This window comes from Macaca mulatta, chromosome 5 (genome assembly GCF_049350105.2).
Source record: "Macaca mulatta isolate MMU2019108-1 chromosome 5, T2T-MMU8v2.0, whole genome shotgun sequence".
Taxonomy (NCBI): Eukaryota; Metazoa; Chordata; class Mammalia; order Primates; family Cercopithecidae; genus Macaca; species Macaca mulatta.
Genome location: NC_133410.1, coordinates 184804172 through 184948350, shown reverse-complemented (window position 1 = coordinate 184948350; position 144179 = coordinate 184804172). Strand labels below are relative to the sequence as shown.

Genomic DNA, 144179 nt, shown 5'->3' with positions numbered 1-144179 from the left:
AAGTAAGTGCTGCAAAGTTTTGCTACAGAAGTACTTCAAATCCAACTAGACTTTACGGAGCAACTGCTTTGTGCTGAGCCAAGCGCAGGATGCTCTGGAACAATACTAGAAAATTACAAGCCTGGCTCCCACCCTCAAAGATTTGTTATCTAATTGGAAAGACAAAAACATATATATGTAGCTGGGCATGGTCGCTCACACCTATAATCTCAGCTCTTTGGGAGGCCGAGGTGGGCAGATCATCTGAGATCAGGAGTTTAAGACCAGCCTGGTCAACATGGTGAAACCCCGTCTCTACTAAAAATACAAAAATTAGCTGGGCTTGGTGGTGGGTGCCTGTAATCCCAGCTACTCGAGTGGCTGAGGCAGGAGAATCGCTTGAACCTGGACGGCAGAGGTTGCAGTGAGCCATGATAGCCCCAGTACAGTCCAGCCTAGGTGAAAATAAAATAAATTTATATATATATATATGTATGCGTGTGTGTATTATTATATTTTACATGTTTTATGTATTCGGCACCATGTATGGTGCTGTAACATAAATTCATGTAATGCTACGCTTCAATGGAGGGTAAATGGACAGGAATTAATTTAAACCCGTGGGAATTGTTAACCTAAAAAAAGAGAGTTATGATTATTAAAAATATAAACCATAAAATAAAATGCTCTATTGTTCAAAATTATAAGAGATGAGATATCAAAACCAAAATGAAAGAAGTCAAGAAAATGGCATGGCAGCTCCAGAAATTAAGAACATGCCACCAAAATAAATTTGTATATGTCAGCACGTGAGGGTAAAATTATGGGTGTAATAAAATCATGTATAACTGATCTTGAGATGGGTAAATCTGAAAAATATATTCGATCTTAACTATTAGGAGAAAGAAAGTTTATTGTGGAAAATGAAACATGGAGGATTGTATTATTTTACTATGCTATGATTTACACTCATAAAACATGCAGAAAAAGTGTTGCTTCTCTTAAAAATCCCGTTGTTTCCACCCACTAATTAAGAATGTCTTATTTCAGTGACTTTATTTGATAAGTCAGAATGAGATGTTCTATAAATGATTGTTTTTAGGGGAAAAAAAGGCAAAAGAGCACTCAGAGATCCTAGTTGTTTGGAGAATTGAAAAGATGTTATAGAAGGGAAAGAAATATATGGCCAAATACAGACTTATTAAATAAGAAAATTCAGAATTGTTAATTTAGACTCATGGGTATAATAATGTCTATTATTATTATTATTATTTTTTTTTTGAGACGGAGTCTCGCTCTGTCACCCAGGCTAGAGTGCAGTGGCTAGATCTCAGCTCACTGCAAGCTCCGCCTCTCGGGTTCACGCCATTCTCCTGCCTCAGCCTCCTGAGTAGCTGGGACTACAGGCGCCCGTCACCTCGCCCGGCTAGTTTTTTGTATTTTTTAGTAGAGATGGGGTTTCACCGTGTTCGCCAGGATGGTCTTGATCTCCTGACCTCGTGATCCACCCGTCTCGGCCTCCCAAAGTGCTGGGATTACAGTATTATTATTCTTATATATGTGTACATATGATTCTAATATTCTATTACATATTTACTATATTTTTTCTGTAATATATTATTTATAAGATTTATGTCAGGAAATAATTTTAATGAATAATGAATTAATGGATTTAATCCTAAATATTATTATATTAACATCGTATATTAATCTGGTTAATCAGTAATATATTATTTTATCATTATGAATATATACTATCCACACTGTAACTTTCTGAGGTAGGTCTTACACTTACCCCATTTACAGTGAAGAAATGAAGCCTAGAGATGAAAAGCAAAAGTCCAAGATCACACAGCTGGTGAGTAGTGGAGCTGGGATTGGAATCCAGACAATATGGCTCCAGAGAATGTGCTTTTAACACGTGCAGTGTCTCTCTCTGCATAGCAAACAAGTCTCTGATAAAATGATCATTCTTGCCAGCTTGCATCATGGAGTCAATGATACTCATGCCCTTCCTCTTACCCGAACTGTGCGCCCTACCCCGTGTATCACCAATCAACATCGACTTGTTTTTCAGATCTCAGGTCAAGTTTCATGTCAGGCATTCCCCAAACCCCAGTCTAAGTCTCTTTCCTCTGTTATATCTTACATAGTCAATTGTTTTCCCTCATATCAGCTCATAGGTCAGCTCATAGTAAGGCATGTGATCATTTGAATAATGTCTGTTTTCAACTCCAGATTGTATGATCCATTCGTGTAGCTCCTACCAACGTAACTGGTACCTAGTAGGAATCCCAAAGTATTTGTTCAATAAATCAATGGAAGAATAAATACATAGTAAATATATTAAACAGAGTAATTGAGCATACTTAAGTCCACTCATTCTTAAAAGTTCTGTAACTTTTCCAGGATGCTCTCTTTGGTTTCTCCAGTTGGAATCGATCGTGTAGTGTCTCCTGAGCCCTCATTGCCCTTCTTTCTACCTGTATTTCCGTTGTTCTCAGAGTCTGCTTTCTATGACCTCTAATTCATCTACGTCCACCTCCCTCACGATAATGTAAACTTCTGGAAGTCATGAGTGATGTCTCACTTGCCTTTCCATTTTCCACAATGTCTACTTGGTATACTGAACACCAAAGTTACTGAGAGTTTTACTGAACTGAATCAGGTAAGACTGAATTAGCATTACGTGGTACCCTTCCTGTTTAGCCTTTTTTGGAGCCCAAACGTGGAAAGAGCCATGCTGGAGGGCCTAGAAAGAACTGTGTGCCTTGTTACAGCTAATTCAAAACAATGAAGTTCTGAATGTGCTTTGCTACACATGCTGTTGTACCATGTCAAATGTCCCATTTAACAGGGAAAATCTCTAAGGAAAAAGTGTTCAAATATACAGACTAAATACACTGTCTTACGTCTTTAAAACACAAACCACATGCTTTTTATGTTCTAACAGACTCTGGACTCCATCAGCAACTTTCAATACAGTGAACTTACAGTACCCTCAGTTTTGGGATTTAAAATTAGTTGTTGCTCATATATGTGTCTTGACCCATACTAGGAATTCTGACTGCTTTCCCAGGAGTGATGAAGGGATTTCATGATTAGTCTACACCTTCTCACCTCATCCCTTTGTGGGTAAAAGCATCCGGGAGATAACCATTTAGTTGTGCCTATAGCCTGTGGCCATGGAACAAAAGCACCATCTACTGCTCCACTTACAGGCAGAGGCCAAACCCACCACCTGGGTCTCATTAGCACCATGTCCTTACCAATCGGACCAACCCACCCGCACCTAGTTTATTCGGCTATCAACATAAAATACCATATTAGAAGATAAGCTCCTTGAAATCCCAAAAGGAGACTGGAAATTATTGGCAGACCCTAATTTAAAACTACAATTTGAAATTATGGAATTAAGATAGCAAATGGTATGCCATATGCTGTTAAAAGTAGTGTTTTCAAAAGATAATTTCTTTTTCATTTTAATATCTAATTGCACAATATCAAAAATGAAAGAGGCTTGGTCATTGAATGCCTACTGTTTTAGGGAGCCAAGGACCACAGCCTGCACTAGGTCCCTGGTGGTTTCAGAGCCTTTTGGGTGGAATCCACTGATGGATTCATCCTCAAGTGCTATGACTGAGAGAATTTCATCCCATTCATTTTATTGTGATCTGTGATCCCATATTCTATTTTTTTAGATTTTTAAAATTTTTCTTCTCTATTACATTTTTGTTTTCTTTTGTTTTGTTTTTTATTATACTTTAAGTTTTGGGATACATGTGCAGAACGTGCAGGTTTGTTACATAGGTATACACGTGCCATGGTGGTTTGCTGCACCTATCAACTCATCATCTACATTAGGTATTTCTCCTAACGCTATCCCTTCCCTAGACCCCACCTCCTGACAGGCCCTGGTGTGTGATGTTCACCTCTCTGTGTCCATGTGTTCTCATTGTTCAACTCTCACTTATGAGTGACAACATGCAGCGTTTAGTTTTCTGTTCCTGTGTTAGTTTGCTGAGAATGATGGTTTCCAGTTTCATCCATGTCCCTGCAAGGGAAATAAATTCATCCATTTTTATGGCTGCATAGTATTCTGTGGTATATATGTGCCACATTTTCTTTATCCAGTCCATCATTGATGTGCATTTGGGTTGTTTCCAAGTCTTTGCTATTGTGAACAGTGCTGCAATAAACATATGTGTGCATGTGTCTTTATAGTAGAATGATTTTTCATCCTTTGGGTATATACCCAGAAATGAGATTGCTGGGTCAAATGGTATTTATGGTTCTAGATCCTTGAGGAATCACCACAGTGTCTGCCACAATGGTTGAACAAATTTATACTCCCACCAACAGTGCAAAAAGATTCATATTTCTCCACATCCCCTCCAGCACCTGTTGTTTCCTGACTTTTTGATGATTGCCCTTCTAACTGGAGTGAGATGGTATCTCATTGTGGTTTTGATTTGCATTTCTCTAATGACCAGTGATGATGACATTTTTTTCATATGTTTGTTGGCTGAATAAATGTCTTCTTTTGAGAAGTGCCTGTTCATATCATTTGCCCACTTTTTGATGGTGTTGTTTGACTTTTTTCTTGTAAATTTGTTTAAATTCCTTGTAGATTCTGGATGTTAGCCCTTTGTCAGATGAATAGATTGCAAAATTTTTCTCCCATTCTGCAGGCTGCCTGTTCACTCTGATGATCGTTTCTTTTGCTGTGCAGAACCTCTTTACTTTAATTAGATCCCATTTGCCAATTTTGGCTTTTGTTGCCATTGCTGTTGGTGTTTTAGCCATGAAGCCTTTGCACATGCCTATGTCTTGAATGGTATTGCCTAGGTTTTCTTCTAGGGTTTTTATGGTTTTAGGTCTTACATTTAAGTCTATAATCCATCTTGAGTTAATTTTTATATAAGGTGTAAGGAAGGGGTCCAGTTTCAGCTTTCTGTGTATGGCTAGACAGTTTTCCCAACACCATTTATTAAATAGATCCTTTCCTTGTGGCTTGTTTTTGTCAGGTTTGTCAAAGATCAGATGGTTGTAGATGTGTGGCATTATTTCTGAGGCCTCTGTTCTGTTCCATTGGTCTATATCTCTGTTTTGGTACCAGTACCATGCTGTTTTGGTTACTGTAGGCTTCTAGTATAGTTTGAAGTCAGGTAACATAATGCCTCCAGCTTTGTTCTTTTTGCTTAGGATTGTCTTGGCTATATAGGCTCTTTTTTGGTTCCATATGAAATTTAAATTAGTTTATTTTTCTAATTCTGTGAAGAAAGTCAATGGTAGCTTGATGGGGATAGCATTGAATCTGTAAATTACTTTGGGCACTATGGGCATTTTCATGATATTTATTCTTCCTATCCATGAGCATGGAATGTTTTTCCATTTGTTTGTGTCCTCTCTCACTTCCTTGAGCAGTCGTTTGTAGTTCTCCTTGAAGAGGTCTCTCGCATCCCTTGTAAGTTGTATTCCTAGGTATATTTATTCTCTTTGTAGTAATTGTGAATGAGAGTTCACTCATGATTTCACTCTCTGTTTGTCTGTTATTGATGTATAAGAATGTTTGTGATTTTTGCACATTGATTTTGTATCCTGAGACTTTGCTGAAGTTACTTATCAGCTTAAGGGAATTTGGGACTGAGATGACGCAGTTTTCTAAATACACAATCATGTCATTTGCAAATAGAGACAATTTGACTTCCTCTCTTCCTATTTGAATACACTTCATTTCTTTCTCTTGCCTGAGTTCTAATTTCATTGCACTGTGGTCTGAGAGACTGTTATGATTTTCGTTCTTTTGCATTTGCTGAGGAGTGTTTTAATTCCAATTATGTTGTCAATTTCAGAATAAGTGTGATGCGGTGCTGAGAAGAATGTATATTCTGTTGATTTGGGTTGGAGAGTTCTGTAGATGTCTATTAGGTCCACTTGGTCCAGAGCTGAGTTAAGGTCCTGAATATCCTCATTAATTTTCTGTCTTGTTGATCTGTCCAATATTGACAGTGGGGTGTTAAAGTCTTCCACTATTATTGTGTGGGAGTCTAAGTCTCTTTGTAGGTCTCTAAGAACTTGCTTTATGAATTCGGGTGCTCCTGTATTGGGTGCATTAGGACAGTTAGTTCTTCTCATTGTATTGATCCCTTTACCATTGATCCCTTTACCATATGTAATGCACTTGTCTTTTTTGATCTTTGTTGGTTTAAAGTCTATTTTATCAGAGACTAGGATTGCAACCCCTGTTGTTGTTTTTTTTTTTTTTTCTTTCCATTTGCTCGGTAAATATTCCTCCCCCATCCCTTCGTTTTGAGCGTATGTCTGTCTTTGCTTGTTGAGATGGGTCTCCTGAATACAGCACACTGACGGGTCTTGACTCTTTATACAATTTGCCAATCTGTGTCTTTTAATTGGGGCATTTGCCCATTTACATTTAAGGTTAATATTGTTATGTGTGAAATTGATCCTGTCATTATGATGCTAGCTGGTTATTTTGCCCATTAGTTGATGCAGTTTCTTCATAGTGTCGATGGTCTTTACGATTTGCTATCTTTTTGCAGTGGCTGGCACCAGTTTTTCCTTTCCACATTTAGTGCTTCCTTTGGGAGCTCTTGTAAGGCAGGCCTGGTTGTGACAAAATCTCTCAGACTTTGCTTGTCTGTAAAAGATTTTATTTCTTCTTCGCTTGTGAAGCTTAGTTTGACTGGATATGAAATTCTGGGTTGAAAATTCTTTTCTGTGTAAGAATGTTGAATATCGGCCCCCACTCTCTCCTGGCTTTCAGGGTTTCTGCAGAGAGACCCACTGTTAGCCTGATGGGCTTCCCTTTGTGAGTAACTCTTCCTGTCTCTCTGACTGCCCTTAACATTTTTGCCTTCATTTCAACTTTGGTGAATCTGACAATTATGTGTTTTGGGGTTGCTCTTCTCTAGGAGTATCTTTGTGGTGTTCTCTGTATTTCCTGAATTTGAATGTTGGCCTGTCTTGCTAGATTGGAGAAGTTCTCCTGGGTAATATTCTGAAGAGTGTTTTCCAACTTGGTTCCATTCTCCTCGTCATTTTCAAGTACACCAATCAAACATAGGTTTGGTCTTTTCACATAGTCCCATATTTCTTGGAGGCTTTGTTCCTTTTTTTTCTCATTCTTTTTTCCCTATTCCTATCGTCATGCTTCATTTCATTATCCTTGCTTTGCACCTCAAATTGTAAGTCCTTTGTAGCAATCTAATAGTATTGTAGGATAAAAGAAATTTTGTAATATGTTTATAAGTGACGAGTAGCAGTATCTGGAGTATCTTCTCTTCCCAACCAATACAAGAACCTTGTTTTTCAACATTAATAATATCCAAAACCCAAACCGAATTGAATTGCTTCATTTGCTGATCCTGAGAGAACTGATAGAGATTACTGACTATATTACACTTTGATTTATCTATGTTTGGTGCCATAAACAGGTTTTCTCTAGATAAAAGAATAATTCTGCATAATGGCAATATCTCCCATGCTACAAATGCTTAATTTATGATAAATATTTTATGAGCAATTTCAGAGACTATTTGCAAGGAAAAAAAGTAAAAAATTTAAAGGATGCTTTATATTCTCTCCTTTGGCAGACAGTGAAAAACATTTTAAACTTAAAAAAAATATTGCATAGATTTCAGTATTATAAAATGAGTACTTGAAATTCTCTTAGTTCAAGAAGCAAAGTATGTAATGGTATAAATACAATGTTACATAAGAATCCTCCATAGTATACACATAACTATAAATATTTTACTTTTGAATTGTTCATTGTTACATTTGAATACTGTTGACCCTGTAAAACATTTTTCCTAATATTTCTGATATAGTTAATCCCAAGTAATGTGCATAATTTTAATCTGTCCACTTGCAAAATAACAAGTTTGAAAATAATTAGTAGCTATTGCATTGTAGGTGTTTCTTATATGATTTTATAAATTAACCCTTTATGAGATACATGGTTTGCAAATATTTTCTCCCATCTTGCCTTATCATTCTGTTATTTCTGTTGTTGTGCACAAGCTTTTAGATTGATGTAGTCTCTCTTGTCTATTTTTGCTTTTGTTGCCTGTGCTATTGGTGTCATATCCAAAAAATCATTGCTAAGACTAATGTAAAGAAGCTTTTTCTCTATGTTTTCTCCTATTAGTTTTACAGTTTCAGATTTTACACTCAAGTCTTTCATTTATTTTGGGTTGATTTTTGTGTATAATATAAGGTAAAGGTACGACTTCATTTTTTGCACGACAAAGGACTTGAATAAACATTTCTTCAAAAAAGGCATACAAAGGACCAACAAGTACATGAAAATAATTTAATATCACTCATCATCAGGGAAATGCGAATCAAAACTACAATGAGATATCACCTCACATCTTTTAGGATGGCCATAAAAAAGATAACAAGTGTAGGCGGGAACGTGGAGAAATTGGGACACTTGTACCCTGTTGGTGGGAATATAAATAATACAGCAGCTATGGAAAACAGTGTGAAGGTTTCTCAAAAAAAATTAGAAAAATATGATCCAACAATCCCACCTCTGAGTGTATGCAAAAGAGTTGAAATTAGTATCTCAAAAAGTTGTCTGCACACCCATGCTCATTGTAGCATTATTTACAATAGCCACAATCTGGAATCAACATAAATGTCTGTCCATGGATGAATGAATAAAGAAAATATGGTGTGTATATACTTAGGAATTTATTTCATAGAAACAAAGGAATTTCATTCATCCTTTAAAAAGAAGGACATTTTACTATCTGCAAAATGGATGAACCTGGAAAGTAGTATGAAGATATTATGCCAACTGAGATAAGCCAGACACAGAGGATAAACATTACATGATTCTACTTATATGAAATATCTTAATAGTCAAAATCATAGAAGAAGATAATACAGTAGTGGTTACTGGGGGTAGGCAGTGAAGAAATAAGGAGTTGCTGTTCAGTGGGTATGAAGTTTCAGTTATGCTGAATGGATTAGTTCTAGAGATCTGCTGTACAACATAGTGCCTATAGTTAACAATACAGTTTTGTGCACTTCAGAATTGGTTGAGAGAGTAAATTTCATGTTAATTGTTCTTGCACACACACACACAAAGAGGGAGACACCAGGGCTGGTTGGGAGGTGTTGGATATGTGTATTGCCTCAACGGTGGTGATGGCATGAGTTTTGCACATGTTCAACTCGTTGGATGTACACATTAAATATGTGTAGCTCTGTGTATTTCAATTATACTTCAATAAAGCAACTAAAGTTAAAAATAAAATTACTAATGGCATCAGTTTTCTTGAGTAAGGTTTATCTTTAGGTTTAAAAGTCTTTAGATTTCAATGTTACTAGGATTCAGATAAACTGGATACAATTTTCTGATACGGCTTGTAGGAGCAAAAAACGTGTGGCGAATACATCTTCTTTTAAAGTTTAAAAGTGCTCATAGTATTTGAATAATTTTACTTTGCATTAGCTATATTTATATTAGTTGCAATGAAGCATTGCCTTTAGTAAGTCCTGGTTGGCAAACAAAAGATATTCAAGTTACATTTTTAAATTCTCACCAACTATGTACAAGGGTCTCAATCTCTAGCAGATACCAAGTGGGAGAATAGGGCTCAGAACTCGGATTTTTCTCCTTCTTGGACTCCCTATTAAAACTGTGCTACTTTTTGTAACATGTTTACATAAGTAACTGCCTAGTAAATAAAAATCAAGTGAACTTCTGAGCACTTACTAATAATATCGAAAGATATATTATTTCAGCCAACTTTATAGTTGAGGAAAAACAAAATTCCACGAGGCACAAACCTATCACCTTATTCCCGTGGGCAGCATTCCTAACTCTCTTTGCAAAAGGAAACATGAGACAGGTCTCCATTTTTCCCCTCTTTTCTTTTCCTTATGGAAGTTGTAAAGCAATAAAGAGAGAGCAAAGAGATTTGATAATAGAAAAACTTCAGCCAAATTAAATTCAAAGGTGTCTAATTGAGCAACGAACTATTTGTAGATCAGTCAGCCCCCAGAATCACAGCAGATTCAGAGAGACTCCAGTGCAGCCACATGGTGGAAGAAGATTTACGGACAGCAAAAGGAAAGCAAGGTACAGAAACAGTTGGATTGGTTACAGCTCAACATTTGCCTTGTTTGAACACGGTTCTAAGGGTTGGCTACATGTGGTTGGCCAAAACTCAGTGACTGGCACAGGTGTAGGCTACAGTTGGTTACATCTCCACTTGCTATAGTTCACCATGTACAGAATAACCTTTAGGTTGAACTCAAATATGTAAGGAGACAGCTTTAGGCTAAACTTGATTTAACAAATTTGTAGGAAAATTCGGTAATTTAGGAAATCCTTAAGGATTATGTTTTACTTTCTGGTTCTCCTCTCCTCTTTCTTCTATGGTTCTAAGGCACACCTAAATTTTCCTCTTCTTTTGATAATACTCATGAAATAGGGAAACAAAAAAAAACAAAGAAAAAAGATGTAAAGGAGGAGAGGGAAATAGAATATAATACATAAATATTTCTGTGCTCATTTTCTTTTTTAATCAAGCATAAGCACAAGAGGTAGTCTGTGTTTTCATAATATTAGCACTTGTTCAAAGTGAAAATTTCAATCACATCATTCACATAACACACACAAGTGGTCTGGTTGGTTTTTGTTCTGTGTTTTTAGTTTATTTGTTTGTTTGTTTTACTCTGTCACCCAAGCTAGAGTGCGGTGGTGTGATCTCAGCTCACTTCAATCTCCATCTCCCAGGCTCAAGCAATCGCTCATTCTCCCAAGTTGCTGAGACTACAGGTGTGCACCACCATGCCTGGCTGGTTTTTGTGTTTTTTGTAGAGATGGCATTTTGCCATGGTATTTTAAATCTACCTAACCAGTGGATTTTCTTGTGTTCCACATATATTTTTCTACAGGGATACATAATAAGCTGTCACTATTAATAATTTACAATGTTGAATTATTTTTTCATTATGTTACTTTTCCTGGAGTTCACTTTGTCTTTACTGGGCTACATATTTTTTTCTCTATTTCTGTGTTAAATTTCTCACCACAAATGTAACCCTACTTATAACAATAGATAGAGTTTATTCTATTTGACAAATTTCACCACGATCAAATCAGGCAAAACTATTTTTGTTTATTTATAAATATGCCAATAATTGATGTTGGCCTATGATTCATTTTGAAAAAAAAAATCATGTTACTTAAAAAAAATTGTTAGGTGCTATCGCTTTGGCATAAAACTCACCCAATTGGGAAATTGCTTATCATGTCATAGATTCTTTAATCTATTAATTCAGCAAGAACAATTCCTACTTGTTACGCATCCAACATTTGAACACACTTCTTTTTGAATCTTGAGAAAAATAAAAGGAATCAAAGTTCTTTGAGTTTAGAAAAAAGGAAAACCATGTCAGTACATTTAGATAGTGAAAGCAATTAGTCACAAATTGTAGCTCTGCAATGGAGCATGAAGATGAAACTGAAAACAGCCTTTATAAACACTCTATGGACACATTGCTGAGAACTTTTCAAGCTTTGCTGGTCACATTGCTATTTAAAATAAATCTGCCTCTCAAACACCTAAAAAAAAAGAGAGATAATTCTTCATAACATCAAATCATCCTGATTTTTAAAACAAAAGTTGCCATTGTCATTTCTCCTTAAGCAATGGAGTAGAGATAACACTGAAAATCTTTTCCAAATAAATGAGATTTCCTCTTATTGTGAAGATGAAAACACTCCCTCTTAGTCACAGTGAGTGGAGGAAAAAAAATCAGTCATTTGATTGTTTCTTGGTTTTAGGTGTGCCTTCTAAATTGGATGACATTCACAGACACGCAGGATGCAAGACAAGGATCTTCCCTAAACAGTTCCTAAATACTAAGCTAATGTAGATCTCAGAACCCACATTGGGTCCTAGTGAGTTAAAAGATGTATGGTAAAGAGTAATGGCATTTTAAGTGGCTCCTGATTGTTCGTAAGATAAATCAGCTAATAGAACTAGTCCCAAACGACCAAACTGAATTTTAGTATTTTAAGGAAGTAAGCTAAGTGACAGTATCAGTAAACTAGCATTTTAGTTTTAAAATAAGGTACCAGATGTAGAAAGGGACTTGCTTTCAGAATACAAATAAATGCTCCAATGGCAGAGGAGAAATATCTCAATTTTAAAGAATAAATGTTACAAGTATCATTTCCTAAGCACAAAACTCCAGCTTTGCTTTCTGAAGAATCACAAAATATGCTTTAGAAGTGTTTAATCTTAGAGATCTGTTCATTTGATGAAGCGCTGAGATGAAATGGCAAAATATGATACTGTTTCAAACTTTAAAAAACTGGAACACCTGAGAAAGTTCAAGTATATATTTTGTTTTTCTAAAATAACAATTTTTTTCCTAACTCACAAAATTAAGCAGTATAGACTTGTTAAAAATAGGGAACATTGACTACCAGCAGCTTAGTGATCCTTTTTAAGTGGTAACATTTATTTCACCTATTACATGACTTGAAATAATCAGATTCTCTCCAGTTTTTGAAAGGCAGCCGAGTGTCATTGAGAGAACATCAATTTATGTGGCAGAAGCCCTGAGTCCTGGATGTGGCTCTCCTGCTTATTAGCTGTGTGACCTTGAGCGAGTTCGTAACAACTAGGTGTCAATCTACTGAGTTACGCAATGAATCTAACTACACATGCCTGACTCGTTCTGAGGAGCAAATGGCATATATGTGGAGACATGTTTAAGCTAGTCCAACTTCACAGGCTCCTCCAGGTTCAAAGACTGCTAAAAATAATAACTTGAATTTGTCTAAGGTTACTTTCCTTTTGCTTTACAGGAAGCCACAAACCAAAAGACCTAGATGACAAGAATGAGATCAAGAATGCACAGTGGTGTGACTGGATAAGGCAGGATCTTGGTAGCCTTCCTGGAATGAATGATTCACCATGTCAGAGAATTGCAGAGCTGTGGCCTGGAACCAGAGGATGGCGGAGGTAAAAAGGGACATACCAACATTCAGGGCTCCACCTCAAAACCATTTAAAAAATTTACTGTTCTCTTACTAACATATAAACATATCATGTTTCACTTCTCCCTGTATAATTAGGCCCTCTCAATGTTTCAATGATGACTACTCCAACGTTGAAAATTATAACGTGATCACACAATATTTACCAATAGTTGGAAACAAGAGTTACTAAGTGAGTCTCACTTTATTTAATTCTATCATTTTCAAGAAATTGTGTATACTTGTTTTTCGATCTATGGGATTTTCTAACAATTAGCACTTTTCCCAACACTGCTAGAGGTTGCCATATAATATATTAATTATATTTTTCTTACTTTTAATATAATGAAGAAAGACACATGAAGGAATTCAATGATCTATCTATCCATCTGTCCATCTATTCATTCAGAAACTATATAGAGTAACTACATATATTAGATACTCTATATTATATATTATTGCCTCTGCCTGTGTTAAAGAAAAAACATTTGTGCCTAAACTCCTTTGAAGAAATGTTAACATGAAAGATAATTTTCTTCCACAATCTTAGGGATAAAAAATAAATCAGAATCTGACTAAGAGGAAATGACTGTCCCAGCCATGCTTGAGCCTTGGTTACACAAAAATAGGGATATAAATTTTGCATTAGACTTATTCTTTACCTTAAATATCTGAGTGGGAGAATAACCAATTCTTGAGATAGTTGGAATATTTTCTTTTTTCAGTACAGGACTTTTTATATGAAATATTTAAATTATATAAGGCATATAACAGTTTTTAGTCTATCTTTATGGTTTTATTCTTATTGTTTTCTCTGTATGAAATTAATTTTTCCTGCATATTTATTGGTCATGCATACTTGAAATCCTAATTCTATGTCCACCTGGGGAAAGCATCCCAGACAGTGCCAGTACCTACCCTAATGCTTTGTACACAGGCTATGTATTACATACATCCCTCCCCCAAGACCCCATGATAATTCAACTTAAATATAAGGTTCCTGAAGGCAGGGAGGGAGATATACTATATTGCTTTGGTATCTCCATAGCAGACCCACCCTTTTTGACAGGTGCAGGGCACACCCTTTACATGTATTCTCTGTTAATTGTTCTTCCTGAAATTGTGCCACATATTGTCTGAACAGCCATATATAGCAGCCTGAGCACATGTTAGGGAAATTGTTCTTAATGAAAAGAAAGATCTTATCAAGAAAATGATACCTTCTGTGATCAGCCTTTATTTTGTGTATCATCTTCTCAATGAAATATGCTTCATATAATGGAAAATTCACCCTTTTAAAAAAAACGAATTTTTTTATTTTTAAAAATACAACTTTACTGTATTCATAAAGTTGTGTGATAATTACTGCTATTAATAAATTGTTCTAGAGTATTTTTATCCCCTAATAAGGAAGCCGCATGCCCATTAGTAGTCATGCCCTGTGATAGGCAGAGTAACAGCCTCCCAGAGATACCCACATCCTAATCCCTGGGAACTTGTGAATATGTGGCTTTACATGGAATTAAAGAATTAAAACAACACATGTAATTAGGATTACTAGTCAATGACCTTAAAGTAAGGGGATTGTTCTGGACTATCCAAGTGGGCCCAATGTAATCACAACAAATATTAAATGCAAAACAGAGAAGCAGAAGAGCCAGTGCCAGAGTGGTGCAATGGGAAAAAGACTAAACCGGTCATGGGTGATCTCATGATGGCAAAGCGTGCCACAGCCCAAGGAATGTAGCCCCTAGAAGATGGTAAAGGGAAGAAAGTGGATCTCCCTAAAGCCTTCAGGGAGGAATGTGGTCCTGCTGACATGTTGACTTTAGCCCACTCAGACTTATTTCAGACCTTGAAACTCCAGAGCTGTAAGATAGTAAATGTGTGCGGTTTTAAGCCATGAAGTTTATAATAATTTTTTACAGCAGAAATAGAAAACTAATACACTGTCAATTTTCTCCCTATCCCCAGGCCCTGGCTACTTTCTATGCCTGTGGATTTGCCCATTGTGAACATTTCAGGTAGATGGAATCATGCAATCTGTAGGCTTTTGCATCCTACCTCTTTCACTTAGAATAATGTTTTCAAGGCTCAAGCATGTCGTAGCATGTATTAGTACTTCATTCCTTTTAATGGATGAACGGCCTTTCATTGTACGGATAGACCACATTTTGTTCGCTCATTCACTTGACAGATTATTTAGGTTGTTTCTATTTTTTGGCAATTAGAATTAATGCTTCTATAAACATTTGTGTACACGTTTTTGTGTGGATCTATGCTTTCAGTTCTCTTAGGTATATGTCTAGGAGTGAAATAACTGGGTCAAATGTTGGTTCTCCGTTTAATTTTTTGAGGAATTGCCAAACTACAAATGCTTTTTGATTTAGGATGGAATTACATCTGGATAACCCCATTGTAAAATCCAAAAACTACAAGTTGAACCATCATAAGTCAAGGACCATCTGTATTTTCTGAAGTGGCAGCACCATTTTACATTTCCACTAGAAGATCGCAATTTCTCAACAGTCTTACAAATACTTTTTATTGTCTGTCTTTTTGATTATAGACATTCTAGTATGTGTGAAGTGTTGTCTCACATTTGTTTTTATTTGCATTTCACTGATGACTAATTGTGAGCATCTTTTCACATACTTCTTGGCCATTTGTAAATCTCTTTGGAAAAAATGTCTATTCAAATCATTTGTCATTTTTTAATTGGGTTGTTTTTATTATTGAGTTGTAAGAGTTCTTTACATATTCTGATGCAAACCTTTAATCAGTTATATAATTTGCAAGTATTTTCTCTAATTTGTGGGTTGCCTTTTCACTTTCTTGATGTCATTTGAAATAACAAAAGTTTTTAATTTTAATGAAGTTCAGTTGATCCATTTTTGTGTTTTGTTGCTTGTATTATTAGTGTCATATCTAAGAAGCCATTGTTAAATCCAAGGTCATGCAAATTTACACGTGTGCTCTCTTCTGTGAGTTTTAAAGCTTTAAGCCTTACATTAAAATTTTTTGTTAATTTTTGCATATGGTGTGAGATAGGGACCACAATTCATTCTTTCAGTGTGGATATCCATTTGTATCAGGATCCTTTGTTAGGCAATTCTTTCCCTATTGAATGATCTTGCTTCGTGTTGAAAATCAGTTGATCACAGATGTATGGGTTTACTTCTGAACTCCCAACGCTATCCATTGACACATGTCTAGTCTTCTGCCAGTGCTATACAGTCTTGATTTACTTAGTTTGGTAGCCAGATTTTAAATCAAGAACTATAATTTCTCCAACTTTGTGCTGCATTTTCAACATTATTTTCATTATTGTGGATCCCTTATATTCTGATATACATTTTAGAAACAGTTTGTCAATTTCTGCAAAATAAAAATAAAAATAAAAATAAAGAAAAGAAAAAAAGGCAGCTGAAATTTTGGTATGGACTGCTTTGAAACCATATCAATTTGTGAATTCAAGTGATCAATTTGAAGATTATTGCTCTGTTACTAATATAAAATCTTCCAATCCATGAACACAGGATGACTTTCCATTTATTTAGGTCTTCTTTCATTTTCTTCAACAATGCTTAGTATTTTTCCATGTATAAGACTTGCAGGTCTTTTGATGTATTGTTTCCTAATTATTTAATCCTTTTTTTTTTTTTTTTTTTTTTCTGAGGCAGGGTCTCTCTCTGTTGCCCAGGCTGGAGTTCCATGGCAAGATCTCAGCTCACTGAAACCTCTACCTCTGGGGTTTAAGTGATCCTTGTGCCTTAGCCTCCCAAGTAGCTGGGATTACAGGTGTGTGCCACCATGCCCAACTAATTTTTAGTAGAGACAGGGTTTTGCCAAGTTGGCCAGGTTGGTCTCTAACTGCTGGCCTCAAGCAGTCCACCCACCTCAGTCTCCCAAAGTGCTGGAATTACAAGCATGAGCCACCGGGCCCAGTCTATTTTATTCTTTTTAATGATATATAAAGAGAGAAGAGTGTTTAATTTTATTTTTGACTTGTTCATTGCTAACATACAGGAATGCAATTGATTTTTTACATTGATCTTACATTCTGCAACCTTGCTAAACTCATTTCTTAGATTTCATAATTGTGTGTGTGTGCATGTGAGTGTATTCTTTCACTTAAGATTGTCTATATACAAGATAAATGTCTTCTCTCCTTTTTTGCCTGGCCAGTCTACCTAAAAGTTTGTTGATGTTGTTAACCTTTTCAAATATCAAACTTTTGAGTTAATTTTTGTATGTAGTGTGAGATAGGTTTTCTGTACTGTTTTTCTATTTAGTTTCTTTTTTCTTTTCTTTTTTTTTTTTTTGAGATGGAATCTCACTCTACCTCCCAGGCTGGAGTGCATGCAGTGGCCTGATCTCAGCTCACTGAAACCTGTGCCGCCTGTGTTCAAGCAATTCTCCTGCCTCAGCCTCCTGAGTAGCTGGGATTACAGGTGCACACCACCATGCTTGGCTAATTTTGTATTTTTAGTAGAGACAGGGTTTCACCACGTTAGCCAGGCTGATCTTGAACTCCTAACCTCTGGTGATCCACTCACCTCAGCTTCCCAAAGTGCAGGGATTACAGGCATGAGCCACCGCACCCAGCCCAATGTCCACAAATTTTTGATTTCCCAAATTTTCTTCCGTTGATGATTTCTAATTTAATTCCATTGTTGTCAGAAAACATACCTTGTATGCTTTCAATCCTTATGCATTTTTTAAACTTTTTTATGGCCTAATATATTATGATCCTGGACAATGATTCATGTGCACTTGAGAAGAATGTGTATTCTATTGTCAGGTGCAGAGCTTTACAGATATTTATTAGTCTGAACACTTCTCTGAATATATGTTAGATTTTAATAAAAAACAAAATTTTAAGAGCAAGAAAGGAGACAACACTGGTATTTCAATATTCAGAAAAACGTTTAATCTTGTTAATAAAAAATGAAAATTTAAACCAGATAACTATTCTTGTCTTTTAAATTAGCAAGAATTTCTGCTAATTTCATAAGAAAACTCAGTCCTGCTAGGGGTGCAGCCAGTCATACTCACACATTGCTGGTGGAAGTACTTTGGTACAAGTCTCACAAAAATACAATTTGACACCCAATAGTTTTATTTTGGGTACAAAAATATATTCGAGTGTATTTTATAAAAGCAAAAAAAAATTAGAAATAATCATAATGTAACCATTTACAATGATGTTTATGAAAAGTTCACAAACCACGGAAAGCAGTCAACAACTTATTTCAAAAGAAACCAATGAATGAAGAAAACAAAGAATTAGAAAATACATTCACACACACATAAATGCACAACAATTAAGTAGAGTTTCCTGGAAATGTAATGATATCTCAACTTCAGAAATCCTCTCCATATAATAATTTACCATATTGAAGACTGGCATTACTATGACAGAATATTTTTAAATGCTTAAATATTTAATTTTAGTGAACTTGACTTTTGACATAATGTACCTAGAGAAATGGATTGTCTAATACTTTCCCTCTCTTTGGGGCCTAAACTACATATTGAGCAAGGTCATTGAGCAGATAAATTAGGGTTGTGGTACAGCCTATGCTTATGGTGCATGCATACTCATTCCTTCTTGCGTAAAGCCTTAGCAAATAACAGTCACACACATGGCCTTAAATAAGCTTTAAGGCCATGATGCATAAAAAGCATTTGACAAATCTCTCTAGGTACTTATAATTTTTAAAAAGTTCTTTAACAAATTAGGAATAGAAATGTGTTTGGTTATATTGACACTTCAATACTCTTGGTAGATGCTATGAATTGGTTCACTTAGCATCTATTTAAATCCCTTCTGGTAGAACGCTTTGAACTTTCAAGGTAAGAAAGCTAAAAACTGCATTGTCTGTGTTTCTATTACAGCTAGGATTCTGTGTGAGACCTGGTCTGAATCAATCAGACATACCTACATGAGACTTGGAGATAGAATGGTAGAGAGATGGGCTTGTGGTATTGGAGATACGGTTCTTCTGAGGAAGCTGAGGCAGGTTTCAGAGCATCTGGTCTCAAAATACATAGGTGCTGAGTGGCAGCAACAAGAGTGCTGGGTGAGGTCAGAAACTTCCCATTACAGATCTCTTCCTGATTATGTAGTATCCAAGTGTGGGTGTCATACTTTCTTGGAGATAATACATTCTACAAAACCTTTCTCTGTTTAAATCAGCTAAAGTCGAATCTATGATCTGTCACAGAGAACTATAAATAACCTAGTAATTCATCAAAAACATCAGCAAACAACATAATTAATGGAAGAATATTAGGCTTAGCTAATTTTAATGTTGAATGTATACTAAACAACAACAAAATAGCTCTAAACAGAAAAAGTGGAAAAGAAATGGAAAATAGTAAAAAGTTAATAAAGACTTGTAGTCATCTGTGTAAACTAAAAATTCCTAGACATACACACAGGCACAAACACAATTTCATTATGACACATGCATTCAGCAGCATATATCAAATATGCCACCAACTGAAGAGGGTAGGGAGAATGTGATTTCACAAGAATAAAAACAAATGGATAGGTAAATGAGAGGAAGGCAGAGAGGGCATCAGTCACCTCTTTGGTGCTTCTTTAGGTCCTCTCAGCCTTACGAGTTTGGGGGCTTTGGGTCACTTTGTTCTGGTCCTGGTGCTGCTGCAGAGTTTGACTGTGTGACAAACCGACCACCCTCACACAGGCACAGCCTGCTGGCTCCTCGTGGCACATCCACCAGGCACATCTCTCAACTCCTGTCAACACATAGCCAAACAAAATGTTGCAAAACCCAAGCAAGGGTGTAACACCACAGAGGATAAATCTTTGACCCATGGGAAATGTGAGCCAGGGGATCACATCTTTCCTTTGTTCCCCCACAAGAAATGTCCTGAGAAATAACCAATTATACAGCGCCTTGGAAAATATATTCTACAAGATCAACTAGTCAGGCTTCCATGATATGGATTCTTCCTCCTTTCCTGCCTCATTCCCCTTTATCCTGATTCCTGTTCCCAGAGATTGCATATGTTAATAACATTTTAGTGCGACGCCTTTTCCTCAGACCCTGTTTTCGGGTGAACCTGGCAAGACAGGCAGACAAACAAAGGAGACTTGTGAGGTTCAGTGCTCATGTGTGCATTGACCTCAGAAACACAATGAACTCCGTTCCTTGAATAGAGCTAAAAAGTATTGCCAAAACAAAAGGCTTTGTCTTTAAAAAAACTAACAAGATAAACAAATCTCTAGCAAGACAGATAAATAAAAGAAAAAAGAAAATGCAATAAATAATGACATATATAACAGTTTTTTAACATTTAAAGAGTTATTGCACATAACTATACATCCATAAATTTGAAAGTTCAAATAAAAAGAATGCATGTCTGAAAAGACTTTTAAAATGTCAACAATCTAAAGAAGAAAGAGAAAAGTTGAACTCAAAATAATTATTAAGGAAACGGAAATAAAAATGTCTACTGTTTACACATACCTCAAAAAAAGACCTCTAAATCCAGATGAGAGTTCTGTAATTTGTCACTAACATTTGAGAACAAACAAACAAAAAAAAATCCTTAACTTATGGAAACAAAGAATACAGAGGGAAAAAGAGAGTTCTCTCTATCAATCTATCCCTCTATCAATCCATCCCTCTATCAATCCATGAGGCTAGTACGGCTTTGGTAGCAATACAGATAATACAAACACACACACACAAATAACATTAATTTATCTCATTTGAAAACAAAATCCTAAGTAAGTTGTGAATTATGCAACTTACTATTTGAAGTATAATATATTAATTTAGGAATGTTTATGTTAAATAAAGAGATGTAGTAGCAGAAAACTTGCCAATGCAATTCACTTTTTAATTGACTAAACAAGAACAATTATGTTACCATCTAAATACTGAAAAGAAATGTGTACCCACTTATAATAAGAATTCTAACAAAATAGAAACAGAAGGGAACTTTCTTTACTTGCTGTAGAGTATGTGTGAAATAAATCACGAAATATCACCATATTCAATGAAAAAATTTTTAATTACTTTTCCTTAAGGTCAAGATCAAATCAGAAATACCAGTTATCATTGTTATTGCACAATACATTATTGGATATATTGGATAATGATTGAGGGCAAGGAAACATGGAAATGTGATTTGATTTAGACAGAAAAAGATTGAATTGTCCTATTTCAAGTGATGTCATTACCAAAGAAATTCCACACACTCGTGAGTTTTTCAACAAATAAATTTTTAGATTTAATTAATATAATAAAGAGTTTAACTGCAATTTTTGATGTTTGAGTGCTGACAACTTCCATTTTTAGTATTATTCTTAATTGGTAAATAATTGGTTGCAATGTGACACTGCTATATGTCTACAATGTGGAGTGAATAAATCAGACTTTTAAATCCATCACCTGACATAGTGTACTTGTCGTTTTGCCTAACCCCAGCCTTTTTGCCTTGTGCCCACTTATAGATATTATTTTTGTAATAATTGCTAAATTAATATATTTCATTTATAATATTATTTAAATTGCATAATTAAGAAATACAATAAAGCCTGGCACTCCCTCCTTGGGTGCTCGTGGGAGATAAAAACCAAGCAAGCCCCTGCCCACGCGTGCGAACCTTCACCCCAATCCCACCCCCTAAACACAATTTTTAAAACCCTAGCCAGTCTCCTTCCCTGGCTTTCTCTATCCCTATGGGAGCTGCGTATAAGGCCAGCCCTCCTCTCCCCAGAGACCTTGACTTCATCTCCTCTTGGTGTGTGTGTGGTATTATCAGTCTAGGCATTTGAATCAAATTTGGAGTGAAGGGTCCATCTTATATCTTGAAAGTGGTCACAATAAGTGAGATTGATAAATACAAGATAATTTTACTAAAATTAATAGTGATCGTTTGCACCAGCAACTGTAGATAATGAAACAGAAAATAAGATGAACAAAAAAAAGTACAGAATATCAATGAATTAAATTTAAAGAATGCATACAATTTTTGAAGAAAACACAAAAATTCTTTTTTTTTTTTTTTTTTTTGAGACAGAGTCTCACTCTGTCAGTAGGCTAGAGTACAACGGTATGATCTCGGCTCACTGCAACCTCTGCCTCCCGGGTTCAAGCAATTCTCCTGCCTCAGCGACCTAGTAGCTGGGACTACAGGCATGTGCCACCATGCCCAGCTAATTTTTGTATTTTTAGTAGAGACGGGGTTTCACCATGTTGGCCAGGATGGTCTCGATCTCTTGACCTTGTGATCTGCCCACCTCAGTCTCCCAAAGTGTTGGGATTATAGGCGTGAGCCACCGCACCCGACCAAAAATTCTTTTTAAAATATGAAAGATGGTGGTATATGAAGACGTACTTTTTGTTTGGTGCTATGCTATTTACCTGATTCTGACAGGTGTTATCCCACCACACGCAATGTGAATGCTGCTCTGTAGAGTTGGGTTAAGTGTGAGTCCTGATCTTGTTCATAGATGAGATTAAAGATATTAATTCTCACTAAATCTAGAAATTAAATGCAATTCACATAAAAATCCCTGCAGGATGTTAAGGAGGGATATAATGAACTGATCTCAATTTTAATGTGGGAAAATAAAACTACAAATAGAAGTCTGAGTCTGCACAAAATGGGAAACCACCCTTATAATTAAAATGGCAGAAGAGTTCTTCCATTTCAGGTCAAGATAGAGGAACAGAGAACAAATTTCGCTTTCTGCCTGACGTAAGTATAAAAGGCAAAATATATGAAATTGTGGTTTTCACATCATTGGACATCAAGCACTAAATCTCTGAGAGTTGGCAACAAATTAACACTAATTTCTCCAGCTTACTGTGCTGAGAGTGTCCAGTCCAGGGTACAAGGAAGGGTAGCCCCAGCTGAGCCCAGCATTCTTCAGGTTGAGAAGACAGAGCTGGGAGTCCCAGAGGCCAAGGCAGCTGGCGTTTCAGGGCAGAATACCAGAAAGGAGAAGGCTGCACAGACAGAACTCCCAAGTTGTGCAAAGCGTCGCCTTTCATATTCAGCTCAGTAAGTAACATCCTGTGTGTGTGAGGAAGCTCTCTAAATCCAGGGAAAGATCATCCAATGGAATTAGAAGGAACCATACCTGGAGGGTATGGAGGCAGAGGGTACAGAAGAGCTGGAGGCAGAACGTATTCTCATGAGCCTGAGTGGAAACTTCATAATTCATAGGGTTTTCAGGAGAGAACTCAGAAGAGTCTTGCCTCAGTGGCAGGAAATCATTAGCCCTAGACTAAATGCCACTCTGCTTCCACCCAAAATATTATAAAAGCAAGGCCTGAAAAAGATCACTTTCCGCTAACTTAGCTACATTCCATTAAAAAGGGTAAAACATTGGTATCAGGGAAGAGGACTTCCTAATACTAATTAGAATTAGATTTATCCCATTAGTCACAGAATTCGATTTATCCCATTAGTCACCAGCAAGCCTGGAACATTACAACTTCCCAGGTACACAGAGTAGCTTTTCCACAACCTAGAGCCGAAGAATCACCTTAAACATTCGCAGCTCATTACACTGCCCAGTGTTCTGGGCATTACGCCAATACTCTGGCTCGGTAGACTTTTGGTGGGGCCCAGGGTAGGGATTTTTATCAAGACTGGTAGTGCTAATGCTGCCTTCAGCAGAGCACTTTTTGAGAAGCACTGAACATTTTCTTTAAGCTAGCAGCCATGACCCTAACCAAACATGCAGGTAATGGGCCAGGTCGGCTATGGGCACTTTTTCCTTCCAAATGCTTCTATCTAGGGTGAGAGAGAAGTTAGTGAGTGCAGGGAGAAAGGCTATGCAAACAGTTCTTTCTTTGTGAAAGAGAATGACCAAATTGGAAAAGAACTGTCACTTAAACATGATCCAGTTTTTGGTTCTCTTAATCCTTTTGGCTTCGCCATTAAGCTGATGGCCAATCTGAAGCAAGGCTTTCTCCCACATGGGTTGAAAACAGCTGCCCATTAAGACTGCCACCACCCACCCCCAGCAAGTGGATTTCCTGACACCATACTGATCCATATATTCTCCAGAAGTGTTTCATTTAAAAAAAAAAAAAAAAAGTCCACATTTTGCCCAAACAGGATACTGGGAATGGGTCAGAACAGTATGTCCAGAAAATTCACTTCAAATCCAATCTGTTTCCCAAACCAAAAGGTCATTCCCTCTTTTATGTCCAAATTATGTACAGCCACATTTTCCAGCATAAGATTTCAGAAAGGGTAACCAATCATTTCAGTTTGCCTGGGACTGACAGTTTCTGAAATGTGGGGTTTACATTTTAAAACCAAGGCAATCCCAGGTAAACTGGAACAAATTAGTCACCTTCTGCAATATAGCAAATGACAGCGGTAAAATGAACATGCCTCTAATTTGAATATAAATCTGCTCAATCAATATGGAGGAAAAATTTAAGTCAAAAAATGAAATTAGTTCTTAGGGGTTACAGAAAGTGCAAAGTAAAAAAAAAAAACAGGCTGAAATAATTCTTCTTCTTCTTCCTCGTCTTCCTCTTCTTCTTCTTCTTCCTCTTCCTCCTCTTCCTCTTCTTCTTCCTCTTCTTCCTTCACAAGTTAAAAGTTTAAGAAAATTAAAATTCAAAATGTATCTCTCCCAAAATTTCATTCTGCTCCGTTTCAGCCAGAGGAGTTCTCAGTGAAGCTGTCATTTCCTCAGTAAATATATCCTGGGAAGCCTCCCACTGGAATGAACGCTCTTCTTTCAGGGCTTCAGAAGTCATCGTATTAGATCTGTGCTAAGGCTCTCCTGAGGCTCACTTGTAAGGAATCCAGAGTTAGTGGGATTCACATGATTCTCCGTAAGTATCATAGCTATTACCTCATCCCTATAACATTTAGAGAATGAGATAATCCTCAGACTCAAAAACAAGTATCCAAATAAAAAATCATATTCCCAGAACCCACGATATTTCATTGATGAACATCATAGCAGAATCCCAGGCTTACTCTAGGCAAGGATTAAAGCCAAGCCCACCCTGTGGGACCTGCATAAAGGAAGGTATATGAAGAAAATCTGTTTTAGTTATTCCAGGAGGCCAGTCATTCTATGTCAGCTGCCCAGAATCCATTATCTGTGAACTTTAACTACATGGAGGACTCTGAGCAAGAGGAAAATTTTGGCAGTCTATCCTGATCGTCTCTCTTGGTTAAAGCTACATATGCTTACTGCCTTCCCTCTCAGACCAAAGGAGGCCATTGCTGCCATCTTGAAAAGTTTAGAAATTTACAAAGGAGGAAGTACAGACACCAGTTCTTATTTGAGGGCCCTTTCTTTCACATGCATTGCATTAAAAATTGCTCAATTTCAGTTTCCCTCTGAGTCCAATGTTTCTGGCACCCCAGTGGTATCAACATCCACATTCTTGTTACAGTATTTTTCAGACCTGTGCCGTATGAGCTGTTTGCAGTGCCTCATGGTGCTATTGCTGAAGCCTAAGCAAGCTGTCTTCGGGATGATTACTCCCTCACATGCAATCCACTGTCTATATTTAATCTGAGAACACACAACAGGGCCTGGCTCTAGAGCCACTCTGTGGCCACACGAAGTCAATGCTTTCTTCTTCACAGCCCCCTCCCTGATCCTATGTGCAGAATACATTTTGTTACAGCTAATCTGGCATTGCTTACCTAAACCTGGCTCTGGTAATTTAAAACTAAAACCTCACTACGGCTTTGTTCCATGAAGGTCTGGTTTTTGCAGTTCTCTCTGTAAAAACAGCCATTTTCCTGTGGACTAAGCTGTCATAAACTGCAGTCACCTGCCAAGATCAAAATCTTACATGGCTTCAGAATGAAACCATGCACCCAGCCTTCTGTTTACAAGAAGCCACTGCAGATACAAAGTTGCACTGCAGAGAAAGAAATGCACTCCAATAAAACCCCTGGTCCAGCACTCAGTCCAGGCCAATGCCCCAGGTTACTTTGCTCCCTGATTTCCTCCCATCTATTTCTCCAGGTCTCCTGCCCCAAATCCAGGAAATCCTACCAGTTTCCTGAATTGAATATACCCCTCAAAAAGCTGTGAGCTCACCCAGAGTGTCTATCACTGTGAAGTTTACTGCTTAGAGAAGCAGAGCAGAACCAGCAAAGAAAAGGTGCAAGCATATTTTATTGACCTCCAATGGAAAAGTATTTCTTTAAAATGCCCCAGACTGTCACCTGAGGAAAGTGAAAAGAGAATTTAAGGAGGGGAAAAAAACAATGAAGGAGCTACATCTTTTTTCCCCCAACTTCATTGAATTACAGTTGACAATTAAAAGGTTATATATATTCAAGGTATACAATGTGGTGTTTTCATATTTATATATACATTGTGAAATGATTACCAAAATCAAACTGATTAACATATCTAACACTTCCTTTAGCTACTGTGTGTGTGTCTCTCTGTGTGTGTGTGTGTGTATGTGTGTGTGTGGTGAGAAGACTTCAGATCTACCCTCTTATCAAATTTCAAGTATGTAATGCTAACCATATTCACATTGTTGTACATTAGATATCCAGAGATTATTTATCTTCTATATCTAAAACTTGCACCTCTTAACCAACATCTCCTCACATCCCCTTCCCCAGCTCCTGGTAGCTACCATTCTACTCTTCAGTTCTATGAGTTTGACATTTTTAGATTCCACACGTAAGTGAGATCATGCAGTATTTGTCTTTCTATGTCTGGCTTATTTTACTAAGCATAATGTCCTCTAAGTTTATCCATGTTGTCTCAAATAGCAGGATTTCTTTCTTTTTAAAGTCTGAATAATATTCCATAGTGTGTGTCTGTGTATATATATATGTGTATGATATATGGAATATTATATGTATATATACACTACAGTTTCTTTATCTATTCATTCATTAATATTTAGGTTGTTTCCATATCTTGGCTATTGTGAATAGTGCTGAAATGAACGTGGGAGTGCAAGTATTTCTTCGAGACACTGATTTCAAATTCCTTTGGATAAATACTCAGAAGTGGCATTGCAGGATTGTGGGCCCATGGTAGTCCTATTTTTAGTTCTAGTTTGAAGGGACCATTTTTAGTTTCATATGGTTTCACATAGTAGCTGTATCAATTTATATTCCCACCAACAGCATATACAAATTTCTTTTTCTCCACGTCCCAGACAACACATGTTATCTTTTGTCTTTCTGATCACAGCCATCTTAACAGGTGTGAGGTGATGTTTCATTGTGGAATTGATTTGCACTTTTGTGGTGAGCAGTGAAAGTGAGAGGTGAAGCCAGCTGGACTTCCTGGGTTGAGTGGGGACTTGGAGAACTTTTATACTTATCTAAAGAATTGTAAATGCACCAATCAGGGCACTGTGTCTAGCTAAAGGATTGTAAATGCACCAATCAGGGCACTGTGTCTAGCTAAAGGATTGTAAACACACCAATCAGCACTCTGTAAAAATGCACCAATCAGCACTCTGTGTCTAGCCAAAGGATTGTAAATGCACCAACCAGCACTCTGTAAAATGGACCAATCAGCAGGATGTGGGCGGGGCCAAATAAGGTAATAAAGGCTGGCCACCTGAGCTAGCAGCAGCTATCCACTCTGGTCCCCTTCCACGCTGCAGAAGCTTTGTTCTTTTGCTCTTACAAATCTTGCTGCTGCTCACTCTTTAGGTCCGCACTACCTTTAAGAGCTTTAACACTCACTGCAAAAGTCTGTGGCTTCACTCCTGAAGTCAGCGAGACCACGAACCCACTGGAAAGAATAAACTCCGGACACATCTGAACATCTGAAGGAACAAACTCCGGACACACCATCTTTAAGAACTGTAACACGCACTGTGAGGGTCCGAGGCTTCATTCCTGAAGTCAGTGAGACCAAGAACCCAACGGAAGGAATAAATGCTGGACACAAAAGCATCTTTTCACATACCTGTTAACCATTTGCCTGCCTTCTTTTGAGAACTCTATTCAGGTCCTTAACCTATTTTTTAACTGGGTTATTTGTTGCTTTTTTCTTTTTTACTATGAAGTTGCAGGAGTTACTCACATACTTTACATATTAGTCCCTTTTCAGATATATACTGTTAAAGAAAATGTTTGCCCATCCCATAGATTGTCTTTTCATTCTGCTTATTATTTCCTTTGCAATGCAGAAGATTTTCAGTTTGGTGCGATCTTATTTGTCTATTTTTGCTTTTGTTTCCTGTGCTTTGGGGGTCATATCCAAAGAAATCATTGCCTGGACCAGTGTCATAAAACCTTTTTAGTATATTATCTTCCATTAATTTTATGATTTTAGGTCTTTAAGTCTTTTTAGTTGATTTTTGTAGTGGTGTATGGTTCATGTATATGGTATGAGATAAGATTCAATTTCATTCCTCTGCATATGGCTATCTGGTTTTCCCATCACCATTTACCGAAGAGACTGTCTTTCCACATTATGTGTTTTTGGCATTCTTGTTGAAAATCAGTTAACCATAGATGTGTAGATTTATTCCTGGGTTCTCCATTATCTTTGATCTATGTAACTGTTTTTATGCCGGGGCATACTGTTTTGCATACTGTAATTGTGTAATATATTTTGAAATCTGAGACTAGGATGTGTCCAATTTTGTTCTTCTTGCTCAAAATGGCTTTGGGTAATTGAGGTCTTTTGTGGTTCCACATCCTATACAAATTTGAAGACTAGTTTCAGTAAAGAATACCATGGAGATTTTCATAGGGATTACATCAAATCTGCCTATCACTTTGGGTAATATGAGCAATTTAATGGTATTAATTATTCCAGTCCATGAACATGAAATGTCTTTCCATTTATTTGTGTCTTCTTTAATATCCTTCATCAATGTTTTATAATTTTCAGTATACCTCTTTGGTTTAGGTTATACCTCTTTGGTCTAAATATTTGATTTTTTTTTTTTTTTGCTATTGTGAATAATATTGTTTCCTTGATTTCCTTTTTGAATAGTTCATTGTTTGTGTATGGAAATGTGACTTACTTGACTCACGCCTGTAATCCCAGCACTTTGGGAAGCCAAAGCAGCCAAATCACCTGGTCAAGAAATCAAGACCATCCTGGCCAACATGGTGAAACCCTGTCTATACTAAAAATACAAAACTTAGCTGGGCATGGTGGTGTGCGCCTGTAGACCCAGCTACTCAGGAGACTGAGGCAGGAGAATTGCTTGAACCTGGGAGGTGGAGGTTTCAGTGAGCCGAGATCATGCCACTGTACTCCAGCCTGGGTGAAAGAGTGAGACTCCATCTCAAGAAAAAAAAAAAAAATGTGATTTTTTAATGTAGATTTTTTTTAATCCTGCAAATTTACTAATTTTGTTTATTAGTTCTAATAGGCTTTTTTGTTGTTGTTGAGTCTAGAGTTTTCTGTTTATCTGATCATATCATCTGCAAATAGATATAATTTTGCTTCTTCCTTTCTGATTTGGATTCCTTTTATTTCTTTTTCTTGTCTAATTGCTCTGATTAGGATTTCCAGTAATTTCACAGTAAGCTGTGGATATTAAAATTTAAAAATACAAGTGAAAAGAGAAAACTTTCAAAGGCTACAAACAGAGATGCCATAGAAGAGGAAACCCAAATGGCCAATAAACATATAAACAGATGCTCCAATTTGGAAAATACCAAATACTGGCAAAAAATGGGGGAAAGGAATTCACAGACAACTGGCAAAGTGTGAATTGGTACAACTATTTAGGGAAGCCAATTTTTAATATTCTTAATTAAAATTTTAAAATTTTCATTCAGTAAAATTGAAGACATAGGCCCCCTAGAACCTAGAAACCCACTTCTTCAGCTATGCACTGTAGAGAAATTAAATATATGTGCCAAGGGGAATATGTAGGAAGATGTTCAATACAACATAATTTCTGTGAAAAAAAATGGGAGAAGATTAAATAGCCATGAACAGAAAATAAATAAACATATATTTATACAATGCTACTTTCTATAACGAATTTTTGCTTTCTATAGCTATGAAAATTAAACTTATTTACCCCTATTGATAACCAATTAGGCTAAATTTCTCTAGAATAGTGCTGAGTTAAAAAAAAAAAAAGGTGCTAAATGAAACATACAGTATAATATCTCTTATTTAAATTGCAATCCGCAAACAATAACTCTTATTTATGTATATAAATTATTAATAGTACTAAAACATAAATATGAAGATATTAACTTTAGAATATTTATTTCTAGTGAGGAACTGCTGAAAATATAATTGAAGAGAAGTGCAAGTTTTATTTAATCAGTAAAGTATTATTTTTTGAATTATAGGTTCAAAAACAAGATAGATTGATTGCTAAATATGAGTGTTCAATATATGTATATATCTTTACTATATCCTCGAATTTTTAGTGTATTTTTAAGTTCTCATACTAAAAAGAGTGGATGTTGAATTTCTAACAATTCTATGGTGCTTTAATCTTAATGGGAAAAAGCAGGATGCTGAGTATATTGTGTGATCTCAACAATGTAAAACAGCAATGGTCAACCGGCTGCCAACGGTTTGATAAGGACCGCAGCCTGTTTTCTTTGGCCATGCTATAAAGTTGGCCCACATAGTGTTTAAAAAAATGTGAAGGATTTACTAGCACTTAAAAATTGGGATATAGCAGAGAAAAAGCCTAAGTTCTGGCTTATCTTGCAAAATCAAGGTATCTGGCAGCATGGGCACTGCAGTTGTGTAGGGTAAAATGGATGGGGCTGCCAGCTCCTGTGAACGGTGCTAGTGGTGTCCGGTGACCGCCTCCAGCAGTGCCCACTCAGGACCTAATCGGAGTCTCTGCTGTCATTTACCATCGCACTTGCTCTTTTCTCTTAGGCCAAGAGGAAAGCTAAATATTTCACCTGGCCTACTTCATTCATTTTCATTATCTGCCTGCTCTTTTTGCCATCTAAAGTTTACAATCTTTTTTTTTTTTTTTTTTTTTTTGAGACGGAGTCTCGCTGTGTCGCCCAGGCTGGAGTGCGGTGGCGCGATCTCCGCTCACTGCAAGCTCCGCCTCCCAGGTTCACGCCATTCTCCTGCCTCAGCTTCAGCGGGGACTACAGGCGCCCGCCAGCACGCCCAGTTAATTTTTTGTATTTTTAGTAGAGATGGGGTTTCACCATGTTAGCCAGGATGGTCTGGATCTCCTGACCTCGTGATCCGCCCGCCTCGGCCTCCCAAAGTGCTGGGATTACAGGCGTGAGCCACTGCACCGACCTATAATCCCTGATTTTTAAAAATAATTATTTGTAAAGGATTGGAAGGAAATTAAAAACTGTATTTTTCACTGCTGCGTGTGGGTTATTGGATGGTCAGTGTTCAAAGGTTAAAAAGCAACGTATCAAACTGCAAAAACAGCTAAACTCAAAAGGATCTTCCATATTACTATGTCAGGTCCTAGTCAGCACGCAACTAGCCTTCTAGGATTCTTCTGTGCTCCAACCTTTAACCACTTGCAGCTTTTATCACGGCAAAGTTCCTAGTATGGTTCCCAAGCACATAAAGTTTTAAGATCCACAGTTTTTTTTTTTCCCCCTGAGGCCATTTCTTTAAAAAAAAAAAAAATCCTATCTTTCATTTCTATAATTTGAGCACCTACTTATCTTTCAAAGATCTTACTCATAAGTTCAAAATGTAAGTCCTCTGTGAGACTTTTCCTGATTTCCTCTAATTATAAAATGTATCTCTTTGCTCACACACCCAGTAATTCTTTCTGTCTCTTGCAGTACTTATCAGTGGGCACAAACATCATCTATTTGTTTCTGTCACTATACAGAGGGGAGGACAGATCTCACACACCTCTTCCTTAAAAGGCAGAGACCAGAAAATATTAGACACTCAAAAATATTAAATGAAATACTATGTTTTAATCATCGTTATAGATACACGATATTTATGAAACAGAGACGACTAAGTTGAATCCACACTTTCTATGATATGTTACGAAAGTTTCTTTTTTGATTAAACAATAGCAAGTACTTGTTTATTACATAAATTCCGGTAATGTAAAAAATAAGATCATAATGAAGTAAACATGAAAATATTCTTACTCTATAGTTTCTAGACAAGTGAATTTATTTCATTATATTGCATTTTCAAACTAGCAAAAGGTATTTACTCTAATTTCTTTAAATTCTCATTAAGGGCTTCTAAATTTATAAAGTTGGACATACTATGGAGTGAAAATTAGATTACTTCTCGCCCACCATATTCAGTGAGTTTTAAGAAAACTGTCCAAATGAAACATACAGCAACACATATTCCAGCAATATAGTTTTTCCAAATCACTTTTAGATGCAACTTAAAGGATTGATTTCTGGACATTTTCCTACCATGAGGCAGTTTCTTCTAATTGCCTTTCATGAAGATTAAAAAGTGCCTCTAAATTCAAATAACCTGTCATGGAATTCTCTCTCCGTCTAGTATCAGTGGCTGTTGTCCCTACTGACTTCCTTTTAATAGCTGAGTTGTTTGAGTTTCTCAGGACACATTTTACAGAGAATTTATCTGCTTAGCAAGTAGTGTGGGCAAGAAGGGATAGAAGAATGGATAAAAACTAGTAACAACTACAATTTTATCTTTGACCACGTGGGAATGCTGGCGCTTTCCCCTTCCTTTTCGTATCATCAGAGGCTTGGCAGACATGGACTCTTACCTTTAAGTTTACATTATTTAAAACCTTTAGAATTTACTACCAAGCAATCTTCATAACAGTTGCTTTAAATCTGGCAAAGGAAACATGAAACCTATTTAATTCTCACTGATTGCTTACCAGTATGAAGACATTTTGCTCACATTTTGCAGCTCTCAGGAATTCATTGTAGAGCAACCTTACTGGAACATGGCTACCTTGCTAATGAGCATTCTTTCTTGAAAGCGGATTCTAAAATGTTACAAATATAGCAGGCTACGAGAATGCTACGCCTGACCTCAAAAACCAAAGATGATCACTATGGGGGCCAAAAATTGTAAAACTAGCATTTATGTTGCGTGAACCAAGTATGGTCCCTGGCAAGCATCCCAGGGTAAAATTCTCTACCATGACTGAAGCAAAATAGAGTAACTCAAAACCTGGAGCATTTGTTATTAAAGGAGGGAAAAACACATTTCACTAAATGGGGCAATGACACTGATGAATGATTTACACTCAAACATCTTCTAATCTGAAATACCATGCTTCATACCAACAAGAGTGAGGGGGAAAACACAGTCATTCAGGGATCGCTCTTGCAAGTTACTATTAAATAACACGTGGGGTACACAGACTATGCTGATTCAAAATTTTTAAACGAACTTTTTGGTATTTTTTCCTATATTTATTGAGTTATCATTGACATAAAAAACTGTGTATATTATAGGTGACTTTATATGCCTATATTGTGTAGTTATTACCAGAGTCAAATTAATTAACATATCCCTCACCACCCATGGTTACCATGGGAGGGTCTGGTGGGGAGGGAGCTGAGGACACTTAAAATCGGCTCTCATCAAATTTCTAGTAAATAACACAGTACCGTAGTATTAACTGTAGCTGCAGTGCTATACATTAGGTCCCTAAAACTTATTTATTTTTTAACTGAAAGTAAAACATCTTTTTGAAAATGTGATAATTCTTAGTTGTCCTCCAAAAATGAGGTGCTGTTAGTTAATAACACTGTTGATAATCTTAACTATCTAAAAGTTATATGAAATATCATGTAGCTGGCATGCTTTTTACATTGGCAGAGTTCTCTTGTCTTCTGTTTGATATACTGTGGCAGAAGTGCCTAGTGAACAAATACATATGCACAAGTGATATGGACCACATATCTGAAAACCAAAAGACTCACATTCGTAGAGTATTCAGAAGAGAGTCAGAACTAATGGCTCAGTTCTGGAACCAGATTGCTTAGTTTCAAATTCTGGTTCTGATACTTCTTTGCTGTCTTAAGAGAGTTATGTGTTTTGGTTTCCTCATCTGAAAATAGTACTAATCTTATAAGGTTATAGAAAAAAAAAATGGCACGACATTAAAATGAACAAATGTTTAATTGAATCCTATAAAAATAATATGCTAAAATTATATATTTTAAAATATAAAACTCATGAATATGTCATTAAGCTAAAGAATGCTTGGGATTTAGATTCTTTTCATTTATAAAAAAATTCTATTGATATGAAAATTTCTAATAAATAATCATAAATATGATATATGTTTTTATATATTATAGGTATCTCATCTATGACTTAGCTGGTCATATAAAATATATAACTTAGCGGCCGGGCGCGGTGGCTCAAGCCTGTAATCCCAGCACTTTGGGAGGCCGAGACAGGCGATCACTAGGTCAGGAGATCGAGACCATCCTGGCGAACACGGTGAAACCCCGTCTCTACTAAAAAATACAAAAAACTAGCTGGGCGAGGCGGCGGGCGCCTGTAGTCCCAGCTACTCGGGAGGCTGAGGCAAGAGAATGGCATAAACCCGGGGGGCGGAGCTTGCAGTGAGCTGAGATCCGGCCACTGCACTCCAGCCCGGGCGACAGAGCCAGACTCCGTCTCAAAAAAAAAAAAAAAAAAAAAAAAAAAAAAAATATATATATATATATATATATATATATATATATATATATATATATATAACTTAGCTGGTCATATATTAAATAAAATCCTGCCACCAAATAATTTCATAAACAAATTTTAAGACTATTCCACAGCACAAATATTACAAATATTGCTTTTAATATAGGATATGGAAATATTTCAATACGGTTTGGTTCATATGATGGGAATTACGGACTCTAAAATTAAGTCTGCCTAAAGCTTATGAATGTCTTACAATGGTTTGGGGGAAGATTTGTTGAAAAATAGTTGCAGGAATCCAGGTGAGAATGATAGTTACTAACCAAAGGTGATGATGACAGAGAGAGAATTCAGCAGGTGAAGATCTATTTTGGATATAGAAACACAGAATTTCATTAATGCTGGACTGAATTTCAGGAGTAAAGGAAATGCTAGATGAAATATGAATTCCTCATTTCCAGACAAGGCAATAGGTAGACAGTGATGCCATTTACTGGAAACAGAGAAAACTAGGGTGAAAGACAAGTTCAGTTTGAGATGAGTTGTCCACGGTTTGTAAAATTTGCAAAGCAAAGGTCAAGTGGGGACTGAAAAATGGGAATCTGATGCCTAAAAGAGGAACCTGAGCGAGACTTGGAGATCAACAGCTGTGGATGTAGTATAAAATGGTGGACTTAATAAAATCATGTAGGGAGAGAAGAAAGAGAGAAGAAGGTAAATGCATTAATAACTATGTAAGGACGATTAAATCTGAGGCAGAAGAGGAGTTGCTAGGGAAGAAGGCTGAGGAGGAGCTAATGAGGTAACAGAGTATTTCAAAAAGGAAGAGTAGTCAAAAGTTTTACCGTTGATAAAGAGGAACACTATGAAAACAGAGAAATTAACTTCAGAGTAACCAACATGAATATTAGTTTTAGACTTTAACAACGGCAATTTCAACTAAGTTAAGGGCTCAGAAGCAAGATTAAAGAGATTTGGGGAATAAATTGGTTATAAAGAATTTGCAACACCTGTAGGCAACTCTTCAGCAGTATACTCTTCAGCAGTATCAGTGTAAGAGGGAACAGAGAAAAGAGGCAGTGGTTGCAAGGTGATCTGAGGTCCTGAGAAGTAATTTCTGTTTCTTTTTGTTTTAAGGTGAGAAGTATTAAAGTACTTTTGGTTCTAATATCTTTAAGCAAATGTCACTAAAAATTAAGTTTTCATGCCTCCAGATGATAGGGGGAAAACCAAAACTATATTGTCCACCTGCTATATGGCTGTTCAGTCCTAAGACTTTAAATTCCATTAGGACAGAAATTTTTATTTTGCCTTCCTTTATATGCCCTCAATTTAGTAAAGTTTTGAGAATAGGCTAAATGCTTAATTAATAGTATTTTTCCCCCATTTTCACACTGTAGGTTTTTGGTTTTTGTTTTTTGGTTTTTTTTGTTGTTGTTGTTTTTTGTTTGTTTGTTTGTTTGTTTGTTTGTTTTTGAGACAGAGTCTTGCTCTGTGGCCCAGGCTGGAGTGCAGTGATGCGATCTCGGATCACTGCAAGCTCCGGTTCCTGGGGTTCATGCCATTCTCCCGCCTCAGCCTCCCAAGTAGTTGGGACTACAGGCGCCCGCCACCATTCCCGGCTACTTTTTTGTATTTTTTAGTAGAGACGGGGTTTCACCGTGTTAGCCAGGATGGTCTTGATCTCCTGACCTTGTGATCCGCCTGCCTTGGCCTCCTAGGCCGCCTTGGCTAGGATTATAAGCGTGAGCCACCACACCCGGCCTTTATGTACCATATTTTCGTATCCAATTCAGAGTCGATGGGCACCTGCGTGGTTGATTCTGTGTCTTTGCTATTGTGAATAGTGCTGCGATGAACATACGGATGCATGTGTCTTTTTGGTAGAATGAATTCTTTTCCCTTGGCCACATACCTAGTTATGGAATTGCTGGGTTGAATGGTAATGCAACTTTTAGTTCTTTGAGAAATCCCCAAACTGCCCTGCACAGTGGGTAGACTAATTTACGTGCAATTTTTCTAGCAGCTTTAGTTGAAAATTCTATCCTTTCTCCATTAAATTGCCATTTCTCCTTGGTCAGAGATCATCTGATTCTGTTCCACTATTCTTAGATTCTGTTCTCTATTCTTAGATTCTGTTCCACTATTCTTAGATTCTGTTCTCTATTCTTCCATCAGTACTACACTATCTTGATTACTCTTGCTTTACAATAAGTCTTGAAATTGGGTAGTGTGTCTTCCAACTTTGCTCATTTTCTTCAGTATTGTGTTGACTATTCTATATCTTTTGACTTTCCATATACACTTTTGAATTTGTGTTTTAACATCTATAAAAGAGCTAACTTATTGTGGTTGGGATTGCATTGAATCTCTTCATTAATTTCAGAAGAACTGGCGTCTTAACATTTTGACTCTATTGATTCAGGCAAGAGGAAAATACTTCCATTTATTTAGATGTTTTAAAACTTATTTCACGGCGGGGCGCGGTGGCTCAAGCCTGTAATCCCAGCACTTTGGGAGGCCGAGACGGACGAATCACGAGGTCAGGAGATTGAGACCATCCTGGTTAACACAGTGAAACCCCGTCTCTACTAAAAAATACAAAAAACTAGCCGGGTGCGGTGGCGGCGCCTGTAGTCCCAGCTACTCGGAAGGCTGAGGCAGGAGAATGGCGTGAACCCGGGAGGCGGAGCTTGCAGTGAGCTGAGATCCCGCCACTGCACTCCAGCCTGGACGACAGAGCGAGACTCCGCCTCAAAATAAATAAATAAATAAATAAATAAATAAATAAATAAACAAACTAAAATTTATTTCATCAGAGTTGTATACTTTTCCACATGTAGATACTCTACATATGCATCTAGATTTATATCTAAGTATGCCATCTTGTGGGGGGTGCTATTGTAAAGTGCATTGTTTTAATCTCAAATTCCAATTGTTTGCTATAGGTATATAGAAAAACAATTGACTTCTGTATATTAACCTTGTATCCTGTGACCTCACTATACTTACTTGTTAGTTTGAGGAAATTTTCTGTTTGTGGATTTGTTCGAATTTTCTACATAGATATTTTTTGCCATCTGTCAATAAAAGCAATTTCGTTTCTTCCTTTTCAATCTGCACGAATTAAAATTCCTGTTGTAGTACTGTAGCTAAGACTGCCAGTATGATGTTGAATAGAAGCAGTGAGAAAGGGCATCCTTCCTTTATTCCAGGTTTTAGGAGAAAACATCTAGTTTCTCACCATAAGTAGCTGTAGATTTCTTGTGGATGATCTTTATTAAGTTAATGATGTTTCCCTCTATTGCTAATTTGCTGTGAGATTTTAAAACGAATGGGTGTTGGATTTTTCTTCAAATACTCTTTCTATATCAGTTGATATGATTACATGCTTTGTCTCTTTTAGGATAGAGATGTGGTGAATTACATGATTGATTTCAAGTTTTGAATCAGCCTTGCATACCTGGAGTGAATCCTACTTAATTGTGGTGTAAAATTATTTTCATGCATTCTTGAGCTTGATTTGATAATATTTTGTTGAGGATTTTTGCATCTATGTTGACAGATATTTGTCTTTAGTTTTCTGTTCTTGTACTACCTTTATCTGATTTTGGTATTAGGAGGATGCTATTCTGATAACACTTAAAGTCAACTGTATCCTTATCAATTTTCTTCCTTCTCCATCTATCAATTATTGAAAGAGGAATGTTGAAGCCTCCAGCTAGGGCAGTGGATTTATTTCTTTTTCTTCCAGTTCTGTAAGTTTTTCGTTATGTATTTTGGCACTCTATTATTAGGTGAATATGCTTTAAGGATTGTTGTGTCTTCTTGGAAAATTAACAATTTTATCATTATGTAATTCTTCTCTTTAACCTTTGATAATTTTCCTTCTTCTGAAGTCTTTTTGTTAAACTGATACAGCTACTTCATCTTTTTTTGATTAGCGTTAGCAAGGTACACCTTTTTGCTTTTTATAACCTGAGTTATTATGCTTAAGTTGAATTTCCTATAGAAAATATATAATTGGGCCTTTTTTCAAATTCGATTTTGATATTCTCTGACTTTAATTTGTATATTAAGACAGCTAACATTAAAAGTGACTATAAAAAGATCTGGTTTAATATCTGCCAAATTTGCAACTATTTCTTATTCTTTATGTTATTTTTTTCTTCCCCTCTCTACTTCTGCCTTCTGTAGTTTTAATTGAATATTTTATAAAATTCTATTTTAATTATGTCATATCAATTATACTTCTTTCATTAAGGGTTTTGAGTGGTTGCCCTACATTTTCCAATATATCTTTAATCTAAGTCAACCTTCAGGTAACACTCTACTGCTTCAGTTGTAGTGCCATTCACTCGGAGAATTTCTATTTCCTTCCTCCTGTCTTCTATTATGTTACTGTCATTCATTTGACTTATCCATAATTCACAATCACAAACCCATTGTTAATACAATTACTTTATATAAACATTTTCTTTTAAGTCAATTAAGAGTTTAAAACATGACATTATTTTATCTTCATTTATTTCTTCTCTAATTCTATTTCTTTCTTTATGTGGATCTGAGTTTCTCAAGTATATAATGTTCATTCTTCCTGAAGAACTTTTTCTAACATTTCTTTCAGGGAAAGTGTCTGGCAAAGTTTCTCAGTTTTTTGTATGTCTGAGAAGGTTTTTGTTCTCCTTCTGTTTTGAAGGATAATTTCACTGTATATTGAATTCTAGTTAGTGAGTTTTCCTTTCAATACTTTATTTCTCACCACTGTTCTCTTGCTTGCATAGTTTCTGACAGTAACTCCACTAGAAATCTTGTTATTGTTTCTATATAAATAAGGTGATTTTTCTCCCTCTGGCTCCTCTCAAGATTTTCTCTTTGTTTTTTGCAGTTTGAACATGATATACCTGGTGTCATTGCTTTTTGTTGTTGTTTGTGTGTGTGTTTTATTATTCTGCTTTGTGTTCTCTGGCTTCCCGGATCTGTGGTTTTACACCTGCTCTTAATTTTAGAAAGTTCTTGGTTATTATTATTTCAAATATTTCTGCTGCTACTTTCATTCTTCTCCTTCCAGTACTCCAATTACATCTATATTGTAAGCTTGGTAATTTATCTGAGTTCTTTTCCACTTTTTTCATTATTGTTTCCTATGTATTTCATTTGGAATGTTTCTGTTGATCTATCTTCAGATGATCTTAGTGATTCTTTCCTCAGCTGTGTCTGGTCTACTGATGAGCCTATCAAAGGTATTCTTCAATTATGTTACAATTACTTTCTACATTTTCTAGTGTTTTCTCTTTTTAATTTTTTTATTTTATTTTAGATTTAGGAGGCACAAGTATGTTTGTTACATGCATTTGTTGCATAATGGTGAGTTTGGGGCTTCTAGTATACCCATCACCCAAATAATGAACATTGTACCGAATAGATAATTTTTCAAACTTCACTCCCCTCGAGACTTCTCCCTTTTTAGAGTCCCTATTGTCATTTATTTTTATCTTTATTTCTATGTGTACCTATTGTTTAGCTCCCACTTATAGGTGAGAACATGTGATATTTGATTTTCTGTTCCTGAGTTATATATTCTAGGATAGTGGACTCCAGCTCCATCCATGCTGCTGCAAAATACATTATTTTATTCTTTTTATGGCTGTATAGTATTCCATGGTGTATATATAGTACCTTTTCTTTATCCAATGGACACAGGTCAGTTCCATAACACTGCTAATTTGAATAGTGCTGTAATAAACATATGAGTCCAGGTGCTTTTTTATGTGTGATTTTTTTTTTCTTTGGAGTTCCTGAGTCGAATGGTAGCTCGAGTTTTAGTTCTTTGATAAATTTGCATACCTTTTTCCATAGAAATTAAACAATTTAGGTTCTCACCAACAGTGTATAAACAGTTTATTTTCTCTGTATCCACGCCAATGTCTATTTTTTTTTTGACTTAATAATAGCCATTCTGATGGATGTGAGATGGTATCTCATTGTGGTTTTAATTTGCATTTCTCTGATGATGAATGATGTTGAACATTTTTTCATTTGTTTTTTGGCTTTTTGTATGTCTTCTTTTGAGAAATGACTTTTTGCCTTTATCCACTTTTTAATGAGGTTGTTTTTTTTCTTGCTGAACTGTTTGAGCTCCTTATAGATTCTAGGTATTAGTCCTTTGTTCAAGACATAATTTACAAATATTTTCTCCCATTCTATTCATTGTCTGCCTACTCTGGTGATTATGTTTTTGGTGTGCAGAAGCTTCTTAGTTTAAGTTCTATTTGCCTGTTTTTGTTTTGTTGCATTAACTTTTGAGGTCTTAGTCACCAATCATTTGCCTAGGTCAATGTCCAGAAGTATTTTTTTCTAAGTTTTTGTCTAGACTTTTTATATTATCAGGTCTTATGTTTAAATATTTAATCCATCTTGAATTAATTTTTCTATATGGTGAGAGATAGGAGTCCAGTTTCATTCTTCTGCATATGGCTAGCCAATTTTCACAGCACCATTTGTTGAATAGGGAGTCCTTTCCGCATTGCTTATTTTTGTTGACTTTGCTGAAGATCCGTTGGTTGTAGGAATGTGGTTTTATTTCTGGGTTTTCTACTCTATTCCATTGATCTATGTGTCTACTTTTGTCGAAGTACCATAATGTTTTAGTTACTATAGCCTTGTAAAATAATTTGAAGTCAGGTAATGTGATGTCCCCAGATTGGTTATTTTTGCTTATGATTACTTTGGCTATTCCATGTTCTTTTTTAACTCCATGTGAGTTTTAAGATTGTTTCTTCTAATTCTTTGAAAAATGATGTTAGTACTTAATAGGAATTGCATTGAATCCATAAATTGCTTTGGACAATATGAACATTTTAATTATATTGATTCTTTTAGTTTTCCTCGTAGAGATCATTCACCTCATTGGGTAAACGTGCTCCTAGATATATTTCTGTGTCTATTGTAAATGGGATTGAGTTCCCAATTGGATTCTCAGCTTTACTGTTGTTGGTATTTAGAAATGCTACTTATTTTGTACACTGATTTTATATCCTGAAGGTTTACTGAAGTTGTTTATCAAGTCTAGGAGTCTTTTGGAGTGGTTTTATGGTTTTTGTAGGTATACAATCATGCCATCAGCAAACAAAGATAATTTGACTTCCTCTTTTCCAATTTGGATGCCATATATTTCTTTCTGTTGCCTGATTACTCTGGATTTTCACTCCTAGGATTGTCACTTCTATGTTGAATAAGAGTGGTAAGAGTGTACCTGCTTGTCCTGTTTTAGCTCATACAGGGAATGCTTTCAACTTTGTCCTAGGTGGCTCTTATCATTTAGAGGTATATTCCTTCGATGTCTAGTTTGTTGAGGTTTTTTATCATGAAGGGGTGTTGCATTTTATCAGTTTTTTTCCGCATCTATTGAGATAATCATATGGTTTCTGTTTTCAGTTATATTAACATGGTGAATCATATTTATAGATTTGTGTATGTTGAACCATTTTTGCACACCTGGGTTAAAACCCACTGCATAGTGATCAGTTATCTTTTTGATATGCTGTTGGATGGGATTTGTTGGTATTGCATTGAGGATTTTTCCATCTATATGCATCAGGGATATTGGCCTGTAGTTTTCTTTTTTTGTTGTGTTCTTGTTTGATTTTGGTAGCAGGGTGATACTAGTTTCGTAAAATGCTTTAAGGAGGAATCCCTCATCTTCAGTTTTTTGGAATAATTTCAGTAATATTGCTACCAACTCTTCTTTGTATGTCTGGTAAAATTTAACTAAGAATCTGTCTGGTCCTGGGCTCTTTTTTGTTGTTGTTGTTGCTGTTGTTCTTAGAAGATTTTTTATTACTGATTTCATTTTATTACTCATTATTGGTCTGTTGAGGATTTTTATTTCTTCCTGGTTCAATCATGGGAGGTTGTATGTTTCCAGGAATTTTTCCAGTTCCTCTAAGTTTTCTAGCTCGGGAGCATAAAGATATTCATAGCAGTCTCTAATAATCTTTTGTATTTCTGTGATATCAGTTATAAGGTCACCTTTATCATCTCTGATTGTGTTTATTTGAATCTTCCCTCCTATTTTCTTGGTTAATCTACCTAGAAGTCTACCAATTTTGTTTACTTTTTGAAGTAAATCTTATTTAGTTGTCTCATTTTGTTATTTCTTTTCTTCTGCTAGTTTTGTGTTTGTTCTTATTTTTCTAGTTCCTTTATGTGTGATGTTAGGTTTTTAATTTGATATTTCTTATCTTTTTGATGCAGGTTTTTAATGCTATAAATTTTCCTCCTTGCATTGCTTTCACAGAGGTTTGGGTATGTTGTATATCCATTTTCATTCATCTTAGGTAATGTTATTGTTTACCTAAAAGTTATTCCAGAGAAAGTTGTTTAGTTTCCATGTATTTGTATAATTCTAAGAGTTTCTCTTGGTTTTGATTTCTGATTGCATTCCACTGTGGTCTAAAAAGATACTTGATGTAATTTCAGTTTTTTTTCTCATTTGTTGAGACTTGCTTTATGGTCAATTCTGGAGGATGTTCTATGCACAAATAAAAAAATATATATTTACAGTTGTTGGTAGCATGTTCTATAAATGTCTATTAGGTCCATTTGGTCTAGTCCCGTTTAAGTCCAGAGTTTCTTTGTTTATTTTCTGACTCAATGATCTGCCTAGTGTTGTAAGTGGAGTCCTTCTCTTCAAACATTGTTTAACTTTTCTTGAATGTTCTTTACCATACTTATATAAATTTTCTTGCCTTACAATTCCAACGCTTGTGTTCTATGAGTCTGGTTCTAATGCTTACATGGTTTCTTCAGATTATGGGGTTTTCTTCCATTTATCATGCTTTACAATTTGACACATTGGATAATAAGAACTGAGGTAAATAGGCCTTTAATGTGAAGATTTACATTCATCTTCACATGAAGATGAATGTGAAGATGAGCTGGGAGCTGGGAGCTGGGCTTTGTTTAATGTTTGCTGTTGTTCTGGTGCCAGAGGCTGCAGCTATTATCCTTGATTTTGTCTCTCCTCTTGCTTTGGGTTCCTCTAAAACCCCTTCCTTAGGGAGACTGTGTGTCTTCCAACTCTTTCAACTGTAATTCCTTGTTATTATTCATTCAAATATTATGTTGGTAGGTTGGTCAGGTGTGCTGTGGGGGAAGCATTCTGTAGTCTTATGATTAAATCTCAATCTGTCTGCATCTCTGGACTGTGACCTTCACAAGTGTTTTTCCAGTGATATACCTTGTTTTCCCAACTGACATGAGACCGACAGCTAGAAACGGTAACAGTAGGAGGAAACTCCTTCTCTCTGGGATAAGACTTAGGTAAAGTTTTTTTCTCCCAGAGAATAGGTCTGCTTTATACAGAACATTCTGGGAGTATTTCATAATGATTTCTCTTCCCCTTCCCCTGCCAAAACTGTAACAGGAATTTTTTTGGATTATCATCATGAGAAGCTGACAAAATTTCTCGAAGTAAACCTAGGACAGTTTGGGAGTTTCCTCAGACTGTAGCCCCAGGAGTTTCTCACTCCCAAGTTAGTCTACTCTTGGCCTCCAGCAATTCATTAGAAATGCCATTTCAGTGTTCCTCCCAGCTTGTGGATCTAGCTGCCTCTGCTCTGTGTAAATAGATCTCAGCTGTGACTCTCTAGACTTACTGCTTTCTCTGATTTACAAAGTAGCAATTTGCCCTGCAAATCCAGTTCTCTACTAAGGCCAAGAAAAGCCATTGATTTTCCTTTGTTCAATTTTTTCTTGTTTTAAGTATGGAAGTGTTGGGACTGAAACTGGAAGTCTCCATTCAATGTTTTAGAGAAAATTTCAACACTAATTTGACCAACATAGTTTTGTTTTGTTTTTGAGACAGACTCTTGGCTCTGTCACCCAGGCTGGAGTACAATGGCATGATCTTGGTGCTCTGCAACCTCCGCCTCCTTGGTTTAAGTGATTCGCCTGCCTTAGCCTCCTGAGTAGTTGGGATTATAAGCATGCGCCACCATGCCTGGCTAATTTTTGTATTTTTAGTAGAGATGGGGTTCTGCCATGTTAGCCAGGCTGGTCTCAAACTTCTGACCTCGGGTGATCCACCTGCCTCAGCCTCCCAAAGTGCTGGGATTACAGGCATGAGCCACCGCGCCTGGCCTGACCAACATCTTCTTAACCTGTATTCCATGGATCATCTGATCCTGCAAGGAAATCTGTACAGTATACATATGTGTATTTCTCATAGGTGTCCAGGACTTTTATTAGATTCTCAAAGTAGCTGATGAATGACTTTAAAAAACTGAGAACAATGCAATACAAAATAATCCTTTTGTTCTGTACATAAAAATACAGCTCAAGTCCCCAAGACAGGAGTAACAAGTAGACATAAGGCACATCACTTATGCTTTCACTTGGATATCTTCGACTAATAAATGTAAATTCTAAAATAAAAGTCTGTATCTACCCTACATGTTTAGTTTGTGAAAAGTTACCTTTTCATTAAATAATTTTAACAATACAATTTGCAATTTTAAGTAAATTTATCCAAACAGAGGCAAAATATGTCTTTTTTAAGATATGGCATTTGAAAAGCAAATGTATGTAGATGTAGGACTAATGCATGACCTAAGACAAAGAACGGTGATTTTTAAAGAACTTTTCTAAGAGACAAAGACTTAGCTGCTTCTGTTCATATAATAGAGGAAGCTAACAATTAATTTCAGATTCAAAGCTGGAAGTATCCCTCATGCTATATGCTATACGAATACTATTAGCAATAAAGCATCAAGATAAAAGATTACTTTTAATTTTGTACCACTGTGTAAATCATTGTACTTATTTTCCAGGCTGATTAGATAGCATTGTGAGAGAAGGTGAAAAAGCAGCTTACATGTGAACATTAAATTAACGTAACTTTTTTGTAAAAAGAACATTATGGTGGTAATATTACATCCCTAACTGTGCTCTGTCATCTCTTGCAGATAAAAAGGAAAAGAAGTCCCACTGTTTACAGGGAGAAGATCCTGTGGATAGTCCATCACTATTTTGCTTTTGCTCAGTATTTTACATTATCATCAGACTTCCTAACAGTAGTTTCTGAAAGATGAAAGTGGACTCTCACTGAGAATTTCACACAAATAGATTAATTTGCGCCGCCATTTTTGGCACGTTGCCATGGATACAGCCATCGGAAGGCCTCAGTGCAGCTGCGAGTTGATTGACGGTCCATTCACAGTGTAAGGCTTTACAAAACCAGTCACATGAAAGGACACTCATTAGTGGACAAAGGCCTTGTATACACATTTTGGTGATGCTTCCAAGGCTGAACATTACCTCTCAGTAAATCTGACCTTCATATCAATATCACCAGTGAAAGGTGGAACTATACCATGAAAAATATATATTCAAAAATACTGTAGAGTTAACATATTTATTCAATACATGGCTTTATTTTTCTTTCATTCAAATCTAGCTAAAAGAAGGTGGAATAAAACACAAACCAAAAAGGTTTTCTGTTATAAATTCTATATTTTCTTTAAAAAAATCAAAAAGTTATTTCTCATTATGAACCTACAGACTGGTGTATGCTTAGATTAACAAAGGGAATAATTTCTGCTATTTACTGTGGAACAGAAAAAAATAAAAAGAACAGGCTTTTGACTTCTTTCTCCCTTCTGCATGGTATAGTCCATTGGGAAGTATAATGTTGACATTTTACATTGTCACACACCCAACTGTGTAAAGATATAACTTTATTCCTCTGTATTTAAACTTAGCCCGTGAGACTCTTGGTAATAAAATACCTTCCTCTTATTTATTCAAGGTAATTCTGTCAACTCTGGTAGAACACTCTGGGGTATCTACTCTACCAATTCAGGATGCATCCCACCTTGTATATCTGATTTTCTTCTCCCTGGTTGTAATCTGAGTTTCTCAGGTGCCTTTCACATTGCTTTCTTATCAAAGTGGAGAAGACTGTCTTCTATGCTCATCGCTGCCCCACTGGCCCCTGCAAACCTATCTCTCTGGCCTTGAGCACTGGCCCGGTCTTGTTGCATCTTCTGCTGATAGTGATATCCCCACACAGTATCCAGCTGTTAGGTCCATGCTCCGCTGTGATCCTCTGCCTCCATGCCAGACCTCGCGTCTGTCTGCTCAGCCACTTTTCTTCACCTCTCAGAGTGTTCAGGAATGCCTGTGTACTTTTCCCCGAAACTCCAGGAGGCTAACCTCAGACTCTTCTGCATAGACATCTCAGCACCTGAGACACAGAGAAAGAAGGCTTTAGCTAAGTGGACACAGAGAAACTTTATCAAACTCCACTGAATCATGACTAGCTTTGACTCTTCATATTGTGTCTCACTCAATGAGTAAACTACATGTGAAGCTGATTTTGAGACTTTGATGTTCTTTAGCTATGAGTCTCTCTATACTTCTATCAAAGGGCCAGAAATAACAACTCTTTCAGAACTTTCATTGTTCAAGATTCCCGCTGTTTTCCTTGAATCCGAATCAAAAGACATCGTTTGGCACATAACCCATGTATAATAAAAGCTAATCAATCAACCTGACAGCATAAATGAAAATGAGACCCTACTGTCCTCTCCATTGCTGATAGATTCAGGAGGATTTACTATTCTGCCTTCTCTTTTTCAGTTAAGTTGGGCCAAAAAATTTAAAAAAAAAATCTAAATCAAAATTTTGGAACTGCTTACTTGGAAATATTTTAAGACAAGTCAAAACCAAAATTTTGGAACTGCTTACTTAGAAATATTTTATGTGAATTAAAATTTTAGCACCTAAATGAATCAGAACACCAATGAATTGCAGAATGAGGAAATACTTGCACACGTGTGTACAGGTGCATACTACATGGACGTGTTCTTTGTTAACACAATCTGGTTAATCTCTCCTAAAGCATTGGAACTGGGGAAAAATACTGTGCATTACATGTGGGAATAAGTTGTGCAGGGAAAATGTGCAGCTGGATGGGACAGTGTCATAAAAATATTATCACATAAAATCTTTACATTTTGTGTCTATTTTCCATGTCATTATTTGCAAATTATCCAAGCTAACAACTTGGGGGTACAGACAGACCCTGTGAAAGGACTGGGGGGACACAGCCTAGGAATGTAAGCCATGTAAGCTAGAAGGAAAGACAACTAATAAGGAAAAAAATAACTCTGAAGAGAAAGCCTCTCAAATGGCAAAATAAAGAAAGGTGCTTTGCCAAAAGAGAGCAATTACCAGGCAGTTCAGAGAAGTAGAGAACTTAATTTGGAATTGTTTTATTTGTATCTGTTGTAAAGGACTTTCTAGTTTCCTTTTGGATAATAAAGATAATATTAGATTGACTTGTTTCTATATTTGTATTTGAAATTTAATGGTAGCTAATTTTCAGATGATGCTTTGATCAGGAAGTAATAGAAGTGCCTTTGTATTCAGTTTTCTGTGAAGTCTCAACTCAAAACCTTCAAAAATGAAAAGTAGACAGAAAAAGATCTAAATTCTCAAGCCTTAAAAGTATTCAATGACAATAAGTAAAAGAAAGAATGAGCAAACATCCGTTTGGAAAAAAAGTCATTTCATGGACAAGCAGCATCGTTACAGATGGAGCGGTAGCGGCACAGGACGTTTCTTGGGTCTCATTTGGGCAAATATATGCAATTAGGAAGTGAACAAATAACCAAATCGTCCTTAGAAGAGGATTAAGCAGTCTTTCATCTTAGTAAACCCACAGTTGGAAAACATCTATCTGTGTCTTTTTAAAGTCTTGGTTCCTTTTTCTTTAGTTTTTTTCTTTTCTTTTCTTTTCTCTGGAGACAGCTCTCACTGTTCACTCCTGTCACCGAGCTGGAGTGCAGTGGCGCAATCATGGCGCACTACAGCCTCAGCCTCCCCAGGCTCAGGTGATCCTCGCACTTCAGCCTTTCAAGTACCTGGAACTACAGGCATGGGTCACTACACCCAGCTAATTTTTTTATTTTTTATAGATTCAGGGTTTCGCATATTGCCCAGACTGATCTTGAACTTCCGGGCTCAAGTGATTCTCCTGCCTTGGCCTCCCAAAATGTTAGGATTATAGGTGTAAACCACTGTGCCCAACAGTCTTAGTTCGTTTTTCTATTTAAGACATAGAAATACTTCAAGCAAAATAATAATCAAAAAAACCATAAAGTCCTGGGGGAAATGTTACACATTAAAGACAGAAATAAATTGATCTAGATTATTGCAAGCATGTGGGTATATAAATACTGATTTTACTTTTGGAAATCTCTGCTTCTTTTCACCTTCAGCAAAGCAAGATTTTAGTAACTATGTTTCTAAATCTATTTTTCCAAATGAAAGTTATGACATCTCTTTTTCTTTTTTTTTTCTTTTTTTTTTTTTTTTGAGACGGAGTCTCGCTCTGTCGCCCAGGCTGGAGTGCAGTGGCCAGATCTCAGCTCACTGCAAGCTCCGCCTCCCGGGTTCCCGCCATTCTCCTGCCTCAGCCTCCCGAGTAGCTGGGACTACAGGCGCCCGCCACCTCGCCCCGCTAGTTTTTTGTATTTTTTAGTAGAGACGGGGTTTCACCGTGTTAACCAGGATGGTCTCGATCTGCTGACATTGTGATCCGCCCGTCTCGGCCTCCCAAAGTGCTGGGATTACAGGCTTGAGCCACCGCACCCGGCCGATATCTCTTTTTCTAAGACCCTGTGTGTCATTTATTAATATAAAACTTACAGGTATCTGGTTGCAATCTCAATCTTGACTCTTCAGCATCATTAATTTATTCGGAATGAACATAACCATATTACTGGCTGTCAATGCAATTTTAGAAAAAATTATAAAATGTTAGCCTGGGTAGATGGCAATACACTCATCATTTAACAGCACAGTCTATAAATGTGTGTCAATAATACAATACATTGTAAATTAGCTAACACAACTTTGTAGTAACCAATTTTTATGAAAATCTTTAAGTTAAAAAATAAAAAATACAGATATTAAAATGCCTTCAACCTTAAAAAGTTAACAACAACAAAATCTTCTCAGAAACGCCAAATTTATATTTCAGAGTACAATAATATATACACAACACATATAAGTGGAAGATTTGACATTGATTATTTAAATGTAATTATCTGTAAATAATTTGAATCTTCATCTTGGAGCTTATGTTTTATATATAATTCTATTATCTGCCACAATTTACTCTTAATTAAATAGTTGGCTTTATAACTTTGAATTACATAGTTAATTTTTTTCTATACCAGTTCTGTTTTACTTCTTATTAATACAGTAATTAAAAAACAAACCGGCAACTATATTTAGTCCAGGTATAGTAATATGAGCTAACTTCTCCTGAGTGGTTCCCCATGGACCAAGCACTTTGCTAGATGCTTTATATGCTTTATCTCATTTAAACCTCACAGCACAACTGTAACTAGGCACTGCTAAGTATCATTTTGCAAATATGCAAACTAAGGCAATAGGTTAAATGATTTTCCCAGTGTCACAAAGCTAATAAATGGCAGCATAAAGACATTAATCCAATTTTGATTATACTCACCCCTTTCAGACAATATTTTTCAATGTTTTTAGAACCTTCTTGTATTTTTTATTTTGTTAATATGGGTCTATTGCGTTTTGATGAAGCTTCCATAAATCTGATTTAGGCTAAAGTAAATATGAAAGTTGTTTTCTAGTCAATTAAGATCCAAAGGCAGCAAGGAGAATCTTTAAAGAGGTACCAAGTATTTAGGAGCTGAAATTACAAGAAACGTAAGTGTATAACTTGGGCTGAGAGTAAACTAAATGACAATGAAGGAAACAACAGCTTTAAGCTTCTCAGACAAGTTATGTACTGCCTCACGTTACTCGAATCCAGCAAAATGATTATAACAACCTTCACTGAGGGAACTCCATGACAGTTTGCTCTAAGAAAAAAGATACAAAAAACACAAACATAATGTCAGCCAATAGAAAGTAATAAACTATTTTTAATCCTAATAGCAAAAAAGGAGAATGTATTCCAGGAATAAAAAGATAATTCAATACGCTAACCTAATTTTGAAAATATTAACAAAATCACAAGAAAAAACTCTAGAGGATCATCTTCACAGATTTCACAAAATAAGCCACTGAGAAAATGTAATATTTTCTCACAAAAACTATTAGTAAACAAATTTTAAAAATTTCTGAACGTGATTTTTAAAATCTATCTCAAAGCAACAGAACTATTTTTCTTAAAAATGGAATCCTACAAATGATGCCATTGAAGTATTAAAAGACAAGGACCATCGCTGTAATCACCTTTGCCTTAAATTACTCAAAATATGCTGGCCAATGCAGAATCAGGAAAAATAAAAGTCACATAAATATTTGAAAGAAGGTGATAAAAAGTATCATCCTGTGCGTATTATATTATGTGCTGCCAGGAAAACTCCAGAGAACCCATTGAAAAACTTTCATAATTAACTAAAGAGATTAGCGACCAACCAAAAATTGCATAGAAGTGAATATTTTTATGCTAATTTATTTTAAAATGGTTCTGAAAATATAATGACAAATAGTCCTAATAAAAGTAGTCCCTTAGTTCAATCAAGCTGGTATAACAACATGCCTTAGACTGAGTAATATACAAACAACAGCAATATATTGTTCACAGTTCTGCTGGCTGGGAAGTCCAAGATCAAGGTGTCAGCAGATGTATTGTTTGGTGAGTATGTGTCCCTTTTTTGTAGTGACAGGGTTTTCCCATGTTACCTAGACCGGTCTCAAACTCCTGGGCTCAAGTGATCCATCTACCTTAGCCTCCCAAAGTGCTAGGATTCAGGTATGTTGTGAGCCACTGTGCCCAGCAGTCTCAGTTCATTTTTCTGTCTAATGTGTCAAAAGTACTTCAAAGAAAAGAATATTTAAAAAACGTAAAGGCTCTATCTCCTTCAGTTCTGCTCTGATCTTAGTTATTTCTTGCCTTCTGCTAGCTTTCGAATGTGTTTGCTCTTGCTTCTCTAGTTCTTTTAATTGCGATGTTAGAGTGTCACTTTTAGATCTTTCCTGCTTTCTCTTGTGGGCATTTAGTGCTATAAATTTCCCTCTACACACTGCTTTAAATGTGTCCCAGAGATTCTGGTATGTTGTATCTTTGTTCTCATTGGTTTCAAAGAACATCTTTATTTCTGCCTTCATTTCGTTATGTACCCAGTAGTCATTCAGGAGCAGGTTGTTCAGTTTCCATGTAGTTGAGTGGTTTTGATTGAGGATACAAAATTAATGTGCAAAAATCACAAGCATTCTTATACACCAGTAACAGACAAACAGAGAGCCAAATCAGGAATGAACTTCCATTCACAATTGCTTCAAAGAGAATAAAATACCTAGGAATCCAACTTACAAGGAATGTAAAGGACCTCTTCAAGGAGAACAACAAACCACTGCTCAGTGAAATAAAAGAGGACACAAACAAATGGAAGAACATACCATGCTCATGGATAGGAAGAATCAATATCGTGAAAATGGCCATACTGCCCAAGGTAATTTATAGATTCAATGCCATCCCCATCAAGCTACCAATGAGTTTCTTCACAGAATTGGAAAAAACTGCTTTAAAGTTCATATGGAACCAAAAAAGAGCCCGCATCTCCAAGACAATCCTAAGTCAAAAGAACAAAGCTGGAGGCATCACGCTACCTGACTTCAAACTATACTACAAGGCTACAGTAACCAAAACAGCATGGTACTGGTACCAAAACAGAGATATAGACCAATGGAACAGAACAGAGTCCTCAGAAATAATACCACACATCTACAGCCATCTGATCTTTGACAAACCTGAGAGAAACAAGAAATGGGGAAAGGATTCCCTATTTAATAAATGGTGCTGGGAAAATTGGCTAGCCATAAGTAGAAAGCTGAAACTGGATCCTTTCCTTACTCCTTATACGAAAATTAATTCAAGATGGATTAGAGACTTAAATGTTAGACCTAATACCATAAAAATCCTAGAGGAAAACCTAGGTAGTACCATTCAGGACATAGGCATGGGCAAAGACTTCATGTCTAAAACACCAAAAGCAACGGCAGCAAAAGCCAAAATTGACAAATGGGATCTAATTAAACTACAGAGCTTCTGCACAGCAAAAGAAACTACCATCAGAGTGAACAGGCAACCTAGAGAATGGGAGAAAATTTTTGCAATCTACTCATCTGACAAAGGGCTAATATCCAGAACCTACAAAGAACTCAAACAAATTTACAAGAAAAAAACAACCCCATCAAAAAGTGGGCAAAGGATATGAACAGACATTTCTCAAAAGAAGACATTCATACAGCCAACAGACACATGAAAAAATGCTCATCATCACTGGCCATCAGAGAAATGCAAATCAAAACCACAATGAGATACCATCTCACACCAGTTAGAATGGCGATCATTAAAAAGTCAGGAAACAACAGGTGCTGGAGAGGATGTGGAGAAATAGGAACACTTTTACACTGTTGGTGGGATTGTAAACTAGTTCAACCATTATGGAAAACAGTATGGCGATTCCTCAAGGATCTAGAACTAGATGTACCATATGACCCAGCCATCCCATTACTGGGGATATACCCAAAGGATTATAAATTATGCTGCTATAAAGACACATGCACACGTATGTTTATTGCAGCACTATTCACAATAGCAAAGACTTGGAATCAACCCAGATGTCCATCAGTGACAGATTGAATTAAGAAAATGTGGCACATATACACCATGGAATACTATGCAGCCATAAAAAAGGATGAGTTTGTGTCCTTTGTAGGGACATGGATGCAGCTGGAAACCATCATTCTTAGCAAACTATCACAAGAACAGAAAACCAAACACCGCATGTTCTCACTCATAGGTGGGAACTGAACAATGAGATCACTTGGACTCGGGAAGGGGAACATCACACACCGGGGCCTATCATGGGGAGGGGGGAGGGGGGAGCGATTGCACTGGGAGTTATACCTGATGTAAATGACGAGTTGATGGGTGCTGACGAGTTGATGGGTGCTGACGAGTTGATGGGTGCAGCACACCAACGTGGCACAAGTATACATATGTAACAAACCTGCACGTTATGCACATGTACCCTAGAACTTAAAGTATAATAATAATAAATAAATTTAAAAAAAAAAAATAAAGGCTGAGGGGAAAAGTTACACTATGTTTTCTCACCTATCAAAAGAGAAAAACAAGCTCCCTCAGTCCTCTTTTGCAAGAACACTAATCCCATTCATGAAGTTTCTGCCCTCATGTCCTAGTACCCTCCCAAAGACCCCTCACCTCTTGATACCAACGTTGGAGATTAGATTTCAACATGAATTTTGGAGGGACACAAATATTCAGACCATAGAAAGTAGTAACAAGAGATGAAATACTTAAGTAGAAATGTGTAGGACTCAAATGAAGAAAATTAACTTTATGGAGGGATGAAAAATAAATTGAGTAAATAAAAAGACTGTGTTTATAGAAAGATCATGTTTATGTGTGAAAATATTCAACAGTATAAAAAGCTATGATTCTAGATTTGTAATGCAGCATCAACTATTATCCTGAGGATTTTCTGGTATTTTTGTTTGTTTTTGTTTCCTTTCTTTTTTATGCCAATTAAAAACACTTGATAATTCTTTGTGGAAGAAATAATTGGACATACATTTATGTGAACTGCTATACAAGATACTGGGAATAAAATAATAAATAGAAAATATACAGTCCCAGCTCGTGGAGTTTTCATTTATGGTGTGAGAGACAAAATTTAAAAGTACACCAAAAACTTACAGAATGTAATGCATAAATGAGGTTTCTATTCTAATAGGCCAAATCTAATTAGATAATTAAGGTCTCTCTGGGAAGCAATCCTTAAGCTATAACAAAGACATTTAAAGATAGATGCCTAGTTCTAAAAGACTGAAAATCTGCATAACATTAGTGATGAAGGGTATTGATAATGTTTTCCTCTTTAGTCTACATGTATTATTTAACATTTCTATAATAAAGATATAAATTTCTAAGAAAATAACACGTTAAATTAGTTTTTAAAGCAACTTGAAATTAAGGACCGTAGCTTAAACATTGGTGAATTTTTCTAGAATGTCCTATATGTATTTAAGCCCTGGGCTTAATCATCTGTGCATTTCTCCAGTGTGAAAAATGTATTCAGTCAGTGAATGAATATAGATAAAGACAATTGAAATATATTTTCTCATAGTCTATGATTAATGTTCCTTTGTTCTTTATTCACAAACATATCCAGAGTACTCTGAGTACTGAAATAGCTACAATCTTTATTTCAGCAATGTATATAATCATGTTTTATTTATATATAAATGTGATGAAAAATGCAGAACATTACTTATCTGACTTTTACAAAATATTCTACATAACTGCTTGATGTTATTCCAAAAGTAGTCTCTGATTCAGTTTGCCACTAGAAGAAATTAGTCAGGTTGCTCTCATAATTATAGATAGCTTTTTAAATGAATGTCTGCTGAATAGCATTCCTACTTACTAAGCCACAAACATGCATAGAAAAGCTTTTGAATTCATTGCTCTAAAATTTCAGGAAAGTATGGTCAGTGGCATAAACCTTTCACAAATTAGAATACATTAAAAATGAGTATTTATTTCTAATATTTTTGACCAATAAGCCCATTTATCTATTTTTTCCTTTTAAAATATGGGGAATTGAACATATTTCCATGCAAGATATGAAGATAATTTTAATAAGACTTTTGATACCTACATATACTTCAGTACTTTAAAGCTTTACAATGAGTAACCTTAAAATCAGTGTACTATCAACAGATATATTCTACAATTTACTTAACACACAAAAACATCCTAAATCTGAAAAATATACTTTTTGTAAATATTGCATTCTAATGACTTTCAAAAGGTGTAGTTAAGTGATCATTTTTACAGATGGTGAATTATTTAGATTTTCATATTATATTGATTCTTCAAATATAATCTCCCATTAAATAGCACATAATGTTTCTAAATAAATTTAGTGGGTAAAATCCATGACATAATACAGATGAAATGAATTTCAGCATTAGAAATGCACAAGCCCATCAAAGTTCTACTTCAAGGACTGTTCTTGAGAGCAATAATTGGCAAGTGGTATGAAAGTCAATTAGAAGCTTCATGAGCAACTAGGAGCGAAAGCATTGTGGTTTTGGCTCAAATATCTCCCAATGGAATGTCCATTCCAATCCATCATGAGCAGGATTCAGTTTGTTTTACATGACACTTGTACACTTCATCAAGGGAAGTGCTAATGAACAAGCAATCGCTTTTATTTCAAAATCTAATGCTTATAAAGGGTCAGTCACTGGTAGATCTTCCAAATGATCTCCAGTACAGGAAAAGACAAGCCAGAATAAGCAATACAAACCTGTTGCCCCTCCAGTGACCTCTATCTTGAGTTAGAGTTACTTCCTGATGTAGATGTTGGAGATGGCTCAGTTTGTATGTGACTTTAATCCAAACCAGCTCCTTAAAATGAGGTAAAAATGAAGCTTTCGATTCCAAAGAACCAAAGGAGGGGTAAGATAGGATGTGTGCCACTGCTCAATGTGACTCACTAGTACCTTGTATGGGATTTTAGTTTTCCTCTCTTGTATACTATTGGCTCACCTTCTGATAGTGAAGTAGAGGAAAAGAGTATGTGCCCTTTATATCCAGAGTCAAATATCTTCCATTCACACTGGCAGTAAGAAAGCTGAACAAGGAGCAACTATTTTAGTGGACAAAAGAGTTTTTTATATGAAAAATTTGCTACCAGCAGTTATCCCTTAAGGTCTGGAACAAAATGTGTCTTTAAAAATCTTTGTGCCGAATGGGATAGAGGGAAAGAGCTGGCAAAATGAGATCATGAGCATACAAGAACTTGCTTGGGGTGTGTTATTAAATTTAGTGATACCTTGGTTTCCATCTATGGTATAGATGGAGCTAACCTATCTTAGCCAGTGTCCAGGTAAATAGATTCTCTGAAGGTCCTGACATATAACTTGTACCTCATCTGCTTAAGCTTTCCAGAACACTGGGAAATTCGACACTGAGCCTTCAACCACAAAGATTCATAGAGGGTGTGAACACAACAGTCATGTCATAGGTATTAGTTCAGTAAATTTGGACCCAAGTTTATCCCCATTCTATTTTTCATTTCCTCAAAGATTTGATGCAAGAAAAGAGTGGGGACAGGAAAAATTCTCTAGGGGCATTCATTTGAATCATCAAAAATGCTAAGATAATGGAGAAAAATAGAAAAATTATAAACCTATCTCAGTCTCTTTTTTAAGAAAAGGAAAGGTCTATCACAGTTGTTTTATTAACTGACATATTTTCAAAAGCTATATTCTGAAAGAAGTTGCAATTTCTCTTCCTATCTTACATAACAGAAGACTAGCTGTATAGGATAATGAAGAAGTAAATGCTTTGCAAGTATGGTAAAGAAGACTTTGTAAGCCTGAGAGAAAGTTTCAATGCAACAGATGAGTGCTTTCAAAAAAGAGTCAGTGAATCCATTTTGATAAAGGAAGGATAGACAAATGTGGACAAGAGTAGCAAAATAGTGCAGAGTTTGAGGAAAATTTAAAAAGAATGAGAAACTCTTTAGTAAGTACTATAATAGAAAGTATTAGAGTTTTGTGGAATGTGAGCAATCAATATATTCTCTCAAAAACAACTGAGGAGTCGAACTAGATGAATCTGCATTGATCCCTTTCTGTATGCCAGCTGCTCTGCTACTGTCCATCCCCATGAGGTATGGATTAATTATTAACCCACCCCGTGAGGTGTGGATTTAATTTTCACAACCTCACCAAGATATATGAATTTGTAACCAATTTTTACATGTGGACAGATCAATACTGAGAGTCAGTATCTTGCCAAAAATCATGGTTATTAAAGATTAGATTGACAACCATGGCAGTAACGGCCAAATAAAGCATTATGGATCCAGAAGAAAGGAAGGTTAAGAAAAATGTGAAGGAGTGGAAGCAGCACAAAAATTTGAATTAAATTAAGGCACTTGGCTCCAATTCAAATCATACTGAATTCCCTTCCTTCTCAAGAAAGCACTGAGCTTTCTGGCTTCCGGATTGTCCCTCAGGATTGCTTACTTTGCCCGGAAAACCTGCACCTTGCCACTTTCTCCCATGCTATTGTCTTTGCTTAGTACTTACACTCACGACTTTCTTCAGAAGGCCTAGGCCAGCGCCCGAGTAACGTGGGGCTCCCTTAGGCTCCCCCAGCACTCTCTGGTTTGGATTAAAGCACTCTCTCTGTGCTTGTCTCAGTCGCCACTCTCACCACTCCACGGCTTCATGTCTCATAATGTGTCTATTTATCCCTCTGGGCCATGAGCTTCTTGAGATCAAGAATTGTCTTTTTCACCTTTTTAACTGTGGAGCTTAATGGGGCACCTGGGACATTTCTTCCATGGTTTCTTGCCCTTTGAAGGGGAATGGAAATACATGAAGACACCAACAGTTCAGGCAAGTTATATAGGGGGCTTCATGACACAGTGAGGTAGGTGAAGAAGTTTTTGAAAGACTGACTGCCTGTGCCTCTTAGATCTTACTCATTTGGAAGGGACTTTCCATTACACTTGAAATGAAATCCAAGTTTCTTACCTCCTCTCTCTAGCCCTATGTGATCTAGCCCCTGCCGGTCTCTCCAGCCTCATCTACTATTTCTCTTCCTCTCACTATCTGTCTTCCAAACCCCGTGGCCTCCTGGCTATTTCTGAGACATATCAAACTTTTTCCTACCTCAGGTCTTTATAGGGCTGACTTCATTTTAACATTTAGGTTACTGTGTCTCCCAGGAGGAATCCAACAATGACAACAAGTGAAGTGTCTTCTGCCCACCTTCAAGCATTTTCCTGCTTTCAGTCTCCAAATTTACACTGTTTGTATGATGATTTGCTTTCTTTGATCTCAGTATTGGAATTTTAAGCACTCTGAGGGCAGCTTACGTCTTTTTACTTTTGAATCCCCAATATCTGGCACATAGTACATGCTCAATAAATACTCCTGAATAAGTGAATACATTGATCAACCACCATGTGCTTTTGCTATGCATTATCAGTGGGAATGAATAAACATGAAAATAATAGCTAATAGTTAATGAATATTAATTTACTATATTCTTAGCACTTTCCTAAGTGCTTCATATGTACTAATATATTTAGTCTTCAGAAAAACCTATCATTATACCAATTTTACACTTAAAAAGCTAAGGCACAGATAATCTATGTTGTATAATATGCTATACCATATAATACAGGCAAAACATAACGTGACGATACATAAATGACAGCCTTTGGCTTTCTAGTTTATCATCTAGCATATGATGTCACTTCGGAAATTAATTCCCTTTTACTTCCTTTTACCCTCTCATCTTGTAGGAAATTCTTACTCTTCCTTCTGGATTTAGTGTACATCTTGCAATCACTGAGTAGTTCATCTAAAATGTCACCTACAATATTAGATGTGCAACCTCGTTGTCCCCACAGAGCTTTCTACATAATTGTGTTAAAGCTCATCGCACATTTAAATTAAAAATGTGTATTTACCTGGCTGTCTCTCTGATTAGACAGAGCTCTTTGAAGGGAGGAATATTGTCTTTCTGCTTCCACTATCATTAATGCGTGTCACAGCATCTAATATAGAGTAGATTCTCAGAAAATGTTTATTAAATTAATTGCTACCATTGTTCATATGCTGAGAAATTTTTCAAATTGCTTGTTCCTCTGAACTTAAGAATCCAAGTTTTTACCAGTTAAATAGGTTTTTTAAATAATTCATCTTGAAATAAACATAGTTTGGTAAAACAGGTTAATTCAGACACATATTTCATATTTTAATCATGTCAGAAACAAGTGTCCTGCAAACTGTCTATTGGCCTTAGGAATGTACATAAACTCAACTTGTCCTTAGCCATGTTATGAAGACATACTAATTGGGTTTTGGATTCCCTTCACATATAAGTAGTAGCTCACTTGACTACTGCTTAGGTCACTCTGTAATATTCACTTAGTTCATTCTAGATAAGAAAACCCCTAGTAGTTCAGCTATGGGATTTAATTAAGAAGATCATCTAAAATAGTTGGATATTTTATTCAATCTTAACTGAATAATCCAAACCTCTGGAGTCTACTATATATATTGGACTCAAAACTTAGAAGGAGAGTTGTTCTCATAATATTTTTCAACACAATTTCTTTCTGCCTTTAGCCAAAAATAATGTAAAAGAGATCTGTTGACAAATTAAGGTCCAAGCTTGGAGATTAAAAAAAAAAAAAAAAAGACGGAGGAGAAAAATAGATGTCTGAAATTTTAAAAAGTTCCAATTCGGTCTCACAGTTAAAACAACACAGCAATAAAACCACAACAAAAGTGGTAAACACATTGGATAGTCATGCTTTATTTTAGTATATTATGGTGTGGTTCCCATTCAAATATGAACAGAGCCCATTCAGTTTTCCCTGCCTCTGGCAAATTCACCTCAACTAAAAGGACTCAGAGATGATGGGAAGATAAGAGTTCCAAGGAGGGCAGCCTATCATAAGAAACACAATAACAGGAAATAGGTGGTGGTCACAAGCATTAAAATGTGCCTTAAGTGTGAACTTAGGGAAAAAAAAGTGCAAACAAAGCAATGACTGAAGCCAAGAAGCAGAACAGTGCTTTTGCTATGGAAGAAAGCTTCGTCTGCATCTTAGAATAGGTTGATTTTTCACTGTCAGGCAACTTTAATTGAATCCATGCTCTAGGAGACGCGTCCCTCCTGCCCACACCCCCCCCCAAAATGTAAGGTGCCACCTGGGCTTGAATTTAGAACAAGTTTGCACACCTGAAGTAATTTAACATTTCCAGAAGCATTTCAAATATTTAATTTATTAATACAGGAGGTTTTTTTGTTTTTTATTTTCTTCTAGTATTCTTCTGAAGGAAAACACAATGTAATTATCTTAACTACATTTGATGTAATCAAATACTTGTTTGAAGTGGACCAGAATTTCAGGATGCATGTGAGATCCAGCTCCAGCTGCACTATTTAGGTACATAATTCCAGGTAGACGAGAGCATAAATAAAAATACAATACTTAGAACCCCTATGAGAAAAGAAAAAACATGCCAATCTAGAGTCAGCCTCTTAAAAGAGTCATTTCCAGAGGTTATAGTATTTATTAGCCTTCGCATGCTGCAATGTAAAATCCATTTGGAGAAAATCTTTTCCATTTCCATTTATTTTTTTCAACTAAATTGATATCATCTACCATAATCATGTGCCTTATTCATTGGGCTATTTCTGTCCTTTTGGCAGCTCCCTAAATTTAAAGTTTACCCTCAAAGAGCAAACTTCTATCACCACAGAAAGTATTCAAGACTCAAAGTCATTTTTTAAATGCAGCTCAAAAATCACCTGAGTAGAACAAAATGCATAATATTCCAAGGCAGAGAAGAAGAGTAAAATAACTCTAGAATGTTGGTAGTGTTAGTGTTTTTATTTTAATTTTTTTCTTAATCCTCCATATTCACATTATAATTGTAATGTGGTGTTTATCCCCTCCATTTCTAAATAATTTATTTTCCAGAGTTCCTGAAAATATTTCAAAATGAAACTGAATACAGTTACAAAATGTGCATCTGCACAACTCACGGGCCCATTTGTGAAATATGGTGCTCATTACTGATAGTGGAACTGGTGGGGAATTTGAAACCCATTTAGAAATGTTAGGAATTATCTCAGGAGGAGCAAGAACCTTATTTGGACTGAAGCTGTCTGCAAAAATATGAAGAGAAAGACTCAAAGGCTAGGCTGCTATTTGTGCATCTTAATGTGCTCCAGTCACAGCACAGTTGGGTGGAGATGGCTCATTCTCTTCTCACTGAGGGAAACAAGAGAAAGTTAATTGAGAACAGTGCAGAATGTTCTAACAGCTGCCTGCCTTTCTTTTCCAGGAGCAGCAGAGAAGGTTAAAAAACCTATTTATGGTTGAAAGATTCCTTCCCATTCACACTGCACTACAGTTATGGACCCCACAGAAGGGTTGACTGCCATCTTCTTATTTTGAATCCTAGGAGAGTGGAAACAAGAATGAAAGACAAAGACCTATTCCATTGAAGACAGTGAGAAATTTCAAAGATACAGTGCTGCATGGAGCTACTTTCCAAATGTTCAGATTCCTTATTTAAGCAACAGTTAACCAACGGGAGTTTGGGAACTGCTTGAGAGTTCAGGCTGCCATCATGCCAAACCGATGGAATGTGGATATGTTTCTGTGGAGACTTTAATCTGGATCACACATAGGAACAGGTTAAGCCAGATTATATTAGCACTCTGTCCAAGTCACGCAAGGATGTGAGGCATCCACTACTTCCTGATCTAACAACAGCTTGAGGATCCCCAGATTGAAAAGTATGTAATTGCAGTCTTGTGATATAGACTGAGGCTTAGGACCACCTGACTAATCAATAGCAATCTTTGGACTTTCCCTTTGCTGGAATTGAAGTACCTCTGGGAAGCCTTCCCCAATGGTCATGGTTGTTAATCCTCACAACAGACAGACACTGCTCACTTTTCTGAACTTCTGAACCTATTGTGCTCCTGTGGAGATACAACGGTAAGCAAAATCAAGCCAGGACCCTGCACCCAGGGGGTGTGAAAGGGAACGTGAAAGAAATGGTGAAGGCAAGATGTTAAAAAACATCCAGATAATTAATTTCATTGCAATTGCAATAAAAGCTACAAAAAACGAAGTACAGGATACTGGGGAAACAAAGATCATATATTCTCTACCACTCATTCAGCACTTTGCATCCAACTCTTGCTTGCTTTCTATGGGCAATCTATCACTCTGGTTCTAGTATATCTCCCTAATCTTTCTGGGTAGGTCGTAAGCTCAGGTCAGTCAGGGACGTGACCCGAGAGAACACTTATCTAGCAGAAATCATTGTCAATAGCCATTTAAAAATACATGATGGCTATTTTTTGGTTAATTGAATCATATTAAAGAACACACTTACATAGCAAAGGGGAAAGGGAGATTATTGCCAGGCTCACTGTGGCTGATGCTTGTGTTGGGTGGGGTTGTTGAGGAAGAGAAATTCCTAAATTTCTATACCGCGTTCAGCTACTATCTGAAACCTGTGGGAAAGGAAATTGGAAAGACTCAACTTTCAAATCCTTCCCCTTCTATATCGCCAAAGGTTGGGACATATAGTGGATTTTGTCCACTATATTGTGTCCACTATATTGTGGACAAACCATTGTGAGGAAGAAACCATTTGAGTTTTCAGCGATGCAAAGGTAGCTATGGAGCCAAGAATAAGGTAGAAAGTTAAATTTTTCATCAAAATTAAGTGGGGAGAATTAAGTTGGGATCAAGGAATGTTGGAGATGTAGAGAAAGGAGACTCAGTACCCCCACTCTGCATGCTAAACACTGTATGTTTAAGTGATGCTTTGAAGGAAAACAGGATGTGGTTAACATCTAGGGAGTCTCCGTGAAACAAAAATATCCAGATGGCACAATGATGTTGTACACTCCTTACTTCGGTGGAAGTAGGAACTGAGTCAAGGCTGAATTCACCCCACAGTCATGCACGTGGCCCTCCCCTGTGGCCCTCCCCACTGGCTCCACTGAATCTCCTCACTTAGTCCTGGGCCATCTTTGTACTCTTAACCAAAACTGGCCTCTGTGAGTACCATTCATTCAAGATCCCACTTTCTGAGAGTTTATCTGATAAGCTGATGGTTGCTAAGTTAGCAGTGACTAATACACCTCCCGGATAACTCATTTTCATGTTAATGGAGCATGTCAGATCTTATCTCAGAGGAATGACTATAATGTGATGGAAACTGGAAGTGTAGTATTTGATTATGAAGGCCTTCTTATACATTCTTAAGTCGTATCACATAAGCCAACACCTGTTCCATCTATAAAATGCCAGCTCTGTCTCATTCACCAAAACTCTGCACTGACATTCCCAGGTTCATGCCGAGCATCTTGGCGAGTCCCCAAATGGTACCTTAAATCCCTGAGCCATCCCAGCTGCTAGAAATAGTGCTTCACATCTCTTCTCCCACAGCATAAAAAAAATTCAGTTCAGGAATCACTGTCAGTGAATACTAACACTCCATGCAAATCAGCCAAATTTATTCTTCACTTTGCTGCTTCTTCAAAAAACATGACAACCACCACAAGAATTTTCCATTATTCTGCCTACAAAGCTCTCCAGAAATAGAGTATCTATTAAGTTGGCTCTCAGAATGTAATATTAGAAAGATCAAGTCTTTTTAAAACCACAAAGAGAATAAAGTTGCAGAGTTTGGGATTGTTAGGGCAGAATTCCAGACTCCCCACAAGGTTCAGCCCTGTAGTAATAGTTGTTCTCCTTTTCCAACTTGGCTCAACACTACTAAGACCTTTGCTGCACACATAATGTTTATCGTTTTTCTCTCCCACTGTTATTCATGATTGAAACTGCTCTAGAAGGCAGGTGTGGGAAATGAAATATTATTGAAATATAAGGTGATGATAACCATTAGATTTCAAGCTAAATTTTCTAACCAGGACTTAAATCATTTAAATTTCATATAATTTTAGAGATCTTTTTTTTCTTAAGAGAAAAAGAAAACACCTGGTACATTATTTGGCAGATTCAAACTAAAGGAGCCAGAGGAAATTATCATTGACTGGCCACAAAGATAAGTGGTTATATATTTTAACTGTGGGGTATGACTATTCCTTGTAAATCCTGAATGGCAACTGCTCTCATCTCCCACCATCTTCTGGTAGTCTCTCTCTCTCTCTCTCTCTCTCTCTTTCTCTCTCTCTCTCTCTCTCTGTCTTTATGCACAGATTAAAAAAATAGAATAGATTTCAGTTCTAGCTTGACTTGCTTGGATATAAAATAGAATATAACTATTCCTTGACATGCCATCATTACTTGTTAGATAAAATTGGAACAAATGGTTAAGAGTTCCCTGCATGATTGTGCAAAATAATGGTCACTCTTAGAACATCAATGCCCTCTTTAGTGAGATAAAAATGAACAGGAACACAGAGTAGGAAAACTGAGACCAAGACAAGCAAAGATCTCATTAAAGTAAGAATGTGATCCATTTGCCTATTTCTTCTCAAAGTGGAGTACCACCTAGAAAGCAAATCAATGTCAGTAAAATAGGATGACCTTGTACACCAAGAACCTGATCATGGCAACTCTAGGTACATCTATGATGGCAGCTACTTAATGTGCATTCTCTCTTTGTGGAATCATAGGTTATTAGAAAGAGAAGGAATATATCAATGGGTTTCAAACTGTGCTCTAGGACAACTGCCAGGTTCAAGGCATAGTCCAAGAAGACAAGGTTCCTGCTACTCAATTCTATCTTCACCACATCATCATCTGCTTTGATCAACTTTATGTTTCATGCACCAGAACCTTGAACAGCGTCCAACACATTGTTGGTCCTCAATAAATATTTCTCAAATGACACAATGAATGAATATTTGTAAAAAACTGAAATTCTTCTTAAGGTCACATATTTGAAAGACCACCACTTTAAAAGAAATGGAAGGAAAGAAGGAAAGAAGGAAGGAAGGAAGGAACGAACGAAGGAAGGAAGGAACGAAGGAAGGAAGGAAGAAAGGGAGGGAGGGAGGGAGGGAAGAAGGAAGAGAGGGAGGAAGGAAGGGAGGAAGAAAGGGAGGGAGGGTGGGAGGGAGGAAGGAAGGAAGGGAGGGAGGAGGGTGGGAGGGAGGAAGGGAGGGACGAAGGAAGGGAGGGAGGAAGGAAGGGAGGGAGGGAGGAAGGAAGGGAGGGAGGGAGGGTGGGAGGGAGGAAGGAAGGAATGAAAGAAGGAAGGAAGGAAGGAGAAGAATAAAAAGCTAGAAGCACTCCAAAGGAGTTCAGTATTCGGAGAGGTGAAATATTTTGTCCAAGATGTATAAGATGTTGCGGTCTAAACTTAATTCCTAATTCCTCTCTCCTTATGCTCAGTTGTTTACAGCATACCCAGTTGTTCTTCATCTTCTCTTCACATAGCTATAGCTCAGATACTTACAACCCTCTGTCACCTTCATTTTGCTAAGAAAGCTCCAGATATGCCTATACTGCAATCTTCCAAACCTTGACTCAAGTTGTGTTAAGTTAGTAGGCAAAGAAAGTGTCTAAATACAGTTTTTTATATATGGCTGTTTGAGGATTGTAATCCACAAACTTTTAGTTTACATGAAGCAAGAAGCTCTGAAAAATTAAAATCTTGATTTAACCACATTTCTCTTGTTTCAGCTTCTTTTATCTCTCGATTCTCTAAGTTGTGGAAGCATGGGGCTAAAGCCCCAAAAACAGAGCCTATCGGGTTATATTTTCATCCTGACTCAAATAGGAAATTCCAGAAAAATCATGATGGAGATGGTCCCTGAGAGATATATCTGGCCCAGGTGCCATATCCTAGAGATCAAAATGCGTGGATAATACTCAGAAGAAAATTAATGATAAATTATGGGGTTTTACTCAAATACATTCCTTTCAAAATAGTTCATTACTAATATTTGGATTTCAGTTAAAAACTAATTGCAATAAATGCTATATCTTTCATTTCTCTATCTCAATTAAAAAAAAACTACTTCCTAGTCTTGATTGGGCCATCACTCTTACCAAACGATCTTAAAGTGATTACCACTATACTAATGTAAAATTAGTCATTAATTTGCATAAATTGCTAGTACTATAATTAGTAACTCATATTGAACATGCTTTTCCTTGGTTACATCTCAAGTTATCACAATGCCAATGCAATCATTAGCAATTGACTTTAATGATTCTTAGAGAGACTGTGTTAAAAAGAAAAAGTTGTCATGACTCTTAAAATTAGAAATTAAGAATTTTTTAACTGCTAGGAGGTTTAAATGCAGCAATATTTCTTCACAAATTTAATTTTTTTTAAAAAAGGGGGCTACTCATGCAAGAAACACTAGCTTTAGGTGGTGCTTCCCAGATTTCTAAATATTCTACAATAAAATGAATTACCCTAGTCTGTAGTTGAAATTATATGAAACTAATATAAAATAGAAATAATGGTAAATATGAATGGGAGCCTAAAAGAAGTAAGGTTTTGGTACTTCAGGACCTGAGAAAACAAGTTACTGTCCGAGTATGCACTTCACCAGTGTTCTCATCAAATTCCTCTTGTTCATAGATTGTGTACCTTGGCTTAAAAACTTTTGAGAAAAGGAAACTCCATTTTACCTCTGGATCCAATTTTCCTGTATAATGCGTTAGTACAAAGTATACCAATGTTGACCTCACTCAGTGCCAAGAAGTTAAAATTATGCTATTAAGGTTACGGCAGAAACATTTGAAATTGCTTAGCAAAGGATTCACTTGTTTCTCTTTTTCTTTTCTCAGCAGGAATGAGTACTGCCTCTTGCAAGCTGTTCTCTGAGTTTTTATTAAATATCAACAGAAGTGCAACAACATGAGGCAGAACTTCAAACGTAATCACTGCTGTTAGCTAGAATAACAGGAACAACCCAGGAGCTAGACAATAGTTTCTGTGCCAGGTCCTCAAGTAATCTTGATGCAGAGCAGACTGCATGAAAATCAGGACAATTACCTCACTGAAAGTTAATATACTTTACCTCTTCAACCCCTATCACACACACACACGACACACACACACACGTGCATGTACACACAGTTTGCTTCATTTCCACAGGATTATGTGAACTGAACGAATTAAAAATTCATCTGCAATGAGGAGTGTCTAATATTGATTAAGCATTCCTCAAACAGGCCTCATGCTAAGTGCTACAGATATAATAGTGAATAAGGCAGAGTCCAGCCCTTAGACAACCTAGAGTTCTCTCTGTGTGGATGAAATGAGGTTTGTGGGAGAAGGATGCACACTTAAAAGTGTAGGGGTAATTCTAGCAAGAGAACAAAGTTACCCAGTTCCAGTTCTAAGAAGAAAGATGGGTGCATGGTAACATGAACATGGATTGGAACACTCCACAGAAATGCAACATCCTAAGAGAGGGTCAAAGGCTAAGAGAAAGCATAGAATTGAAAGTAGCTTAATATGACTACACGTAGAATAACGCATTGTGAGAGTGTGCTTTGGAAAGGGGAAGAGGATAAAAATACTGACGTGGGAATCAGGGAGCTGCATGAGTGAGGGCCTTGAATGTTATTTAGAGACAGTATCAACTTTGTCTTTGGGACTATGAGGCCATTTGTAAGAAAGAAGGATGGCCATATCCGTGTTTGAAAAGACAATTCTAGAGGCAGTATAAGGAATGATTTGTCTTGCCTATGAGGCCCATTAGGAAACAATTAGGAGAGTGATAATCATTTAGCTAAAGTAAGGTCGAGACAGATAGAAAATTTTAAGAATGAGCCAGTTTAACATAGATTAAAGATGCATATTCTGACAGAATTTCAGATTACCTGGATATAGGGATGATAAAGAAGGAAGGTCAAAGGATAACACCTTAATATATTTCCTGGGCTACCATGCAGATGGGGGTGCGATTCAGTGAGATGATGAACATAGGAAAAAGAGCAAATTTGTGGAGCAGGAAGTGAGAGAAAAGCAGTAGAAAGTGACACATATAAAAGGGCAATTGACATCTTTAGAAAATATGGATAGGATTTAGAGAAATTGCTACTTTGCTGTTGGTAGAACAGACAGAACACGTTCATAGTTAAATATCCTACTTATTTTAATAGTTATAGCCAATTTCTTTCTTTTTTTTTTTTTTTTTTTTTTTTGAGATGGAGTCTCGCTCTGTCGCCCAGGCTGAAGTGCAGTGGTGCAATCCCGGGTCACTGCAAGCTCTGCCTCCTGGGTTCACGCCATTCTCCTGCCTCAGCCTCCCGAGTAGCTGGGACTACAGACGCCTGCCACCACTCCCGGCTAATTTTTTTGTATTCTTTTAGTAGAAACGGGGTTTCACTGTGTTAGCCTAGATGGTCTCGATCCCCTAACCTTGTGACCCGCCCACCTCGGCCTCCCAAAGTGCTGGGATTATAGGCGTGAGTCACTGCACCCAGCCCTGCCAATTTCTGAAGAACAAAGACTTGTTCATAATAAATATTGTTTTCTCCACCTTCAGTTTGTTCTTATTTCTAATAGTCTCAGCACTAATCACTGACCATGTTGATCTTTTCTATCATTCCATGATTTCTTAAGATTCTCAAAACTCTAGCATAATCCCCTGTTCAGATATGCAGAAAAATATCATATATTTTGACATCTAAAATGTTTTAAGGGATTACATTTATGCAAATAAGAACGGGTGGTCAATAATTTTCTTGTCTTATATCTTAACATCCTATGAAATCTTCTTGCCTCAGTAGTGGGCTACTGACTACAGAGACAGAGGATCTATTACATAAGGGTTTAGGAAGAAATCAAGCCTAGTAAACTTCAGTTGTTACTAGCATCGTGTATAAGCACAGTTCTAGGTCGTCTGGAAAATGAGGCATGAGAAGCAATCTGTAAATAATCAGGGTCTACTATCTTCTTATGGAACAAGATAGATATAGATAAGATACAGATACATATCAAAAGACAACAATGAAAGAAACTTTTTAGTGCCTACAAGTTATATAGTGATATGTGAAACATATTGCATGCAACTAGAGAAGACGTCACTAACTTAGGAGAGTTTGTTCCATTTTCCCACCCATGCTAATAAATTTTAAAATCTATATAAGCAACACATTCAATTTAAATATTATACATATATAGAATGTTTGTTATGTAACAGAGATTCTTCTGGCGAGTATGATAAGGAAGAGAAGAGACATGATTTTGATGTCCATTAAAAATTCAGTGCAGTTGATAGATACTAACAGGTGCCCCAGTTTGAGATGTCATGTAAAAGCAGTCCAGGGGTAAGCTTGCCAGAGCAGACCTCACACTCAAAAGAATCTCCATTGCCCAGGCTTTTTTCTGTGTCTCCTCTTCTATCCCTGAAGCCATTGGTTTTCCACTGGACCTACAGACTTAACATCTGATTTCCAGCCAGGAATAAGGAGAAGGCCAAGTGACAAATGTGACACTTCACCCAGCTAAGTCACCTTCTTTCAAGAGTTTCATGAAGTTTAAGGGAGAACTATCCCAGGCTCCTGCTAACATCTCACTGGCCCTTCCTGTCTGTAACAGCCACGAAGACAAGTTGGCAGGGGAATAACACTTTTAAAATACTAAACGAAAAGAATCACCAGTGCAAATTCTGCAGTTAGCAAAAATATTATGTAGACAATCTTAGATGAAGGAATCCAACAACCATGCTCTAAAGAAATGGGAAAGATCAAAGGGAAATGATACCAAGGGGAAACCTGGGCCTTCAGGAATTATGTCAGTCTTTTGGGGTTGCTATCACAAAATACCATGGACTAGGTGGCTTATAAACAACAGACATTTACTTCTCACACTTCTGGAGGTAGGAAGCCCAAGATCAACGTGCCGTCAGATTCAGTGTCTGCGGAGGACTCGCTTTCTGGCTCATAGAAGGTGTCTTCTCAGTGCACCTTCCTCTGGCAGAAGGGAAAAGGTATTTCTCTGGGCTCTCTGGGGTCTCTTTTATTACGGCACCAACCCCATTCATGAGGGCTCCACCTCCATGAACTAATGACCTTCAGAAGTCCTCAGCTCCTAACGCCATCATATTGGATCTATGGAGGACACAGCATTCAGATCAAAGCAGAAATGAAGAAACCACCACAGAAATGATAAAGATCTGCATAAATATAACAAATGTTCACTTTTTGGTTCTTTAAAATATGTGTGATGATTGAAAACAAAAACTGTAACACTGTCTGATGGAGTTTTCCACGTATATAGTTGTAACACATTTGGCAACTACGACATGAAAGACAGAAGGTAAGGAGCCTATGTGGGGGAAAGACTGCCATACTTGAGTGCTGAAAAATTAATTCTAAGTAGATTGGGAAAGTCACATGTGTAAAACCCCATAGAAACAACTAAAACAGTAAACATCTTAATAGATAAATTAAAATGAAGTCCCTGAAAAATGTTAAGATTAGTTTATATTACATATTGTTTTGTCTTCTGAAATATTTGCTGAAATTCTTTTTGTATTCTCTAGTATCCGTCAAAATTGGGTCTTGAGCTGAATGAAAGTAGGCTAACCTCTACTTAAACAAGTTCAAAGTAAGTTATGCACACAGCAAAGAAGTTAATGGAGTTCAAGGGGTCATTCCTTATAACTAACATTTACAACCTGTGTTATCCAGAACTGGATCCATGTTTCTGCCTGTTTTCATACATGGCAAAGAAAATGATTGATGCATTTGGTTCATTTGTTTTCTCATGACATAGCTCTAAAATTCTACATGATTTGGGGAATCACAGATATTAAGCCTATTACTGATGGAATAATCTTAATAAGCTCCAGCGATTGGTTCAATGAAATGCTTCATCTTCTGGGCTGCCTTCTCCATGTCTTTCCTCCTCAAACTGACTCTCATCCTGTCACTCCTAGCTAGAACACGGCAAATCCTCAGTGAGTCTTTCCTAGCCCTATCCCAGTATAAGGGCCCTTTGTTGGGAGAATACATTCTTATTGCTAATTGTAATTATTGGGTTTACTTTCCTAGGATCTTCATTTTAATCTGACTCAGTTACTAGAATAAAAGATCCATTAGAACAGGAACCAAGTATGTCTTTTTCTCCCTTTATCCTGAAACATAACACAGAGGTTAGCACTTAGTAACACATGTATTTGTCAAAAAAAAAAATCTCATTGAATTCTAACATCAAAATACAGTTCTGACATTCCTTTACATGGAATTATTATTCATCATATTAATCACTATGCTTTTAACTTTATATAAATTAGAAACTCTTGCTAATAAGGCATTTCCTTCCTTCTCAAACAAGTTAACAAATTTATTTTTCCTAAGATTAAAAAAAATTTATTGAACTCTAAAATATTCAGTGGCATGAACTGTGTTTTGTCTCTTTTCAAAGTTTGAAATGGCATCTGACACATAATAGGTATGCAATAAACATTTATTAAAAAGAGAAAAAACTGCCAAGATGGATTTTAGTTGTACTTCATTTATCAAGGGTATATTATAGGAAAAAAATTTATTTTAGTGACTTATTGATAGTTAAAGAATTAATCATTAAAAATACCATTTAATGATGACCAACTAAGCTTTCACTTACAGTGGATTTTTAATCACCAACACATATTTGGATGGGGAAAAATGTGTTTCCGTGCTCAGACGATGACAAAACAATGTTGATATGCTCACAATCAAATAAAAGGGTACCTCATGAAAAACAGTGTTCTACTTTCTCTTATTTTATTTTGAAAGAGGTAACATTTCTTAGTATTGAGATGCCTGTCTCATTATTTTCAGAATCATTTTAAACTGTTTGGCAATGTTTATCCTCAATTCTTTATTAACCTTTGTCACTAAGCCATTTAAACCCATTTTGGATGCTGAGAGTTAATCTGGTTCTCACAGACTATAACCTACAGTGTCTAATATAGCTTGAAAGTGAGATATCAGATGAAAACATCAATCTTAAGTATCCTCAGGCTTAGTAAATTGGTGCCTTATTGTCTGCACCTTATGTCAAATTAGGCTGAACATATTGAACTAAGCATATGCAGTGAGAAGAGATTCTAGAGAAACAGCAATTTTCTTTACCTAAATCCTTAGAATACCAAAATAACAGTAACAATCATGAAATAATTGTTTATGGCACAATAAATGATAATAAATTCACTTCTATTATGCTTTAAATTAAGGATTTCAAAGAAATTTACAAAGCCTACAATAATAGCTGTTTTAAAACTGAAAGTTGCGTCCGGGTGCAGTGGCTTAACGCCTGTAATATCAGCACTTTGGGAGGCTGAGGAGGGTGGATCGCTTGAGGTCAGGAGTTCGAGACCAACCTGGTCAACATGGTAAAACCTTGTCTCTACTAAAAATACAAAAAAATTAGCCGGGCATGGTGGCACCAGCCTGTAATCCCAGCAACTTGGGAAGCTGAGGCAGGAGAATTGCTTGAACCCGGGATCGTGCCACTGCACTCCAGCCTGGGAGACAGAATGAGACCCTGTCTCAAAAACAAAACAAAACAAAACCTGAAAGTTGCACAGGATCTTCATATTTTAATGAAATCAAGTAGGCAAAGGGCTTTGTAAATTATAAATCAAAGTATATTTTATAGTTATCATTTTTTAACTCCATTGAGTTTTGAAGGTAAATTTAAGTGTACATGTTTATATATCTTTATGTATCTGTGTGTACATCTTTATATATCTGCAGCAGAAATTTAGTTTACGATATATTATAATTTCAATTGTAGAAGCTTATTAATTGAAAGAAGGACATTCTAAATACAGTGAGTTACAGCTCATTACATTTTTCCCCCGTGGAAAAAATGTTATGTAAATTAACTAATGTACTGACTGGTTTTATCTAAGAATATATTTTTGTAGGCAACTGTATTAATATTGATGTAGCTTACAGTAGCTTGAATTGAAACAAATTAAATTAATTTACTGGGCTTGAGTGGTGCTAGAATAAGTACACACTGGTGAAGTGAACGTATGTCTCATGAGTGAAGGAGACTTTCTCCCCTTAAATAATGATTTGGGCTCAACATCAACAGAGAGGAGTAAGAAAACGGTACCTCACAAAAGATATGCCACAAAATAGTAGAATATCATTTTACAAATAGCAAACAGAAGCTGGGAAATTAAATGATTTCCTCAAAGCCATGCCTGGGGGAAACAAACTGCCAGAGCTCCTGGCGTCTAGTCATTTATTTTTCCTTAAGGGAATACCCAGATAAGAGGATGCACCATCTGAGAGCCATTAGAGAGAGAAAGGCTGGCACATTTGATCTAATGCTTTCTCCTGGGTCAGTACATGCCAATTTTTACTGAGGATAGAAAGCCTACCGAGATCTTGTCATAGCACAGATTCTAATCCAGTAGGTCTCAGGTAAGACCTTGGATTCTGCATTTTGGAGGAGCTCCCAAATGATGCAGATGTTGCTGCTCTGCAGAATGTATTTTGAGGGTAAAGTGCTAAGTGAAAGGGAGAGGAAGTTCTATTTCCTCTTTCACAGGTTTCCTTCAATTCCCCGGCTCCTTTTCACGACCTCAGAGCAGCAAATCAGTAAAGACAAAACTTCACAATAGCCTGAACACAGAAAAATTTTTGAAAAGGAGGTATAAGATTGACTTCAAAGTGATTCCCAAAGGGAGAATGGATGTTTATTTTAAAGAACAAAGCATACTCATTGAGACTAAAATAAAAGCACAGCCAATCTCTTCAGTTAAGTAGTCTGCCTAGCAAAAAATAACCACCAATTCTATCAGAAGGCAAAACAATACTGTACCTCAGGTTTACACTTAATCTTCTTACATCTCAGTGGAGTCCATTTCAGGAGAATACAGTAAGATGAAGAATCCCGTTCAAGCCTGAACCCCACCCTCTACCTCCTTCTCTAAATGGTTATTGTAACCCTTCCTTATCATCTGAATTTGTATTGGCCAATACTTGCATTCTCTGGAAAGGGAATTCCTCTATTCCATGATCCGTCAAGATTAAAAATTTACTTAGGTGTGGAACATGCCAGGATGATACATAGTTATACCAGAACAAATCCTTTGTTGCAACTGTTTCAAAGTAGTGATGAATACCAGGGACATTAATTTACACATTTTCCATTGGGTGACACTTGCTACTTGAAATACAAAAGTGATATTCATTATGTTTCATTATTCTTTAAAGGTGTTTTTAAAATCAATTGTCAAACCCTCTTCAAGCCTGCATGTGCAGGTGTTGGATTCCTGGAATGTAAGCAGCTGTATCATGAAGTTCTAAGGTAAATAATTTAATTGGGGATTAACAAAACATGTGCATATTTCCTTAAACAAGATAAAAATCTGATGTGCTATGAATAGTTATACACAAATACTTTTATTTAGATAATTGCAGTGAAAGAAATGTGTGCAATGTAAAAAGAAATTGCAGATTGAAGCCATACTTAGGAATTTTATGAAAAAGAGTTTTTATTGTTGTTCCATTATCTTATCTAGCCTATACTTTTAAAAGGGGGAAAAATCACATACATTTCTCTGTATATTGGTCATTTCAATTTACGTGAACAGCATTCAAAATTCAGAAGAATACCAGGAAATACTAATAGATTTAGCATTTGGTGGGCAGGAAAGCAGACACGCTCGGTAATCTCTCCTATGTACCTTAATGTCTGAGCAAGCATTAGACGATACTTACTTTTTCAGTCAAGTAATTAGGAATCTATTACATGAGGGCATTTTAGAAATGGGAAATTAAGTGTTGTTTTCCTTGCAAGTGGTAGTAAAAAGCAGATAGTTGACTGCTGTTGATTAAAGAATCCATAATGATTTTTTTTTCCCCTTCTTCCAAAAAGTAGCATTTATCGCAAAGAGATTGCAGGCAGCAAGAGCAAAGAATGCCACTTGCTGGGCTAACCTGTAGAATGAATTTGGAAAATTTCCAGACCTTAAAAATCACCTGCAACCCTATAAAAGCAATATTGGTTTCATTAACTTCCATGTAAAACTTGATAATCACAAATTTCAAAAGAACCATTGAAAGTCTATACTTTGCGATATTAGACGGTGTCCAAAAAATTGAAGTAGACTAAGAACTACTCCATCATGTATTTTAAAATCTTCTGTTCAGGCATAACTATTTACAGAGAAAAGGTAAAATGAACATCTTGTCTCAGTTATCAATTGCTGCACAGCAAAGCACCACAAACTTAAGTGGTTTAGAACAATAATCATTTTGTTTGCTCAGAATTATGAGGGTCAGTAATTTCAGCCGGATTATACGGTGGTTTTTCTGCTGTTCTCACCTGGGTTCACTCAAGTAGCTACTGTGATCTAGCTGCTCAACTGGAACTAAAGTGGCTCTCTTGCCCTATCTATGGTTGATGGTGGGTATTGGCTGGGTTTCTCATGCCACATGGTGTCTCATCCTCGAGAAAACTGTCCTGGGCTTCTTTATAGTGATCTCAGAGTTCAAAGAGGGCAGAGCAGAAGTTCAATCTTCAGCCTGGAAGTGACATAGCAATCCTTCTGCTACATTCTCTTGATCTGAACAAGTCACAAAGCCCACGCAGATTCAAAAGGTGGGAAATTGACTTCACCTCTTGACAAGAGGATGGACAACATCACATTGCAAAAGGGACACGCGTCCGGGGATGAGAGGAGTTACCACATTCATCCTTGAAAACACCCTTCAGTTATATTTTCAAATGCACGAATATGCCACACAAGAAAGCAACAAATGTTCATGTGTATATGGTGTGTTTGTGTGTATATATCTCTTGTAAATAATAATTTCAGATGTATGAATTGTATGGCATGGTGGGAGGGAGATGTATATATGGTAGGGAATTAGCAAAGCAATTTAGGACAACCCTATAAATTGTATTCGTTGCTTCTTTGCTTTGTGTTGGAGAATCCAAGTCAAAATAGAATTCCATTGTACACTCTGTTAGAGCATAAGTTTTAAGTTAGAGCATAAGTACTCTCTTTCTGAGAGTGATATTTTGTAGCAAGGTATTTGTATTCCTAGCAGGCGCACGCGCGTGCGCGCGCGCGCGCACACACACACACACACACACACACAAAACCTCTGAAAGAACTGATGAGGTAAGATACCAACTGAATGCTTATGGGCTAATGCTTCTTCCCATAATATGCCCTCGGCCTTTGCAATCTCCAGTTGTTATTAATTTTTCTTTTATCTTCTCACATATTAAAAGTAGGTGTAGAGCGATGGCCAAGGAAATCAGCAAATCCTTTTCAAAAAGCAACTATAAAGCGGGACAAAACTGATCCATTGTATGTATGTTGTTTTCATATAACAATCAGAGAAGGATTTACGCTTGAAAAACTGTTGAACTTCAGGTAAAAACAGTAGAGTTCTGTGACATTCTTTCCTGGGGCTTCTCCCGTCTCAGGGTAAAACTGCCAGGATGGAGCAAACCATGAGGACCAGCCTCTTTCCTGTTAAAGAAACTCACTCGGTGTGGAACACAGCAGCAATGTTAATGCAAGTGACTTTTTGGAGGCTGTGAGTTGAGACAAGCCAAATATTCTTAGCCCGAGGTTGCAGCTGTTAGGGCAGGCATACTCCTGGCTGAGAAGGGAAAGGCCACAAGCTCTTCACGCATTAAATACATCCTTAAATTTTCATCAGAAGACCTAGCCCCAGGCAAGAACTGATCTGCTTTCTGTCTCTGAAAATTTGCCTTTTCTGGACTTTTCATACAAGTGGAATCATACAACATGTAATCTTTTACCTATATCTCCTTTCACTTAGCATAATGGTTTCTAAGTTCTTCCACATGGTACCGTGTAGCGGAAGTGTGTTTTTTTCAATCATGAAATGATTTTCTGTTGCATGGATATATCACATTTTGTTACTCCATTTACCAATTGATATTCATTTGGAATATTTACAGATTTTTCACTATTATTAATAATGTTTCTATCAAAATTCACATGTAAGTCTTTAAATGTACATATGTTTGCATTTTTTTCTGATTAGATGTTAAGGAGTAGAATTCTTGGGGCATACAGTAATTCTGTATACTTCCTTTTGAGCAACAGCCAAACTCTTTTTCAAAGTGGCTGTACATTTCACATTCCCACTAGCAATGTGTGAGGATTCCAATTTCTCCACATTCTTGTCAACACTTGTGTTTATCCATCTTTTATTCCATTCTAGTGTGTGTGTAATGATATCTCATTGTGGTTTTAATTTTCATTTCCCTGAAGCCTAATGATACTGAGCATTTTTTTTCATGTACTTATTGGCCACGTACACCTTTTTTGATGAACTGTCTATTCAAATCTTTTGCCCTCTAATTTTTTCATCTTATGACTTAGTGGTAAGTGTATTTATATATTCCAGATTACAGTCCTTTATTAGATATGTGATTTGCAAATACTTTTTTCTGTTTGACACTTGCCTTTCATTTTCTTATCATTGTCTTTTGAAGGGTTAAACTTTGAACTTTTTATGAAGTCCAATGTATCGCAGCTTTTAAAAAGTGAATTGTGCTTTTCGTATTGTGTCTAAGAATTTTTTGCCCAACCAAAGGTAGGGATTTTCTCCTGTGTTTTCTTCTTGAAATGGTACAGTAATAATTTTTACATTTAGGCCTATGATTTATTTAGAGTTAATATTTTTGTTTAATAGGGCTGAAGTTCAAGTTTTTGTTTGTTTGTTTGTTCTATGTGGACACACAATTATTCCAGTGCTACTTGTTGTGAAGGCTATCTTTTTTTGCATTGAATCAACTTAAAGTATAATAATAATAAACAAATAAATAAATAAATAAAAAGAAAAAAAAAGAATCATTCTGATCACTTTGTAAAAAAAATCAATTGACTGCAAATATAAGAATTGACTTCTGGATTCTCATTTATGTCCAGTTGAGTCAACTGATCTATATGCCTATATTTGTGCCAATACCACACTGTCTTGATTACTCTGGCCTTGTAGTAAGTTTCAAATTTAAGTGGTATAACTATTTCACCATTTTTCTTCTTTTAAACAATTGTTTTGGCTATGCTAGCTCCATTGAATTTCCATACTACACATCTATTTCGTGCTAGATATTTTCCCACAGGTCTCTGAGGGTCTGTTTATTTTTCTCCAACCTTCTCTCTCTGTGTTCTTCAGATGAGATCATTTCTATTGGTCTATTTTCAAGTTTCCTGATTCTTTGATCTGTCCTCCTCAGTTTTCACTTGTGTTACTCTAGTGAAATTTCCATATATACATTTTTACATATACATACAAATGCATATAATCACTTACTGTATGTTTTACCCAGCCTACCTTTCACTTTTTATATTTATTCTCATTATCATTATTCCATATATTCATCTTTAGGTAGTAGATTTTTTTCTCACTTTTTTCATAATCTCCGTTGTCCTTGAAATAACAAACTTCTTTTTTATAACACTTTAAACTTTCTTTCTGAGATTCTTTCCAAATAAATATTTATTTTGCTTTTGTTGTTTAGATGTATACAACATGATTGCTTTGATATATTTATGCATAGTGAAATTGTTACTATGGTCAAGTAAATTAACAAATATTCAGCATCTACCACAATTTCTCTATCCCCCATCATCTGTTGACAGACACTGAGGTTGTTTCCATGTCTTGGCTATTGTGAATAATGCAGCAATGAACATGGGAGTGCAGGTACCTCTAAAAGGTGCTGATAATACCAGAAAAGTTCTTGCTGGGTCATACAGTATAGTTCTATTATTCATTTTTTGATCTTCTTCCATACTGTTTTCTGTAATGGCTGTACCAGTTTACATTAAAATGATATAATATACTAACATAACAACAGTTACATAGAACAATGAAATAGAAAAAGTAGCCCGGAAATAAAGCCAAGCACATAGGGCCAATTAATTTTCGACAAGGACACCAAGAAGACACACGGGGAAAAGACAGTCTCCTCAATGAATGATGAGGAAATAGGATTTCCATATGCAAAAGAATGAAATTGGACCCTTATCTCACACCATACACAAAAATCAGCTCAAAGGCCTAAACACAAGGACTAAATCCATAAAATTTATAGAATAATCCATAGGGGACAAACTTCTTGACATTAGTCTTGGCAAGGATTTTTTTGGATATTACACCAAAAGTTCAAGCTACCAAAGTAAACATAAACAATTTGGACTACATCAACCTAAAAAGCTTCTGCACAGCAAAGGAAACAATCAACAAAGTGAAAAGGTGGCCTACAGATTTGGAGAAAATATTTGCAAATCATATTTCTCATCAATAGTTAACATAGAAATGTATAAGAAGTTCATGCAACTCAATAACAACAACAAAAATAACCTGATTGAAAAATGGGCCGAGAACTTGAATCAACATTGCTTCCTCTGCACTTCCTGATGGACACTTCAGATTTCCACACCTGCCAAATAAATCTCATTGATCTCAGGAAATAACCTTAAATGTTTGCCATTAATAAGGTTTATTAAAGTATAATACATCAAACTGATGGGGTCACTAAACATTTTCCAAGGTCTGTAAATGCATTGTTGCTTAATTATTATTTCCACAACTAACAAAAGAACACACAATATGAAATATAATCCTTAATTTTAAAGTAAAAGCAATTTACTATTAATAAGACCACATTTGCTTTGCAATGAGTAAGGAGTTGAGCACTGATAGAAATTTTCAAATGACCTAAATTTGGAACTTAATTTTGTGCACTCCTAGACTCTTGGCACCATGATTCTGTATTGATTCTTGATTGAGGAGCCACTCCCTTTGAGCTATTAAGGTTCATTGCTGTCTGTTGAACAAATGCTAAAAGAGCATTTTCAGATAATTTTACAGTGAGTTTAATAAAGGCATTCTGACGATATCCACATTTTCTTATCACTTTGAAGCAGATTATCTGATTTTGAGATACATGAGTCTAAAAAGCTAATTTATCAAAATTTATATTTTTTCTCCTTTCTCTATTAACAGTATTTAAAATTCTCACATCTCTCTTTCATTTACTTAAATATTTTCTCAAATTTTCTATCTTGATGACCAACAATATTTCCTACTTGAAGTTTTTGAATTAGGTAATAATTTTTTAATGCTAAACAATTTAATCATATAGTATTCCTTTAAAGCTCATTTGCCAGTTGCAGAATTGAGTTGTTAGACTGGAAGAAAATATGAAGTGCCAGAATTTCTGCAGCCTGCCTCCCAAAACATTCATTAGCTTGCACTTTAACTGTACCTGTTCAGATCCTTCCGCAGATCACAGCTGAATGAATAAGGTTATCCAATTAAACATCTTTATATCCTATGGAAAACAAAACAAAACACAATTTTATACCACTCAGTAACTCTTGTACTCAGACACAGGCACTCTAACTTTCATTTTGTATTGCTGAAGTTTGTATTTCTAAAAATCAAAGTGTCAGGGCGGTGCTACACAGAGAACCAGAGAAGCAATCTGACCCTGAGGAAGCATACCAGGACTCATGTGAAGAAAAGCAGACAGGCTGTAAGAAAAGCAAGCCTCATAAGCGAATGACCAGATGAGCAGAGTATTTTTGAAGACTTCCAAAAGGAGTGCATTTGAATAGTAGTCAAAATGGACATATTTAACTATACCTAAAAATAAGTGAATCATGAGTTCATCAGAAATGTGCTTCTTAGTCTATAGTCATGTTTAAACAATATTAAATCAATAAAACAGTAGCAACAGCATAGTTTGTGAGAGTCTCAAATTCCTTTATAAATATGGAGAAGGAAAATAGTATAGGAAAATTTTTAGGGGGCCAGATACGGTGGCTCACGCCTGTAACCCCACCACTTTGGGAGGCCAAGGCGGGCAGATCACCTGCGGTCAGGAATTTGAGATCAGCCTGGCCAACATGGTGAAACCTCATTTCTACTAAAAATACAAAAATAAGCCGAGCGTAGTGGCAGGCGCCCATAGTCCCAGCTACTAAGGAGGCTGAGGTAGGAGAATTGCTTGAACCCAGGAGGCAGAGGTTGCAGTTAATCGAGATCGTGCCACTGCACTCCAGCCTGGGTGACAGAATGAGATGCCATCTCATTTAAAAAAAGAAAAGAAAAAAAGAAAAAAAAAATTTAGAGGACAGTATTATCAACAAAACCAGGTGACAAAATATCTCCTCAAAACCCCAGAATACGCATAAATAGAATCAGACTGAGGCTATGTGATCAGCAGCTATGCAGAAATAGAAGAAAAGAAATTTATTATTTCGGAAGAAAAGAGTTCTGATGATCCTCTGAGACAGAGTTCAAAAGTTGCTTTAAAATCTTCATCTCTAAAAGAAAAGGACCACAATCTGAGTGGGAATCTCAGCAAGCAGACTATAGAACCAAATGGTGAAATGGATGAGTACACGATAGCAAGATCACAGAACGTAGAAGGCTACAGCAAGATCAGAGGATGCCCAAGTTCTCAGTAATTAGAAACATACGAAAAAATCATCCTTTCATTAGGACAGCGCCCCTTCTAAGGAAATATCGCTGAAAGTGGACTCCAAATTGGGCAAGCAAGAACGCTGGTGGTACAGAAAGAAAAGGCTTACACACTAGTGAGGGGGAGTTCAGACGAAGTTGACCTCAGAAAGCTTTTTTAGAGGTAGTTAGAAAGACTGACACTACTATTCATACTTCATAGGACCCATGATGAGGGAAATTTTCAACACTGAAGGTCAAAATGCATACTGCTTCACTCACAACCGTAAATACTAACAGCTCTTTCTAAATACACAAGAAAATCCATCTTATTTAAACGTGAGCAACAGAAAATGTTTGTAATTGATTGCTACTGAATGAGAGTGTAAAAATAAATGCTCAAATAACTTACCAACAAAGGATCACCCCAGAAAAAGGTGTAACTTAGTATTTCAAAATTGGCTCAAAGGAGCTAAGAAATTACGGAAGCTACAAATGAACAGTGTGAAGCACAAAAAAGGAAATTCCAAAAATAATATAACCAGACAAAGGGAGAATGTTAAGGAATAGTGGAGAGAGATTGGGAAAGGAATAAAATCACACATAAAAACTAGACTAGGCCGGGCGTGGTGGCTCACGCCTGTAATCCCAGCACTTTGGGAGGCTGAAGAGGGTGGAACACAAGGTCAGAAGTTCAAGACCAGCCTGGCCAAGATGGTGAAACCATGTCTCTACTAAAAATAGAAAACCTAGCTGGACGTGGTGGTGAGTGCCTGTAATCCCAGCTACTTGGGAGGCCGAGGCACAGAATTGCTTGAACCCAGGAGGTGGAGGTTGCAGTGAGCCGAGATTGTGCCACTGCACTCCAGCCTGGACTACAGAGCAAGACTCCTTCTCAAAAAAACAAAACAAACAAACAAACAAAAACCACAAAAACCGAGAAACACTAGAGAGAATACAGGAAGAAAAATGAAGTTTAAAAAGGAACACGTTGTTAAAAAATCAGAAGTGTAAGGAAAAACATAGGAAAGGGTTCATTGCAAAAAAGGTAAATGTGGAAGAGAGGCCATGAAGAGACCACCTATGTGTAAAAGAAAACTGAAGAATAAAGATGAAGTGCAATAAAGTGAGAAAAGGACACTCTAACCTGGGAAAATCAACTCAGAATCATCAACACCAAGACATTTCATGTAAATTAATTCAGATTCAGAGAAAGAGAAAGAATCCTTTAGACATCCAAATAAAAAGAACATATAATTTGTAAAAAGAAAATCCGAATAGCCTCAGAGTGTTTGATATGAACACTTTGTACCAAACGACAATCAAGAAGCATTTTTAAATTCTCAAGGGGAAAAAAAATAAAAAATAAAAAAACATGAACTTAATGATTTTGTACAAAGCTAACTGATCTTCAATTGCAAATTCCAAACAAAAATAGTCACAAATGTGCAATAAATTATGGTTTGTGCACACAATGCTATTAACAGCAGTTACCAGCAACAACACAGATAAATCTTAGAGCATAAGACGGAGTGGAAAAAGCAAATTACAATATGCTTTAGAAAGTCTGAATCCAGATTTATAAAGCTCAAGAATAAGCAAAACCAAAATATGTTGTTTAGGGATACACATATGTGATAAATCTACCAAAAGCAACAACAACAAAAATAAGAGAAGAGAAAAAAACAGTGGTTTCTTCCTATGGGGATGGAGAAGGATGACACAGCAGTGGGGTGGCCAAGTTCTAGCTCTTCACAGCTGGCCATTTTGTTATTGTTGTTGAGGTTTATTGTTCTTTATAGTCTTCCTAAGAAATATGTAGAAATATTTCCTAAGAAATATGTAGAAATATTTCCTAAGGAATATGTAGAAACAAGCCTTAGGTGGGCAATAAATAACTATAAAAAATACATCATAGGCCAGGCGCAATAGGTCATGCCTGTAATCCCAGCACTTTGGGAGGCCAAAGCAGGTGGATCACCTGAGGTCAGGAGTTCGAGACCAGCCTGGCCAACATGGTGAAACCCCAACTCTACTAAAAATACAAAAATAGCCAGGTATGGTGGTGTGCACCTGTAATCCCAGCTGCTCGGAAGGCTGAGGCAGGAGAATCTCTTGAACCTTGGAGGCGGAGGTTGCAGTGAGCTGAGATTGTGCCACTGCACTCCAGCCTGAATGACAGAGTGAGACTCCGTCTCAAAACAATCAATCAAACAAAAAAAGATCATAAAGACAGGTAGCCTTGAATATATGTGACTGTAGAACATAGATTAATTTGGGAGATAAGGGCAAAATATTATAAAATTATACATGCTTTAACAGTGTACATACAATAAAACTAACAAAAGTGGAATGCGTGGAGAATATGTAAAGGGTAGAATAAGCTTGGCAATTGCCTCATAAGAATTAGAAGAAATTTTTTTAAATCATGTATAAATCAGATAATGGGAGAAAAGAAAAGGATGAGGAATAGGAAGTCACTGGGCAGTATCAATATTGATTATTACAGGGAACCAGTAAAGAGTATCTAAGAGAGATGTAACTAAGGATATTATGTAAATGTGTCAGTATAAAAGTAACAATTAGGCAAACAAACCTCATAACTCCAAAATAAATACAAAAAAGGTAAATTACAAAGCAAATAAACTTATGATGAAAGGCTTTATATGACTCCGTATTTTACAACTAACATTTAGAAATGTAAACTAAAACCATATAATGGAACTAAGATCACAGATATAAGTTATATGATTGTATGATCTTATGACCAATTCTGTGACCTGTCATATTAATAACAATATGGTTCTCACTGCTCTATTAAATGAAGGTGAATTTCAGATTAGCCAACAATGTAAACTTCAACTCTATGTTCTTACAAAACAGATCCATAAAACAGAAACTGAGAAACGCTAAAAATGAAAGGACAAAGATATACCTGGCAAAGAGCAAATAAAAAGTTTAAAAGCATTAAACAAATGAGGGAGTACCTATTTCAATGTTAAAGGCTGTGATTTGTAGTAATAATATAATAAAATGTAAGAATGAACCAAGAAAAAGAAAACTTAGAATTCAGGAAACAGGAGATCAAAGCCAGAAGGGAAAAGTATTGACTGAGTAGTGGTGAAATAATGTCCCAGGAGGACGAAGATGCAACAGACCTAAAACGTAATGAGGGAAGATAGAGGAAGACAGAAAAAGCATGATACTGATACCTACCCCAATATACAGAATTATATTTGGAGGGAATTTATAATTTAAAGTATTTGGGAAATATTTGGGAATACATACTTAGAAAAGTTAGCAAATGAAAAAATTAGGCAATGAACTCTAGGAGAAGAAAAAATATATATAGGCACACTTATATATACAAGACTGAAAATGTGATCACAGTGCATTAGATGTCTCTGCTATGAAAAATATTGGCAGTCACATTAATGTGAAAATTGAATATTTATTCATCATAAACTGTGCTGTAACTAAAATGAGAATATGAGCAGGTAGAAAATGTGTGTATGGCAGTGAGAAAGAAAAACATAAGGGACTGTATCATGTCACAGGAGAAAATCAACATATTGTATAAAATTGATTTTAAAAAGAAAGAGCAGCTTAAGCATATTACTTAGAAAATCAATGAAGTACAATTTTACAATTCTTTGGGGTTGACGTGTTCCAGCCTTATTCCAGTCCCTGCAATAGTGAGTCACAGAGAAGTCCCAGCATACACAGAGTTAACTTTCTTGTGGGGGCATATGAGCAATAAATAAATAAGAATTAAATGTATAGAATGATAGTTTTATGTGTCAACATGGCTAGGCTGTTAATTCAGTAATCATCCCCAGGTATTAACCACTAATTATAGGTGTTGCTGTGCGGGTATTTCTTAAATGAACTAAAGTACATATCAGTTGACTAAGTGAGGATGTTACCCTAGTATAATCTGATTCAATCAGGTGAAAGGCCTTAAGAGCAGAACTGAGGCATCCCTGAGGAAGAAAAATCCCCCTGTGGACTGCGGGCTTCAGCACCAGCCCCAGAGTAGCAATCTATTCTTCCTGGAGCCTTCCTGTGGACTTGTAGCCTGCTTTGGCCATCCTCCACAATCACGTAAGACAACTCTGCAATAAATGTCAATATATATCTCCTACTGGTTCAATTTCTGGATTAAGCCATGACTGACACATATAAGGATGCCAGATACAGATACAAAAGCAATGCTGGATAAGAGTGATAAGAATGTGTGTGAGGGGAGGATGCTGTTTTACATTGGGTGGTCAGGAAGGACTCACTGAAAGGATGCTTGACTGACTGATAGCATCACTGCTCTCATTCTTCACTCCTCTTTTATCCAGGCCTTTTGCCATGGGACTTTGCATCACTTTGCACCAAAAGCAGGATCTATATTTTTTCAACTGCTGAATCTAGACAGATTCAGAGGCATGTGAAATCATGACAGGACTTTCTCAAGCTTCCGTGTGAGCCTCATCTATCAGTATCTCACTTCCCCAAAACAAGCTTTTTTACAGATGAGGCTAATGCAGAAGCTTGAGAAAGTCACAAAGCCTTTTTGAGAAAGTCCTGCCATAATTTCACGTGTCTTTTTCCTTGGCCATAACCATAGCAGTATGCCAGGGCCAGCCTGCTGGAGGATGAAAGACATGGTTGCCCCAGTCATCCCTGCTGAGGCTGTGCTGGATCATCCAGTAGCCAGCTGACCCTCGGATATATCACTCCGCCCATTCAAGATCAGCAAGCGGTGACTTGCTGACCCACAGCTGAAGGTGGACACATGATTGGGCCCACGCTTGACCAGCCAAGTCCCGCCCAGTGTAGCCGAAACTTTTAAGTAAATATTTGATGTTGGAGTGGCACTGATGTTTTGTCATGGTTTGCTGTGCAGCATTGTTGTACCAATAGGTAACTATACGGAATAGGCCTGAAAGAAGCAGAGGATCAGGCCATACTAAAGGAACAACACTGCTGCAGTGGAAAGGACAGGCTCAAATGGGCTAAGGCAGGAGTGTGCTTGTCATGCCTACGGGGCAGCAAATGGGCTTGTGTAGCAGGAGTACAAAGAGAGGGAAAGGTATCAGGAGGCAAAATAAGTTGAGTGGCAGTAGATGAAACATGTAAGGCCTTGTAAACCACAATAAGGATGGAATGACACAGGAACTCAATGGATGCTTTCAAACCAATTAGTATAAGGACTCTTAAACATGTACATTGGCTGCTGTATGGAGAATGAGCTCCAGGGAGGCAACTGCAAGGTAGGAAGGCTGTTCCATCCTCCAGTGTAAGTTCTCAGTGAAAATGGAAAGTGATTGTTGCTTTGATCAGGTTACAGCAGAAGACGTGGTAAGAAGTGTTCAGATTCTGTACATTTTGTTAATAGAATGCCAAAAGGATTTTTAGATGGATGGGATACGAAAGAAAGAAAAAAATTAAAGGATGATTCCAAAGCTTTGGTTTGAGCAATTGAAGAACAGAGTTGCCATTTATTTAGTTGAGGAAAAGTTTTGGAGGAGCAGGTTTGGGTATAGGTAGCAGGAGTTGAGTTTTGAACATGTTAATTTTGAAATGGCATTAGGTATGCAAGTGGAGATGTTATGTGGTCAATTATATAGAGATAGAGACAGAAATATGAATCTGGGATCACTTATAAGATACAGATAGCACAAAATTGAAATCCCAGAGGGAATTTCTGACAAAACGTAAATGATAGAAATTGAGCCATGAAAAATAATGCAAGACTTAAATATACCAATTAACAAAGAAAAGTTTGGAGGGTGATTAAAGACCTACCATTGAAAAAGGCACACAGACCAATGGTTTCCGCAACCAAGCTAACCGAGTGTGCTGCAGAGTACCGTAAGAAACAGTTTAGAGAATTGGACGTGACCTTCTCTGGAAAGTGGAAATTAGGGGTTGGTAGAAGTGAGACAGGCAGCTGCTGTTTTTCCTTTTAAAACTTGTACCTCTGTATAATGATTTAAATTGCATATGGTATTGTGTTGACTAAGCTTATTGAAATAATATGGCAGGGAGGTGCAAAAGTAGAACCAGTGGGTGTAGAGAAATCTTCCCAGATATTCAGTTATGAGGGGGGGGGCAGAGAAATGGGTCAGTGTTATGGTTAGGCAGTGGGAAGTAGAAGGGCTATGAAATTTTAAATGTGTGTTCCCGTAGAGACGAAATGACCAATCAAAGTCAGATGAATGATACAGTGAGGAGGAAGTACTGAAAGAACATAGTTTTCCCCAGGAGAGAGTCATTACACTATAGAATACAAATGAAAGGACTGTTCTTTGTTAAAGGAAGGTGTGTTAGTCAGGTCAGGCTGTATAACATGCTACCATAGACTAGTGGCTTATTGACAGCAGAAAGTTGGTTCTCACTCTTCTGGAATCTGGAAGTTCAAGATCCCCGAGGGTTTCAGCATCATCTGGTTCTGGCGAGGGCCTTCTCTCTGGTTGAAGACTGCCGTCTTATGGTGTATTCTCACACAGCTGAAAAAGAGCTAGCTAGCTCTCTGGTCTGTCTTTATAAGGCACTAATCCCATTCACAAACTTCAATCAGGCCTTAGTTACCTCCCAAAGACTCCACCTCCTAACACCACCACCTTGGGATGAGGGTGCCAACATGAACGATGAGCAGTTACACTCAGTCCATGACAGCGGGATCGTTGCCTTTACTTGAAGGGAAGAGAAAGAAAAAGGATTCTGTCGCTGAGAGGTTTATGGATTTGGTGACAGAAAAGGAGAGGGAATTGCCACCGAATGCTTTCTGGTTTTGGAGTATTTCTAATACTTTCTTTTTTTCTAACACTGTTTGAGTTTCAGTGAAGTAGGAAAGGAGGCCGTTTGATGAAAATAGGAGTTAGAGAAGGTCCCAAGAGAGGAAAGCATACATGAAAAGTCATCTTTGATACACAGGGAAGAGAGTATGAGAGAGACACAAATCGGCAAACAATGTTTTGCTGCGGCGCTGAGGGCTCTTCGAAATTTGTGTTTATGAATTTAAAAGATCTCCATAGAATCGCACCCACCTGGGCATTGCATCCATCAGGAGTGGCTGTGGGTGTCATCAGTGAGCCACACGAGGAGCAGGGGAGAAGGCTGGCATGTAGGGAAGAAACTGGGATGCCCTTGAGTGGTTTCCTGGACTATTTTGGAGCGGTATTAAGGAAATGTCTGCACATTTTGCAGGTTAGAATTGAACCAAAGAGAATATTTTCCTATTGAAACCCTGTTATAATCCACAAGCTGGGATGGAGTTGAGAAGAGGGAGTGGGAGTGCATCATCTTATTTGATATTTGACAGTGTGAAGAATGTGAAACTATTGGGATTATTCCCATTTTACAGTTGAGAAGATGAGTCATTGGAAAGTGAGGACAGAATTGGAATATGGAACTTCTATCTTCTGTTAAGAAAGCAAAATTTGACCTCTGCCTTGTTGGGATTTTTGGTTGAGCCTAAGAATTACATTGACATAAGATACATTAACAAGAGAAAGCACACAAATTTGTAAAAGTTTCATGTGACATGGGAAACTTTATAAGGAAATAAGGACCTGAAGAAGTGGCAAAATCTAAATGCTTTTGTACTAGGCTAAACAAAGAGAGGCATTTGTGGAAAAGCAGCCACATTTTGTGGGGAGGCTAACGGAAGATAAGAATTCTTTTAACAAGGTCGGTTTGTACAGACCTCTCCTACAGAATTATCTTGGCTATGACTCCCTGTTGAAGAACGTGGTTTTTTTCTTTTTCTTTTTTTCTTTTTTTTTTTTTTCCTCCGGGGCTGGGAGGGCGTCTCTCACGGGAATTTTCATCTCTCGTTTCCAAGAAGAAAAAGGGAAAAACAGATTATCCCTCTTGTATCTGTTGTTTCTAAATGCCTTTAGCTTAAAATTGTCCCTCTGCCAAAGTGGCCTATTTTGGGGTGTTCTGCCACACACCACTTCCAATTTTTTGTTTCATGTTGCTTCACTGTACTGTCATATTGCCTCAAACCTAGTAGGGAGATATTTGAAATGGATTCTTATTTTAACTCGTGCTGTACCTTTTGCACATAAAATTTGAATGTCTATCATCTTTACCAAAGAAGAGACAATCTACGGCTCTGATTTTAGATTATCCAACCTCAATTAAAGGTAATCTGGGAAATTCTGTGTCCCCTATAAAAGACCGAGAGTTATATTACTCAGCTTCACCCACTTAGAAGTGAAAGGCCTTGGAAAGAAAAGGCAGTTATTTTTTAAATCATAAATTTTTCCAAATCTGAATTCTAAGAATCTTTTAACTTAGACAATTTTCCTTCCTGGCTCCACCTTCAGTGAAATCCTGCCAGTTTCTACACTAAGGACAATCCATTAAAGTGAGATTCTTGAAAAAGTTGACATATTCCAGGAGAATGAGCAGTTCATTTTTATAAGTACTTAAATATTTAATTAAATACCCCCAAACCCTAAAGGATTGTTGCAGGAAGATATTAAAACCTGAAACCCAAAATTTGCTTTGAATATTAGCCACTGAAAAAGAATTTTCAATGAACTCTAAGGATACTGAAATTAACAATTACTTATCAATTCTGGTATTTGGACACCCGATCCGATTCATGCTGCTGGCATTCCTGACAGATCGGAGCTGCCACTCACCATCTTTTTCTGAAATCTTACTCTGCAGCTAAAAAGCATGGTATCTCCTGTAAAGACCTTTTAAAATTCTCTCAGGAAGTAGCTCTCAGCAGAAACATTCATTAAATTTGGTTGTCCATTTTCCTGTCACTTATCCAGGAAGATTATTTTAACTCTCGGATTTTCAGGCTAACAGAAAACGGCTGACTATACTGTGGTCCCAGAGGAAATTTCTTCTGGGAGAAACAGAAGGCGAACTCTACTTTCAGAGCAGACGTTACCCTCACCAGTGGGTGAACAACACCAGTAGGGCTTCAACTCTTGAAATCCAGAATCAGTTCTTGAAATCCAAAATGGATGAATACAATCTTACATCTTTATTTTTCAACTTAAATGTCACTGTAAGCCAATCATTTACAATTTCTTGGAAAATAACTTTGGCCTAGTTAAATAAATTATTTCTTAAAAAAATTCATAAGGTTTTGTAGGGCCAGTCCTTTAAAGCATGTTAACATGCTTCATACTAAAATACCTTTAACTGCATCCTCTTCAAGTTTACCTATAATCACAGTACATTTAAATTGCTAGAAAATCCTTATAAGTATTTACATATGCCAATCTAATGTTAAGTTATCTAAATAGACTTCTATTTAATCAAGGAAGTTATCTACAATCTAGTGCATAAACCCTCTGCTTTTTAAATTGAAGCTGGTTTTTTCAATAAAAATTAAGTAAAACTGTTATGTGTATACAAGTTAGTGTTTACGAAACTTTTTTTTTTTTCTTTTTTTGAGACAGAGTCTCGCTCGGTTGCCCAGGCTGGAGTGCAGTGGCATGATCTCGGCTCACTGCAAGCTCCGCCTCCAGGGTTCACACCATTCTCCTGCCTCAGCCTCTCAAGTAGCTGGGACTACAGGCACCCACCACCACGCCCGGCTAATTTTTTGTATTTTTAGTAGAGACAGGGTTTCACCATATCAGCCAGGATGGTCTTGATCTCCTGATCTCGTGATCCACCCGCCTCAGCCTCCCAGAGTGCTGGGATTACAGGCATGAGCCACCACACCTGGCCACGAAACTCTTAATTGCTAAACCACTAGAAGTAACTTCAAAATAAGGCAAAGTTTAGTTAAGTAGGTATGTCTTTATTTATTCTTAGAGATTATATGTATTTTTCGAGAAAACCAGAGAAAAGAGACTTTAAGTTTGGAAAAGATTAGTTAATAAAAACTAACAGATAGTCTGATATTCTTAGGTACAAAACAAACATTAAATAATAAAAAATAATGTAAGGGCCATTTCAGGAAAAAACAGGCAAAGGAATCCAGAGTGTTGCTAAGAATTCTTAGGTCAATTTAATTTTGAGAGGGTGGTGGGAAGGGATCAACTTATCTGGCAATATTATGATCACATGGTGGCATTCATTAACACATATCTTCTTATATATGGGACTGTATATGGGAAATGAAGCCAGATAAATGGATTCTTCGTATTTAGTACCCACACAAATAGCCAAACATCCAGTTTTTGGACTTCAAGGGCAAAAACGGTCTTGGGTTTCAAGAGTTGAAGTCCTTTGTTGTTGCCTTATAAATATTGCCTGACTTGGCCCTTTCAAACACAGACTTGAAGTGACAGGCTCACAGGTATTAGAGATGGCTCTTTGGGGGCAGCTCCCAGACGTTTTTAATTTCTGAATCTTAACACTATCAAAGACTTTAAGGATTCCTCACCAGTTATCTAAAAAAATACCGCTTACATTTAATTCTCACTGTAGGTCATCAGAGAGCAAACAGTGTTAGTGTTGTGTGTTTTCTTATCTCAGTCCATTGTTTGAGATATTTAAGAACATAGATTTTCATAGACAAAACTCTGAATCACCTTGAAGTTATAACCTAAGTACTGTTACGAAGTTGGAAATAATTGATCTATGGCCAACACTGTCTTTAAAAAATCAAACGGTATAGTTAGCATCCTTATAGTATAAGTAATTTCAATGAACGAAGGCCGTTGCTTTATTATTTAATTAGTTCTAAGCAAAAATACCACTTGAAACAATATAAAGAAAATAATTTTACAGTGTCAGCCTTCATTTTGATGAATTAGATGGATTGATTTCCAAAATGTATTACTAAAGCAAATATTTTCTAGCAATGTCAGCTCTAAATAGGATGTCCCTTTCTTTCCCTTTGAATTTAATGAATATTTTTGGTTTGGTATGTTTGTTTCTTTTGTTTTGTTTCTTTGCACAGGTTGGGCTAGGTGTACTGCAGCAGCAAATAAGACTATGGCTATTTTGTGTGTATATGTGCGTGTGTGTGTGTGCGTGTGTTTGTCTCTGTGTCTACATGCAAACACAGGAAAAGCAGGGAAGCAAATGGGCAAGAAATCAATAAGAGAAATATTATGAATGAACACTAATTTAATAATATTTACTGTTAATTTTCATTCTGAAAAATAATTTTAATCAGTAGAGGCTTTGGTCTTCGGTTTAAGTATTACCATTTTATTTCAAAAGACTGGTGTAAGACTTGAAGAACATGTGTTATTCACTTACAGTTTACCGTTTGTATTTAATAGTGTAGTGATGCTAAGTGGTCAATAACTATCAAAGTTGGGATTCATGGGGGTAGTGCAAGGGTCAGCAAGTTTTTTCTGTGGAGTCACATATAGAAACAAGTTGCAGGGCTGGTGCAGGGCAAAGGACATTCAGTACAGCAAGCTACAGCTCTGAGTTTGAGCTCTCCACTGCTACTAAGTGAGGTTGCTTCCTGGCCTTTGCTTCTTCATCTATAAAATGAGGGAGTTGAAAAGTCCCTGTCAGTTTTAAAATCTAGTGATTTTGATGGGGTCATCACCCCGCAGTGATAATTATTATTATTGATAAGATACACAATGATATTTTGTAGTTTGCAAAGTGCATTTGTATATTATCCCATTTAGTCCTGGAGATTTTCTGTGAGATGGTATAATTTTGCCAAGTTTTTGGATAAGGAAACTGAGGACCTGAGCGTTTAAAAAATATTCCTGAGGTTGGCCGGGTGCGGTGGCTCACGCCTGTAATCCCAGCACTCTGGGAGGCCGAGGTGGGTGGATCACGAGGTCAGGAGATTGAGACCATCCTGGCTAACATGGCAAAACCCCGTCTCTACTAAAAATTAAAATAAAATAAAATTAGTAGGGCATGGTGGCGGGCGCCTATAGTCCCAGCTACCCGGGAGGTTGAGGCAGGAGAATGGTAAGAACCTGGGAGGTGGAGCTTGCAGTGAGCCGAAATCGCGCCACTGCACTCCAGCCTGGGCGACAGAGTGAGACTCCATGTCAAAAAAAAAAAAAAAAAAAAAAAAAATTCCTGAGGTCACACAACTAGCAACAACAAACTCTCATCCTGAACCTAAATGATCAGCCCACATCAAGTTCCCACGACATTTCTAATACTTTGAGAAAGTTATCCTTAAAAATAACTCTTTAAAATATTTAATGCTCATGTTCTCAGTATTTTGATCACTGTGAAAACCTAATTGAAAAGCTTTCAACCAAAATTACCACACTTGTCTTATCTTTCCCAAGATACTGGCTATAATTCTGAGAGGAAGCTAATGATGTCTACGGAAAGAAAGGGAAAATTAACTGGAATAGGTAATAGAACATCTGTGTCTCTTCTACATATCTTGTATAGTTGAGAAACTGGTAGCTGACACTTACATTTCAAGGTAATAAGCATTACATTTAATTTTATATCCTCGTAAATGCAATGCCTATTTTCAATTTGCCTACCAACATAATGCGCTATATTCTTTGTGTAAAGATGGTCTCATTACTACACAGAAATATCAAGGCTCGAAGAATTTTTTACTGAATTGACTAAAGAAAATCTTCATTTTAGACCTTTCCTCCATCCTTGATCACTTATTTGACCTTCAAAAAGTTACAAATTTTCTGTAGGCCTTTATTCGGCCACTAAATTCTAAGAAGAAAAGAAATTTATAAGATGTTTTAATAATTTGGGGTGTGGACCTAGAATAACTGAAGAAAATAAACTAATAATATCTCAACTTTCTCATGATATAAAGAATAGATCAGCCGGGCACGGTGGCTCACGCCTGTAATCCCAGCACTTTGGGAGGCTGAGGCGGGCGGGTCACGAGGTCAGGAGATCGAGACCAACCTGGCTAACACGGTGAAACCCCGTCTCTACTAAAAAAAATACAAAAAAAAAAATTAGCCGGGCGAGGTGGCGGGCGCCTGTAGTCCTAGCTACTCGGGAGGCTGAGGCAGGAGCATGGCGTAAGCCCAGGAGGTGGAGCTTGCAGTGAGCCGAGATTGCACCACTGCACTCCAGCCTGGGTGACAGAGCAAGACTCCTTCTCAGAAAAAAAAAAAAAAAAAAATTGTAGATCATGTCACCTTTAAAGAATTATGTACATTCATTCAGAAATAATTTTGAGTGACTATTGTGTGCCAAGTACTTTTTCAGGCCTTAGGGATACAACAATGAACAAAACACAATTTATTCCCTTGTGCAGCTCACATTTAGTTGAAGGAGACAGATACACAAATAAATAAATGAATATGTCATTTTTCTGGGTGCAAATTAGGGATACAAAGAAAAACAAAATAGAATAAAAAAGAAAAGACTGAAAAGACTGACAGAGGGGGTGCTTGACAGAGAGCTCACAGAAGACCAGGTACAGAGGTCCGGAGGCACAGTAGGCTGAGCTGGTTTGAGGCACAGCAAAGAGACCCATATGGCTGGATCAGAGGGAGCAGAGAGGCCAGTAAAAGGAAATGAGGCTGGAGAGCGTTCACCTTGATTGTGGTGAAGAGCCCTGAAGTCTTTTCTACAGAAATGAGTCATGATCTGACTTATGTTTCAAAAGGGTCATTCTGTTATGTCTGAAGGATTCTCTGTTAGGGAGCAAGACGAGAAGCAAAGATAATAAGAAATAATAGCAAAAGTCCAAGTAAGAACATGTGAGATGGGGAAGGGTCATAGTAGTGCAATAAGTGGTGGTCAGACTCTTCTAGACATATTTCAAAGGAAGAGCTATTTGAGTTTACAGATGTTTGCCTGTGAAGAGTGAGAGGAGTCAAGGATAACTCTGAGAATTTTCACCTGAGAAACAGGAAGATGAATGATGCCTTTCAATAAGAAGTCGAGAGGGTGAGTATATCAGATTGATGTAAGTGGGGGTATGTGTGCAGTTGAGCTTGTTTGGGACATGTTAAATTTACAAGGCTTATTAAATATCCAGATGGATGTCAACTAGGTACTTGGATGTGTGAGATCTGAGTTCAGCAGAGGCTGGAGGTGGCAATTTCATCATTAAATGATGAGTCCACCTAGGAAGTAGGGCAAGCTAGAGAAGAGATACCAGGGTTACCTCCTGTGGTTTCCACAAACGTTGGGAAGGTGAGGAGAAGAGCAAAAGAGACTGAAAAGAGGAATTCAAGGAGCAGTAGGAGGACTGAGAAAGAAGTGTTCTGGAAGCCGGGTAAAGAAAATGTTTTAAAAAGGGCACGCACTATGTCAAATGTTGCTTGTAGGTTGAGGTAGATGACAACAAAAATAAAAATATTGACCAGGGAGTTGGTAATGCAAATGCATCTCTTAAACTATTATGAGTTGTTTCAGTGCAGTGATCCAGACAAGAACTTTATTGGGGCTGCTTCAAGAGGAAAGAGGAGTAAAGGAAGTGGATACCATGGGTAGAGTTAACACTCTTGAGGAGATTGCTGCAAAGAGATCAGAGAATTGGGGCAGTAGATATAAGGGCTCTTGTTATCATCAGAGGATAATTTTAAGATGGGAGCAATTATAATGTGGTTGTATAGCAAAAAATGTTAATGCATGAATGATGGGGAGAAATTTAAAGAAAGTGATTCTAGAGCAGAAGATAGAGATGGGACACAATGCATAAGAAGGGTGGAGTGGGCCAAGATGATCAGACAGTTCAATCATGGTAATAAGAAAGAAGATGATAAGGTGCTAATAGAGACAGGTTGGCAGATGTGGTGGTGAGAACATGTGGAAGATCTCTTCTGATTGCTTCAACTTCCTCAGAAAAATAGGGAGCAAGGTCGTCAGTAGAGACTAATTGGAGAAGTTTTGGAAAGATAAGTTATGGACTAATGGCCTAACATAATAAGGGAACAGAGGAATTAAGGAAATGTAATATTTTTCCTGGCAATATTGAGTCGACTTAAGATTAGTCATAATTCATATATTTTTTAAAGTAGTCATGATTGTGTACTTTCTTCCAACCACAATCAGCTTCCTAGGTACAAGGTACAGGAAGATTTAAGAAAGCATTGAGGGTTTTCTGGGACAGTATTATGGAGGTGGTAGAGTCAGTGAATTGGAGATGCCTATCAGATTGAGTTTTTTGTGTCTTAGACATTTAGAGGAAATAAATAGGAAAGATAAGACACAGTTTTCATAGAATGGGATACTTGTAGTAGAGATTAAGATAAGTGACAAAGATGTTGGTAATAACAAATTCTATGCTGTGACCATATGCGTGGGTGACTGAGAAATGATGGAGAAACAGATTGTTGAAGATCAAGGAACTGACGGTCTATTTCTCTCTGGTGATATCTAGGGCAGTGCCACGGGTGGCAGACAGGAGATGTCACCAGGAATAAGGAAAATCTGTGGAATTCTTCATCTGTCCTGCTAATCATATGAGGTCCTGCAGAGAGACTGCCATCACGTCAATGGAAGATTCAGACACATGGAAACCTGTGGATAGCTCCCGACAGCTGCAGCAATGGAAGTAAATTTATAGGTAAAACGGAAAAATACACTGTTTCCTAGCTATACAACTCTGTACTTTAAGATGGCCCAAAAAATTACCTCCTCTGACACATTTGGTGGCCTTTCTCAGGGAAAAGCCATCGTATGCATTATGGTCATCAAAGACACACAATAATGTCAGAAGAGGGTGAACATTGCCTCTACTTCCTGATACCTTATTTCCCTTGCCCCCTTTAGAAAAAGAAAGTCAGTCTGTATGTTCCTGCTGTTCTGTGGCCTTCATTTCCAGAATTCCACACAGAGCTAGGTTGAAATGTGAGGGAAAAGCAGGAAATGGACTGCTCTACAAAAAGTATACTCTATACATTAGGGAATAGGAGAAAAAGTTTCTCCTGTGCAGCCCACCTCCTGGGGTAGGTAGCCTAGTTAAAAGTTAGAACTGAGATCATTTTGAATGTCTTTCAGACCCTCCTGTCTTTATTTAACATGATGCTATAAGTTGTTTTGTTAAGGCAAAATAACTTGGAAATACATCATTTTAATTATTATGGTATGTCATAATTTGGTCCTACTACAACAGACATAATCAATTCTCTTATCATAAACTATTGAAGTTTAATTTCATTATTATAAATGACACGGAAGAGAGAAACATATTTACATCAGCAGGCGTCTATCGCTCATCATTTGTGTTGGATCAATTCTGGCAGGAAAGAATATTAACCATTTTAATGAGCTTTTTCTCTCTAACACACACACACACACACACACACAGACTCAAATTTGCTCTCCAATCAGACTATAGCATTAACAGTATTTCATCAGAAATATGTAAGAAATATCTCTTCACTATTTTGATATACCTGTAACAACACCAAATTTTAATTTAAAAGATATACTTTGGTTTTTAAGAGTGTAGAACTTCAATTAAAAAAAAAACAGGTGAGTGGGAAGTTAGTCGTGTAATTATACATCCATTAGAAAGTAATGAAGTTATGTGAGAAAGCAAAATATTAGAGTTCATTTGGGTAAAGCTAAAAGAAGGGAGAAGCAGATGATAAAGCTGACACAGAATTAATATATAGCAGGGATGGGAAACTTCATCCCTTCAAAGAGCTAACAAAACTCATTAGCTCAAACTAGAACACCTGTCAAGTTTTGACCTTGCTCATATTTTCACTGATCTGAAGTTAGAAGCAGGGAAAAAGACTGTCACACCAGAATTAATTCCAGTCAACAGGGAGGAATACATTGGCAATGAAAAAACTATTGTAAGAAAAAAAAAACTGATTAAGTAATATCAGAAATGGAGAAAACCTCCTTTGTATAATTCCTTGAGACAGATTTTAAATACAAAGGCAAGGATTTCATTCTATGTTCTGGATCTCTCTTAAGAAAGATGGATTAAGAGAGTTTGAAAGCTCTAAAAATGTAATTATCTAGGCAATAACTAATTATTCCAATGAGGTAGAAAAATGAAGGGCAAATTAAGAAATAAATGAGTTCCACAGAGTGTTCTCAGTGAATTTAGATGGTAATAGATGTGTACCACAGCAGGAAGAATGAACACACAGCCAAGGACAGATGTAAGATGCTGGCTTGGATAAATCAGGAAGGTGAAATCTGTAAGTCAGCCGATGGCTTACTAACAAACGCTAAGGAAAAACCAAACACAGAAACAAGAAAGGGAAAGGCCCCATTTGAGATGGATGTTTGAACATTAACAGACGGTGGGAAGAAATAAAAACACTACCCTAGATTTTTATTTTATTCACTTGTTCTCTCACTTTGATAATGACATTCAGATGGAAAATAACAAAAACAAATGAATTTATTCAAGCATACATGCAAAAACCATTAGGTTGAGAGATGTTGGAAAACAGGATATTTGCAAAGTTCCAAGGGTTGACACAGGTTATTCACTAACTCAAAGGGGAAAACTACCTTTATATTTAAGAGATTTAGTGTTCAGGCCTTAACACAGGGACTGATTTTAGTATTGTGGGACATCCTGATATTATGTGTCTAATGATATGTTCAATATAAAGTATTCTTGTCAAAAATGTTTAACCTGAATCTAAGTAAAGTTTTAGACCTAATTTCCAATGAACAGAAACTACTAGGGTGAGATGCAAGAAGGCAGAGTAGGAAGCTCTAGGGTCATACTCTCTACCAAAGCAACTGCTAAGCTGGAAAGGGCAATTGAAATCAATTAATTTGGAACACTAAAACCTAATTGGACATGTATGGCAACCAGGCGAGTGCTTGATAAAGGGTGAGGCTGCTACATTTTCTAGGTGAGCTGCATACGCAAAACAATGATCACCCGCCCCATTCTTCAGCCCCATTACAGCTAAAGGGGTTGCAGCCCGTGTTCTTGAAGTAGATGTCTGGTACCAGGGTGGGCGGTGGAGACTTTGGTCTCCAAAAATTTTGTGTAATGTGATTGGTTGATCTGGAAGCGCACCGAGAGACAGGCATACGTGCTTGCCTTGGTTTCAGTCCTTTCAGTAGCAAAGAGCTTCCACTGAAAAAGTTAAAGCACAGAACGTTTTCCCCCTTTCTTTGAAGGCAGACATTTTAAGGAAATCTTTATCAAGTCACTGGATGACTGCAGAGATAATGGAACAGAAATTTCAGTAACCACACACAACAAGGAATATATACTTTGCAAAAATAGTGTGGAAGTGTCTCAAATGGATGACTCTAGCCCTCAAAAAGCAAAACTCAGCAATCCCTGAGAAGTGGGAGAGTCAGATTTCCAGAGTCACCGCATTATAATACTAACATTGTCAGGTTCTCAAGAAAAACACTGAAACATAAAGAAACAGAACAGGATAGCCTACTCACAGGAAAAAGCATTTGACAGGAACCATCCCTGAAGAAGCCGGGATATTGGAATTACTAGTCAAAGTAATTAAATCAACTGTTTTGAATATGTAGAATGAGCTAAAAGAAGTCATTGACAAAGAACAAAAATAATTCAGGAAAACAAACAAAATGAGAATATTGGAACCCAGGAGTTTGAGAGCAGCCTGGGCAACATAGCAACAACTCATTTCTTTAAAAAAAAAAAAATCAATAAAGAGCTAGAAATTATAAAAAGAAAACAATCAGAAATTCTGGAGCTGAAAGGAACAATAACTTAAGGGAAAAGTTCACCAGGGCACCAGAGGATTCAACAGCAGATTTGAGCAGACAGATTAAAAAAAATGACATATGCATCTGTGTAGACACACATACACATATATGCACACACACACATATGTAATATTCAGTCATAAAAAGAATAGAGTTCTGATACATACTGGAAGACATACATACATCTGATATGTAACTGAAAGAACCTTGAAAAAGTATGCTAAGTAAAAAAAGACAAACACAAAAGGACAAATATAGCTTGATTTCCCTTATAGGGAAATAGGGAGATATCTAAAATAGGCAAATTCATAGAGACAGGAAGTAGAATACAGTTTGCATATCACTTATCTGAAATGCTTGGGACTAGAAGTGTTTTGAATTTCAAATCATTTTGGATTTTGGAATATTTGCATGTATATAATGAGATATCTTGGGGATGGGACCCAAGTATAAACACAACATTTATTTATGTTTCATATGCATCTTACAGACACAGCCTGAAGGTAATTTTATACAATATTTTTAATAATTGCATGCATGAAGCAACATTGGTGTACATAAGCTCAGATGTGGAATTTTCCACTTGTGGCATCATGTCAGCGCTCAAAAAATTTTGGATTTTGGGGCATTTTGGATTTTAGATTTTTCAATTTAGGGATGCTGAATTTGTTGAGGATACCAGAGGCTCTGGGGAGGGAGAAATGGTAACTTATTACTTAAGTGGTATAGAGTTTCTGTTTGGAATGATGAAAAAGTTCTGAAAATAGTAGTAACAGTGTAAATGTACTTAATACCACTAAATTGCGTACTTTAAAATGGTTAAAATTGTAAGTGTTATGTATATTTTACCACAATAATAAATTTAAATATTATTAAATTAATTTGATATTTTTGAAAATAAGCTATATGTTAGGTCATATTAAAGTTAATGTTCTTAACTGTAACAATTATAATTTCATTAGGGAGAAAATCATTGGTGTGAAGAGTCATGAGATTTCAACTTTCAAATGGTTCAGGCAAAAATACATGCATCAACAGACAGGGATATAAAGATAAATCAAATATAGCAAATTATTAATAACCATGGATGTAAGTATTAGTATTTATAAAAATATAAGTATTATAAAAATGTTATATTAAAAGCTAGAAAAAATACTAACTGAAATCCAAAGTACATGAGATAGTATTATACAACTTAGATGTTAAAATTATCAAGCCTTCTCATTCTAATTAATTAGATCCTAATATGTTCATGAAACAACTAGTGCTCTTTGAGGAATCAAGAAAAATACGAAGGAAAGATAGAACTTAAAATATGTAGTTTCAATGCCCAAAAGTAAGGGTGCAAGGGAGGAGTTAATGTCTATAAACTACGTACTAACAAATTGACATGGATCTTGATCACTTCAAAAAATGCATGATAAAGGGTAAAACAGAAATACTTTAAAGAAGAGATGATAACCAAGACTCAACAGTTTCACTAAAAATAGGTGTGTCAAATCAATCATTTCTGATTTTTACAGATGAATAGATTGTGAAGTTGATTAAGAAATTTCTGTAGATATACTATATCTGAATTTAAGTAGGACGTTTGATAAAGGTTTATCATTCTAATTTTGTAGACCCTGGGTTGGTAAACTACACCCTGAGAGCTAAATCCAGCTGCCGCTGTTTTTGAAAATAAAGTTTTAGTAGAACGATCCCTGCTTCGTTTATTTATGTATCATCTGTGTCTACTTTTGTGCTACAACACTAGAGTTGAGCGGTTGCAACAGAGACCAAAATATTTATCTTTGTTCCTTTACAGAGAAAATTTGCCCATTTCTATTGTAGACAAGTAGGGAATTACAGACTACAGATAAAAATATAGTATATAATTAAGTATATCAATTTAATTTACCATAACAGATGTAGCATTATGAGATTAATAAGAACTGCAATGAAAAGATATTCAAGCACACCTCAGAGATATTATGGGTTCAGCTCCAGATCACTGCAATAAAGTGAGTCACACAAATTTTTTGGTTTCCCAGTACATACAAAAGTTCTGTTTACACTATACTGTCATCTACTAAGTGTGAAATAGGATTATGTCTAAAAAATGTACATAACTTAATTTTTTAAAAATGTTCTTGCTAAATATTGCTAATGGTCATGTGAGCCTTCAGTAGGTCCAAATCTTTTTACTGATGGAGAGTCTTACCTTGAAGTGATGGCTCCGGACTAACTAGTGTGCTAGTTGATGAAGGCTGGGGTGGCTGTGGCGATTTCTTAAAATAAGACAATGAAGTTTGCTGCATCAACTGACTCGTCCTTTCACAAAAGATTTTTCTTGTGACATGTAATGCTGTTTGATAGCGTTTTACCCACAGTAGAACTTCTTTCAAAAGTGGAGGCAATCCTGTTAACCCTTGCTGCTGCTTTACCAACTAAGTATATGTAATGTTCTAAATCCTTTGTTGTCATTTCAATAGTTTTCACAGCATCTTCACCAGGAGTAAATTCCATCTTAAGAAACCGCTTTCTTTGTTCATCCACAAGCAGCAACTGAGATTGCAGCAATTCAGTCACCTCTTGGGCTCTACTTCTAATTCTAGTTCTCTTGCTACTTCCATCACATCTTCAGTTACTTCCTCCACTGAAGTCTTGAACCCCTCAAAGTCATCCATGAGGGCTGGAAACAACATCTTCCAAACTCCTGTTAATGTTGATATTTTGACCTCTTCCCATGAATCATGAATGTTCTTAATGACATGTAGAATGGTCAATCCTTTACAGAAGATTTTTGATTTACTTTACTAAGATCCATCAGAGGAATAATTATCTGTGGCTGCTATAGTTTTGTGAAATATATCTCTTAAATAAGAAGACCTGAAAATCAAAATTACTCCTTGATCCATGGGGCTGCAGAATGAATGTTGTTAGCAGACATGAAAACAACATTAATCTCATATATCCCCTTCAAAGCTCTTGGGTGATCAGGTGCATTGGCAATGAATATATTTTGAAAGGAGTCTTTTATTCTGAGCAGTAGTCTCAGCAGTGGGCTCAAAATACTCAGTAAATCATGCTGTAGTAAATGTGTTGTCACCCAGGCTTTGCTGTTCCATTCCTAGAGCACTGACAGTTTATTTAGCATGATTCTTAAGCATGATTCTCAAGCATGATTCTCAAGGTCTCTAGAATTTTTGGAATGGTAAAGGAGCAGTGGCTTTAACTTCAAGTTAATAAAAGCCCCTAACTAGGCCCCTAACAAGAGTCAGCTTCACCTTTGAAGATCTGAAGGCAGACATTGACTTTTCCTCTCTAGCTATGAAAGTCCTAGATGGCATCTTCGTCCAATAGAAGGCTGTTGTTCTACACTGAAAATCAATTGTTTTGCATGGCCACATTCATCAAATCTCTTAGCTAGATCTTCTGGATAACTTGCCATCAGCACTTGCTGCTTCATGTTACACCATTATGTTATGGTGATGGCTTTTTTTTTTTTTTTTTTTTTTTTTGAGACAGAGTCTCGCTTAGTCGCCCAGGCTGGAGTGCAATGGCGCGATCTCGGCTCACTGCAAGCTCCGCCTCCTGGGCTCACGCCATTCTCCTGCCTCAGCCTCCCAAGTAGCTAGGACTACAGGCGCCCACCACCACGCCTGGCTAATGTTTTGTATTTTTAGTACAGATGGGGTTTCACCGTGTTAACCAGGATGGCCTCGATCTCCTGACCTCGTGATCCACCCGCCTTGGCCTCCCAAAGTGCTGGGATTACAGGCCTGAGCCACTGCGCCCGGCCGGCAATGGCTTCTTAAACTTCATGAACCAACCTCTGGTAGCGTCAGACTTTTCTTCTGCAGCTTCGTCACCTCTCCCGGCCTTCACAGAATTGAATGGAGTTAGAGACTTGCTCTGGATTATTAGGCTCTGGCTTAAGGAAATGTGGTGGCTGGTTTGATATTCTATCCAGACAACTAAATTTTTTTCCATATCAGTAATAAAGCAGTTTCACTTTCTTACCGTTCATGGCTTCACTGGAGTAGCACTTTCTATTTTCAATAACTTTTCCTTTACATTCATAACTTGGCTCTCTGTTTTGCACAAGAGGTCTACCTTTCAGCCTCTTTTGGCTGTGGGCCTGCCTGTCTCACTAAGATTAATTATTTCTAGCTTTAGATTTAAAGTGAGAGTGGTGTGACTCTTCCTTTCATTTGAACACTTAGACGCCAATGTAGGGTTATTAACTGGTTTATGTTCAATATTGTTTTTCGGAGAAGGCCCAAGGAGAGAAAGAGAGACTGGGGAATGGGCAGTCAATGGAGTAGTGAGAATACACAAAACATTTATGGATTAAGTTCATCATTTTATATGAGTGTGGTTCACGGCACACAAAACCATTACATTAGTAACAACAAAGATCACTGATCACAGATCACCATAGCAGATATAATAATAATGAATCATTGAATGTGACCCAGAGACACAAAGTGAGCACGTTGTTGGAAAAAATGGCACCGATAGACTTGGCTTGATGCAAGCCATTTGTAAAAAGCATATTGTGAAAGGCAATAAAGCAAAGCACAATGAAATGAGGTATGCCTGTAGTTTATGTAATGGAAATCAGTGTTTCATGTGGTCCAATGTGTTGTGTTCATCAATTATTTCGGAAGATGTATTATAGTTGAAACGTTTATTAAAATCGCAATTGTGATGAATTTGGAGGTGATAAATATAAACTAGCTCAGAATATGAAAAGAGGCTGGGCACAGTGGTTCTCACCTATAACCAAGCACTTTGAGAAGCCGAGGAGGGTGGATCACCTGAGGTCAGTAGTTCGAGACCAGCCTGGCCAACGTGGTGAAACGCTGTCTTTACTAAAAATACAAAAATTAGCTGAGCATGGTGGTGCACACCTGTAATTCAAGCTACTTGGGAAGCTGAAGCAGGACAATCGCTTGAACCCAGGAGGCAGAGGTTGCAGTGAGCCGAGATCGTGCCACGGCACTCCAGCCTGGGCAACAGAGAATCCATCTCAAATAAAAAGAAAATATGAAAGGAGATGGACAAACTCATTAATAATTAAAACATGCAAATTAAAATCTGAGATATTTTACAATCACAGATTGGCCAAACTTAAAAGCCTGAAAATACAAAATACTGGCAAGGAGGTAAAGCAATAGAAGTTCATAAACTGAAGTGAATGTTTAAATTGGTACAAACACTTTGGCAAATAACTTTTCTCTAGCAAAATTAAAGATGTACATGCCCTAACTAGCATTGATTCCACTCCGTAGAGAACGTGAAATAAATTTGTAACCAAATGTGTCCAGAAATATTTAGAGTAACTTTGTTCATAAGAGTTCACAGAGAATAGAAGAAAGTGAAGGACAGAGTCCTAGAACACTCTAGCATTTAGAAATCCAACAGAAGCCAAGATACAAGCTAAAGAATCCAAAAAGGAGCACTGCATGAATTTAAAAAAAAAAAAAAAAAGAGTAAAAAGAGTCATGGAAGAAGCAAAGAATTTCAAGTAGGAGAGAGAGAACAATTGTTTCAAAAGCTCCTGAAAAGGCTGGTAAGATGAAAATAAGAGTCAAATTAATAACGATTTCCAGGATGGCGGTCATTGGTGATCTTAATATAAACCGTTTCTCCAGAGTGGTAAGATCAATTGTCCAAGAGTAATGGGATAAAGTGAGAGGAGAAAGGAAAGAGGAGAAGTAGAGATAAATATAAATAACTCCTTTAAAGCATTGACCTAAAAACAAACAGATTTGGGGAAGAACTTTCTTTTTAGTATTAGTTTTTTTGGTGAGTGTACTTGAGGACTGTTAACATGCTAATGGAAATGATTCATCAGAGACAGAGAAATCAATGCTGCCAATTAGAAAGGGAATGAGTCTAGGAACAAAGTCCCTATAAACCAAGAAGGAATGGGATGCAGAATGTAAATGGAGAAGTTAATATAAATAGCAATTGTACCAAGAAGGAAGGCAGAGCATGAGGGACAGGACAAATGTATGTTGGTGGGTTTGTAATGGGAAGATAAGAGTTTCAAATTGTATTTATTTTCTAAGTAAGCGTGAAGCTAGGTCCTTAGTTTAAAATGGGGAAAGAGGATAGAAGTAACTGAATGTGAGAGGGAAACTAAAGAAGTTGTCAAATAATTGTCTCAGAGAGTGGGAAAGTTAATTTAATAGATAAATATGATGGCCTTGTTTGGTGCTTATTTGAAATTTTTGTTCACATATTTAAAATAAGATGTGGTCATGTTGATGTGTAATTCCCTTCCATCCCTTCACTCAACACATAACCACTGATAATCATCTCCTGTGTTTCAGGCACTGTCAATAAAGCAGTAAAGAAAACCGAAAATATTCCTTGTTCTCATGGAGTTTTCATTCCAGTGGCAAAAAGGAAAAAAACAGGCAAAATACATAAGTAAACAATATATGTGTAAGAAGTGTCTAAGTAAGGAGAAAAAAAAGGGTTTCGGGGTGGGGATAATGAATATGACTATGAGTATGGTCAGCAGCCCAGGCCTCACTTAGAAGATGTGATGTGACTGAGGCGGGCGGATCACGAGGTCAAGAGATCGAGACCATCCTGGCCAACGTGGTGAAACCCCGTCTCTACTAAAAATACAAAAATTAGCTGGGTATGGTGGTGTAGTGCATGCTGTAATCCCAGCTACTTGGGAGGCTGAGGAAAGAGAATCACTTGAGTCCAGGAGGCAGAGGTTGCAGTAAGCCAAGATCACGCCGCTGCACTCCAGCCTGGAGACAGAGCAAGACTCCATCTCAAAAAAAAGGAGGAGGAGGAGGAGGAGGAGAAGAAGAAGAAGAAGGAGAAGGAGAAGGAGAAGGAGAAGGAGAAGGAGAAGGAGAAGGAGAAGGAGAGGAAGAGGAAGAGGAAGAGGAAGAGGAAGAAGAAGAGATGTGAGCAGAGACTTCCAGGTGAGAAAGCCAAATAAATAGTTGGGAAGTGCACTCCCAGAAGAGGTGCAAAGACCCCGAGGTAGAAATAAGTCTGGTATGGTCAAGGAGCAATGTGGGGGTCAGTGTCAAAATAGAGCAAAGAAGGGGAAGACTAGGAGAAGATGAGTGACTTCCATGCTGGAGCAGCACAGACAAATCTTTGACCGGGTAGTTTGGCAACAAGAACAATGCAGAAAGGGACAGGTGGGAATGAGTTAAGTACTGAGCTACGGAAGCTAAGCACATAAGGAGCAGGGTGATGCCATCATGGAAATGAGATACCGTGAAACAGTGGTTGGAACAAAGAATTGGAGACTCCTTTAGGGTTGAAGAGTAGACAGTGTAGGATATCAGAATAAATGGAGCGGGGTGCGGTGGCTCACACCTGTAATCCCAGCACTTTGGGAGGTCAAGACAGGTGGATCTCCTGAGGTTGGGAGTTTGAGACCCGCCTGACTAACACGGAGAAACCCCATCTCTACTAATGGTGCACCATTGCACTCCAGCCTGGGCAAAAAGAGTGAAACTCCATCTCAAAAAAATAAAATAAATAAATAAATAAATAAATAAAAGAATAAATGAATGGGGAAGCATAGCAATTAACAGACAGGTAATAAAATGTTTAAAACTGAGTGTTTGGAGGTGGCACAGTTGTTGGTGTTGATAACGTCTGTGATTGGGTCGTTGAGCTGGTGCAGAGGAGAAAATTTTTAGAGTTGAAGAGGTCAAGGTACTAAGAAGCTAGGATAAATAATATGTGTGGATGTTGAAGATACCAGGCATGATGACAGGAGAAGTTGGTGGGGTAAAAAAAGGGTGAGCCAGATACTAAAGGTATAAAAGAGTATAAAGTTATCAAAAATTTACGGTTATGTATAAGAAGAACCATTAAAAAAAAAAGATATACAAAGTCATAAAAGGCAATGTTAGAGGCTTTCCACTTCCAGGCATGATGGAGTAACACATACTAGACTAGCCCTCCTGCCATAAGGAATTTTGAAGCCAGACCAAATATATGAGGCAACTATGTTCAGTCATTGAACAAGAGGCATGCAAAAGTGAAATTTCTGAGAAGGAAAATCCATCAGATAGGCCCCACAATTACCTCTACTATTTGCCTTGGGACAATTTCCAATCATAATGCACGGATTTAAGAGGAAAAAGAGCTTGGTGGTGCCACAGAACTGAGGGCAAAGCAAAACTACCTTCATATCCATGGTGAAATAAAATGCATTTACAAATAAACAAAAGTCAAGAGAATTTGTTGCCAGCCTACTTGCACTACAAGGTATGTCAAAAGATGTTTTTCAGGCTGAGGGGAGATGGTACCAGATGGAAATGTGGGTGTAGATGATAAAGGAATAAATATCACATGAAATGGTAAATAAGTAAGCAAATATAAAACATTATTTTTCCTTCTTAATTTCTTTAAAAGACAAGCCTGTTTACAAGAAGAGGCACATCTGGAAGGTAGCAAGATAGTGGATGTTAAAGATTAAGTACGTTAATGTCAAAGGAACTGTAGTTTTGAAAGAGAAGGAACAAAAATGGACTTGGAATTTACAATGAGGAAAAGAAGAGTAGCTCTATCTGTTTTTCCAATAAAAAGATTTGTTAGTGTCTGGGCACGGTGGCTCACACCTGTAATCCCAGTACTTTGGGAGGCCGAGGCGGGTGGATCACAAAGTTGGGAGTTCAAGACCAGCTTGAGCAAGATGGTGAAACCCCGTCTGTACTAAAAATACAAAAATTAGCCAGGCGTAGTGGTGGGCTCCTGTAATCCCAGCTGCTCAGGAGGCTGAGGCAGAGAATGGCTTGAACCCAGGAGGTGGAGGTTGCAGTGAGCCAAGATCATGCCACTGCACTCCAGCCTGGGCAACATAGCAATACTCCATCTCAAAAAAAAAAAGCTTTGTTAGTGCCAGTGGGTGCTTTCACTAATGTTATTAGAGACATTATATTACATCACAAAACAATGAGTAAATAAAGTCTCAAATTTAGAGCTAACCCAAACTTGATCATCAAATACAATTAAAACTAGATATTTATGTAATATTTAAACAATAAAATCTCTACCTTCAGTTTTCACATGATATAGGAATAGAGAAAGTAGACATGAAAGTAATAGACTTTAAAGTGAATATTATATAGTGTAGTATGGAAGTTGTTTTTTCCTTAAATTTGGAAATAATTTAGCTTAAATACACTAGCCATGGAGCCATTTTAAGTGCATTTTCCCTTCCTAAATTTTCCAGTTTCTTTAATGATTATCATTTTACTTAAATTTTTCCTTTGTCTTTAGTCAGTCATGATAATTTGTTTTTTCTCTATAATTAACTGTTGAATCAAGATTTTCAAATGTATTACCTTCAACTTTATGTTACCATTATTTTCCTTTTTTTAAATTTCAGGTTTTATCCTTTTTTGTTTCTTTTTAGATATTTCTTATTTACTTTTTCAAGAACTTCCTTCTTACTTAGATATCCTTGATTGGCATTTTCAAAGATACTGATCTGGATTGACTTATAAATTCTGCTCTGAAAAATCTTTTTAATTTTTTGTTTCTGTTTTGTTCTTTAATGTTTTCTTCCCCTTGCTTTCCTCAGATTTGGTCTTTTTTGTTTGTTTCTTTAAAATATTTGATTTAAGTGTTTAGCTTAATTATTTTTGTCCATATATATGAACCCTTGTGATAATTTACCTCCTAACAGAGCTATGGCAATATTTCACCCATTTTCTTATATACTATTGAAATCTGTATGTGCTGCCAAGATGGAATGATAGGTGGATACAAAACACAAAGATGTTGGCAGGGGTTATTGCCATGTAGATAGGATTATGGCCTCTTTTCATAGTGCTGTCCTTTCACCACAGCATGCCAGGATGTGGGGCGGTGCTCAGCCAACAGGCAGCAGGGCCTCTGGGACTTGCCTGGGCTTCTAGGCTGCCCTGGGGCCCTGACAATGGCTGATGCTTGTGGTGGAGGCAGGAGGATCCTAGTTGTCACTCTGTTCTGCACAATCCCTCCAGGTTCACTAGGCTCATTTCAAAGCCCACTGACAATCCTTTCATTACATTCCTTCCTGCTCTCCTCCTGTCAAATTTAGAGGAGTCTTTCTAGTCTGGGATGGGAGGAGATGTTTCGTGAATTTTACTTTTCCTTATTAGATTCTCCCAAATCTGTTATTTCAGTCCCTGAGAGGCAGACTTCTGAAGCATAAAAGCCAATAATTTAATCCTGTTGTTTATACTTTCACTGTACTCAATGTATTCAATTGGAAAGGGCTAAATGGAGGAATAAAATACTGTAAACAAAAAAACACATTAGTTAACATTGCAGCTACCTTTCCTAACCACACTATTTTAAGTCACCTCCCCAGTTGGATGTCACAGGCTACAGCTTTGAATATAGTATTTCACAGCTTCTTGAATTCAGAACTTTTGTTTCATAACACTTACAGTATTTTAACTGTTTGTAGGACTTCACCACTTTGCAATCTGTTTGGCTTTACAAAGGCATCGTAGTTGGAAGTCACCCAGTGATGAAAATGGTATTTTTATAGAATTAAGACTCTCTGAAGCACAGGATGAAAATAATTTCTGATTCTCATAATCCAGTTCAACAAATTTGGGTAAATACTCAGCATTCATCATTTACATCTTCTTTTATGATATCATTTAGGAAGCGTTAAACCTTTTAAAATCTTCTATAGTCACCTAAGTCAGGTGAATTTCCTCGTCTTTGAGGTGTGCTCTAATATACGCAGATGCCAAGGATTTTTCAAAAATTTGAGAGGCTTAATCTTTATGGAACAAGGAACAAATTTTACTTTACAAATTATAATTCTATTGTATCTACTTTTCCTGATATGTACTTTGCCTAACACTGCAATCCAGACACCCACAGACAGCTCTCTGTACCTGTCTCTACCTGAGCTCAGGACTTGCCCTCAATGTGACATTATAACTGATCTTGTATGACAAAAATCTCCATAAGTTAAAGGGCAAACGATGGACTGGAAGAAAATATTTGCAATGTATGTAACCGCTAAAGATTAAATTTAGAATATGTAACGAAACGGTACAAATAAAACAACAAAAAAGATAAACATAAGAGAGCAAAGTATGTAAATGGGCAATTCACAGAAGAGGACATATTCTGAATGTTGGGTAAGTGAAAATTAACCAGTAATAAAATTGAGTACTATTTTATGTATCATAGTGACACATTTTCAGATGCAATAAAATCAAGTATCTACTAAAGTGTGGGGAAACTAGTATTAACTCACAATGCTGACAGGAACATAATTTGGTAAAATCAATTGAAGGTGGCTTGACAATATCTATTAAAATTTTAAATGAACATCTTCTGTGCCCCTGAAATTCTTATTTCTGAAGTGTACCAGCACTGAAATATCTCAAAGACTATTAGCAGGTTTTCTTAAAGCAAGTTGCAGCAGAAGAATAAACACGTGTGTCGCATAAAAAGTGACAAAAACGTTAAATGTCCAACTAATAACCATTGTTAGCTGTGTGAAGGATTACAGATAGTTCAGGAGGCCTTTGGATTTATCTACTTTTTTCCGATTTTTTTAACAGTGAGAATGTATTCACGTGATAGTTGTGAAGTTGAACGTAAAATTCACAATTGAGAACCCAGAAGAGCTTCATAAAAAGTAGAGAAATTTGCTCTTACTTATTCCTTCTTTGTAAAGTATCCTGAAACCTGAAGAACGAACCCCCTGATGGTGTCTTTCAATAGCAGAAATATTTCTTACTGAGAAATGTTTTAAAAATTGCCTGGCAAGGACCCCTTCAGTTAAACCTGTATTGCTTAGGCGGGGTCTGTCTCAGCATCAGTGGTTTCTTAAGCTCCCTGGGTAATTTAGACATGCAGCTGGGGTTGAGATCTACAGTCCCACAGGACCTGGCCTCTGCATATCTTTCCCACCCCTCTTCTTGGCAGCATGGATCTTCTTCCTTTCTTCCAATATATCAAATTTGTTTCCTCCTCGGGGCTTTTGATTTTTCTGTTCTCATTTGTCTGGAATATTCTCTTCCCAGGTCTCCTCATAGCTCACTTCCCCTCTTCACTAAAGGTCTTTAATCGATGTGATCTCATTGGAGAAAAGTTTTTTGACCTTCTTATTTAAAATAGCTCTCTTCTTCTTGTCCCATCCCCAACCCTACATCACAGCTTTGTGTCTTATTACCATGCTCAATTCTACAGGAAATCTTGTTAGATTATAGATAATATTTTACCTTGAGTTCACCACATGTAAGATTTGCATGATCAAAGTTCTTTTGTCATTCACTATTATGTCCTCAGTAGGAATCTGATAAATATTTGTTGAATGAATGAATACAAAGCAGTAGTACTGTTAGATAAGCTTTCAGGGAATGTGTCAAAGAAGGTGAAAGAATGGAACCGAGTCTCAAAAAAACTCACTCACTGTTTGGTGGAAAAGGGAGTGGCTGGGAAAAGGGCAAGATGTAGGGAGAGAAATATTGCAGAAGAGAAAGGAAGACATGGTGTACACAGGCAAGGAGGCCCTTTGGCACTTTCAACAGCAGGTAGATTGCGTAGCTGAGGTTCGATGGGAAGGTGGAGCTATAGAAATGAATCTTTGCAGGTAGGCAAGTCCCAACCCTTATGGGCATTACGTAACAAGAACAAGTTGAATTGTATCCAACAGGCAATAGAAATCTAATAAAGGATTATAAGGAGCAGAGTGACATGATGATATTTATTCCCATTAATGCCATCTTGGAAGCGACAGCATACGTACTATAGTGATATAGTGTTGGGACTCTGGAATGAGACCCACCTATGTACAAATTCCAGACCTTACTACTTGTAATTTTGGGCAAATCACGTCACTTTTAAGAAACAGAGCCCTCATCTTAATAATATGGATAATAATGTTTCTGAAGAGGATTTAAAAAAGTACTGAATGCAAAGAGATAGCACAATATCAGGTATGTAGTATCTCTGCAATGTTAGCTCTTTGTTTTGGTATGAGACCTCACGGCAAGAAAGACTAATGTGTTCTGTGTTTCTCCAGCAAGACTTCTCCCAACTGAAATGATGTATAGGTTGATTCTTCACCCAGCCACTTCCCTATGGTTACAGCGTTCCTCCACTTTACCCCTCATCGTTTTCTTTTTTCCTCACTCCTGGGTCTTGAGTCACTCACCAACCAATGTAAAAAATTACGGCTTTCATTGAAAGCCAATTCAATTCTTCCTTAAGCCACTTCTACCTGACCTGCTTCTATCTTTTAGCCATTTCTTCTCTACTTTCCTTAACCTTGTTAAACTATCAAGGAAAAATCCTTCATTTTCTTCATTTCCCGTTTTTCTTTTTCTTTTTTTTCTTTTCTTTTGAGACAGGGTCTGAATCTGTCACCCAGTGAGCGATCTTGACTCACTGCAACCTCCGCCTCCCAGGTTGAACTGATTATTCCGCCTCAGCCTCCCAAGCTGCTGGGATTACAGGTGCCCGCCACCACACCTGGCTAATTTTTGTATTTTTAGTAGAGACATGGTTTTGCCATGTTGGCCAGGCTGGTCTCGAACTCCTGACCTCAGGTGATCTGCCTGCCTTGGACTCCCAAAATGCTGGGATTACAGTCATAAGCCACCATGCCCGGCCAAATCTTTCATTTTCCAAACTTTCATCTATTAAAACACATACCCAAGCAGGCACAGTGGCTCATGCCTGTAATCCCAGCACTTTGGGAGGCCAAGGTGGGCAGAACATGAGGACAGGAATTTGAGACCATCCTGGCCAATATGGTGAAACCTTGTCTCTACTAAAAATACAAAAATTAGCTGGGTGTGGTGGCGCGGGCCTCTAGTCCCAGCTACTAGGGAGGCTGAGGCAGAAGAATCTCCAACCCTGGAGGCGGAGTTTGCAGTAAGACAAGATTGCACCACTGCACTCCAGCCTGGGCAACAGAGTGAGACTCAGTCGCAAACAAAAAACAAAACAAACAAACAAACAAAAAACACATACCCTTTACCAATTCAGTTGTGTAAAACACAACTTTTTCCTATTGACCCTTCTCTCCTTTTCAAATTCTCTCAGAAAGAAGTTACAAATTCACCCACATCCTCCAAACTCTCAGTGCTTTTCCTTGTACTGTATCCCATTTTCAGACTTGTTTCAAGATGTTGGATCAATATGCCTTCACTGAAGCTCTACTAGATTTCCTGTGGGCTAAGACCCTGGTGTATTTTTGTTTTTCCTTTCTTAGGATTCTTCTCAGTGACTTCTACGTTCATGTGCATAGTCCAGGCAGATCTCAGTGCCACATTCTTCTACATTGGTTCCCATCATATCCATGCCACTCAGATGTCACATAGGATAACATGTCATCTTCAGCATCTCCTTCTAAAACACCATATTCTGAAATTACATACTTTACAAAGAACCTCATCTCCTTCTAATTCTGGCACCCCTTATTCCCACCAAAATTGCTCTTGAATCTCTCCTGACCTTAAGCTCTTTAATGCTTTCCTGTTCTCTCAGGAGATCAATCTCTGGTCTCCATTCTTTATTTAATCTAAAAATTGTAACCCATTATTTCAAATATGCACACAAGTAACTCTTGAATGAGCCATAATCTTTTGTGTGATCAAATGTACGTTTCATCATATTATTTAGCTAAATGAAATGTCTTTCTTCTTCATCAAAAACTACACTTCTCTTTAAGTTTAACCAGCCCAGAAGAGTATTATTTGACTGTAAGGTATACCAGAACAGTGGTCCCCAACCTTTTTGACACCGGGGGCCAGTTTCATGGAAGACAATTTTTCCGTAGACCAGTGGTGGGGGATGGTTTCACGATGATTCAAGCACATTACATTTATTGTGCACTTTATTTATATTATTATTACATTCTAATATATAATGAAATAATTATACAGCTCACCATAACGTACAATCAGTAGGAGGCCTGGGTTTGTTTTCCAGCAACTAGATGGTCCCATATGGGGGTGATGGGAGACAATGACAGATCATCAGGCATTAGATTCTCATAAGGAGCATGCAACCTAGATCCTTTACATGCACAGGTCACAGGAGGGTGTGCATGCTTATGAGAATCTAATGCCAGTGCCGATCTGACAGGAGATGGAGCTCAGGCGGGAATGCAAGCAGTGGAGAGCAGGTGTAAATACAGATGAACTTCCCTCGCTCACCTGCCACTCACCTCCTGCTCTGCAGCCCAGTTCCTGACAGGCCATGGACTGGTCCCTGGCCCAAGGATTGGGTACCCCTATACCAGGACGTAGATGTGTAGGATGCTTATCATAGGGCTTTCATTGTCTTTAGAGTATAAAATACACAAATATACTGTAACTATGCACACTATAATAGCCGATAAAATTAATTCAGTCAAAGAAATAATGGACTTTATTAAGAATAATCAGTCATTGCTGTTTACTGACTGAATATAAAACAGTAGGACCATAAGATAAGCATTCAGGGGAGGTGTCAAAGAAGATGAGAGACAAGAACTGAGTCTCAAAAACTCACTCATTCTTTGGTGGGAGAGGGAGTGAATTGGTTTTATAAGCCAGTTCGGTCAAAATCACTGAACCAATAGTTTTCTCTCCAGATTTTTCTCCCCAATATTTTTCTCTCACTATTATTGTCACACATGCAAACACATAGTGTTCATACATATTAGAGTTACATATGTTTACTATTTGAAGCACATAAATTTAGAATTCTAATTTGGAACCTCTCAGTGAGAAATTTAACATGAGAAAAATGAGAATTTTTAAAACTCATTCTATAATATACCAAGACTTATGAACTAGAGTATTCTAAAAATCAAAACACGGTCTTAACAGTAGCACTACACAGACTCTGCCAAAAAGTTCATGTTGTGATACATGCCCTTAGGGAAATAGTTGGACCAGCTTTACACAGTTATACAAATCCATTGAGTTCAGTCACAATTGTTAAACAAACAATTTAGCTTTACATTAGACATGGGAGAGAGCAGAGGTAATAGATACTTGGAAAGACTGGGAAGCTATTTTTCAGGATTATTAAAATAAGAATGAGTCTGAGCTAAGCAGAAAATAAGGACAGAGTACAGAGAACTCATTTGAATTGTAAAAATTGCATAATTACATGACATGGCTAATTAACTTAGCCTTTTATCTTTATATCTTCCCCCTTCAATACTTAGTACACTAACTTGCACTTATAGTACCCTCAAAAATATTTGACGATCCCCTAGAACTTAAAGTATAATAATAAAAAAAAAGAAAAAAAAAGAAAAATATTTGACGATGTTATATCAAGAATTGCATTCTTAAGAACTTGCATCTACAGCAAGTCCATTTAAATATTATATGGAATTTATTTTTAATATATTTCAAAATGGGAAAAGATAAAAGTCCAAACAGATACAAACACAGTAGTTCATCCTTGTGATAATATCTGAATTTGGGGGTTCCAAAGCAAAGAAACTTTGCACAAAGGAGATAATACTATAGCAGCAAATGCCCGGTGCATTTTCTTTATAGTTACTTGATCAAAGATGCAATCAGCCTATCAGCTGAAGCCTTTTTTTGTTTCCCTACAATTGGAAGGTTGGTTTCTAGACTGCAAACAGCACTCTCAGTCTTTAGAAGTAACTGGTTCCTATATTCATGAGTTGCAGATCATTAAAGTTATCTTCTGTTATTATTGACAAATTATCAGATTAGTAGAAAGTCACCTAACAATATTCTCCTGGTTAAAATTTGGCTATCTACCCACTCCTCCATCCTTTACCCAATAAAAACCAAATTCCTTAGTTCGGTGTATATATATATATATGATTTAGCCCCATTTGCCACAACTCCCTAATATCCACTCTAGTCCCAATCTCCCATCAATATCACCTTCTCTTCTGACCTTTGTATATAGCTTCTTCTCCCTGAAATGGTTTGGTCTTCCCATGCCTCCTTCAAGCTCAACCTACCCATTACTGCTGAAGTGAAACCTTTCCTTACCTGCTTGCCTTGCCTTTATCAAGGTATAGTCACTAACAACAGTTATAATACTGGTGTAATGTGCTCTTACTATGTGTCAGGAAATGTACTTTTTTCTTAGAAGGAAGTAAAGAATAGTGGTTAAAATTAGAGATGCTGGAGTCAAACTACTTGCGTTGTCATCTTAGTTCTATTATTCCCTATGAATAAGGTGCCTTCGGTACCTTAAGTAATCTCCCTGTGCTTTCAGTTCCCTCTGTACAATGGAGCTAATAATAGTTCCTCATAATGTTATTGTCATTACATCCAAAGTGCTTGCACATAGTAAGGACTACACTAATATATGTGTTTTCTCAATACAGTCTGCTTCCCAGATAAAATAAATTAAGGCTTATGACTAAGTAACTTAAACTAGTAAGTGGTAGAATTGGGAATTAAACAGATCTCTGAATGCAAAGCCCATCCATCTAACCATTGCATTATCCTGCATCCAGAAATTTGTTCAATTCTTTCAGATACCAAAGTGTCTTAAATGTTTCTTTATTAGCACTTACCATAAGCCATCAGATTATGTCCTTAAATACGGAACACCTTGAGAATGAGATCTGTTCTCTTTTATCCCTTTGGTGAACTGCCCAGCCCCCAGCATGATGCCTGGCACAATACACATGCCCCATAATTGTGTGTTGAGGAAGGATTGTTAGTAAGGATATAGAGGCAATATCTAAAAAAAAATTCTCTACTTTGTGTGCCAGAGCCTCAAAAGCAGTACTTAATTTGAAAGCTGAATGTGGCCTGCAGATGGAATTGATATCTGGGACAAGATATCTTGCCCCTAAATTACATCGTTTGTGTAGCCATCTATTATGTCTATTTCATTTAGATTCCCAAATTAAAAGTAAATTTAAGCAGCACCCTTACCTTATGACTGTTGCTTTGTTTTTGTGTATTGCCAACTATTCTCAACACAGACTGTGATTCAATTAATAAGGATTCAAGAAACCAGTACCCTGTCCTGGGCTCTGTGTTTCCTTGGCCATGTCTTCACAAGAACTGAGGAGCTCATATGACCAAGGAGATATTATCCCCTCCCCCTATGGAGCCCACACTAACCCTTCAAGACTTTGCTATAGATATACCAGTCCCCCAACCCCTTACCCACATAGCTCTAAGCCTGTTTCCAGGATTGTTTTAGACTCTTCCTCACAAGCGTGAGTGTGCCTAGGTGTCTGTAATCTTAGGCCCTAGGGTTTGCCAAGCAGCCGCTGTTTGTTGAATGAGGGAGGGATGGATGGAGCTTAGAAATGCATCCAGGTGGCCAGGCACGGTGGCTCACACCTGTAATTCCAGCACTTTGGGAGGTCAAGGCAGCTGGATTACCTGAGGTCGAGAGTTCAAGAGCAGCCTGACCAACATGGAGAAACCCCTTCTCTACTAAAAATACAAAATTAGCCAGGAGTGGCGGCACATGCCCATAATCCCAGCTACTCAGGAGGGTGAAGCAAGAGAATCGCTTGAACCCAGGAGGCAGAGGCTGTGGTGAGCCAAGATCATGCCATTGCACTCCAGCCTGGGTGATAGAGCGGACTCTACCTCAAAAAAAAAAGAAAGAAAGAAAGAAAGAAATGCATCCAGGCTGGGCGTCCACACCTGTGCATGTGGGGCCTCTCACGGCGAGGGGCAGAGCTGAGGGTGGGAAAGGAAAATGTCAAGTCATATGCCTGTGGTCAGCTCCAAGCCTACCAGCACATCCCAACTCAGGACTTGGAATGGTCCAGGAAGTTTGAATTCAAACCTATACTTCCAAGTCATCATGAAAAGAAGTGTGTTAAGATAGGAAAACAGGACAGATTTTTCAAACTTTGTTAGCTTGATTTATAATTGCTAGATATTTAGCCAAATATTATGGGGTTTACATTTGTACTTTTGCTCCAGATCCTGCTAAGGTTAGCGGCAGGTTTGCAAACAATAATATATTTACTGGTTAAAACCACAGTCATTTCTCTCTTTTCCTAGAAAGAATTAAGAAGTTTAGTAAGAAAGCATTGACACATTAATAAGAAAATGCCTGGTTACATCTGTTTCCTTCTTGATGGTAGATTTAACCAATGTGGATAGGCAGCCTTGCTTGTAAGTCGCCGTAATCACCAACAAATGACTGGGAGGAGGTTTATTTTAAAACTCTACATTTTTGCATGACGGTTACCATATTTATTAGAAAATAAATATCCCCAATGTTATGATTTTTCCTAACAAGATCCATATGCAAAAAGGAGAGAAGGTTAGCAATAGAAAAAAAAGAAATAAGTTTGTCAAAATCTAGATTCCCAAGAAGAAAGCCTCTTTTCATTTATAGCAGAGGGAAGTTTTCACTTTATCATCAGTAGAAATGCTTGTTAGCCAGATTAAAATTTCAGAGACTTGATGGTGGAAAACCCTCGTAAACAGAATGTGCAGCTGTGTTTCCAAACCAGTGAGGAAAAGCCACCTGCCAGTGTAAACTCAGGCTACATTGTTTTAAAGCAGTGCCTGCCTCTCTTATCAGAAATGTGCACGTCAGAGAAGAAAGTGGGGAGGTCTCAGAAGCCCACCTAAGTTCAGCAAATCAAACACCATGTCAGACTGGTTCCCGTTACTAGGATGGACATTGTGAGTTATAATAAATCCAAGGGGTACCTTTGCTTTTTAAGGAAAGGAAAGGAAAGGGAACTGTGGGACTTTGTAGGAAAGGAAACTGCCAGTGAATCCAATCTACACAGAAATCAATTTCACACGGCCATAATTCAAGGAAATGGGGCAGTATGTAATGACGTGGACATTCATTTTGCTTTTTAAAATTCAAACGTTCTTCTTGGCTACTATAATATTTTTGAAAACAGCTTGGACTTCTTTCCCTCTCAACTCCCTCTACAAGCATTTTTGCTGTACATGGGAATCTGTGAAACAGAGCCTCGCACTGTGACTCAGCCCATTGTTTCCTTTAACTTTTCTCACCATGTCGTCCTGCATCATTTCCCTTTCTCAGGACTAAAAAACAGTCACGGAAAAAAATCAATGTTTTAAAACATACACTCAACAAATAGTGGGAAATATACTAAAATGAATTTACTAATTTGGCTTTGACTTTCACTAGTGCATACTTTGAAGTTCATACACAACTCACATTCTAGGACAGAATTGTATTACTTGCATCATAACATAATTAGTACATTCTGTTTCTCTTTCCTCTTCTTGTTGGGCTGGGGAAAGAGGGCTATAACTTTGTTCTAATTTCTACCTCTAATGAAGTATGTTCCTGAGTATTTGTGTATGATATCTGCTATGAAGATAATGTTTTAACACATTTTAAATAACAATGGTAATAATAGCATTAATATATTTAAAAATATGTACAGGACCTGAAGAGATGGAAATTTGTTTATTTGACTCCATAAATTATGACAACTATGACTTTAAGAATGACCAATAAATAATGATGCTCAGGTTAGTTTTTTTTTAATAAAGATACTAATACTGTAATGTCACCTTTTAAAAGAAATTCAGAAGCAAAGACATGGCACTCTAAACCATATGAGGGAAAACAGAGAAAAAGTGTCATATTCTAGTTATCTCTAACAGAAGGACGACATCATGATGGGAAGTAACTATATACAGTTTATATTGGGGAGGAAGAATTGAGTACATTGTATAAAACAAACTCGGAGTGCAGTAATTGAAAAAAGGTATAGAATCTAGCCTCCACCATCGCCAACATGGACTTCAGAAATCAGCAATCTGATCATCTCATCTGCCAAGTGAGGAGGCCAACACTCAAGGGTTGTGGCATCTCAACCAGGTCACACCAAAAGGGCAGGATTTCTTAGATGAAATCTCAAGATTCCAAATAAAAGACCTGTGTCTCTGACTCCCTGCCTTTAATGCTAATAACACCTTCACCCAATATCAATTTTTTTAACAACAAAAACTTAGAGTTAATAACTTTACTAATGATGCTGTGTAGATACCCTTTTTCTTGAGGTAGAGAGTATATAAACATAAAGTAGCATTGAATCTCATTCATTGATCCTGTCACTATTGTGTTTCCAGTATAATGGCAGCATCTTGTAGAAGAAATAAGCATGGACATTGGCACAAGAAAGATCTCACGACTGCCAGTGTACTGGTTTTTTACGCATGACAAAATTACTCCAACTCTCTGAGATTAATTTTTGTCTTGTATACGTCATGATAAATATTGCATGATTCATGAGCCTTTGTGAAAATTAAATTACATGACATAAATGAAAATACCAAGTATTCTGCCTGACACCTAGGAAACACAGAATATAATACCTGATGAAGAAGGATGCAATACCTAAAAATTAGATGGGCATACCATTGAACCCTTTTTTCAAGAAAAAATAAATAACTAGAGATGAATTCGAAGTTGTATGTTGAACCAGTATTTATACTTTAGTAGTGTGATAGACAAAATCAATGAAGTAGGGGCTGAAGAATTCATGAACCAGCAAGAACAACAGCAAAAAGAATGGGTGTGAGGGCAGGGCAGTGGCTGCACAGAGACAATGTCTTTAGCTGAGTTTGAAAAGAAAAAGAATAGGTTGATAGCTAGAGATGACAGTCAAAGATGTTCTAAGAACAGTATGAAAGGCTAGAGCTGAGAAGGAACTGTCATGTACAAAAGACATAGAGCAGGGGTGTCCAATCTTTTGGCTTCTGCGTAACACATTGGAAGAAGAAAAATTGTCTTGGGCCAACATAAAATACACTAACGATAGCTGATGATCTAAAAAACAAAACAGCAAAAAAATCTCATAATGTTTTAAGAAAGTTAACAAATTTGTGTTGAGCCGCATTCAAAGCCACCCTAGGCCGCATGTGGCCATGGGCCTTGGGTTGGACAAGCTGATAGAGCATCATCGGCTGAGAAAAATCCGAGAAAGCTTTGTGAGAAGCAGTAAAATATGGATAAATAAACTGAAGCCCATCAAACAAAGGCCTTGCATGCTCACCTGAGTGGTTTGAGTTTGATATAAAAATAATACATACTAGATTCCACAGTAGAGGAACGATTTAGTGATTTAGTGATCTAGTGATCTAGAAGCAAGCAATCTGGCAATCAAGAGCATGATGGATCATGCTGGAGAAAAAAACTTCAGAGAAGTGGAGAGCATGGATAAAAGCACCTCTAATAATCCCAAAATGAGGTGATGGAGGCCTGAAATGAGACAGTGGTGAGGAGTCCAGCTCCTAGCCAAAAGCGTATAACGACCTTTCAAGCCCGACCACAGACAATTGCAAAGGATTTACCTGGCAGGCTTCACAGGCAAAAGTTGTCCTCCCCACACCAGACTGTGTGCAGCCAGGAAACTGCAATCTCTGAAGGGAGCTGCAGTCAAGGACTCAGTCACTCCATCCTCAGCACCATGCGCTTATGCATATCTGCATCTCCAGCCCTCCCTGCATTCAGAGAGAGGAGGTCTCATGATCGGGGCATTCTGCGGAGGTCTCCTCACTGGGGAGGACACTTGAAGACTCTTTTTTCACTCTGACTCAGTATTCACTGTTTCCCACACCTAGTCCTCCCCTCTCCAGCTCACCCCAATCCCCACCCCTGGGTCCATAAAATGGTCAGAGCCTTTTGTTCAGGCTCCCGTAGGTGGTGAGATAATTCCCCGCCCCGCTCCCCAGTGTGCACTGATACATTGGACCTTCACCCAGTGCCATTCTGTGGAGAAAAAAGGAACATGAAAAGGGTTAAGCTTTTTTCTCTTGCCTATTCTACTACCTTAGAAAGTCATTAAAGGCTTGGCTGTTACTTTCACTTTGGCTTGTTGTCTTAATTGACCACTCCAACCACGGGTATCTCAGCTCTCTCCAGCTCAGCTCAGCTCTTGACAGATGGCAGAGCGAATTTTGAAAAATGTTGAATACAGTAGACACCCTAGTTCTGATCTCCATTCTTGTTTTAAGCAAATCTCCTACACTTTCAGTCCTCAGAACTATAAACTACAGTTGTAAAACGTTTGCAAGAGAAAAACTTATAATATTTAAAAACTAGTTTTAAATTCTTTAAACAAAGACCAGGACAGTGTTTCAATTTCAAATTTATAATATAATATGCAAAAAGTCCACACTTCACGGTCTAGACTAATTTGAATGAAATTTTTGTGTCACCAGCATTTGTAATGTAAATCCAAGAGTTGAGAGATCTTTAAATTATTGCATTTCAAAAACATTACTAGAAAATGATAAACTATAGGGACCTAAAGTCTCACACAACTATGACAATGATTGAATACCTGACAATCTTTAAAAGTAGGGATGTGAGAAAATGGGAAGGAGAGGATTCATTTGCCTCCATTGTACTCATCTCTAACATGAAATATTCAAGTTTATGGAAAAAGCCATGTGTTTATTTTATGGTGCTCTGATACTGTGATAACTACTGTGACTTCTTATGGGAATATTGCTGCATAGCAATTGCCAGAGAAGCTCATCAATCTGTGTTTCTCAAATGTGAGCAGCTCATTAGTACAATCTCCACCCAGGGAACACACAGAGCTCCCTTCTCTGCTTCATCCTGCGATTTCCATCATGTCTCTGGACCATCATTACTATCTGTATTTGTAAAATCCTTCTCTTGTCTCTTTCTTTCTATTATCATTTGATCACTTTGCCCTAAAAGCTGGATAACTGAGTACTCAGTCACTTCTTTTTTTTTTTTTTCTTTTCTTTTTTTTTTTTTTTTTGAGATGGAGTCTTGTTCTGTCGCCCAGACTGGAGTGCAGTGGTGCGATCTCCACTCACTGAAACTTCCGTCTCCCAGGCTCAAGCGATTCTCCTGCCTCAGCCTCCCGAGTAGCTGGGATTACAGGTGTCTGCCAAAACACCTGACTAATTTTTGTATTTTTGGTAGAGAAGGGGTTTTGCCGTGTTGGCCAGGCTGGTCTGGAACTCCTGACCTCAGGTGGTCCACCTGCCTCAGCCTCCCAAAGTGTTGGGATTACAGGAGTGAGCTACCACACTCTCAGTCACTTCTAAAGGGTACAGTGTGTGAACCAATGACAGACATGAGTATTGCTCTCTTCTTTTACTTTGTAAATTCCTATATATGCATTCCTATATATGCATTGATATTGTAACATTTAAGGTTTTACATTAGTTTTTGAGGAAAAGGCCTAGTATAAAAAGTTTTAAATCTAGTATAGAAACTACCATTAGGTTAGAAAACCAATAGTTTTCTGCATACAAGCTTCACAAAATGATAGCATATTTCCCTTCTCAAATATTAAACTGTACTCTTTTTCTTAAAGTTATTAAATAGTTGTTCAGTATGAAACTGTGTTTCTTCTTTTCCTAGCTTTTCTCTAGTATGGTATCTTTTGTCCTGACAAATAACTATTGTTTAATATACATTCCTCAAAACTAGCTTTTGTATTTAAAAGGTATGTAGATTATATAAGAAGTCAAAAAATCTTCAAAAAATAAAATAAAGAGAAACACGGTAATTTTTATTTCACCTGGTTGCAAATGGCCTGTAGACAATGAGGTTCTATCTAAGGGGCAGAAGCAGGTTAAGGTGGGATCCCTGACAAGCATTCTAGCTCTGTGTCCCTCCTTCAGCAAGAGCCACCAGATATGAGCAGAAATTCCTATGCTAAAATACAGCACTCAGTCAAACTGTTTCAATGAACTGATTTGAAATATGAGAATCACAAAACAGAAATGAAGAGACATCATCAGTTTTCCCACAGTGAATTGGAGATTTGTTGAGAAAAACTGGTAATACTGTTCCCTTGTAAGGAACATACTCTTTGAGGATAAATCATTAATTCCTATTAAAAGGAGAAAGTAGATTTCAAACGCAAAGATAGTTTGAGAAACATCTAAGGATTCTTTGACTTTTGCATTTACTATATTTTCTTTAAAAAGGTACTCTCTCACTTTTAGGAAAAAAAAAAACTCAATTTATGAAAAGTAAGCTTGTTTTACCCAGGTTTTATAAAATCTGCCCTTACCTGACAAGCCCTGTGCTAGGATCAATGGCTAGATATAATGATTGTTTGTGATTGTAGCAGGAATGATTAAAAAGCACATTGTTTCATGTGCATCTGCATGAATATATACCACACTATATGACATTTTTAAATTCTAAACTATCAGTAAAATCATAACCTTACATTGACATCAAGGAGTGATTTGTCTTCTCATATGCAAGTGCAGATTATTTTACCACAACTGCAAATTTAAATTATCTGCATGTCTTCTCTGGTTTCTCATTTATTTTCTAGTTACACATTTTGGAAACCGAGATGGAGATTTTTTAAATAATTAAATGAGAAAATAAAAATTCATCATTGTTTGAATGCAAAATGGCTCAAGTCCCTGATAGGTTAATAGGGAGCATTATTATTGTTACACTTCAACAAACATGTCACTTTGACATAACTAAAGGTGATTTCCCTTCAACTGGTCATAGGCAGGTGAGACTAAATGGAGATTATTTAAAGGGAATGACTGACATCTGCTGGAATACAAAAGAAATGAAGAGAAAGCAATGCAAGCATATAAATGCTCACAGTTAACAGTTTCAGAATACATCAATGTTTACATCCGTAACAGAACAATGTTAGCATAAGTCCTCGAAAACAGATGAATAATGGGGTGTAATGGAAAGTGGTACCCTGTGTAATTCTGTTCTGTTGCACTATGCTGAGTCCTATCAAGACAACTTCACTCTAGAGCAGTTGTACAATCTCTAAAAATAGTGCATTTTTGTTGCCCGTGATTTTTCTACATATTATTGTTGATTTCTATAGTCTGTGGGTTCCTGTCATCTTGACTCTGGCCATGTCTGTGAAATCAGCTAAACGGGCTTGACAAATCTACAACCAAGGAATTACTTAGAATTGATCATTTGGAGGGTTAGAACACAATTTAGTCCCAAAATAGATTCATGCCATCAAATATCGCTGATCTATGCCTTAAATTGGGTTTTAACATAGTTCCCATTTTACAAATGATTTCTTAATGAGGCAATGGGAGAACTATTTATTGAGAGCTTACTAAGTTATTCCATTTAGGATATCCTATAATTTCATGTGGTAGGTGTTTTTAAAACTCCATTTTGTAGATAAGAAGATTTAATGTCAGAGAGGTGCAGGAATGTGCCCAATGTTACACAGATTGTAAGTGACAGAGCTGAAATTCATTACTTCATTGTACCTGATTCCACAGTTGGTGCTTTTCAACCTACAATTGAATTCAAGGTACTTTTGTATTTTCCAGTGCCAACACCATTTTATGCTACTTTTTAACTGTGTACCTTTCTAATGAAAAATGTTGGGGATGGTCCTGAAGAGTATCATAATCTGATCCTGCTTTTGGATATTCTCTTCAAGCAAGTATTTGATAAAGCTCTGTAAATCAGTAAGGGAGTACTCAGCAGAGTCGATGGAACCTATCTTTCCTTTTTTTCTCTAGAACAGTTTAAAAAGCAGTCACAGTCCTCAGTTTCTTCATTAGTACAATGATGAAGATGGACTAGAAAACTCCTAACATATCTTCCAGGGGTGCATTTAGTTAGGAATACAGCAAAGGAAAACAGGTTCGTTCAGTTCCTTATTATTCTGCAATAACACACTAACATAATCAAGACAATTAGCTACATATTGTACTCATCATTCGTTAATTGAAAAAGTGGTTTTTTTTATTTTTGTTTTTGTTTATAATGCCTCATGGAAATTGAAGTGAAAATATGTACTCGAAGGTGGTCTATTTTCACACACAAACACACCTGCTCAAGAGGCTATCTTTCCTGACAGAAACATTTGGAAAAAAAAATATTTTCATGTCATTTTTCTCTTACTGTTTCCATAAACTAAAAATGAAATCCACATTTTGCCTGAAAAAGAAAATGAAGATGATCAGAATTTAAAACACATGCAAAAATTATTTTAAAAACACTGTTTCACAATAAAAGATTATGTCTATGAATTACAATACAATATATCTAATATTGTACCAGATCCTTAAGAAGTTTTCAAATTTCCAAAAGTTGTATTTTTTTTAAAAACTTCCAACATGCATAAACATAGTCTGAATACGGTTTCAAATATTAACATAGATGGTAAAAGTAACACAATATAAATGTCTTCTGTAATTTATCAAATTTCTGCATTAAAATATATAGCAGGTTGAATCTTGAATTCAATAGTACCATCTAGTGGAAATCAACAAAAATGCAGTAGATAATGCTACTTTTGTTTTTTAACAGGCACAACTGCTAGTCTTCCCATTGTCTTGCAATGACTAATCCAGTGGTCAAAGAACTGGTGAGAACCTCTTTGAAATAAGTATTTTCTTGTAACAAAAATGTTATTTGTTTTATTATGTAACACACTTATGGAATATACTAAACAATCTGACTGATTATAAAAATATAAAGTATCTAATCATGAGCTTATTCTTGACAACCAATCTCTCATACAAGACATTTATATACATATATGTGCTTTTACATAAACATATGTAACACATTATATATATATGACGTTATATTTTATATATGACATTTCTGTATGTTTATTGTGCTTTTGGATGCAATTTGCTAGTATTTTTTGAGGATTTTCGCATGTGTATCCATCAAGGGTACAATATATAATTATATATTATATATATACACCAATATATTTTATATATATATAATTTTAAGGAAAAGCAGAGAGTTTATTCAGTGACTTAACTTCCTTAAAGCAAGCCCTTTTGAAATTCTTTTTGCTTTGTAATACATAAAGCAGTAACATAGATGTTTATTATCATTATAAAGCATCATGTACTGTACATAATTTTATTTATATTTAGGAAATACAGGTGCAAGTACCTTACATGCATACATTGCCCTGTGGTGAAGTCTGGGCTCTCAGTGTACCCGTCACCCAAATAGTGAACACTGTACTCAATAGGTAATTTTTCAACTCTTACCCCTCAACCCCTCCCCATGTTTGGAGTCCCCAGTGCCTGTTATATTCATCTGTATGTTTATGTGTGCCCATTGTTTAGTTCCCGCTTATAAGTGAAAACATGCCATTTTTTACTCTCTGTTTCTCAGTCATTTCCCTTAGGATAACGGCCTCCAGCTCCAACTATCCATATTGCTGCAAAAGACATAGTTTCATTCCTTTTTTTGGCTAAGTAGTATTCCATGGTGTATATATATACCACATTTTCTTCATCCATTCCTCCATTGATTGAGACTTAGGTTGATTTCATGTCTTTAATATTGAGAGTAGTGCTGTGACAAATGTATGAGTATATATATATATATATATATATATATATTTTTTTTTTTAATACAGTGATTTGTTTTCCTTTAGGTAGAAACCTAGAAGTAGGATTGCTGGACTGAATGATAGCTCTATTTTTAGTTCTTTGAGAACTCTCCATACTGTTTTCCATAGAGGTTGTACTAATTTACATTCCGACCAAGAGCATTTAAGTATTCCCTTTTCTCCTCATCCATGCCAACATCTGCAAGTTTTTGACTTTTTAATAACAGCCATTCTAAGGTAAGATGATATCTCATTGTGGTTTAAATTTGCATTTTTCTGATGATCAGTAATGTTGACAATTTTTTAATATGTTTGTTGGCTGCTTGCATGTCTTTTTTTGAAAAATATCTGTTCATGTCCTTTGCCATTTTTTAGCAGGGTTGTTTTTCTTGTTAATTTGTTTGAATTCCTTATAGATTCTGCAACTTAGTCTTTTTCAGATGCAGACTTTGTAAATATTTCCCTCTTTTCTGTAGGATATCTGTTTACTCTGTTGATTGCTTCTTTTGCTGTACCAAAGCTTTTTAGTTTAAGTCTTCTTTGTTTATTTTTTGTTTTGTTGCATTTGCTTTTGAGGACTTGGTTATAAACTGTGTGTCTAGGCCAATGTGCAGAAGAGTTTTTTCTAAGTTTTATTCTAGACTTGTTATGGTTTTGGTTCTTCCATTTAGGTCTAATCCATTTTGAGTTAATTGTTGTATTTGGTGAGACGTATGAGTCTAGTTGAATCCTTCTACATATGGCTATCCATTGTTCCCAGCACCATTTATGGAATACAATGTCATTTTCCCAGTGTATATTTTAGCAGACTTTGTCAAATATCAGTTGGTTTTAAGTATACAGCTTTATTTCTGAACTCTTCTGTTCCACTGATCTGTGTTTATTTTCATATCAGTACCATGCTGTTTTGGTTACTATAGCCTTATAGTATAGTTTGAAGTCAGGCAATGTGATGCCTAAGCCTTTGTTCTGTTTCCTTAGGATTGCTTTAGTTATTTGAGCACTTTTTTGATTCCATATAAATTTTATGACTCATTTTTCTAATTCTATGAAAAATGATATTCATAATTTGATAGGGATTGCACTGAATCTATAGGTTGCTTTGGGCAATATGGTCATTTTACCAATACTGATTCTTCCAATCCATCAGCATGGGATGTGTTTCCCTTTGGTTGTATCATCTATGATTTCTTTCTTCTGTGTTTTGTAGTTCTCTTTACAAAAATTATTCACCTCCATGGTTAAATATATTCCTTTTTTTTTTTTTTTTTTTTTGGTATTGTAAATGGGATTGAATTCTTGATTGGGGCCTCAGCTAGATTATTATGGATGTATAGTAATGCTACTAATTTCTGTACATTAACTTTGTATCCTAAAACTTTACTAAATTTGCTTATCAAATCTAAATGTTTTGGTGGAATAGTTTACTACAGATAAGATCATATCACCCATGAAGAGACATAATTTGAATTTCTCTTTTCCAATTTGGATGTCTTTTGTTTTTCTTCTCTTGCCTGATTGCTCTGGTGAGGACTTCCAGTACTACGCTGAATAAGAATGGTGAAAGTGGGCATCCTTGTCTTGTCCCAGTTGTTAGAGGAAAGGCTTTCAACCTTTCCACATTAAGTGTGATGTTGGCTGTAAGCTTGTCATATATGGTCTTTATTATGTTGAGATATGTTCCTTCTATGCCTAGTTTGTGGAGGATTTTTATCATGGAGTAGTGCTGAATTTTATTGAATGCTTATCTTGCATCTACTGAAATGATCACATGATTTTTATCCTTAATTTGGTTTAAGTTGTTTATGTTAAACATCACTGGTTGGGTGCGGTAGCTCACGCCTGTAATCTCAGCATTTTGGGAGGCCAAGGCAAGTGTATCACAAGGTTAGGCGTTCAAGACCAGCTGACCAACATAGTGAAACCTTGTCTCCACTAAAAATACAAAAAATTAGCCAGGCGTGGTGGCAGGCACCTGTAATCCCAGCTACTCAGGCGGCTGAGGCAGGAGAATTGCTTGAACCTGGTAGCCAGAGGTTACAGTGAGCTGAGATCATGCCACTGCACTCCAGTCCATGTGACAGTGTGAAGCTCTGTCTCAAAAAAAAAAAAAAAAAAAAATCCTTGCATCCCTGGGATAAATCCCAGCTGATCATGATGTGTTATCTTTTGGGGGTGATTTTCGATGTGATTTGCCAGTATTTTATTGAGGATTCCATGCAGTTCCATGGCTAGGCACACTGCTGGTGCTTGGTGGCCACCCAGTGGATTCTCCTTTGGTACTGATTCTTGTGTCTACCACTGGGAGACTTGTAGGCAGGCAGGCCTGCCCAGTTTGGCCCCACCCATACTGGCTCCCCGCTAGGGCTAAGCAAGGAGCTCATATCACTGTGCACTCCATGAATCAACCCATTGCCTGAGACAACAGAAGCTTCTCCCAGTAAACAAGGATCTAGTACGTACCTGGCCACATTGGTCACTGCCAGCTCTCACCCATAAGCCTCAGCTACTGGCTTGTCAGTCAAACTGCACAGTGCAAAATAAAACCTCCCAACTGAAGTGCATAAAGCTATGGAAGCAAAGCCAAAAGATTCTACCAAACATTTGCTACAGTCACACCACCTAGAAATGGGGGAAAAATGAAGGAGAAAAAACAATAATGTTATAGGAAAAGAAAGAAAGAAAAATTCTATCTGCACTAAAATCACAAAAATTAGAAATGCCAGCATCTCCAGATGATAAGGAACCTGTGTAAGATTTCTGATTACCATGAAAGATCTGAATATATTGGCACCACCAAAGGATAACACTAGGTCTCCAGCAATGGTCATTTAACAAAATGGAAATTTAGAAATGACAGATAAAGAATTCAAAGCATGGATTGCAAAGAACCTCAATGAAATCCAAGACAAGGTTGAAAATCAATACAAAGAAACTTCTACAGCAATCCAGGAAATGAAAGAAAATATAAACATCTTAAAAAGAAATCAATCACAGCTTCCAGAATTGAAAACCTCACTTAAGAAACTTCAAAATACAATTAAAAGCTTAATCAATAGACCAGACCAATCAGAAGAAAGAATTTCAGAGTTTGAAGACTGGACTTTTGAACTAACACAGGCAAAAATAAAGAAATTTTTTAAAGAAATGAAAACATACTTCAAGAAATATGGGATTATGTAAAGCAACCAAACCAATGAATTACTGACATTCCTGAGAGAGAATGAGAAAAAGTAAACAATCTGGAAAATTTATTTGAGAGGAGAATTTGAGAAAATTTCCCTAACCTTGCTAGAGAAGTAAATACCAAGATACATAAAACCCAAAGAACACCTGTGAGATACTATACAAAAAGAGCATCACCAAGATGTAAAGTCACCAAACCATCTAAAGTCCATGCGAAAGAACAGGCAGCCAGAGAAAAAGGTCAGATCACATATGAAGGGAACCTTATCAGGCTAACTGCAGACTTAAAAACTAGGAGAGATTGGGGGCATATTTTCAGCCTTCTTAAAGAAAAGAAATTCCAACCAAGAATTTAACATCCTGCCAAGGTAAGCTTCACAAGCGAAGGAGAAATAAAATATTTTCCAGAAAAGACAGCACTAAGGGAATTCATTACCGCTATACCAGCCTTACAAGAGACACTTAAGGGAGTTCTAAATATGGAAATGAAAGAACGATACCTGCTACCACAAAATAAGTACATAGTCCACAAATCCTGTAAAGTAGTTATACAATTGAACTCCAAAGCAACCAGCTAACAACTTCACAATAGAATCAAAATCTCACGTATCAATACTGACTTCAAATGTAAATGGTCTAAATTCTCCACTTAAAAGACAGAGAGTGGCAAGTTGAACAAAAAAACAAGACCCATTCATCTGCCATCTTCAAGAGACCCATCTCACATGTGACATCACCCACAGGCTCAAAGTAAAGGGATAGAGAAAGAACTATCACACAAACAGAAAACAAAAGAAAGCAGGGGTCACTATACTTACATCAGATAAAACAGACTTTAAAGCAACAACAGTAAAAAATGAGAAAGAAAGGCCTTTATCATTACATAATGATAAAGGGTTCAACATGAAGTTTTAACTTCCTAAATGTATACGCAACTGTCCGGAGCTGCACGCCCCGGCCATAGCGAATAATAACTGACGATTAAAAACGCCTGAGCTCTATTCATTTCCACCTTCTACCTCCTCCCTAGATTTACCTTTTTCCCTGTATTAATATCTCATAAAAGATGGCGCTCTTCCTGCTTCTTCTTCACCCATTTTTCCCACGCCCGCGAAAATTACTACCTGACAGCGCAGGTGCAACATGACGTTCGACCAGAGAAACCAATACCTATCTGGCCACACCTCCACTATGAGATCATTTTCGCCTTGGCCCAACCCCTTCCCCTCCAAGTGTATATAAGGCACTGCATTACCGCCATTAAACGAGACTTGATCAGAGCACTGTCTTGTCTCCATTTCTCGTATCTCTTGTTCCCCAAATTCCCACCCCCTCCTCCAGGGCCTGCTTCGACTATCCCGCGGGCCGGGATACGCAACCAACATTGGAGCACCCAGATTCATAAAATGAATACTTCTAGAGCTGTTAAAAGACAGAGAGTCATGCAATAATCATGGGTGACTTCAATATACCATTGGAAACATTAGACAGATTATCAAAACAGAAAACTAATAAAGAAATTCTGGACTTGTATTCAATTCTTGATCAATTGAACCTAGTAAACATCTACAGAATTCTCTATTCATCAGTCTCAAAATATATATTCTTCTAATCTGCACATGGAACATACTCTAAGATCAACCACATGCCCAGCCATAAAGTAAGTCCCAATACGTTTTTTTTAAAAATCAAAATCATACCAAACATATTATTGGACTGCAGTGGAATGAAAACAGAAATCAATACTAAGAGGATCTCTCAAAACCACACAGCTACATGAAAATTAAACGACTTGCTCCTGAGTAACTTTTGTGTAAACAATAAAATTAAGGCAGAAATAAAAAAGTTCTTGAAATAAATGAAATTAGAGACACAGCATGCCAAAATCTCTGGGATATAGCAAAAATAGTGTTAAGAGAAAAGTTTATAGTGCTATATGCCTACACAAAAATTTTTGAAAGATCTTATATTCATGATCTAACCTCACACCTAGAGGAACTGGAAAAACAAGAACAAACTAATCCCAAAACCAGCAGAAGAAAAGAAATAACTAAAATCAAAGCAGAACTGAATGAAATGGAGACTCAAAAATCCATACAAAGAATCAACAAACCCAAAATTTAGTTCTCTGAAAGGGTAAATAAAATTGATAGACCACTAGCTAGAGTAACAAAGAAAAAAAGAGAGATGATCCAAATAAGCACAATCAAAATGACAAAGATCACAATACAACTGATCCTGAAGAAATACAAAAGATCCCCAGAGACTATTATGAACAGCTCTATACACAAACTAGAAAATTTAGAGGAAATGGATAAATTCCCAGAAACATACATCCTCCCAAGATTGAATCATGAAGAAACTGAAAACCTGAATAGACCAATATTAAGTTCTGAAATTGAATCAGTAATAAAAAACTTACCAATCCAAAAACAGCCACAGACCAGATAGATTCATGGCTGAATTCTACTAGATGTACAAGGAGGAGCTGGCACCAATTCTACTAGAACTATTCTGAAAAATCAAGGAGGAGGACTCCACTTCATTCTATAAGGCCAGCATCACCCTGATACCAAAACCTGGCAAAGACACACTGGAAACAAATGAACAAAAACTATAGGCCAATATCCCTGATGAACATAGATGCAAATATCCTCAACAAAATACTGTTCACCATGATCACGCAGGCTTTATTCCTGGGATGCAAGGTTGGTTCAACATATGCAAATCAGAAAATATGATTCACCACATACATAGAATTTAAAACAAAAAGCATATGGTCATCTCAATAGATGTAGAAAAAGCTTCTGATAAAATCCAACAACCTTTCCTGGCAAAATCTCTCAAGAAAGTAGGAATTGAATAAACATACCACAAAATAATGAGAGCCATCTATGACAAACTCACAGCCAACATCCTACTGTAAAGGGAAAAGCTGCACACATTCCACTTAAGAATCGGGACAAACAAGGATGCCCACTCTCGCCGCTCCCATTCAACATAGTACTGGAAGTCCTCGCTAAAGTAATCCTGCAAGAGAAAAAAATAAAAAGCATCAAAAAAGGAAAAGAAGAAGTCAAATTATCTCTCTTAACTGCCAATATGATTTTATACCTAAAAAATCCTAGAAACTCTGCCAGAAGGCTCCTAGAACTGATAAATGACTTTAGAAAAGATTCAGGATCTAAAATCTAAGTACAAAAATCAGTAGCATTTCTATACACCTACAATGTTCAAGCTGAGAGCCAAATTAAGAATGCAATGTCAATTACAATATGCACACACAAAAAATAAAATATCTAGGAATACACCTAACCAAGGAGGTAAAAGATCCCTACAAGGAAAAATACAACACACTGCTGAAAGAAATTATAGATGACACAAACAAATGGAAAAACATTCCATGTGCCTGGACTGGAAGAATCAGTATCATTAAAATGGCCATACTGTCCAAAGCAATCTAAAGATTCAACACCATTCCATTCAAACTACCAATGCCATTTTTCACAGAATTAAAAAAAAAAAAAAAACTATTCCAAGATTCATATGGAATAAAAAGCAGAGCTGTAAATGCAAAGGAATCATAAGCAATAACAACAAAGTAGGAGGTATCACATTATCCATTTTTCAACTGTACTACAAGGCTACAGTAAGCAAAACAGCATGGTACTAGTTTAAAAGCAGACACATAGATCAATGGAACGAGGAGAGAATGCAGAAATAAAGCTATACACCTGCAGTCATCTGATGTTTGACAAAGTTGACAAAAATAAGCAATGGGGAAATAATTCACTAGCCACATGCAGAAGAATGAAACTGGAGCTCTACCTTTCACCATATATACAGATTATATCAAGACAGATCACAGATTTAAATGTAAGACCTTAAATTAGAATCCTGAAAGAAAACCTAGTAAATTATGGACATCTACCTTGGAGAAGAATTCATGACTACATCCTCTAAAGCAATGTACCAAACAAAAATTGGGAAGTGGGACCTAATTAAAGAGCTTCTGCACAGCAACAGAAACTATCAACAGAGTAAACAGACAACCTACAGAAGAGCAGAAGATATTTGAAAACTATGCCTCTGCCAAAAGTCTGATATCCAACATCTATAAGGATCTTAAATAATTCAACAAGCAAAAAACAAATTACCCCATTAAAAAGTGGGCAAAAGACATGACAGACACTTCTCAAGAGAAGACATTTAAGCAGTCAATAAACAAATGAAAAACTGCTCAGTCTCACTAAGCATCAGAGAAATGCAAATCAAAACCACAAGAAGATATCAACTCACTCCAGTCAGAATGGCTATTGTTAAAAAGTCAAAAAAGAACAGATTGCTAGTGAGACTCCAGAGTAAAGGAAACGCTTATATACTATTGGTAGGAATGTAAGTTAGTTCAGCCCCTGTGGAAAGCAAGTTAGAGATTTCTCAAATAACTACCATTTAACCCAGCAGTCTCATTATTGAGTATATACTCAAAGTAAAAGAAATCCCTCTACCAAATGTGTACTTGTATGTTCGTCACAGCACTATTCACAAGAGCAAAGACACGGAATCAAGCTAGATGCCCATCAATAGTGGATTGGATGAAGAAAATGCGGTGCATATACCCTGAGGCACTACACTACCATAAAAAAGAATGAAATCATGTCCATTGCAACAACATGGATTGACCTGGAGCTCATCATTCTAAGCGAATTACCGCAGAAACAGAAAACAAAATATCACATGTTCTCACTTATAGGTGAGAGCTAAGCACTGGGTATACATAAGCATAAACATGACAACAACAGATACTGGGGACTACTAGAGAGGGGAGAAGGAGAAGGGAGATAGGGCTAAGAAACTACTTGTTGGGTACTAAGCCCAAACCTCAGTATTATACAATATACTCATTTAACAAGTCTTCACGTCTCCCCTGAATCTAAAATTAGTTGAAACTATTTTTAAAAAAAGAGAAAGATTTTAAGATCAGGGGACAATATTAGTAAATGACATGATAAAGCAATTTACCAAGAAGAAATGCAAAGAGAAAAGAAATATTAAATCATTTCAATCTCGTAAGAATCAAACATATAAAATTTTAAATTAGGTAAATGTTTTCACCAGCAAATTGGAAATTTGTAAGAAAATAATAAAATCTAGTTTTGGCAAGCTTGCAAAGAAATGGAAACCCCCATAAATTGTCAGGTGATTTAAAAAATGCCCTAACCTCTCCAGAAGTCAATCTGGCATTACATAATACAAAAAATTTATAAAATATTTGGCTGGGCACGGTGGCTCACACTTGTAATCTGAGTACTTTAGGTGGCTGAGGCGGGCAGATTACCTGAGGTCTGGAGTTCAAGACCAGCCTGGCCAATATGGTGAAACCCTGTCTCTACTAAAAAATACAAAAATTAGCCAGGTGTGGTGGCATGTGCCTGTAATCCCAGCTACTCAGAAGGCAGAGGCAGGTAGAATTGCTTGAATCCAGAAGGCAGAGGTTGCAGAGAGCCGAGATCATGCCACTGTACTCCAGCCTGGGAGACAGAGAGAGACTCCATGTCAGATTATCCTAGGGAAATCATTAAAAATATATGCTAACATATGCAAATACTTATAGGCTAAGATACTTGTTGTAATGTTTTTAATATTAGACTTCAAAAATCTCAGATGTCAAACAATAGACTGATTTAGTTCATATTGGTAATTTATATAAATTGATGTTATAGAAGAATATTTAACAACAGTAAAATTTTCATTATGTAGAGTAAAATACAGGTTAGAAAACATTAAATTTTTATAAATATATCATACCTAGAATACCTATCTATATAAAAATTTAAATTTATATTTTATAGAAGTTTAAACTGTAACATAATAGATAGTATAAATACGCATGTGTGTTTGTATATGTGTGTATCCTAATGATAAATTCTCCCTTCTCTGACAATCAATTTGGGGGAAGTGGGATTAGGCTATAATATGCCTCCTCAGGATCAAGCTCTTCACTACTGCTCTTCCAGGTTGCACGGTGGATACCACTTCCTGTATTTCTGGTTATAACCTGGAGATCATGAACTGTGGTTACTTCTAAAACAAGGTTCACACACATAGCAACCTTGTTTTCGAAGTAACCACAGTTCATGTGTTTCAGACAAACTCATTTATCTTTGAGGCCAATCTCCCATCTCTTGACAATACTGGATTAGAGTATCTGTCAGTATCTGTGTGCAGTCCCATATATAATATTGGCCAATGTTTTTAACTTCAACCAATGCAATCTGCTGTACTTTAGGAGAAAGGGATTATAAAGGGCTATCTAAATAGTTCACAGAACTGGTGAATGAGCTAAAAGAAGTCTTTAGGCTATGTTTGCAGAAACAGTTACCCAAATGACACCATCAAACTGGACAAAGAATGAAGTTTTTGTCTCTGCCATGGTCAGAATGCCAGTGCTATAGCAGTTAATTCAGAAATACATCTTAATTTGCTGACATAATTAATATCAGCAAAATGGGTGCCCCACATTTTGCCTCTGCCCTCTGGTGACTCATATTCTGAACGTCTCAAATGAGTGCATTTGCTTTGTAGAACCTAAATCACTAGCTGCAGTGAACACTAGCTACAGGTGAGTCTGAGAAACACAATTTTACTTCTGTAGTCTCTGCACACTGAAAATGGGTATTGCCATAGTCAATCCACAGTTTTCCTTGGCAGTCCACCCCTTTGACAACACAATGTCCATACGTGTCATTCTTTCAACATTTATATTTTTAAAAAACACACATTTTCTCCTAACATAATGAGATTATCTTTCATTCAAATAAAAATGTTTGCTCTGTCCCTGAAAAAAAAAAAAAAAAAAAAAAAAAAAAAAAAAAAAAAAAAAAAACCCAAGTTTCATCAATAATTGCATTCATTATTCATCTTCCAATTTGGTTATACTTCTAGGATGGTCTGTATATTTCAAACTCAGAGTAAAATTAGCCAAAGGCAACACAAATAGAAAAGGGGAATTATGTAAACATATGCCTGATCATGCAAAGAAAATATTGATAGCCACTATAAAAATTATTTCTATAACTAATCAGGAAGGCTTAGTTGAAATGTACAATGTCCTTCCTCCACTCCCCATTTACACCTCAACTGGTTGAGGTTCTTTACCTGGTGGGATGGCCCAAGGCTTCATTCCTTTGTGCCTCAGTTTGTCCTGTCTGTATGGGATTTCTATATTACTTTGTTAATTTTTATCATGAGTACTTGGAGGCACCTCAGTCTCCTGACTTCCAGACGTCTTTCTCTGTTGCTCCACAATGTATCTGCAACCATATTTTTCTTTGATAATTAAGACAAATGTAGTAGTCAAAGGAGTTCACAGAGAGGCATGGGGCGGGGCGGAGTGGGGAGATGTGAAACTCCCATGTTAAGCCACCACAGCCTCTGGAAACATTTAATGTTTCCAGGTCAGAACAACAAACTGCGCCAAGGCAGAGCAAATGCAAATTCTTGTTAGAAAAGTCACTAGTTTCGGCACTTAGCCTTTTTAGAGTAAATCATACCAGATGTAGGCTCCCAATGTTTTTTAAATCACCAATACACAAGAAATAAACTATCGTAAATGATAGTCAGCAGGTAAAATAACAAGTCTTTAGATGTAAGAATGATAAGAATTTTCAGATACAAAATTTTTCAAGGGCAATGTATAAAATGTTCAAAAATAAAAGTTGGAACTAAATTAATGAGCAAGGACCAAAAAGTCAAAAAAGGTCATGGAAATTTTAAAAGAATCAAGTAGAATTTTAAGAACGAATAGAATAATAATTGTATGGAAGGATTAAACAAAAACTAAGAGCACTACCACCATACATTATTCATCGAAGAAACATTTAACATGTGGACTTCAAAAAAGTCATGGAAAGCAAGAAGTAATGGTGAGTTAAGAAAATAGTAAATATTTCGCCAGGCACGGTGGCTCACGCTGGTGGCTCTCAGTACTTTGGGAGGCCGAGGCGAGCAGATCACATGGTCAGGAGATCCGGACCATCCTGGCTAACATGGTGAAACCCTGTCTCTACTAAAAATACAAAAAATTGGCCAGGCGAGGTGGCAGCGCCTTTAGTCCCAGCTACTCGGGAGGCTGAGGCAGGAGAATGGCGGGAACCCGGGAGGCGGAGCTTGCAGTGAGCCGAGATGGCGCCACCGCACTCCAGCCTGGGCGACAGAGCGAGACTCCTTCTCAAAAAAAAAAAAAAAAAAAAAAAAGAAGAAAAAAAAGAAAATAAAAAGAAAATGGTAAATATTTAAGTAAATCTCAACAAAGACGTTTGTTTGTAGTGATTATGATGATGTGAAAGGAAAATAAATTCGGGGGCCTTAAAATCACCAAGTTAAAGGGAAAAGTCAAGCTGGTAACCGCTTAGGGCAAACCTGCTTCCTATTCTGTTCAAAGTCATCCCTCTGCTCCCTGAGATAAATGCATATCTGATTGCCTCCTTTGGAGAGGCTAGTGAGAAACTCAACAGAATGCAACCATTTGTCTCTTATCTGCCTATGACCTAGAAGCCCCCTCCCCACTTCGAGTTGTCCCAACTTTGCTTTGAGTTGTCCTGCCTTTCCCAACCAATCCAATGTTTGTCTCACATATACTGATTGATGTCTGTCTCCCTAAAATTATAAAACCAAGCTGTGCTGAGATCACCTTGGGCACATGGCGTCAGGACCCCTGAAGCTGTGTCAAGGGTGTGCATCCTTAACTTTGGCAAAATAAACTTCCTAAATTGACTGAGACCTGTCTCAGATATTCAGGGTTCACATTTTGGTAACCATGAAGGGATTCTGAGTGGAGGTGCCCCTGACTTTTGACAAATCTTATCAGTGCTTGGTACCAGCTCGAGTTATCTTTATGGCTCAAACCAACAGGACAATTTGCTGAGGCCTGGAAGCCTCACCCTCCAGAGAATCCCTGGTCTCCTCAAATTTGGTTGAGATATGAAGTTTATTTTGCTGAACAACTTTTTTTTTTTTTTTTTGAGTTTTACTCACTTCCAACAAGGAGGGAGGGCAAGTTTTCCTGTTTCATTGTGATGGAAGGCAGGTAACTCCTTTCTGGAGTTTGAAATCACTCCCAACAGGGAAGGCGAGTTTGAATTTTTTTTTTCCTGCTTCTAGGAAGGTAGAGAGCAATCTTCAGCCTGAGACCCTTCCCTAGGTAAGTAACCGAATTGAGGTTTGTCTTAGCTAACGTTAAGATTAACAACAGGCTGGTCTTAATTTTTGCTTACCATTAGAACATTCAGTAATGGTATAAGTTGTGCAATCATTTGTTTGTTTCGTTTAACTGTTTTTTCGTTGTTTGTTTTGTTTCTGTTTTTGTTGTTCTTTCAGTCTTTTTCCTATTGGGTTTGACCAACTCTATCCAATTTGATCAAATATAAAGGAAAGTTCCAAAATATGGGCCTCTGAAGTGGCTAAATTCCTACAAAATTTAAAAAAAAAAAAAAAAAAGCTAAGTTTCTGCCTTCTTTTTTTTTCTGCCTTCTTTTTTTTTTCACTATGACAGCCTGGGTTTGGTTTCCAAATCAAGCCCTTTCTGGTTTGATGCTTGATGTCAGCGGTGTTTGAATCAGAGCCACTCCATCCCAAACAGGGGCTGCGTGAAATGAGGCTGAGACCTACTGGGCTGCATTCCTAGACGGTTAGACAGTCTACGTCACTGGATGAGGTAGGAGGTCAACACAAGATACAGGTCATAAAGACCTTGTTAATAAAACAGGTTGCAGTAAAGAAGCCGGCCCAAACCCACCAAAACCAAAATGCCAATGAGAATGATCTCTGGTTGTCCTCACTGCTACACTCATGACAGTTTACACAAGCCATGGCAACATCAAGAAGTTACTCCATATGGTTTAATAAGGGGTGGCATGAATCAAATCTACCCTTGATTCACAAATAATCAAGAAATAACCATCAGCAGCCATCAGGAGGGCTGCTCTGCCTATGGAGAAGCCAGTCATTCTTTTGTTTCTTAACTTCTCTGATAAACGCCTTCACTTTACTGTATGGATTATCCTTGAATTCTTTCTTGTGTGAGATCCATGAACTCTCTATTAGGGTCTGGATCAGGACTATTTTACATTAATATTGGTACTTCTAAAACAGCAGCATTAGGTAATAAGGTAATAAGAAATATGGTAATACGATTTTAAAAGATTTTTTTAAAGGATATCAATGGTTAAAAGTCAACTTAATTAAAACCTAACACCCAAGATGTGTTTGTGTATGTCTGTGTGTGCATGTATTTGTATTTAAAAGGCCTGTTTTGTTTTGTTTTTTTCTCTCCTAGGACCTTGTCTTTTTTGAGCAAAAGTTTTTTCTTCTCAGTTGACTGAATTCTATTTTCTTCATTTAGTCTGTGGTCTCTCCTTTCTCTTGAACCCTCTGCTGCATGAGGGACCTAAAATTAGTTTATAATAGCCTGGGGTTCCTTAAAGAAAACAGAGAAGGTGCCAGACTCCCTTGTGGGGAAAAACCTCTGTTTTTCCTTATGGAACTCCAAGAGTGTAAACAGGCAAGTTCATCTCGGCTCTTAAACTGCTTGCTTTTGTATTGTGTTACCTGATTTTTTGACTAAAATAGTTATTGCAACAGAGGCTACTCTTGGGTTTTTAAGGAAGAATGTCTTTGTTTAAAAGATGAAATGTCTTTGTTTAAAAAAATTTTTTTTTACAGCACTGTACAAGCATCGCACATTCTAGCCTCATGATAATTCTCCCTTTTTGGAGACCCAGGATTCAGTATGGGCTCTGCCCAGAGGTCAGAGATCTAGTTAAGTGACAAGTAGTCCCTACCTAAATAAAATCAGTCTCCTTATACAATACTATGATAGATTTCTATATATTTTTACGTTTGATTTGGCATCCATCTTTAATTTCCCTCTAGCACTATTAGACATTTTCTCTCTGTACCTTGGGTTGTAAACTTTGCTATTTGATTTTTCACCTAAGAGTTGTTTTCTTCAATACGCAGATTTAGGGCTATTTACCTGACAACTGCCAGGATAATGAAACAGGTTTTCAAGAGTTTGCATGTCTTAAATAGGGGGAAAAAAGGAGGTCTTATCAACCTGTAAGGTGTACTTTTATCGATAGGCCTAATATGTCTATGTATTAATGTGTTATGTACACAATGTTTCACTATTAAAAATATATGAAAGAGCTCTAAGCAATTGGTTTAAAGAAAAATAAAAGTGCTTAAATCAAATACTTTATTAGAAAAAGGGAAAGATTACTCAAATGCTTTTTCAAATTTAAATTTTTCAAAGATCTAAGTAAAATCATTAATAAATAATCTAAAATTATTGGTAAAGTAATATTAGAAGTGTCTTAAGAATTTCCAGCACACATTTTTGTTGGTATTTATTAATCATTCATTTTCATACTTATCCCTGCCAAACACTGTAAGTTCTCAAAATTTGGCGTAGGAGTTACAAAACTATAAAACCTAGTGCAAAACAGAATGATCTTTGTTTATGCAGCTTTTGTTAAATAAGACATTAATATTGGTTTAATGACAATAGCTCAATCTTGAATTATTTAGTAAAATAACCACAACTTCTTCTTTTTTTTTTTTTTTTTTTTTTGACACGGAGTCTTCCTCTGTGCCCCAGGCTGGAGTGCAGTGGCGCGATCTCGGCTCACTGCAAGCTCCGCTCCCCCGGGTTCACGCCATTCTCCTGCCTCAGCCTCCGGAGTAGCTGGGACTACAGGCGCCGCCACCTCGCCCGGCTAATTTTCTTGTATTTTTAGTAGAGACGGGGTTTCACCGTGTTAGCCAGGATGGTCTCGATCTCCTGACCTCATGATCCGCCCGTCTCGGCCTCCCAAAGTGCTGGGATTACAGGCTTGAGCCACCGCGCCCGGCCAATAACCACAACTTCTAATCGTGTAGCTTTAGGCAGTCTAGTCCCCAGGCAGGAAGGGGGTTTGTTTTGGGAGAGGACTGTTATTGTCTTTGTTTCAAAGCTAATTATAACCTAAATTCCTCCGAAAGTTAGTCTGGCCCATGCCCAGGAATGAACAAGGACAGCTTGGAGGTTAGAAGGAAGATGGAGTCAGTTAGGTCAGATGTTTTTCACTGTCTCAGTTATATTTTGCAATAGCAGTTTCATAACCTTAAGTGATGACTATTGCAGTTTTCATAAATAATCTAGGTAAACAGAATAATTAGGTAAATGTATGGGGTAAATACTTACAGACAAACTTGTCTTAATTTAGAATCTAAAGATATATTAAATAATAGCTATTTCTTTACTTGCATATTTTCCAATTAAAATATATTGTAGGAAAACATTCTTTCTAAAAACACAATATGTGTCCTTTTTAAAAAGGTGAATAATTTTTGTCTAATTCAAAGCTTATTTCAAGGTTAGGTATAAAACAAGGTAAAAGATACCAGGAAATAAGAGAGATGCAAAGAAAGTTATAGAAATAAAGAGGTATTTTTTGGTAGGAAGCTTAAAGAAAAATA

At 36.9% G+C, this 144179-nt stretch overlaps 1 long non-coding RNA gene across 1 annotated transcript; it reads right to left on the bottom strand.

Moving 5' to 3' along the window:
• Positions 1-44802: 44802 nt before the first annotated feature.
• LOC106998588 (uncharacterized) lies at positions 44803-124384 on the bottom strand. The gene is made up of 4 exons (XR_001445096.3): positions 122452-124384; positions 80457-80522; positions 49299-49375; positions 44803-46830 (listed from the first exon to the last, which is right to left on the bottom strand). It is a non-coding gene; the product is annotated as an uncharacterized LOC106998588 (long non-coding RNA).
• Between the last annotated feature and the right edge of the window lie 19795 nt (positions 124385-144179).